The sequence below is a fragment of the Protopterus annectens genome, chromosome 2.part1 (assembly GCF_019279795.1).
Source record: "Protopterus annectens isolate FY-2018-M chromosome 2.part1, PAN1.0, whole genome shotgun sequence".
NCBI lineage: Eukaryota > Metazoa > Chordata > Ceratodontiformes > Protopteridae > Protopterus > Protopterus annectens.
In genome coordinates, this window is record NC_056729.1 from 730,681,588 (window position 1) to 730,825,766 (window position 144,179).

Consider the following 144,179-nt stretch of genomic DNA (forward strand, 5'->3'; position numbering starts at 1 on the left):
GTGTGTGCAGTGTATGGGGTTTCGTGTTTGTGTACCGTCGGTTATTTCGTTGTCGGGTATGTGAGGTTTCGTGTTAATGCACTGTCGATTATGTGGTGTCGGTGATGTCGTTGTCGGTGTTGTGTGGTTTCGACTATGTCAGGTAGAACCAGATAGATATATATACTGATGTAGTTACCAGCCCACATCTGAGGAAGTTTTTGAAACGAAAATGTACTTGCATTTGGAGCGTTAGCGTGATTTCAGTGTTTTTTCCTGAGAAGCGAAGGCTTGGATTAAACTATTTTAACAGCTGAAAAGCTTTGTTCCTTGGCGCTTTTATCCTGTGGATTTCTGTGGACTACACTGTTAAATCAACAACTACAAGGCTTGACTAAGTCGCCCTGTCAGTAAGCTTCATTGTGTTTTCTTCCTGGGTCTTGGCATATGGTTTTTTAGTTACTTTTTTTACCTGTTGGCAGTTTTTGGTGATTTACTAGGCCTCTTATTATTCTCTACATTCTCTAAAATATTTCAATAAATTTCCCCATAATTCATTTTCTCTTCCGTTCCTACATCATCTGGCAAGTGAAATTTTTTTTTGTACTTCTTTATACATACAGTCCACCATTCAGACCAGTTTTTATAGAAGCTTTTCATAGTTTTATGATCCTCCCATAGCTGCAATACTTCCAACTCTCCAAATTTATTGTGCAATTTCTTAATTATTCTTTTTATTTAATTTCCTGTTTTTATTCCCTTTCTCCCATCACTTCTATCCATATTACTAAACAGTATAAAAAAATCACAACTGCATCACCATGTACTGCCCCAAGTCTTTGGATAATACACAATTATTAATTTCTATTTCAGATCCAAGTTACCCCTTCTATAAGTTCACTGACTTTTGTTCCACATGGATAATTTACAATATTTTATCACTAACATAGTAAGAAGTATTTTTTACATCTTCCACTTAAATCACAATTAAAGTGTCCTACAATTATAATATTCATGTTAACCACCACAATATTTGATTAAACAGATTTTGTCTTTCCTTGCTAGGTATCTATGCATATAATGTTATAATTCTATAAACATTCTCTGTACCTCACATCCACAACAGTTAAACTTCCCATCCTTATCAAGTTAAATCTAGTATTTTCTCTGTTTTATACAACACAGCCATTCCAGAACAACTTTGACTTCCTAAGTTTCATATTATATTTCCACCTCACAATTTTTCTGTTTGTTGTTTTTCTTCTTTTGTCAGAAGTCTTGCATCCTGTAACAAAATAACATCCAGACCACATTTATCACACCATTCTAGTATCCCAATACTTCTTGCTATGTTAGTAATACTGTTCACATTTACTGACAGTACTCTAAAATTGTTGCTTTTCCTTCTTTTTATGTTTAAGGGAAATATTTTAAAATTTTTATTTTCTTATTTTTACTCTTGCACCAACTGAATATTTTTCATGTGTTTATATATCCTCAGAAACAGACTTTTTACTCAAACAATTGTGTTAATCCCTTCTCCTGACTGCTCTTCCTGCATGTACCTTCCCTCCACATATTTTTTCCTCCTCTTCGGCAGTTTCTTCTTCACCTGTTTCACTGTCTCCTGACCTCTTGTTGTCCTTCCCTTTCCTCTTCTTTTTCATTATTTACTGTCTGTTCTTGACAGTCCATCCAAAATTGTCCCTTTTTTTAGACAACATGCATTTAGGCACACACATTCTCTCAGTATGTCCTTTCTCTCCACACTGGTTACATTGTTCTTTATCACAATCATTAATTAAGTAAGAATAATCCCCGCAAAAGAAACATGATTTAGGCTGACCAGCATATTTTAATGTGCCTCTATGATCAGCCAAAAAAATAACGCTTGGTAAATGTTTCACCATGGGGGTAATTTAATAATGCTTACACGGAGCTAATCTCCTTGTAAGCATAGTGGCACGGCTCGATCACAGAGTTCAGAGGCTGTGTGATCCTGTCGGTGAAAACCATGCAAATAAGGTGATTTACCAATCCAGGAAGCAGACAGGCATCCATGTAGGAGCCATGTCTGTATTACAAATGTATGCGAGAACTGTCCATGTACAAGACTGCAAAATAAAAAACGGGAAGATGACAACTCAAAGTAAAGCATGTATTAGTTGCATCAGGCATGCCAATGGCCAAAACTATGGCCATTAACATATAAAACTGATGCAAAATATGAAACATCAAAAGGTAATTTTACGTGCACATATGCTATATGCAAGTGGAGCGCAGTGGTGCCCAAGCATGGCATCTAAATACAAATTAAAAATATTAAAAGGGGGTTATTTAAGCTAAAAGTAAATTTGCTATTATACTAGCCAGCATGCAGGCTCATACAATGGCAGGTATCAGTGGTTGCTAAGGACATAGGCTCTCGTGTAGTCCTCTAACAAGGGTATAGGTAATTAGGTGCATGCAAATGAGCCAAGTTTCCTGAATAGCAAAATGAGCCACTTTTTCTGCAGGTACCTCATCATGTAGGGGCTATAATATGGTGGTGTAGGCAGAAGATGCAGCTGATATGAAAAGGGGGTATGTCATGCTTGGTGTAAACACATTTGAGCTTACAAACCCTTCAGTGTCTGTGGACACTGAAAAGAGGATCTGTGAATGGAATGGAATGGAATGGAATGCAGGAGGGTGTGTAACATGAACTGTAATATACTCCCTGCATTTTGAAAGTGCTGTATGGCACTTTACGTTAAAATAGTGTCCTTGGACACACACCTCTGAACCTCTTAGAGCAAAAAGTCTGGACAAAGGCTTTACTAAAAGAGGGACAAAAGGCCAGAAATGGGGACAGTTTTTAAATATTGCTCTTACAAACTTAGAAAGTTGATGGAATGACAGGTTTTGATATATATTTAAAATGCTTGCTTTTTTCCCACTGTATTTGTATCATGAAAGAGCTATATAGAAATGTAGAGCTAAATTATTTACTGCTGACATAGCTTAGTGGTTAAAGTTCCAGCTTTGCATGCAGTAGTTCATGGCTTGAATACCAAGACAGACCATTCCGATTTTACATGGGAAAGCATTGTTTAATATATTTTTTTATTTAATGATGTAATAATTGATATTTGTTAACCAGGGAAGTGTAGCTGGTCCATATTTCTAGTGTCAGTGGATATATAATGTGAACTCACCCATGTAAACACAAGTGTCCCATACAGTACAGTCACACCCCAAGGTAATGTAATCAAATCACATAGGGGGATGTCATGTAATATAAAACATATAACACTTAATAATATGTCAGTAATGAGAAATTAATGTCCAATTCATACATTATTTAAATGAAAACTGAGCAATGCTTAGCAGTGCTTAACTCTGCTTAGCCAGTTTGAGCATTGCTTAAAAGTTTAATTCTAAGCAGCATTCAGCCCAGCTAAGTGGATTTGTGCACCGCTAAGCACTGCTCAGCATTTCTGAAGCCAGCTAAGCACAGGCAAGCAAGGGTGTGCGTGGCTGCTTAGCTAGGTGTAGCTGGTTTCAGAAATGCTGAGTGTGTTCATGTCTAGGGGAGGGCCCTTTCTACTCAGCAATCTTCACACTAGCTGCAACTGTTTTAGAGGCTTAAAACTGAAGGAAATGGGAAAAAAATAAATTAAAGGAAATAATAAACAAAATGCAATCAACAGTAAATGACTAATAATGCCTCTGCCACTCACAGTGGCCTATTTAAACCTGTCAATGTAGCTGGCAGGTGGAATGTATCATAGTCAACCAATCACACAGGCAACATCTGCAGCACACCAATATAAAGTATGCAAACACCCTTCAATCTGATTTTCCCACATACTCAGCACCATTAATGTACACACTTGGGAATTTTAACTGACAAAATGATAGGGACTGCTGCTGCTTTGCTACATCTCTACATGCTACAGACTGAGGGTGATGATGAAGATGATGCTGACAACTGGCCCAGACTGAGGAGGAGAAAAGTGTTCAGACCCAGGGTAACCTTTCAAGGCTACATGTGCTGGAAATAGTAGAGCACTACAGGGTGGGCAGGGACATACTTCAGCAACTCACTGAGCTCTGCTGCCCTCACCTCAGACCCAGAGCCAACATAGAGGAACCCATCCGAGTGGAAACAAAGGTATGTGTAGCCTTAAGAATAGTAGCTGCAGGTACTTTCCAAAGACCTACTGGGGACATCATGGGGGTCTCACAGGCATCCACATCCAGGGCACTCCATCAGTTCCTGGATGTCTTGCTAAGACATGCCAGTGAGCAGATTTATTTCCCCAGCACCCCAGAGAAGAGGAACAGCAATATGTGTCTCTTCCACCATGTAGCAAACTACCCAGAGGTACTGGGTGCCATGCATATCAAAGCACCACCCGGTGAAGGGGGTAGACTCTATTTCAACCACAAGGGCTATCACTCCATCAACTGCCAGGTCATGTGAAGTGCCCAGGGCATTATCAACAATGTGTGTGCTGGCAGCCCTGGCAATTATCATGACTCCAACATGTGGCATGCCTCACAGCTGTACCAGGCATTTGCCAGGGGGGACATCCCATATGGCTATCACATGGGGGATTCTGGCTATGCACTGGAACTGTGGATGATGACACCCATTAGGGATGCACACACATACACACACACACTGAAGAACACCATAATGAGGCACACACACAAACTAGAAACATTATAGACCATGTGTTTGGGCTGCTAAAGTCACAGTTCCACTGCTTTGCATATTTGATGGAGCCCTGCACAACTCTCCAGCCACATGTGCATACATGTTCATATTATCTGTCATGTTACACAATATGCTCCTGTGGAAAAAGCTGCATCAGGAACATCACACGAAATGGACACAAAACCCCCCACCATTGCCAAGGTCCCCACAGGCACAGGGGGACTCAGAGGAGGAACCCCCTGAGCCTTTCCCTGTAGGCGGACTTAGGCATGCCTAGTACACCCTGGCCTTGGCAAAGAGGCAATGTATAGCACATACACTGACACCCTAGGGACCCAGGGACTGACCCTCTCTCTGACTCACACACACAGTAAAAAGGATGCCACACACACATCACACTCCCTGTACCTTACCATATATAGGCTGTGTACTGTGTGCATCTGACAGAGTCAGCCCTCAAGCACTGTCCTCACAATCACTGCAGGCAAAAAGTAAGTCACTTTTCTTAACAACAAATTAATGGTGTATTATATTGTGGTTATATATCTATGGTATCGCTGCATGTATGCATGGGAATGGGGTGGCCTACCGGGATAGCAGCAGATAACTGACAGCTATGTGGGACAACTGGCTTCCCCAGAATATGCAGTGCCCCCTAGGTGACAAAACCCACTTCAGTATATGTTGGAGACTAACAAACTGTGGGGTCATAAGTCACATGCATGGATGTCAATGTTGGAGTCCCATACACACATCTCAGCCTCTCCCAGCATGTCAGCTGTACAAAGCCAGAAAGAAATGTGTGGCAAAGGCCCACAAATCGGGACAATGATCAAATAGTCCACTTACAAACTTACACAGTGATATCACAGCAGGTCTTGCAGTTGCCTTAAGTCTCCAAAGGGTAACAAGGCTGAAACTCAAATATCTGTCATAACTGTCTAACCTCCAGTCTCTAGTGATATGCCAGTATTCTCCAAGACAAGCACAATACTATGCTAAATGGAACTAAATTGTAAAGCAAACATCTGGACAGTTTGTGGAAATGTCTACAGTTGAGAGGCATGCCCCTTCTTCCCATAGAAATGCAGGTACAATTATGTTTGTAGGGTAACAGCAGCAGAGCGAACATTCCCAGGGCTGTCCCAATCAACTTGATAACTTGTAGCATGTCCACAATATGCAGGGGTCAATGAGCTATGTATATGCATGGTTGATACTGTCAGGAAGTAGGCAGCACTTACTCTTGACTGTTGTGTCTTAGTGGTCTAAGTACAGTACTGTGGTTGAAAGAGTCCATGTTTCAAGACTGTCCATGCAAACTATGTTGCATGTCAGCTACACCTATGGTAGGAGTAGTACACACTCTCCAGATGTCAATATCAATTACTGCAGGAAAGCTGGACAGTTCAGGGACGTGGCCACACATCTGGACAGTACACAGCTCGGAGTAACTTACATAATGCCTAGTAGGACAGCAAGTATTTGAAAGTCGGTGTGCTGCCAGGTTATAAATGACTGCCTCCCTACTGTGTACTGACAACAAGTCACTGGGAACCATCCATACCCACTGGAATGACAGAGTGTCAGAGAAGGACCACAAGTATACCTTGTATATCTATTCTGCTTGTCATAACATTGCATTTGCCTGCCAAACTAGTTGCAAAACAATAAAGGTTGATGTGAAAATATCAATGGCAGACAGTACAGAAGCAGACATCATACCCATAAGCAAAAGTGAGCTAATACCAAACCATTCTCCAAACTGTCTATGTTTGGCAGAGCAATATTAACATCCTGTGCCCATGTGTGGGCCTGTGTCTGACTGTTATATATGGTCCTGTCCAGATGTCAGTCTGTGATGGTTTGACAGCTATGGCCAACATGTAGCCTTATAATAACAGTCTGAAAACCACAGCAGATGTAGGGGTGCAATGATAGACAACCTGCTAAACAGATTCTGTTCTTCTGATGTCTACATCTCATAAACTGACCACAACCTTCAAAGGATGGGTATCAGTAGCTACACACCACTGCCCCCCTCAGAGGATGCAGACAAATATGCTGAACGGTATGTCAGTGCAGTATACAAGTATCTGTACAACTTCATGGTCTCAGCCATACCCAACAGAAGTAAAACCTGCTTCTCAAGGAAACATAACTTATGTGGTGGACATCCTCTATGAACAGGCTTTACAACAAAAGGAAGCAACTGTTGTCCAAGGGTTAAACGGCACAAATTCACAACTGGAAAAACTCCCTCCTTAGCCTCAACAAGCAAAGTAGATCACTAGTGAAATCCTCCAAAGCCAATTATGAATTGAAACTACCCTCTGAAACAAAGGCTATCCACAAAGCCTTTATCAGTTATGTCAGAAACCTCTATAGCTAACAACAGCTTTTTTCTGAATGACTTCTTAGTGGTGCCACTTACACTAATCCCATTGACTTAGTCAACCTACTCGCAGATAGGTTCAGTGCAAACATTACCTCCCTGTCCCCACACAAAGGCACATTCCACATCCCTGATAATTGCCCTGCATCTCTCATCTCTGTAGATCAAGTGTTAAAGTCCCTATCCAAGCCAAACAACACAGCTACCATGGGACCTGATAGTATTCCAGGCTGTATTCTGCAACATCTCCAGCAAGAAGTAGCCTCACCACTGAGCACTCTACACAACCATAGTTGAAGTACAGGCCTCATTCCAGCACAGTGGAGAACTGCCATTGTCATCCCTTTGCACAAAGATGGTGCCACTACTGACCCTGGAAACTATCACACCATTAGCTTGACAAGTCTGATCTGTAAGCTCGTGGAGAGTATTATGCACATCATAAACAAGGACATGGGCAATCTCCAAGCACTTGACCACACCCAGTTCAGATTTCTTAAGGGCAGATCTTGCCTGTTGAACCTGGTTGGCTTCTTTGAGACTGTCACCAAGGCACTAGATGAGGGAAAGTCAGTACACACAGCTTACCTTGACTTGGCCAAAGCCTTTGACACAATCCCCACTTGGGCATCATCGAAAAGCTAACAGAACTTGGTGTAAATCCCTATGTCATCATGTGGATGCCCAACTGGCTCACTGATAGGACCCAAAAGGTCAACATTGGTGCCACTACCTCCGATAGTAGACCTGTCACTAATGGTGTCCCCCAGTGATCTGTCCTAGGACCCCTATTGTTTGCTATCTACTTCTCCAAGGTCCAGAAAAAGACAAAAGGGCTGTGGCTGACCAAGTCTGTGGACAATTGTAACTTGGGTGCTGTCACTGACTCCCCAAATGATGTTAGCATAGTTCAAGAGGGTCTCACAGCAACACATGACTGGTGCCAAAATCATGGCCTTACGTAAAATACAAAAAAATGTATTAGCATACCATTCATGAAAAACACAGCCCCAACTGATTACCACATTAGCAGAAAACCCCTAAGCACACAACCTGTGCTGAGTGACCTGGATACACATGTTGACAACAATCTCACGTTTGACCATCATGCAGCAGCAGTGGTCAGAAAAGGCTTTTACTTTTCTCATCTCATAAGTAAAGGGATTGCATCCAGAAAAAAATAAGTTATTACCTCTCTGCACACCGCCCTCATTAGGCCAATAATTGAGTGCAATGCCCTGTTTGGTATGTACCTCTCCAAACACCTGCACCAACTGGAAAGGCCACAGAAATATCTCACAAAGAGAATACATGGCCTCCAACACCTGTCCTATGTGAACAGGCTCAAATCAGTATCACTCTACTCTGTATCATACAGATTGCTCCGAGGTGACTTGTGTCTCGCCTACAAGACAATCTCAGACCCTGCTCTAGTACAGATACTCCATATCCGTACATCTAACTCCTTGCATAGTACCCCATAAAAAGTCTTAACTCTAATATGTGACATTAACCCTCCTGGACAGGTTTGTCTACCAGAGGCTGACCTGTCTCTAGAATACACTCCCCATACACATCAAACAAAGTATGCCACTGACCATCTTCAAGTGTAACCTTGATGAGTGGATGGGCAACCAAAAATCTGTCTCATGGGTGCCAGCTGTGTCCCTCACAGAGAAGGCTGACAGCTGCTGATTGTGTTTTCTTTTCTGGGGATATACTCTGGACTAGGATTGTAAGGGCATAAGAGCCATTAGCCTAGTAATCTTCTATGATTCCATGAATGGGTACACTCAGAGGTGTCAAGTCCATAACCGTGTGTGTGATCTTATAACTTCTACCCCATTCACACCATAAATACAAATACATAACAGCAGCAACTGTGGACAAAGCATGTGACTGAACTACAGAAGGACAAAGAGACACATATAAAGGGAAGGGGAACCACTGGCCAGACAAATGGAGAATGTGCATCCCAGAACAAATTGTGCAGTAACATAGGTTCCCTGCAGTGTATTCAGTCAGTAAACATCACCCACAACTACACAACACACATCCACATACGTGGGGTCCTCACCAGTTCTGTATTTCTTCATAAATAAGACCTAATCAGAGAAATAAGGCCTAGCATGGATTTCCAGGGTGGTCATAATATAAGCCCTACCCCAAAAATAAGCCCCAGTTAAGATTGTCAACAACACATGATGGACGTGTTGAATTATAAAATAATTTTATTGACATCCGTTGACTGATGTTATCATACTATGCTCACCCTTTTCAGACCATTCGGACACCCAACTTCTTTTCTTGGCAGAAAGTCATAAGATTCTTTAACTGGGAGTCTTCCACAATTCTTACTGTAACCCTAATCATCATTAACACTTGACAGTTGAGATCCTTGGCCCATAAACACTGTCAGGTGTACTTTGATTGATCAAAGTACATACAATGCATGTAAAGCTTGTGCACTTGATAATGAATGGCTGTGGTTGTGTCTTCTTAACCGCCACCATTTTGTGTTGCCACTCCGGTCTCGTAAGTATTCAATTATACCCCCCCCCCCAGACAAGATGAATGCAAAAAGAAAGCTGTTCTTTCGAGTACAAGAAAGGAATCATGGAGGACTCCCAGGGAAAGAATCTGATGGCTTTCTGCAAAGAGAAGAAGTTAGATCTCCGAATGGTCCGAAAATGACATGCAACATATGATAATCTCAGTCAACAGGCCAATGAGGGAAATGCTAAGAAGTGGAAGTGTGGATCAGGTCAGCAACCATTATTTTCTGAGCTGGAAGACATCATCTGTGAATGAATTGCTAACAGGAGAGCAAAGGCTTTGGTTGTGCGCAGTGCTGGTATTCAAGCATTTGCCCATGCAATGGCACCACAGTTAGAAATATCCCCAGAAGATTTCAAAACATCGCAACATTGGTTGGATGGCTTCCTTCAGTGATATGAACTGTCTCTAAGAAGATCAACAACACTGTTCAAGCTGGTAGATACTGAAGTTATTAAATGTGCACTTGCGTTCAGGTCCTTTGTTGATGGCATCAACTTTTTCAAATACCAACTCTCCAACATGATTTCTATGGAAGAAACTGCAGTGTTTATGAGCCAAGGATCTCAAATAACAATTGATCTGTGGGTAGCCTCGTCAATCTATATTCCCTCCACTGGTTACGAGAGTGCACATTACCTGTATTTTGGCAATTCATCTAGATGGAAAGAAAACCCCACCTCTAATCATTAGTAAGGACAAGAAAAATAAGACTGAACATGTTTCAGGCATTTACATTCTTGAAACCAAAAAAGCCTGGTGCACACAAGCAGTTATAAGGAAGTGGGTCAATGTAATGCTGCCCCTTGTTTTGCAAGGTGGTGAAAGAGGTCTGCTAGTCTGACATTCAGCCAGCACTCACCGCACTAAAGACATGTAGAAATTCCTTACACAGAGAAGAATAGGTCAAATAATGATCCCCGCAGGAATGACTGCCTATCTCCAGACTCATGATATTGCAATAAACAAGCCATTCAAGGACCATTTGCACATGGAACTCAATGACTACACTGAAAATAGAATGGAGAGAAATCAGCATGGAAACTTTGTGAAGCCTAGCCTGCAAGAGGTCGTGACTTGGGTGAACAATTCATGGGATAAAATCAATGACAGCTGTGTTGCCATTGCACTACGAGCAGGCTACTTGGACAAGCAGTGCTCATTTAAGGAGAGCTGTATTGCTAGGCATGACAGATTGGAGCCAATGATCTACAGAAAATGGAGTTGCAAGAAATTCAGGCTGGAATTCGGGGGTTGGGGACTTATGACAATGTTCCAGAAGAAGATGACATGACTGTATTTGAATAACTTTTCCATTATCGGGCAACAGAATGGATTGCTTCTGCTTTCAGTTTTATTCCCCTCTTCCAATACACATGTACTGAGATTTTTCTCCACTTTCTGTTAAGCATGAAGTATTGCACTGTGAAAGCCAAGGTGTAGATATTCAGAAGTTGATATGTTTGTTGCACTAAGTAGAATTCTCACACAACTGTTAACGTGTTACTTAGAACTGTTGCCCAATAACAGAAAAGTACCAAATAAATGTGAATTTGTGTAAATGAATTAATGTCGATTTGTGTACATGTATAAATGAATAAATGTTGATTGTTGTATGGGGGGGTAAATAAGGCATCCCCTGATAATAAGCCCTAATGCATATTTCAGCAGGGGAAAGAGCATAAGACCCAGTCTTATTTTTGGGGAAATACGGTACAACCCCAAACAAAGGACACCTCAGAGCCAAAAACACATGAGAACTCCGCAAACCTCCACACCACATACCATGCATAGTCCACACACCACTGTCAGGCAACCACAAAGACCCAAGCATAAAACCAACATATTACTCATAGACTCCAATGTGAGACACACACGTCTCTCATCAGACTGCATAAGGAGATCGTAACAGTTACTTGTTTTTCAGGTGCCATCCTCCACCATATCACACATGCACTGAAGTCTCTCAACAACAAGTACTGTTATGAGTCTGTTCCAGCCCATGTTGATGTGAACAACTTCAGACATACCTCTGTGGACTGTATGAAGACAAACATGATTGAGCGTGCTGAATATGTGTCCCATGCAGGTATGCCCCAAAGCTTAAGCAGCATTCTACTGTCACCCAGAATGATGCCTCAATACAAACAGAAAATGATTGACATTAACAAGTGGCTGACTTTCTAGTGCCATCTCAGGGGGATCCAGTGCCTGACAGCTTGGGAAGATATGATCAGCAGACCACTCTGCTTTGTTAGAGATGGCCTGCATCTGTCACAGTTGGGCTTCAGGCTTCTGACAAAGGCCCTTGCCTCCCCATAGTGGCTGTTTTAGGGAAAGTCATGAGGTCGATACTACCAACATGAAACTCTCAACAAAATGCAAATTAAAGGTTATGCTGCTAAAGAATAGGAGTCTAAACAAGAAAATGCCCTCATTACAAGCAATCTTAACTCTGGAAAATGCTGACATTTGTGCACTCATAGAAACCTAGGCCACAGCTGTGGAGAGCAACCCATCCTTACCTGGTCAGTCATCCTATCACACAAGCAGACCTCAAAATGGTGGCAGCAAAGCCAAAGGAGGTGGAAAATAAATATATATTAAACAGACACACACCTCCAAGCTGGTCAAACAGTCTGACACACACAAGACACCTGAAGTGCAGTTATCCATTGACAAGGCCACTATTCAAATTATAGGTAGGTACAGGCCAACATATTTGACTCATGATGCCCACCCCACTATCTGGCTCTCTACAAATCTGTCAAGATTCAACCCTTTACCCTGATCCTGGCTGACTTTAATTACCCAACCATAGACTGGAAAAACCAACCATGCCAGAACAGAAATGCACAGAGATTTCCCCATCTTATCAATGCTAAATCCTTAGGACAGCTACTTGATACCCTCACAGGATGTGATACATATGTCGGACTTGGCAGTAACCAACATGATTAACCAATGCAGCACCCCTATAGTATCAACCTCCCTGGCAAGATCTGACAAAAAAGCGGTCACGTTCGATATCACCATCTCTCCTGATCCCCCCTAGCCATGGTAAAATGAAAATGTCTCCCAAGCTGATCACAACCACCTGAGGGATGGTATAAACAGCTGCACAGCCCCCTCCCCCACTGGAGGAATAGACATCAACATCCAAATGTACACCAAAGTACTATGCCAAATATATATATATATATATATATATATATATATATATATATATATATATATATATATATATATATAGATAGATGTATGGGGTCAGGAATACCTGACAGGACAACATCATCCTCTACAAGGGAGAGTAAACCTGTCTGGAAACATCTGCAATAAAGAAACTATATAACAAAAGGATAACACTGCTGTCCAGGACCAAGAAGGAGCAGGTGCACAATTGGAAGCAATCTCTCTGTAGCCTGAACAAACAAATAAGAGCACCAGTGAAATCCTCTAAGGGCAACTCCAAGTCCAAATTGCTCACATCTAAGACAGACAATCATAAGGCCTTCTTCACATTTATCTGCGGTCTCAAAGGAAAATCCCAGATTTGTTCAGTACTGGTGGTCAAGGACACCACATACACAAATGTTGTAGATATAGTCAATCTACTGGCTGACAGATTCAGTGGAAATGTCTCCCCTCTATTCTCCCCATCAGTACCGTAAGACATCCCCAGTATCTGCCGACCCACCCTTTATCACTAGGGAACAGGGCATCACTGCCCTCTCAAAGCCAAAAAGACAGCTTCCTTGGGATCTGAATATATCCCAGGCTGCATTGTACATGAACTCAGGCATGAACTGGCAGCACCATTAGGCACCCAAGCAAAACCAAAGCCTGTGTACCAGCTTTGTCCCAGCCAAGTGGAGGACAGCCACTGCCATCCCTTCACACAAAGGTGGAGTGTTCAAGGAAACTGAAGACCCATCAGCCTAACTATCCTGATCTGCAAGGCCATGGGATGGATTATCATGGACCTCATTAACAGGGACATCGGCAAACTCCAAATAATCGACCCCACACAGTCTGCCTTTGTCAAGGGGAAGTATGTCTATTAAATCTGGTTGACTTTCCTGAGATGGCCACCAAAGGCATGGACGAGGGAAAGACGGTGCACACCGACCACCTTGACTTGGCCAAAGCTTTACACACTATTCCCCACTTGGCCATAGCAGATGAGCTAGGTATCAATATGTATGTTACCAGATGGGTAGCAAACTGGCTCACTGATAGTACTCATCTAATCATAATAGGAGTAGCCAACTCAAGCAGTACACCTGTAATGAGCAGCATACCCCAAAGATTGGTGTTGGGGCCACTATTATATGGGATGTACTTCCCTGAGGTGCAGGACAAAAACATTGATCTATGGCTGACCAAGTTTGAAGATGACTGCTAGCTGGGAACAGTCATCAATTCCCAAAGTGATGTGGATGTCCTCCTAGAGGGTCTCACCAAAACAAATGACTGCTGACAGAAACATGGCCTCAAGCTGAATGCCAGAAAATGCATCCTCATCCACTTCAGGGAAACTGATGTCCCCACATATTATCACATTAACAACATCCTACAAACACAATCAGTGGTGAGGCATGTGGCTACCCAGGTTGATAGCAACCTGACTTCTGAGCACAATGTTGCTTCCATTATACAGAAAGCTTTCTAGATGGGCCAGATCAAAAGTAAGGGTATCTCATCCAGAGACAAAAAGGTCAAAAGATTGATGTATCCTACCCTTATATTGCCAATTATTGTGTACAACTCCCCCTTTGGCATGTACCTCACAAAGCATATGCAGCAGCTGGAGAGACCGCAGAGGTACTTCACTGGGAAAATCCAGGCCCTCACACACCTACCCTACACAAATAGATTAAAAGCACTGTCCCTCTACTCAGTTCCATACAGACTCCTCAGAAGTGACTTCTGTCTGGCATACAAAGAAATCCAAGCCCTGCCTTGATGGGACTACTGTACATCTGGAAGTCAAGCCCCACTCGATCAACCTGTAAGAGCAGCATCAACCTGGTCTGTGGTATCAACAGGACTTGTTAGTGAAACATATATATGTGTGCCACAGACTCCCCCATCTGTGTAATACACTCCATGTCCATATGAAGCCGAGTACCTCAATACCCCTTGTGAAGTGCACCCTGGATAACTGCATAGGAAACAGAAAATACAGTCCTGTGATTCCACCTGTGTCCCTTCTGGACAGGGGATCTGGGTGCTGACATGTCTTAACATGGGCTACACTCTCATCCACTAGGGTTATAAAGGCTTCAGGGTCAATAGCCTAGTAACCTCATATGAACCTATGAATGTATAAACAAATGTCTGTCAGTGGTTCACCACATTACTCTATAATCCTCTGCCACTGACATACCAGGAAATCACAGAGCTATGTAGAATATACCACACCTATTATGGAAATCTCTGCTCAGTACAATTCACTCTGTACCCACACTAAGATATGACTTTTCAGTTAAGAAGGATACCACACAACCAGGAGATCCATAGCCAGTATATCACTGAGGTGCTGGACTATTTACACACCTTCATCAGCTAATCGACTGTAGCCACACGTCTCAACTGGCTGGATTTGGCAAGAACATCTATATTTTGGCTCATAATTTTGGTCTGTTCATCATACATCAGCCGCTCACCAGGCTGAACAAGAAGAAGGTCATGGTGAGCTGCCTGTCGGTGCTACGATCCGTCACATAACACAAGCACTCAGGTCACTCCAAGGCAAGTACAAATATGACTCAGTCATTGTCCATGCTGGTGTGAATGACCTGAGACATACCTCCCTAGACTACATGAAAAGAGAGACATAGAGGAGCTCTCTGAGCATGAAGCCAAGGCCGGTATGACCCTGACCTTGAGTAGCATCTTACCCTCACCAAGAATGATGCTACAATATGAAGACAAGATGATCAATTTCAACAATTGGCTTAAGTATTGGTGTCATTCAAAGGAGATCCAATGCCTGTCAGCCTGGGATGACATGCTCGACAAGCCATGATGCTTCGCTAGGGATGGCTTGCACCTGTCACCCCTCAGCTTTCGGATATTGACAAAGGCTCTTGCTACCTCCATAGTGCCTTTTTTAGGCAAGGCTGAAAATACAAACCCACCTACATAGGTATCACAAGGGATAAGAAACTAAGAGTAATGCTACTCAATGCCAGAAGCTAAACCTCAAGATGCACTCACTTGAAACTCTCCTTAGCATGGAGAACATCGATATCTGTGCAGTAACAGAAACCTGGTTCAAGGCTCCTGAGAGCACTACCAGGTTATACCTCATACCATGCTTTTCAGCCCCAAAACTTGGACCGCACCACAAAAGGAGGGGGAGTATCAATATTTGTCAAAGATACCCACACCTCCAGGTTGGTGGCACAGCACGAAGCATCAGAGACTATCCAAGTGCAACTAACAGTGGGTAAAACTACCTTCCAGTTTATAGCCTGCTAAAGACCACCCTCCCAAACCCAGGAACCCCACTCGGCCTTCCTGAGGACACTGAAAAATATGAAGGTCTCTCCAAACACCATTACATCGGGTGACTTCAACTACCCTAACATAGACTGAGAGCATTACTCTAGCTCCAACACCCTAGCCCAAAGGTTCCTAGAATTTATAAACTCAAATGCTATGGAACAACTTGTTACGACTCCTACAAGAGGGGAACACATACTGGACCTGATCATCACCAACATGGGGACTCTATGTTCCAGACCAGAAGTGTATACTTCACTGGTAAGATCAGACCATAAACTAATCGCACTGGATATTCACATCCCGACCCCACCCCCTGCCCAGAAAACCCCAGTGAAAAACTTCTCTAAAGCAAATTTCACACTCCTCAAAACCAAGGTGAAATCCTTCAAAGCCCCCAGGCCTGTGGAAAATATGGCCCAGATCGCAGAATCCTTTATAAATACATTCTGTGAACACCTTCAGGAATGCAGGGATCATGCAATCCCAAATATAACCAAGACCCAATCCTCCAAAGACAGACGTCCTGTCTGGTGGACCCCAGCCATAAACAAACTATACAATAGAAGGAGGAAGCTACTACATGATAGAGCAAAATCCCAAAAAGGGAAGGCATCTCTGATCAGTATTAGCAAAAAACTATGGGCACTCATAAAATCATCTAAGGCCAGCTTTGAGAGAACAATTGCACAGGACACTAAGGATAATCACAAGGCTTTCTTTAGTTATGTTAGGAACCTGGGTGGGAATTCCCAGATATGCTCAGAATTAGTACAAAATGACAAAAAATACACTGAACCCACAGACGTTGCCAACATCCTAGCTGACAGGTTCAGTGCAAACATCTCCCCCCCTCCCCACCAAAAGGGCAAATATATATCCCAGCAGAGTGCTGCCCCCCGACATCTCAGATGCTCAGGTAAGAGCCGCCCTCTTCAAAGCAAAAAACAAAGCATCAATGGGACCAGATGGTGTCCTGGGCTGCATCCTACATGAAATCCAAGAAGAGCTAAACCCAAACAGAAAACTACTGTTCAGTCTCAGCCTTACTACAGGATATGTACCCAAAGAGTGGTGTACAGCAACAGTGGTCCCTCTCCACAAAGGTGGTGCCTCAACGGATCCTGGAAACTATCGCCCCCATAAGCCTGGCTAGCTTGGTCTGCAAAGCTATGGAAAGGATCATCATGGACCTCATAAATAAAGATATTGGGGACCTACAGACACTGGATCCTACCCAGTTCGGCTTTGTTAAGGGCAGATCCTGCCTCTTAAACCTGGTTGATTTCTTTGAAACAGTCACCAAGGCCATTGACCAGGGGAAGGTGGTCCACACAGCCTACCTGGACCTCACAAAATCCTTCGATACAATACCCCACTCGGGCATTATAGATAAGCTCACCAGCTTAAATATAAACCCCTATGTCACTAGATGGGTTGCAAACTGTCTCAAGGACAGAACCCACATGGTTATAATTGCTGGAGCCATGTCAGACTCCAAACCAGTTACAAGTGGCATCCCACAAGGCTCAGTCCTAGGACCTCTCTTGTTCGTTATATATTTCTCGGAGATACAGGCCAAAAAGGAAGGACTGTGGCTGACCAAGTTCACAGATGACTGCAAACTGGGTGCCATAATTGACTCTCCAGCTGACACAAGCATCATCCAAAAGGGCCTCATAGAAACAGACAACTGGTGCCAGAGCCATGGCCTCAAGCTAAATGTCAAAAAGTGTATAGTCATCCCCTTTGGCAAAAACAAAGTGCCCACAAATTAGCACATAGGTGGTAATCCACTAAGTACAGAAGAAGTAATTAGGGACCTGGGGACCCAAGTTGATAGCAATCTCTCATTTGACAACCACGTGGCCAAAGTGGATAGAAAAACATTTTGTATAGCCCACCTAATCATGAAGGGATTCACATCTAGATCAGGGGAGGTAATCGTACCTCTTTACTCATCCCTCATCAGGCTCATAATTGAGTACAATGCCCCTTTTGGGATGTACCTTACCAGACACCTGCAGCAACTGGAAAAACCCCAAAAGTACCTCACCAAGAGGATCAAAGGGCTCAAACAGATGCCATATGCTGCCCAGTTAAAGAAACTCCAGCTCTACTCAGTGGCATACCGCCTGCTCAGAGGCGATCTGTGCCTGACGTATAAAGCCATGTCCAACCCAGAATTAATGGAAATACTGCACCTCAGAAAATCCAAATCCCATCGAGCTACGCGCTCGAAAGACTTGAACCTCAGCACTGAAATAAATAGGACATGCTGGAGGGACAGATTTATAACCCAGAGGCTCCCTTCACTCTGGAATAAAATCCCAGTCCAGGTTAGGCAGAGTCCCTCATTGACTGTCTTCAAGAGGAATCTTGATGAGTGGATGGGAGATCGTAGGTTTACCCTGGGTATCACTTCTGTGTCACTGTTAGACAGAGGCACAGTATACTAACCTCGAAAAAGGACATAGCAAAATTAATTTAAAATGGGTGGCGAAAGCCAAACACACTCTGGCTAGGCTTATAAATGCCCTAGGGAAGATAGCCTAGTATGAACCTATGAACCTATAAATCTTGTATTTCTCTGGTAAATCACTATGATAATCTGAGGATTTATGTCAGTAAGTAATGACATACATTTCAGTGTCAGATGTCATATATGTACAGAAAATGTCTGCTACAACAAACCCTGTTACTGTAGCAGCTTTCTAAGTTTATAAGAACAATATTTAAAATATCTCCCTATGTTTGGCCCATTGTTCCCCCATTTTGGCAGGCTAGCCCAGATTTCTTGCACTAACAGGTTGAGAGGTATGGTTGTAGCACACAAAACCCTAGATTGGAGTACAGCTATTTCTGGAATGGACTCCCACTCTTACTACAGAAGGTCATACTGGGCATGCTCCTACACTTAGAGAATTACAGCCCATATCTAAACCCACATCGGACTACACAACTGTATTGTGCACATATGTCTTTGCATACAGACAGCTATGTAGACTCTAACTGTCTCTACCCACACCCATCACACAGGATTACCATCAGCTATCTGTAGGTGGCCCATAAGTGCTATATCTGCATCTGTTGAGTGTGATACACAGACATATATATGGGCAATATATAAAAATATTTCATGCATGCACACACATAGACATGGGGAAGAGAGAGACCGACAGTGATAGAGAGAGAGATAGAGGGAGACACAGACAGAGAGTGAGTCATAGACAGAGACACCCTGAAAGGCATAGAGTGATGTCCTGCTGCAGAGAATTGCATACTAGACCTGGTCATCACCAACATGGGTGACCAGTGTCCCACACCAGAGGTCAGCTACTTGTTGGTCAGATCCGACCACAAGCTAATCACCCTAGACATCCACATTCCGCTCCCACCCATTAGGAAAACAACCGTAAAAAATTTCTCCAAAGCCAACTTCACACTTCTTAAGACAGAAGTGGCAAACTTCACAACACCCATGCAGAAGGACAATAGAGGTACGACTGCTGAATCCTACACAAATGCACTTTATAAGCACTTACACGAGTGCATGGATCATGCTATCCCTAACAGAATCAAGATGCTATCCTCCAAAAAAAGGAAGCCAATCTGGTGGTCTTCTACCATAAACAAACTCTACAACAGAAGAAAGAAACTGTTGCAAAAAGAGTAAAATCCCATGATTGGAGGAACTCCCTGGTCAGCCTCAGTAAGAAGCTGAAATTCCTCATAAACTCCTCTAAAGCTAGTTATGAAAACAAAATTGCCACTGATTCTAAAGACAACCACAAAGCATTCCATAGCTATGTCAAAAATCTCAATGGCAACACTCAGATCTGCTCTGAGTTACAGCACAATGACACTAAATATACAGAACCAACTGATATTGCCAACATCCTGGCAGATAGGTTCAGTGCTAACTTTACCCCTCTCTCACCCCCTAAAGGGCCCATCTTTATACCGGAAGAATGCAAAGTTCCTGTAATCACGGCTGCACAGGTCTGCATAGGTCTTTGCATACAGACAGCTATGTAGACTCTGTCTCTACCCACACCCATCACACAGGATTACAATCAGCTATCTGTAGGTGGCCTATAAGTGCTATATCTGCATCTGTTGAGTGTGATACACAGACATATATATGGGCAATATATAAAAATATTTCAAGCATGGACACACATAGACATGGGGAAGAGACCGACAGTGATAGAGAGAGAGATAGAGGGAGACACAGACAGAGGGTGAGTCATAGACAGAGACACCCTGAAAGGCATAGAGTGATGTCCTGCTGCAGAGAATTGCATACTAGACCTGGTCATCACCAACATGGGTGACCAGTGTCCCACACCAGAGGTCAGCTACTTGTTGGTCAGATCCGACCACAAGCTAATCACCCTAGACATCCACATCCCGCTCCCACCCATTAGGAAAACAACCGTAAAAAATTTCTCCAAAGCCAACTTCACACTTCTTAAGACAGAAGTGGCAAACTTCACAACACCCATGCAGATGGACAATAGAGGTACGACTGCTGAATCCTACACAAATGCACTTTATAAGCACTTACACGAGTGCATGGATCATGCTATCCCTAACAGAATCAAGATGCTATCCTCCAAAAAAAGGAAGCCAATCTGGTGGTCTTCTACCATAAACAAACTCTACAACAGAAGAAAGAAACTGTTGCAAAAAGAGTAAAATCCCATAATTGGAGAAACTCCCTGGTCAACCTCAGTAAGAAGCTGAAATCCCTCATAAACTCCTCTAAAGCTAGTTATGAAAATAAAATTGCCACTGATTCTAAAGACAACCACAAAGCATTCTATAGCTATGTCAAAAATCTTAATGGCAACACTCAGATCTGCTCTGAGTTACAGCACAATGACACTAAATATACAGAACCAACTGATATTGCCAACATCCTGGCAGATAGGTTCAGTGCTAACTTTACCCCTCTCTCACCCCCTAAAGGGCCCATCTTTATACCAGAAGAATGCAAAGTTCCTGTAATCACAGCTGCACAGGTAAAAACCTCACTCTCCACAGCCAAGAACACAGCATCCATGGGACCTGATAACATCCCAGGCTGCCTTCTACATGAACTACAGAATGAACTGGCACCCCACCTAAGTACCATGTTCAATCATAGCCTTACTTCAGGCTTTGTGCCCATTGAATGGCGCACCATGACAGTTATCCCACTCCACAAAGGGGGGGGGGCTACAACAGTCCCCGGGAACTACCGCCCCATTAGCCTGACGAGCCTCGTCTGCAAGGCCATGCAACGTATCATCATGGAACTCATAAACAAAGACATTGGAGATCTCCAAACTCTGGACCCCACACAGTTTGGGTTTGTAAAAGGCAGATCATGTCTACTAAATCTGATAGACTTCTTTGAAGTAGTCACCAAAGCCATAGATGAGGGTAAGGTGGTTCACACAGTCTATCTAGATCTTGCCAAGGCATTCAACACCATCCCCCACTCTGGAATTATAGATAAACTCACTAAACTAGGTATAAATCCCTATGTCACAAGATGGGTTGCCAACTGGCTTAATGACAGAACCCACACTGTGAAATTAGCAGACTCCAAATCAGACTTCAGACCAGTGACAAGTGGAGTACCACAGGGTTCAGTCCTGGGTCCTCTCCTGTGGGTATCTACTTCTCTGAAGTACAGGCTAACACAGAAGGTCTTTGGCTAACTAAATTTGCAGATGACTGCAAACTAGGAGCCATAATCGAAACTCCTAATGATGTGGACATCCTAAAAAAGGGACTCACTGAGACAGATGCCTGGTGGCAAAGACATGGTCTCAAGCTCAATGCCAAAAAGTGAATTGTCATCCCCTTTGGTAAAAACTCTGTACCCATGAACTCCCACATAGGCGGTAGTCTACTTAACACTGAAAGTTTGATAAGAGACCTTGGGACACAGGTGGACAGCAGTCTCTCCTTTGATAATCATATCGCCACAGTGGTCAGGAAATCCTTCTACATGGCACACCTCATCACAAAAGGTTTCTCATCCAGAAAAAAGAGGTCATTGTTCCCCTCTACTCATCACTCGTTAGACTCATTATAGAGTACAACGCCCCTTTTGGTATGTACCTCACAAGACATATACAATAACTGGAAAGGCCGCAAAAATACCTCACAAAGAGGATTACTGGCCTCAAACAGATGCCTTATGAAGACCGTCTCAAAAAACTCCAGCTTTACTCCGTCACGTATCGCATACTCAGAGGCGATCTCTGTCTAACATACAAAGCTATGTCAAACCCAGTGCTGTTGGACATGCTCCACTTAAAGAAATCCCAATCCCTCTGAGCTACACCCTCTAGGGACCTAAACCTTGACACCACAATAAACAGAACATGCTGGAAGGATAGATTCCTGTCCCAGAGACTTCCCATACTCTGGAACAGACTACCTATCTATGTCAAACAGAGCTCCTCATTAACACTCTTCAAGAAAAATCTTGATGATTTGATGGGTAATAGGAAATTCACCCCAGGGATCACTTCTGTGGTTCTGCTTGACAGGGACACAGGAAAATAATTTTCTTGGGTGGTGAAAGCCAGGTTTCCTTTTTGGATAGGCTTTTATAGGCCCTAGGGCCAATAGCCTAGTACATACCTATGAATCTATAAACCTATACCAGTTATAACCAGTGGCATGTGCCAGCATGAAGGTGAGCTCCATTGTGTAATAGTAGTGAGGTAGGTGTTGTAATCTCACAGCGTGTGTGTGTGTGTGTGTGTGTGTGTGTGTGTGTGTGTGTGTGTGTGTGTGTGTGTGTTTGTAGGTTAAAGTATTTTGAGGCCTTTCCCACCCAGTATACTTCCCATTGTGCTACTTTGCAAGATCTGCTGATGTCATTCACCATAGAAGTACCTTTGCACACTCTTCAACCCTATAGGCTCTGTGGTGCATGCAATAACTGTGTAGCACTATAGTACAATAACTAGATCGGTAGTGGCTCTAATCTCAGTCGTGGCAGATATGTGTGTCTTAGTAGGTTGAAGTATTTTGACACCTTTCCAACCCAGTACACTTCCCATTGCCCTACTTTACAACAGCTGCTGATGTGGTTCACCTTAGAAGTATCTTTGAACATTCTTCAACCCTATAATCTCCGTGGCACATGTGATAACTGTGTAACACTGTAGTACAAATAACTAGATAGGTAGGGATTCCAATCTCAGTCCTGGTAAGTGTGTGTTTGTAGGTTAAAATATTTTGAGGTCTTTTCCACACACTACATTCCCCATTGCCCTGCTTTACAAGATCTGCTGATGTCATTCATCTTGAAGTACCTTTGGACACTCTTTAGCTCTATATGCTCCATTGCATGTGTTCTAACCTCAGTTATGGTTAAAGCGTGTTTGTATGTTAAAGTATTCTGAGGCCTTTCCCACCCAGTACACTTCCCTTTGCCCTACTTTACAATATCTGCTGATGTCATTCACCTTAGAGGTACCATTGGACACTCTTCAGCTTTAAAAGCTCAGTGGCATATGTGATAACTGTGTAACACTATAGTACAAATAACTACATAGGTAGGGATTCTAATGTCAGTCCTTGTAAGTGTGTGTGGGACTGTTTGTAGATAAATGTATTTTGAGGCCTTTCCCACCCAGTAGACTTCCAATTGCTCTACTTTGAACACCAATGAGTCAGGAAGTCAACCTGCAAACACCGCCAATGATTATAACTGCCACAGCGTCTCAAATACTAATACAAAACTGAACAAATCTGTAATCACGGACTCCAAATCCACATAACATCAAATTTAATTCCACATAACAATCCAGGTTAAGCGCTTTCACACACAAATCGTGTGCTTCCTCAGAACAATACTTTCCAATACATTCACTGCTTAAATAGCAAAATTGGCGCCAAGATTTATAAAACCTTCTTAAAGCAAAAGCGCCATTTATGTGCAAAAGTCTAAAACCTGTAAAAAATATATATATACAAATATATGACCTTGACAAGATAAACATAAATTTGATAAAATATACATACAATGTGTGCTCCTAAAATACATATCAAATATACTAGTGTATGTCATAATAAACTGTATACAAAACTGTATAAAAAATTATATAAAATTTGAGCATACATAAATTAACTACTATTTGGCATCTAGGGAACATTACTCTCTCAAATCCCATTAAAAATATCTAACTTTATTTAAAAACATAAAAAACTCCCATTTAAAAAAGTTACGTTAGAATAATACATATATATATATATATAAGTAAATAAATAAATAAATAAATATGTTGACTCTGTATATATATTCCTAATGATACTTGATAATAAATAAATGGTTGAAACTGTACTAAGCTTGGAACTAAATGCACACAATACTCATATTTCTAATATAGGTTTAACTGATATGTATTCGTTTATTCCTGGGTATGTAGTTGCATCAGTCATTATTTGCCAATAGCATTCCCTGAATGCTAGATGCCCCTTGATGTTACTCCCCCTAGGATTGACCTTAATTACTTCTAAAATACTAAACCTTTGTAGTTCATGCTGTTTTTTCTGTGAATTGCTCTACTTTACAAGATCCATTGATGTCATTCACCTTAGAAGTATCTTTGGACACTTTTTAGCCCTATAAGCTCTGTGGTGTGTGCAGTACTTATGTAATACTATAGTACAAATAACTAGATAGGTAAGGGTTCTAATCCTGATTCTGTGGGTGATAACCATATATTCTGTGTGTGTGTGTTGGTTATACCATTGTGAGGCCTGTTCCAACCAGCACACTTCCCAGTGCCCTATTTTATAAGGCCTGCTGATGTTATTCACCTTAGAAGTACCGTTGGACACTATTCAGCCCTATAAGCTTTGTGGAACATGTGATAAGTAGGCAGCATTGTAGTATGTACAAGTAGATAGGTAGGTGTTTGAATCTCAGTACAGCCAACTATACTACTGTATGTGTTTGTGTGTGAAGCATATCCCCTGTGTGTGTTGGTTATACCATTTTAAGGCCTGTTGACCCACTCCCATGGCATTATTTTAAAGAACCCATTGATATCATCTGCCTTACAACCACAGTCACACATTTTCTAACACAAAGGCAGTATGGCACATGCAATAATCATATCAGTTTGTGTTGTACATAACTAGACAGGTAGGTCATCTAATAGGAAAAGTGTCAACTCTGTGTGCATGTGTGTTTCAATGCATGTTTCCATGCAGCAGTGTGTCTGTGTTTCACATGGCTCTACCATATTAAGGGCCTGTGAACCCTCCACTGTCAATACTACAGCCCCTGCAACACTATAGTAGCTCTGTGGTGTTAGTGTTAGTGTTATGTATATAGCACTATCATTTGTAAAACTAGGCAGATAGAGGTTCTGCTATCAGCAAGGGCAGGCCATGAGTGTGTGTGTGTGTGTGTGTGTGTGTGTGTGTGTGTGTGTGTGTGTGTGTGTGTGTGTGTGTGTGTGTGTGTGTGTACATCCCCTTGCAGCAGTCTACCCTTATTACGACCACTAGCATACCTCTCAACCCCTCACAGAAAGACATCTGGTTAAAGCCATATGGAAAACTGGGGCAAAAACCAAAAAATTGAGCACAACCTTCACATATAGCTGTGACACGCATGGAATGTAGATACCAGAACAGGTTGTGCATTTGAATGCACTTTCCAAATGGTATGTGTTGTTACCTGAAAATATCTGTCATTAGTCTGTAATGTTAGACTGTCATGATTTTCCTACAGTTTGCCAGAAAACCACAATTTTATGACAGATGGAAAGAAAGTATGTGTCAGAAATCAGAACAATCTGCAGACATATGCCAAGGTCACAGGTATGGCCACCATCTGTACCACCCTGCAGGTTGCAGTCCAGTTTTGGCAAGGTGTGACCCGTGACAACAACTGAAACAGTATAGAGGTCCTAAGAGTGTAGGACAACAAAAATGTCATACAGTTCTGTACTGATTGCAAAGAGCAGTTATTGCGTATCAGAAGCACCTTAATGTTATAACAAATAGTGTAAGCTAAGATAATGTCACACATAGAAGGTGTCATAGTAGCAAACCTGAGGAAGTTCTGTGTGTTGCACTTGTCATGGGCATGGTATGTCTGACTGTCACATTACTGCAAGTCATGTCCCACACTCAATATTTGATAATGCCACAAACACATTCTGTGTTACCTATGTGTGTGCAATATGTAGACATGTGAAGGCCCTGTGACTACCAAATGTCCCCAATAACCCACATGTATATAGGCATGAATGCTAATTGGCACCTCCCACATATGTAGGTACAGCCTAAGGCTGTGTGGACTGTAAGTATTTTGCAGTCTGTCATTGAACCACAAACTGCTAACACACTGCAATGGCCCATACAGTGGGTATGGAGTGCTGTCAAGGTCCTAGCCTCAAGCTGAATGCAAACAACAGTGTCAGCATGCCATATGGCAAGGACATTTCCCCAGTATTTCACACATCAGCACCAACCCTATAAACACACAGACTGCAATGACAGAACTGGGTACCCAGGATAGCAACATAGCTGCATTCAGGCAACAAGTAATGGCAGTCATCAGAAATTGCTTGTATGTGGTTCATCACATAGGTAAAGGGACTGCTTCCACCAAAAGGTGTACATTACCTCTGAATAGTCCTCTGTCAGTATAACAATACATTAGCAGCATGGCCAGTTTGCTATGCACCTATGCAGACATTTGCAGAATCTGTAAAGGCTATCTTAACACCGGCAAAGGTCAGCTATGGCCCTCAACACCTGTTCCATGCAGACAGCCTGTAATTAGTACTGGCCCACTGGTTACTGGTCAGGTTATCCACAGGTGTCTGTGGTATGCCAAGATGGCAATGTTGTGCTCAGCCCTTCAACAGCTGCCCCATGTACAAGAGTATGACTCCATGTGCATTACCAGCACGAGAGACCTGACTCGCATAAGAGACAGCAGACACACATGCTGGAGAGTCGGGTTCCTATCACGTCATCAAACTTTTACAAGTTCAAACCACATATGGTCGAGACCATACGTTCGAATTTGTAAAAGTTTGAGCATGTGAATGGAAATTTCCATAGGCGGAGGTTTCATTCTGTTCAATGTGGTGCAATCTCAGAGTTGGTATATTTAAGTAGCGGGGGGTGTGGGGCTGCATGGGGACTTGCCCCCCTCTGCTTACAACAGTTTATTTTGTTGTCCATTGTGCGGTATGTGAGACAACAGCCTGTCAGCTGTAGTAACAGCAATAATGCAACATGGCAGAAAGGTACATATACTTCAATGTGTACCCATGACAATTGCCAGCAGACAGCATCTTACACAGCCTAACATTACTACATTGTACTATATTCACCCTGTGCTTCAGACCCATATTAGCATGTCCCTGCATCAATGGTATGGATAACAAGGATGTGGCACATGTATCATCACATGCACAGGATGTGGTGTAGGGTTGCCAGAGGCCTGGGCTGGGCCATACAGTTGACATCATGTGTGTGTGTCTGGTGGTAACCTGCCTGTGATAGTGATGTGTGAGTGTGTGTGCATGCACACAGTCAAGTGATGTGGTTGCCCTACACGGGAGTATGTTGGATGGCTGTGGACCGTACATGGCAGTATATACAGTTCACCATCTCTGGCTGTGGGCACAGAAACTGATTCTGCCAGGAGTGTCACTGGTATCACCAGGCATAAGACCAGATGCAGTACTACTCCCTAATGGTAACTGCTGTCTGCTGGATCCATGTCCCTGACGAGACTGGCCAGGACCACATGCCCATGGCCTGCTATGTTGTGGTGTGGACACCACCCTCCCTTCGGTAGTGCTGGTGGTACTGCCACTACAGAAATGTGAATGTGGACAGCCACATGGGGTCTCAGATGATCGTATTGCTGACCTATCTCCACTTGTCTGACGGCCTACTCTCACTACATGCTCAAGCACAGATATTGCACAGTTGAGCACTGACAATGCCTCACCCCACTGTGTATCCACGACATCAACAAAATGACATACAGCATCAACAATGTCATTGAGGTTGTCATACATGGCAGAAAGTGCTGCATTCATGACCCTGAGCATCTGTCTGGTGTAGCATTCAGAATGTGTCTGTGCCTCCATGATAGACCAAAACATGCATTGAGTGACATTTGCTGTGACACTTCTATCAGGGACTGGATGGCCAGCAGTCATCTTTGAGCACCTCTGTCAATCTGTCTGTGTGGGACCTCACCAGCTCTCTGGCTATGGCTAGTGTCTACACTCACAGATGCCATAGTTGCCACACTAGCCTGTTGTATGCCACCACCCTCTGACTGTCCAATATTTGTGACTGCTGGGGGCTGGGTATGTGTGGGCATACTGACCATGTGCTGGGACACTGTTGGTGGGAGTGGGATGTCAACCAGTGGTACAGATTCAGCCCCCAACAACCCCACCTGTGCCCCACTATGACCACCATTATCAGCAAAAAAAGAAACACCAACAAGGAAAATTGCAGCCAACTGGAAAAAATCTTTACTTCTTTTAAACAGATTCTGGTACCTCGGCCTTCGCCTTCATTGGAATAAATTATTCTAAATCACACCAGCTTATATATACACCAGTTACCCACAGGGCAGTGCGTTCCCACAGGTTTTGACATCTCCTTCCCAAAATTACCCTGTCTGTGGGCATCAATGATTGCTGCAGTCTCAGCATCTGAGAAGGGTGGGTTGCATCTGCAGTACATCCCAACTGATAGACATGAACAGGGGAACACATCACAGGACCGCATACATTGGCAACCATTATGCACTGACCCTGCACATCCACTTTTACTAGCACTATCCACTGCTAACACCCACATCACACCCCTGCCATCTATCAGTACAGTATGTATGTGGGCATTGGTCAACATACTGGCATTACAGCATGTATTGTCCCCCTAATCCTGATGTTTCATTTTCCCTTCAATGAAGACCATTAATATGCATACTCCTCCATTCATCATTCACATCACACAGCACATGCAGCAGCTGGAGACATCACAGAGGTTCCCCCCCAGGGAATATCAGGCCATCAAATATCTACCATAAACATATAGGCTATAAGGCCAACCCTCTATGTGGTGTCATACATACTCCTCAGGAGTTACCTCACTGTGGCATGCAAGGCAATCATGGACTGGGACTGCTGCATGAGTGCAAGTCATGCTCCACTGTGTTAATACACACACACCCTCAACCTGGTGAGTGACCTGGACTGGCCTTGTTGGCAGCTCACAAGTGTGTCACACACAATCACCCTGCTGTGGAATGGACATCCTTTCCACATCAGACAGGGTAGCTACCTAAGCCTTTGCATGTGTAACTTGGTCAGATAGATTGTTAACAACACATATATCCTTGGGATACCACCTGTGTGCCTGTTTGATGGGGGCATCAGGTGCTGCCTAGTATACACATGGGCTGATATGTGGCCTAGCCATATGACTGCTCAGGCCCATAGCCTAGTAACTGGGATGGTACCAGGACTACCAGAAATGCCTGACCACTGTGACAGACTGTGTTTTGTGTCCATGCACATCACTGCCATTGACTGCTGGGTGTCCACTATGGGCAACATTACAGTACCATATCATCCAGCCTACATCCAACAAATAGGTGAGTGCTACTACAGGTGCATGTGGACATTCCAGGAACATCTAGGGTACACAGTAACAGATAGCGATGCATGTGTGATGTAGGGTGACCCCCTCAAAGGTGTCTGACATCTGCAGTACCCAGATGTTTGCAAAATGGGTACATGTGTCTGAAAGATGAAGACCCCCCCCCGACAGAAATATATGTATTTCTGCACACCAGGTGGACAATACATGATGGTTGTCCACAGAGTTTGGGTAATGTGTCTGTAACATTCCAAATCCCTGTGGAAACAGTAATGGTACATGAATATCTAGTACTATATCCATTCCCTTACATTGCATGCTTTTTTAATTTCTCCAAGTCTTTTGAGTTTCTAATACCATGACGGGAATGGACCGCATTCCTAAGTCAAAGTATGATTAAAGTTCATGAAATTAGTATTGTTTTGATCTTTGATGTCAGCCAGTAGTGCTCTTTGCAGCACCACAATGTACCCAGTAATGACTCCATCTGAAGTATATATGGAGTTATATGTACTGGTAACATATCTACATACGACTGTATATTCTTTTTCTTAAGACCCGTTGCTCCTACTACTATTGGAACTATCTGAGTATCTTTCTTCCACATTGCTGTTGTTTCTGCCTGTGAAGCCCATGCCCTGGCCCAGCAATCAAGGAGTCTCAATCCTCACCACTAATACCAGTGAGGGGCATTTCATATAGGAGGAAAGGATAACAAATGCAGACAGTAAAGTGCAATTTCCCTTAAGAGTACACAGAGATCACAGTCAGTCTAGGGCTGGTTGCTCCCTTGCTCTCCAGGTCCCCAATAAGACTTCTCACTGGCACAGCTATAGGGTCCAGATCTCATCTTGGTGTGCAAGCTAAAATCTCCATCACCCTCTCTGTCCAACCAGTGCTTTGTGTCCCTGCACAAATAGCTCACACACACACACACACACACACACACACACACACACACACACACACACACACACACACACACACACACACACACACACAAACACACACACTTAGAGAAGAGCTTATATAACCAGGCAGACACTCCTGGGGATGGCTGGCACAGGTTCTCCAGCTGTGCTCCTTTTTCCCAGACTATACGGTAGTACCAGCTGCCACCACCCACTAATATTTATCAGCTACTTAAAGGCCCTTAAAAGGGTGTCCAATTATTACTGTGCAATATTATTATCTAATTTGTAGTATAGGCCCAGGGCTAAAGCTATTGGAGTGGCTTTGTACAATTTTACCATAGGCATGCAAGTAATCTAAAGAGCTTAAATTATCTCTACAAAAACAGCCACAGTTGAAAGGGTTTAAAAATATTTAATAACAAATAGTCAAAACACAAGGCAATGCATTTTACTACACAGTGCTAGTCAAGAGTTCAGAGATCACAGAGAAATACTTAAAATAATTCAGTAGTACAGTTCTGACATCACAGAAAAACAGTCTAATCTTTCTAGTTTCTAGCTATTTCTAATATAAAACACAAGTCTAAGATAAACTTACATATAGAGCAAGACAGTGCTGGTGAGTTGGATGGTCAAGACAAAAATGTTTAATGTTCTCTGATTCTCTCTATTTTTTAAATCACATTCCTGGTTCACATTACATCATTCTTCACACTTCCCTGGGTTCCCAGGCTAACATAAACTATATTTATATTATTCACCTCTGGGCAGAAACCAGAGCAATAAAGGACAGCTATGCATGCAAATTCTGGCCATTAACTCTGGCCTTAAAACAATAGGCAGGATGCCTCACTCTAGACTTACTGGCTCTGAGTTTTAATATCAAAGGGTCACCACATGCATTACTTGGTCAGTAGAGTCAACTGTTGGTACGTTTTTTGCAGTTCCACATGTAGCACTCATTTTACTATTTAAGACAACAAGCCTGTGGTTTACATTAATATTTACAGATCACAGAATTATCTCCAAAATTCTATATGGCTAGGCTGGCAGCCTTCATCTATCTTCACCCTATCTTCACATATTTCCTCCCTGGAGAACACAAGCTAGTTTTTCAAGTGACCCTTGAGAAACGCGGCTTGAGGGAGTTACGTCTATCTGAATATACCTTACCTCATTTCCTGTCTTGAGAGCCCATCTGCATTGGCATTGCTAATCCCACTGTGGTGCTTCATGGACATATCATATGCTTGCAACATCAGGCTCCATTTAGCAACTTAGAATTTTGCTGGCTAGCTCTGTTTAACCATGTTAGGGGGTTGTGATTTGTCATAATAGTGAATTTCCTTCCATACAGATAAAGCTGAAGTTTCTGCAGTGCCCACACTATGGCTAGACATTGCTTTTCTACAGCTGCATAGCATTCCTCCCTGGGTTGGAGCCTATGACTGTGATAAACTACTGGGGGTTCTTCCCCCTTTGTAGAAATCTGGCTAAGTATAGCCCCCACCCCATGGTTCAAAGCATCCACCTGCACAACAAATTCCCTGCTGTAATCTGTACTGGCTAACAAAGGGGGTCCTCCCAAAGTTTCTTTAAGCTTCTGGAATGCCTGCTCACAAGCTGGGGTCCACACTACCTTATCTGGCCTGTTCTTCCTTGTCAGGTCTGTGAGGAGAACAGTTATGGTACTATAACTGGGGACGAACTTTCTGTAGTACCCTGCTGTCCCTAAAAATGCCCTCACCTGCTTTTTAGTAACAGGTGCAGGCCATTCCTGAATGGCTAGCACTTTGGCAGGTTTTGGCCTTATCTTGCCACTCCCGACTCTATGTCCTAGGTAGGAGACTTCTGCCATACCCACATGACATTTGCTCAGCTTAATGGTCAACCCTGCCCTCTGTAGTCTGCCCAGCACCTCCCTTACATGTTGAAGGTGCTCTTGCCCAGAATGGCTGTAGATGGCAATATCATCTTGGTGAGCAAGGGCAAACCCTCCTGCTCCTGAAAGGATATGATCTACCAGCCTCTGAAAAGTTGCTGGGGCATTCTTCACCCCAAAGGGCATCTTTGTGAACTCATACAAGCCAAAAAGAGTCAAATAGGCTAACCTCTCTAGCAATGGGAGACAAGGGCAGCTGCCAGTATCCCTTGGTAAGATCAATGGTTGTAAGATACTTAGCCCCACCCAGCTGCTCTGGGGCCTCATCTGTCCTAGGCATGGGGTAAGCATCTGAAACTGTGTGACTATTTAATTTCCTGTAGTCCTCACAGAACCTGGTGCTGCCATCCTTCTTTGGCACCAGCACCACTGGGGAGGACCAGGGACTGTTGGACTCTTGAATCACCCCCTAGTTCCAACATCTCCTGTACCTCCTCCCTCAGAGTCTGTTTGACTCTCTCAGGCACGCTATAAGGGGCTTGCCTAATATACCTTTGGGGTCCTGTATCCACCTGGTGCTGCCCCAGGTGGGTGCACCCTGGTTTCCTAGTGAACATGTCCCCAAATTCCTGCAACACTGCTTGGATTTATCTAACCTGGGTAGAAGATAGCTGCTGGGACATTGCTACCCCTTCCACTGAAGTGTCAGCCTGAGCCTCACTGAGGAGATCAGTCACCAGATACCCCTCAAGCTCCTCTTGCAAACCACTGCAAATGCTCAGCACAAGGGCCTCCCTATCATGGTAAGGTTTCATCATGTTAATGTGGCACAATTTGTGCCCCTGCCTTCTGCCTAGCACTTCCACCATGTAGTTAACATCACTTACCTTTCTTACCACCTTGTAGGGTCCCTCCCAAGCTGCCTGCAGCTTGTTGTGTCTGACAGGAATGAGAAAAATTACCTGCTACCCCACAGCATGCTCTCTAGCTCGAGCATTCCTGTCATATCAAACCTTTTTCTGTTGTTGGGCTTCTGCCAGGTTCTCCTGGGCCAAGCCCATGATTTCCCTGAGCCTTGTCCTGCGGTTTAGGAGGTATGCCACAACAGACTCCTTGTGAGACTTGCATTCACCCTCCCACTCATCTCAAATGAAATCTAGAAGTCCCCTCACCCTATGCCCATACAGCAACTCAAAGGGTGAAAAACCTGTGAATTCCTGGGGAACCTTTCTGTAAGCAAATAGATAGGGCAAATATTTGTCTCATTCCCTCTTAAACTGATCTGCAAATGCCTCTAGCATGGACTTGACTATAGAGTTTAACATCTCAACAAGACCATTAGTCTGGGGATGGTAGGGGGTGGTCTTCGTGTGCTTCACCCCACAGGACTTCCACAGACAAGCCAGCAGGTCTGACATGAAATTGGCACCCCTGTCAGTCAGTATTTCTTTTGGGAAACCTACCCTGCTGAAAATCTCTAACAGCACATGTTCCACCTTTTCTGTCTCAATGGAGGACAAAGCCACTGTCTCAGGGTATCGTGTAGCATAATCCATTACCACTAGGATATACTTTTTCCCTGATACCTTCTGAAATTGCTCCTCAATCACAGGCAAAGGCATCAAAGGAGCTCTCACCTTGTCTCTTGCCTTGCCTACCTTTTGGCACTGCTCACAGGTCCTACAGTACCCTGTTACATCTCTGGAAATTCCAGGCCAATAGAAGTTCTGCATAATATGCCTCTTTGTACATTTTATGCCCATATGACCTGCAATGGGGATATCATTACCTATGGCTAGAAGCACCAGATGGTAAGCTCTAGGCACTACCAACTGCTGTACTCTCTCACCTTATAGACCTCCTTCAGGGGTCCACTCTCTGCATAGTAACCCTTTGTCCCAGTATACAGATTCCCACTTTCCTTGGGAATCAGGTTTCTCCCTAGCTACCTGCCTCAGGCCTTGCAATGTAGGGTCTGAGAGCTGAGCCTGTCTTAACTCTCTCCTTGCAACCCTTCCCAGCTCCACTTCCACAGGAAGTCTGGCATCCTCTGACAGTGGTGCCTCAGTGCCAGCCTTGGTACTAATACTCACCTCGACCTTTGCAGTCACTCTGTCCAAGGGACCATCAGTACCCCAAAGCAACTGTGCCTCACCTACAGACTCACAGCTACAGGGTAGCTCCCTCCCTGAAGTAACCACCTCACCAGTCCTGGCTGCAAGTATGCAGTATGTCTCGGTCTACCCCAAGCTGCCAAACTTACCTGCTTGTCTCCTAGCCTGACTGTGTGTAACTTCACAAGCATAGGGTACTGCACTATCAAAATCATTCCCTATCAGGACATCTGCAGGTATATCCTCAAACACACCTACTGTCTGGCTTCCTTTTCCAGCCTCCCAGTCAAGGTGAACCCTATCCAAAGGTATTTGGAATGGGATCCCTCAAAAAGCGATGACTGGAGTCGACTGGCTAAGCAAGTAGTGCTCCTCTGCAACCATTGTAGGCTTTACAATGGTTATATCAGAGACTGTGCCTCTCTTGGCAATGGCCTCTTTGCCATTCACTACAATAGGATATAACCTCTGGTGGTAGTTTGGTCCCCTTGTTGTCCCAAGTCAACTTACTATTGGCATTTTGTCTTTCCCACTTACTGGCTCCCTCACCTTTTGTTCTCCACCTTGCCTCCGTGGACACCTGTATGCCACATGGCCCCACTGGTTGCATTCAAAACATTTAACCCTAGCTCCTGGACATGTACCTAGACTAGTGGCTTCCCCTGCAACTGGCAGATTCTGTTGGAGCAGTCTGTGTTGCCCACCATTGGTTCCTTTAGACCCATGAGCAGTACTGGAGACCCTTTCCTGTGCAGGGTTGCCCTGCTTGCCAGGTATAGGTCTCCATTCTTCCCCAACTCATCTAAAATAGCACATTGTCTATCAGCTAACCAGATCCTCATGTCCTTAGGAAAATGTGCTAAGGGCTTGTTCCCTCACCAAAAGGTCTGCCAGCCCTTCAAAAGTGGTGACCTGACATCCACTCACCCACCTATGGAAATAAGTGCTCAGTCTAGCAACATATTCACACACACACTTTCATCTGCCTTGCATCTATGCTCATGAAACTTTTTACTATACATTTCAGGTGTTAGCTTAAACAATTCTACCAAGTGATTTTTAACAGCAGTATAATCAAAAAATGCAACATCAGACATTTCTGACAAAACAGTTACAGCTTTATCATGGAGTAAGGGGGTCAGGAACCGTATCCAGAGCCTTTGGTCATCACCATACTGTTTGCATACCCTCACAAACATATGAATGAAACTATCAAAATTATCCCCTTATTTAAACTGCAGAAGAAATTTACTGACCTTTTGTGCTTCTGGGGTCCAGTTACTCCCTTCTTCATTACTTCCATGACTCTGGCAAAGAGTCAGCATTTCCCTCTCATGCTTCTTCTGCTGCTTCTTTTCCTCGGCTTCCAGGCGTAGTAGTTTCTCATTCTCCTCAGCCTGTAGACCCCTCAGTCACTCAGCTGCTTCTGTCTCCAAATGCCTGGCCTCCAACTCAATTCTCTTTAGCTCCAGATGGATTTTTAAGTCCTCTGCAGAAAGGTTGAGCTGTCCATTCTCCGAGGATATTATATCTCCACTGCCAGTCTGATTGTCCTCCTGGTTGCTGTTTTCTGATGCAGCTGTAACCAAGACTGCAATCAGGCCTGCCTTAGTCAGGTTTCCATGCACTAGTCCCCTAGCCTGGCACATCTCAGTTATCTGGCTCCTTGTCAGCTTTCCATACTCTTCTGCTGACATGCTGCCTGCTGACCCTGACTAACTAAGCTAACAAAATAAATAAAAATTGTGATCTGAACTCTGAGTATTCACTGCCTGGCTGGTTTAAAGTACCAAACACCTACAGAGCTCAATGTACACAAGCTACAAGAATTCACTCTACCTACACCACTACAAGCCAATTAGTATTCACCAACCAATTAATATGTGGTGTAGATATCCCACCACTGCCAAACAATTAATATGTGACACCCATGCCCTGTCCAACAATCAAGGAGCCTCAGTACTCACCACTAACACCAGTGAGGGATGTCTCATATAGTAGGAAAGAATATCAAATACACACAGTAAAGTGCAATTTCCCTTAAGAGCACACAGAAATCACAGTCAGTCTGGTGCTGGTCTCTCCCTTGCTCCCAGGTCACCAATAAGACTCCCCACTGGCACAGCTATAGGGTCCAGATCTCAGCCTAGTGGTCAAGATAAAACCTCCAGCAGCCTCTCTGTCCAACCAGTGTTTTGTGTCCTTGCCCAAGTAGCTGACACACACACACACACACACACACACACACACACACACACACACACACACACACACACACACACACACACACACACACACAATTGGAGAAGTATTTATACAACCACACAGACACTCCTGGGGAAGGCTGGTACAGGTTCTCCAGCTCTGCCCCTTTTAGAAAGACTATATGATAGTACCAGCTGCCACCACCCACTAATATTTATCAGTTACACAGAGGCCATTAAAAAGGTGTCCAATTATTACTAGGCAATATTATTATCCAATTGGTAGTATAGCCCAGGGTTAAAGCTATTGGAGTGGCTTTGTACAATTTTACCAAAGGCATGCTTAAATTATCTCTACAAAAACAGCCACAGTTGAAAGGGCATAAAATATTTAATAACAAATAGTCAAAACACAAGTCAATACTTTTTACTATACAGTGCTAGTCAAAAGTTCAGAGATCACAGAGAAATACTTAAAATTATTCAGTAGTACAGTTCTGACATCACAGAAAAACACTTAGTTTAATCTTTCTAGCTTGTAGCTATTTCTAAGAGAAAACACAAGTCTAAGATAAACGTACATATAGAGCAAGACAGTGCTGGTGAGTTGGATGGTCAAGACAAAAATGTTTTATGTTCTCTGATTCTCTCTGTTTTTAAAATCACATTCCTGGTTCACATTACATCATTCTTCAACAGAAACTATATTTATATTATTCACCTCTGGGCAGAAACCAGAGCAATAAAGGACATTTATGCATGCAAATTCTGGCCATTAACTCTGGCCTTAAAACAATAGGCAAGATGCCTCACTCTAGACATGCTGGCTCTGAGTTTTAACATCAAAGGGTCACCACATGCTTTACTTGGTCAGTAGAGTGCATTGTTACATTTTTTTCAGTTCCACATGTAACACTATTTTACCATTTAAGATAACAAGCCTGTGGGTTAACATTAATATTTACAGATGACAGAATTATCTCCAAAATTCTATCTGGCTAGGCTGGTAGCCTTCATCTATCTTCACCCAATCTTCACACTGCCTGCAGATCCTGATATTTTAGGACTTTGTATCTCTCTGTACGCAAGACACTGTAGTCACTGGGTGTGGCAATTTCAATGATCAATGCTACTCTTGTCCTCTTTTCTTGGAACACTGTATTCAGTTTTTCAGCATCTCTCTTTTGAACATTTGGTAATGGATGATCCCAAGTGATGTAGACTTCTTCATTTTCTATGATGTTTTGTAGCTCATGTTTCCAGTGTTTTTTGGCCACTTCAATACCATAATGTTTGCACAATCCTCAGTGCAACCGTCTTGCCACATTGTTATGCCTTTCAGTATACAGTCCTTTTGCCATTAATAAGTCACAACCATCAACGAGGTGTGCAAATGTTTCCAATTCGGTTTTACAAAACCTACATTTGTCTGTCTCTCCCGCATGTTCACTGGACTTTATAAACCAAAGTGTAAGCAGCCCACTGTCTTGGGCCACCAGTATTAACCTTTCATCTCTTGGTTTGAATTCCTCTCTCCTTAACCATTCCTGTGTTCATTCCTGATCAACATGGGGTTCTTCCAGAAGTTTTCTATACTTGCGACTATATTTATGCTTTTTTCACATTTCTTGCCTTCTTATCCGATCCATCATCTTATATTCTTTCTTTTGTTTTTTGGCAAATACATTTGCTGCCTGATTTTTATCTACTTCTGGTTTGATTTCCATTCCTGCTTGACGCCGATAAACTTCTGCTAGATTAAGCAGAGAAGTCATCTTAGATTTATTCTCCTCATGTTTCAAACATTCACTACATTTTGGTCTTGTGAGGTCAGCAGATATGTGTGGAGTCCCAAAATTGCAGATCTGTACATATAATCAGTTTCAAGGAGGCCCATCCCTCCTTTGGAAGGGGGAATATATAATCTTGGTAGGCACTGATTTTTATAAATCATTTGGTGAGCATGAAGCATCATTCTTGTTTTCCTATATAATCTATCCAACACATTTTGGGGCCAATCAATCACTCCAAAATTGTAAGTTAGTACAGGAAGAGCAAACTTGGTTTATAGCTTGGATTTTGTTCCTAGATGTCAGCGCTGTTTCCAGGATTAATTTAAGCCTCCCTTAGTATACCTTATTAAGTTTTATTCGCATTTGTTCGTGTTTTATTGTTGATCCTTCATCAATTCCCAAATATTTATACACTCCTTCTTGCTCAAGTGCTTTTATATCACATTCTTGTCCCAAACTGTTTTCCTGGTGTTGCAGTTTTCCTGCCTTAAAGGTTGTTTTTGCACATTTATGAAGACCCAAATGACATTCTTATATCATCTGAAAAAGTTTTGAGAGCTTGCACTTGTACTTTCAGTTCCTCATCTGATGAGCTATACAGTTTTAAATCATCGACAAAGAGAAGGTGAGAAGTTGTTACACTTGGTTGTTTTCTAGGAGCCAGATTATAGCCATGGCCTAAGCTGTTGAGTAAACACCTTAATGGATTAAGGGCAAGGCAGAATAGCAATGGTGACAGAGTCACCCTGGAATATCCCCCTTTGTATTTTTATCCCTGGGATAACAGTTTGTCCTTTATTACGGCTTAATTGCAAAGTGGTCTGCCACTGTTTCATGGTCACTGTACTGTAGTCGATCAGTGTAGGGTGTATCTTAAACATTTTTAAGCACTCTTTTATTCATGAATGAGGGATACTATCAAATGCCTTTTTGTAGTCAATCCATGCCCTACTTAGATTCTTCCCCTTTTTACACTTCTCCACTATGCCTTTATTTAACAACAAATGATCCTTTGATCCATATGACTTTCTTTTATTGCCCTTTTGTTCTACTGCCATAATTGAGTTTTCTTCTAAATGACTATAAACTCTGTCGGCATCAATTCCCATGTATAGTTTATACATTGTCAGAAGACATGTTATTGATTTATAATTTTTAGGGTAGCTTGCAGGTTCACTCTTAAGTAGGAGCATTGTTTTTCCTGTTTTTAGCCTCTTAGTTTTTAGTGTCTGTTCTGGGTGAGCATATAAATAATACTTAGCCATGGCTAAATCTTCATGCAAAGATGTTAACACTTTTAACCAGAAGTTAGGTACTGCATCTGGGCCTGGGGTTTTCCAGTGAGAGGCTTTTCTTAATTTTGTTTCAGTCTCTCTAGCTGACCTAGGCTAGCCAGACTATGTCAGGAATGATCAGGGAGACCTGGACAATCTGTGAAATAATCCTGTATGACATTTGCAGACTGAGATGGGCTCAAGGATGGTACGTGATGTGACATGCCAGCTGTAATCACCAGTACATACTGTCAGTGTGATGCCTCTGCACTGGTCCAGTAATCAAGGAGGATCAATTCTCACTACTACCACCAATGAGGGATGTACACAATGGGAGGATGACAAATACACACACAGTAAAGTACAATTACCCTTCAGAGCACAGAGATCAGTCAGTCTGGGGCTGGTTTTCAATCTCTCTCTAGATCCCCAATAAAACTCCCCACTGGCACAGTTATATGGTTAACACCTCAGCAGAGTGCCCAAACCAAAACATCCATCACCCTCTCTGTCTGACCTGTGCTTTGTGTCCCTGCCAAAGCAGCTGACATGCACACTTTGAGATTTGATTTAATCACACATACACTCCTGGGAAAGGATGGCACTGATTTACCATCTATGGCCCATTTTGCCCATACTTAAAGGTAGTTCTGACTGCCACAATCCACCTCTTTATCAGCTACTGTAAGGCCCTTATGAAAGGGTGACAAATCCTACTGTGTGATGTACCTATTAGCCAAATGGTAAGTGTGACCAAGACCAAGCCTATCTGAGTCTGCTATACAGTGTCACTGAATAAACATGCAAGTACTCTAAGAACTTACTTAGTTCTATACAGACCAGACACAATTACAAGGTTTACCTATATTTAATAATAACTAATAAAGGAACAATACAATACAATACTCAATCAATACAGTAACTACAGAGTTCGGACTCACAGAGAATAATGTCAGACAACATTGCAGGACAGTCTGAAATAATTAAAGCAAACATCTACAGTAATAGGTTCATAGATTCATAGGATGATACTAGGCTATTGGGCCAGAGGCCCTAATAGGCCTAGCCAAGACTTTTGCCCATGTTCCTTCAAAGTCAGCACCTGTTTCCCTGGTCCAGCAGGGACACAGGTGGGATCCCAGGGATGTATGTTACGTTTCCCATCCAGTCATCCAGGTTCCTCTTAAGGAGGCCTAGAGACATACTCTGCATGACATGGAGAGGGACTCTATTCCACAGATGGCCAAATCTTTGGCACACAGATCTATCCCACAAGCAAGTTCTAGTCATGTCACAGACCAGGTTAAGGCCTTGTTTGCAGGTTGCACAAGTTTAGTTTGTCTTACGGATATGCAGCAATTCCATCAAGGCTGGGTCAGACATGGGCTTGTATGCCAGACACAGGTCACTTCTGAGCAGTCTGTATGAGACTGAGTAGAGGGACAGGACTTTTAGCCTATCTGTACAGGATAGGTGTTTGAGACCCTAGATTTTCCTGGTGAGGAACCTCTGTGGTCTCTCCAACTGCTGCATGTGCATGGCAAGGTACATGCCGAAGGGAGCATTGTACTCAATAATGGGTCTGATAAGGGAGGGGTACAGGGATGTTATGATCTCATTGTTCCTAGATGACATACCCTGATTTATGAGGTGGGCCATGTTGACAGCTTTCTGTACAATGGAGGCAATGTGGTGGTCAAAAGTCAGGTTGCTATCAACCTGGGTGTCCATGTCTCTCATGTCTGATTGCATGCTTAGCATGTTGTTATTAATGTCATAAGTAGTGGGGATGACAGTTTCCCCAAAGGGGATAATGATGCTTTTCCCAGCATTCATTTTGAGGCCATGCTTCTGGCACCAGTCATTAGTCTGGGTAAGACCCTCTTCAGGGATGTTCAAATCACTATGGGAATTGAAGACAACACCCAGCTTGCAGCCATCTGCACAGTTGGTCAGACACAGACCACTGGTTGTGGCTTGCACCTCAGACAAGTATATGCCAAACAGTAGAGGCCCCAAGACTGATCCTTGGGGTATACCACTCATTACGGGTCTACAACTAGAGTTGGCTTCCCATACTTTGACTAAGTGGGTTCTGTCAGTGAGCCAGTTAGCTGCCCATCTGGTAACATACAGGCTGATACCTAGCTGGGAGGGTTTATGCATTATGCCAGAATGTGGAATAGTGTCAAAGGCTTTAGCTAGGTCAAATTAGGCATTGTGCATCATCTTCCCCTTGCCCATGGCTTTGGTGACTGTTTTGAAGAAGTCAACCATGTTTAACATCCATGAGCTCCCTTTGACAAAACCAAACTGTGTGGGGTGCAGTGTTTAGAGGTTGCCAATGTCCTTGTTTATAAGGTCCATGATAATGCATTCCATGGCCTTGCAGATCAGGCTAGTTAGGCTGATGGGCCTATAATTCCCTGGGTCAGTGGATACTCCATCTTTGTGTAGTGAGATGACAGTGGCTGTCCTCCATGCAGCTGGGATGAAGCTGGTGCTCAGACTGCGGTTGAACCGGGTGTCTAATGGAGCTGAGAGGTCAGTCCTGAGTTCATGTAACATCCCTGCCTGTATCCCACATGAACTCAATCCTGAGTTCATGTAGGATACAGGCAGGGATGGTATCAGGTCCCATGCCTTTGAGAGGGCATTAAGGACCTGTTCCATGGTGATGAGGGGATAGTATCAGGTGCTGGGGATGTCCTGTTGTACTGATGTGGGGACGGAGGGGGGGGGTGACATTTTCACTGAACCTGTTTGCCAGCAGGTTGGCTATATCAGTGGTGTTTCTGTATGTTATGTTATTGACCATCAGTTTAGAGCGGATTTGGGTGTTGCCTTTGAGATTGCGGACATATGTGAAGAAGGTCTTGTGATTGTCTTGGGGGATGTGGCCAATTTGGACTTGAAGTTAGCCTTACAGGATTTCACCAGTGACATTATCTGCTTGTTCAAAAAAAGGAGAGATTGCTTCAAACTTGGCACCTGCTCCTTCTTGGCCCTGGACAGCAATTACCTCCTACTATGATAGACTTTGTTTATTACTGCTGCCCACCAGATAGGTTTACTCGTCCTTGAGGAAGATGATTTGTCAGGTATTGCTGAGTCCATAATGCTATGTAGGTGCTCATATATTTTCCTAGTGTAGGCTTAAACATTAGTGCTAGGTCCAACTGAAGGGATGATAGCTGTGCAACTCCTTATACCTGCTCTGAGGAGATTGTAATCAGCTTTGGACATGCTTTTTCATGTGACCCTGACAAGGGGGGGTAACGGGAGATGGTGACTTCAAAGAAAGTGATTGCTTTATAGTGGGATCTTACCAAGGAGGATGACACTGTAGGAGTGCTACAGTGGCTACTCATGTTGGTTAGGAACAGGTACAAGATATTTTCACCTCTTATATGAGTGTCGACCAGCTGATCCAATGCATTGCCATCTACAAAATTGTGGAATCTCTGGCCATTCATGTTTGGGCTAGAATAGGTCCTGCACTCTATGGTTGGGTAGTAAAGATCACCCAGGGTCAGAGAAGAGGGTTGAATCTTGATGGATTGAGGTAATTCCAGATAGGTGGAGTGGGTGTCCTGAATCATGATTGGGGGTCTTTAGCTAGCTATGATTTGAATATGTGTTTTGTCAACAATTAACTGCACTTGCAGTGTCTCCTATGTGTCATACTGTTTAACCAGCCTGGAGGTGTGTTTGTCTTTGATAAATATTAGAACCTCTGCCTCCTTTGGCTTTGTAGCCCTCCATTTGGTGTCTGAAAGTATGGTAGGATGGGTAACCTGGTAAGGTTGGGGTGCTCTCCACAGCTTTGAACCAGGTTCCAGTGACTGCACAAATGTCAGCATCCTCTAGGGCAAGGAATGCCTGCAATGAGTATAGTTTCATGCTAAAACTCCTAGCATTTAGCAGCATGACATTTAATTTCATTATTCATGTTGGTAATATTGTGGTCATGACTTTGGTTACAAAAAGAAAATATGGGGGAGTCAGGGGCCTTTGCCAGAAGCCTAAAGCTCAGGGGAAACAGATGAAGGCCATCTGTGGCAAAGCATAATGGTCTGTAAATCATGTACTGGCTTTTGACGGAGACAGCAAGGATCCTAGGTTCTTAATGTGATTACATCTTTCACCTATTGTGTTCTTAGGTGGTAGTCGTAGAGGGTTGTCTGTGTACATCAGGCAGTTGCTACACTGTCTCACATTGTTCAACCATGGTTATCAGAATCTGTGGACCAGAGGACAGGGATAGTAGACTGGTTACTATCTGAGGAAAGTACCTAGAGGTGTGAGTATGGCTGGATAAAATCAATACAGTAGTTGCAGGTGAGGTCCTCACTCACACAGGAATGTTGGTAAGGGAAAAATGCAACTGACATACCTCACAAAGTGTTAAAAGAGCACAGTGGTGGTGTACAACAGGCAAACAAGCACAAACCCACACAGATAAATAAAAAGTAAAATAGAGACACTGGAACTGACCAACCAACCCCTGTCCCTGAGCTCTTAGCTCAACACCATATGCCAGACCAGTTCCAAACAGTTCGCTTACTCCCATTAAGTGCAGGCAGGCCTGGCCAACACAAGATGGCATGGCAGGAAACACAGGAATCACACAAACAGAACCAAATGCAGACAAACCTGTAACCAGACTATGTTAAATATATTTCAACTCTGTTTAGGTCAATTTAACACAGGAGAGCAGATACACACTTAAATATAACAGTAGCAAACTAATTTAAACAAATTAACCAATTAACCAATAAAAAAGTTCAAAACTGAGTCCTGTTGCAGTGGTCTTCAATCAGACATGTTCTAACTGCACACTCCTGCCACTAAGGTACAGGGGAACTCTCTCCAAAAATATGGCCTGGAATGGTACTCAAGTTATGCAAACAAAGCTAGATTCAGCAGGTCTGAATTTAGTCTATGCTACAGCAAACAAGGTGCACCAATTTCAGAAATAAACAGTGCAAATAACCAGGCACAATAAGCCTTTAACCAGCAATTCCCAACTCAGAAGGGCAGAATCAACCCTCTCCTCTCACAAGTGTGTGGACCACAAACCTTGTTAATGTACAATAACTGGCCAGAAGCCCAAGTGATTATACCAAAAGGCTTAGAATATCAGTTACAATTTAATCAGGCAACTAACAAGCAGTAATAAATGCAGTAAAATAAGTTTAAGTACTTTTAAGAACAGGCAGCAAAGGGAAAATAATCGAATAAAGTAGGAAGTAACACAAATACAGTAGAATTATTTTATTACATTAAGTGGGAAGGGATGAAACACAATAATTTACATTTGGGAAACCAAGGGGCTTCCCAAATGCTCTCTCTCTCTACTCAGTAGAATAAGATGATGGGATGGGACTGGGAGGAGTGTCCAAAATGAGACTTACAGTAGGGACAGGCAACTCAAAAGCCATCAAATGTAAGAACACAACAAGGACTGGTTGAGTGGGAGGGGGAACTCTTAAAACTCTAACAGAACAGAATAATTCAAACAAAATAAATGTAATACTAGAATAAGATACAAAATAGAAGTGACCAAACCTTAAATAAAGGGCTTCAAATCAACAATAAATGCAGAGATGCCTGATACTCAGAGCACTGGCAGCCATAGAAACATCAGTCAGATATATTATATTCCCATCTATATGTAAATAATTTTACATTTCCCTAGTTTCTTACTATTAACAAGGCAAATGCAGATGAGTGGATGTTGTCAGATACACAGACACATACAACATGCAAAGGTCTTTCTATGAGACAGGTCTGAAAGTGATAATCAACATTAATGCTGGGTTAGCTCAGATTACATCAGTGTGTGTCACCTGTCTTCACTTCCCAGGATAACAGCAACTAACATACATTTTAACATCTCTGCATCAGAAGTACATATCTGTCTGATGTTTGTGTAGAACTGGATGTCATAACACAGTTAAACACTTTTACATTTTCAACCTAAGTAATTATTTAATTTTCAAGACAATACAAAAACCTCTAGTTGTAGACATTTATGTCTGCTTGCTACGCTAATACTGAGATAACAAATTTGTAAAACAAGTTCAGCTTATTTACTTGAAGATTTGCATCTTATGCCTGTATGTTCTGGGCTTCTAGTTTCTATTTGTATGTTCAAGGCTTCTAGCTTCTACTATTAATACATACATTTGCACAGGCAATAATTTATATACATTCCTGTTCTTTGTCAGTACAGTACACTGTGATTACACTCCTGAAGCTCAGTCATACCTTTCCACCTCTTAGCACAAGAAGTCTGGGCAAAGCATGACAAAATGGGGGGTGGGGACAAAGGGCCATAACTAGGGACATTTTATTAAATATTGCTCCTATAAACTTCAAAATTTGCTAGAGTAACAGGGTTTGTTTTGACATACATTTTCTGAGTGATTTGAAGTCTGCAACTCAAATGCATATCATCATTTAATGACATCATTGCTCATATCATCCCAGTGATTTGGCAGAAAAACACAAATGTTATGTGGAACAGGACAAAACTATGAGGCACAACCTGAACATTCTGTGAAAATCTGTACAGTTGAGAGGTATGTATGTCTTGCCATTGTTATCAGAATTTCAGATTCTGTAGCAGTGTACTGTATAAATGTGTGTTGTGGTAAGGCAGATGTGATTGTCATAGATCCTTTTCTATCTGACTGTGCATGCTGCTGCAATTGATTCTGTTCTATCAGCTGTGCATGTTTGTAGGGGCAGACTGAGACATGTCCCTTAAAACCTCAACATCCCCCCAACCCTTTATGTTTGGCTGTTGTGTGGATGCCCTGCTCTAGGTGTTTGGGAGCAAAGTTAGGTCTGTAGCAGGTAGTTCTAAATACTGCTGCATGTGAGCAGGCCACAGCTGCTGCATTCTGGCCAGCTGAAAGACTAGGGGTTGTGAAGACAGTGGGGGAGAGCAACCTGTTACTGTCAGTGAGGGTGCAGTGTCAGCTGTTGTGTCACAGCATGGCCTGGTTGAGGGTACCCAAAATAATCCAGGTGAGGCATGTGCCTGTGGGGCATATGTTATGTAATAGTGCCATCCAGAGAGTGTTAGGCAACATGTAGTACACATATTCATAATTGTGAAATGTGTCCCACCCTGCAGGGCTTTAATGTGCAACTGTGGGTAGCAGTGACTGCAGTAGGAGCAATCGGTTTTGCTGGGCAATGCAGGGCTCCATTATTCCTATGTTGTATTGACATTTATGTAGTTTTCATGCCATATACCAGACTGTTGGCCAAGATTGTGGGTTTCTAGATGTGACAGATGCTAGAACTGTAACAGATGGGGCTACCAAGTCATTCCTATGGCAGGTGTATTTGTAAGACATATGTGCATGCACACAGTGTGTGACACAGGATTAGTGTGGACATGTGTGCTCTGATGGGTATGACGTGTGACACTGAGCTGTCTGTCATGCTTTTGTAACCCCAATATGCACTGCCTTGCCAGTATGTGTGCACACAGAGTAGGTTTTATAAGGACCCTGCCATGAATAGGGGGCACAACTGTGGATATTCAGCAACAGTCTGTGCAGTCTTCAGCTCTGCCAGATATTGTAGGAATCCTGTACATCCATCTGCTTTTATTTGTCTGTATACTGGTTCTGCATCTACATCAGAGGCCCAAGTACACTGTGGTTTAGGCCAGTATATATAGGAGTAGTGTGTGACTGGCAATCAGGATATGTTTGTAAAAACAGTTGGTCTACTCCACAGGTCAGTTGGCTTACTGGTATGTTGCTCTGACTGTAGATTGGATGGGTCTGGGTTCAAACTTTGTCACTAATGTATTTTTTCACTAAAGTTACATCCCATTAGTGCATGATATGTTTACAAATGCATCAATAATTCCCCAAAACTGATTGGTATAGTGTTGTTTTGCTGTTACTCTGGTTCAGAAGGTCCTGTGTCCAAAACATGGCAGCTTTGTCTTTTTTCCCTACTGTTACATGACTGCAATGCATGATATATTAACAAAAGAATTGCTAATTCCCCCAGCCCAGCTGATTTGGTGTAGTGGTGCATTGCTCTGATTCTGGTGCACAGGGGCTTGGGTTCAAGACCTGCCAGAGGAGACTTTTGTTCCCTAATGTTACATGACTGTAATGCATGATATATTTATAAAAGCATTAATAATTCTCACAGCAGATTTAGTCTAGTGGCATGTTGCTCTAATGGTAGTACACAGGGTCCTGGATTCAAAACCTGGCAAGGCTGCTTATTTTGTTACTGGGTAGAACAGTGGCTGAATGAGATAGTGATTAAAGCAGTTTTAAGTGGGTTTGTAGTGTTTTGCATGATGCTAAGTGGTGCCAAGAGATGCTTAGCATTACTTAGTGGTGCTTATTCCTGTTTAAACCTATGGTAATTCAAAAAAAAAAAGAAAAGAAAAAAAGGGGCGATAGGATAGTGCTGAAATGGGGGCAAGCAGTGGGAAAATACATTATGAAAAGCAGCTAGGGATGTGCAGGACCAGTGTAGAAAAGGACCATAGCTCTCCATTTCTTGGCCAGAAACAGCTTTGAATGATGTGGACAAATTGAAATTTGGAGCCACACCCCACCGGGAGGGGTGTGGGGGACATAAATTTGTTGATTAATAGATGGGATGATTGATTCATGGCAGTGTATGTGGGGGTGAAATGGAGAGCTATGTATTGGCTGAGATTATTTTTGTGGGTACAAATGGCCTTTTTTTTATTTTTTAAGGTGAGAGTAGGGTGTTGGGGAAGGGTTGTAGGTATGTTTGGGGAGGTAAGTTGGGTAGGAGAGGTTGCTTTTGCAGGCAGACAAGACAGCAGACAGGGGTGATGTATGACACATGAGGGTAGTAAACACCTGGGGGAGTAGTTGGGAATTGGAGGGCCACATGCCCCCAGATGGAAACAGTGGGACTGAGGTCCCCACCCATGGGCAGTCACCACTGCCCCTTAATGGCCCTGAAGGTAGCTGTGCTGGGGGCTGGATGACAGGGTCAGCCTGCCTCTTGAGGTGCACCAGTCTGCCCTCAATCTGGTGCAAGCATACAGCCAAGTCCCTCTGGATGACCCTGTGCACCATACCTCAGAACTGGTGTCAGGTGACAGGGTCCTCTCCGCTCCCATGGCCCAGGGGAGTAGGTCCTGTCCCATCCCCTGATGTGGTTCCACTCAGCGGTGGTGCAGGGTCAGCAGAGGAGGCAGTTTGAGTTTGTTTCCCAAATGCGTTGGCCAGATGAGGCGAGACAGACAGATCCGCTGAGATCTGCCTACCCAAACATGCTATGGTGTTAAGGTTTTTCAAAGTGTATTGATTAGTTGTGAACAAAACATTTCAACATTAGTTATAACAGCATGCATGGGTGTTTCAATTAACCCAGAACAATAGAATTGGGGAAATTGCATGGCAAAGAGCACAGATGCATAAATGGAATAAGAGTAATTATTGTAACAGCATGCCAGTAACATTTACAGCAACAGGCCACCAACAATGGAATTTCAACAAGGTATGTTAGTACTGAGCCATTTAAATATATGAACAATAATAGGTCAAATGTCCCAACATTAGGTTTTGAGAACAACATACCCGTAGTATATGAATAATAATTATTGAAGCAGATAAGGGGTGGTTTGAGAGAAAAACAGTCCATTACCAACTGTATAGGCTTATATTTTTCATAACAGTACTGCTCAATACTCCTTAGGTCTGCTCTCACTTTACATCTACCTGAGCCCTATAGCTACAGTAGCATGTATATACCTGTTAATCTGTTGACCTGCAATGCTATGGGGCAAGCTGAGATAACTGTAGCACAGACACGTATATGTCAAAGTCACATATATGACTAACAAGGTTACTCTGCACTGATGTTGTGTGAGTGTGCTAATGGCATACCTCTACTGAATTTATATCTGTGTGCAAGGTTATTGGCAACAGTAATCAGTAGCCATGACAGTGTGACACTTGAGAGACATATATCGGGAAGAGTGCATAGTGTATATAGCTATCCTGCTGTCATTTGTTGGCATGGGGCTGGGCACTGGAACATTTGTACACAATTTATTAGAATATCCTACATACAGCTAATACAATCATTTCTTTACCTGTGAGCCCTGTGGAGAAAATATTTGTTAACACTACCTGACAGTTTCTACAAATACACAGGATTACTTGTGTGTCACTATGAACACATCTTCGTACCAGTCCCTGGATCCAAACCACGGTCTGTGTGTGCAAAATATAACAAGAGATATATGTATTTCTTATCACACTGAGCTACTGGGGCACTGCTGTCTGCTGCTTGACTGATTTCTGCCTACAACTCACTTGGTCACACATTCTGACCTTGTTATATAAGTGGAGCGTCACAGTGTCATGTGTGATAGATATTTAGAGAACTGTGTATTACTACTTTGCATGCAGATGTGCACATTTAGCCCCAGTGGATGTGATTATGTGTGATTTGTACAGAACATAGCAGGCTGCTGTGTTGCATACCCAACCCATACACATTTTCACATCATATATTTGCAGTCCCAACTATTACAGTTTCATACTAGTCGTCCTGCATGGTCCTCTCCTCTGCAGCTGTTGGGAGAAAACACACCATTATGCATACCTGTCTATCAGATATTCATACTATAATCTGATAAATCACCTGTATATCTACTTACAAACTTCTGTGGCATTCTGGGCCCGAGCATCATGGATCCATTGGGCCAAAAGCTCCCCCTTCTTGTGTCTCAGTTCATCATAATGATGATCGACCTGCTCACCACTTCGGGGAATGCCAGTGGCACAGGTGAGCTCACATTCCAGATGGTCCCAGGCCTCAGACTTGTATTCTGAGCCCTGGTATTGAGCCTGCAGCAGTCTGTCATCATGGTTCTTCACAAGGAGTCCAGCCATGATCCAGGACTCAAGGATGCCTCTGCACTGTGCCCAAAAGCACTCTCCTGTACCTACCATACTTCCTATAGGGATCAAACTCTAAGAGATTCATAGGATTATAGGATCCTAGGAACTTACTAGGCTATTGGACCTGAAGGCCTTTTAAGCCTAGCCAAGAGTTTAGCCCATGTATAGACAAATCAGCACCCAAAGCCCCTGTCCAGCAGGGACACAGGTGGAATCCCAGGGATATATTTTTTAGTTACCATCCAGTTATCCAGGTTATGCTTAAAAAGGGGTAAAGAGGTACTCTGCTTGACATGGAGAGGGAGTCTATTCCATAGATGGGGGAGTCTCTTGGACACAAATCTGCCCCGCCAACAAGTCCTGTCAATGTCACAGACCAGGGTGAGTCCACATGTGCAGGTAACCCGAGTGGAGCTTGACATGCGGATATGCAGCAGTCCTATCAAGGTGGCGTCTGAGATTGCCTTGTATGCCAGGCAGAGGTTACCTCTGAGGAGTCTGTATGACACAGAGTGGAGGGATAGGGCTTTTAGCCTTCCTGTGTATGGTGGATTTTTGAGGGCCTGGAACCTCCTAGTGAGGAAACTCTGTGGTCTCTCTACATGTACTTTGCGAGGTACATGCAGAATGGGGCACTGTACTCAATAATGAGCCTAGTAAGGGAAGAATACAGGGATGTTATAACCTTCTTGTCCCTGGATGAGATACCCTTACTTATGAGGTTGGCCATATAGGAAACTTTCTGTACAATAGAATCAACATGGTGGTCAAAAGTCAGGTTGCTATCAATCTGGGTGCCCAAATCCCTCACAACTGACTGTGTGCTTAGGACATTGTTATTAATGTAATAAGTTGTGGGGACATCACTTTCCCCAAAGGGGATGATGATTTTTTTTTTGTATTCAATTTGAGAAAATGTTTCTGACATCGGTCATTTGTTTGAGTGAGACCCTCTTGGAGGATGTCCACATCACTAGGGGAACTGATGACAGCTCCCAGCTTGCAGTCACCTGCAAATCTGGTCAGCCATAGCCCACTGGTTTTGGCCTACACCTCAGAAAAGTATATCCCACATAACAGAAGCCCCAAGAACAAACCGTGGGGTATGCCACTTGATACGGGTCTCCTGCTTGAAGTGGCTTCCCCTATTTTGAATAGGTGGGTTCTATCAGTGAGCCAGTTAGCTACCTATCTGGTAACATATAGATTGATGTCTACTTGAGAGAGTTTATGTATTATGCCTGAGTAAGGAATAGTGTCAAAGACTTTGGTCAGGTCAAGGTAGGCGTTATGTACTGTCTTCTCCTCAACCATGGCTTTGGTGACTGTCTCAAAAAAGTCAAGCAAATGTAATAGACATGACCTCCCCTTGACAAAGCCAAACTGTGTGGGACTGAGTGTTTGGAGGTTGCCAATGTCCTTGTTAATGAGGTCCATGATAATCTATTCCATGGCCTTGCAGATCAGGCTAGTTAAGCTGTTGCGTCTATAATTTCCCGGATTGGTGGACACTCCACCTTTGTGTAAAGGGATGACAGTGGCTGCCCTCCACTCAGCTGGGGCAAATCTGGTAGACAGGCTTTGGTTGAATAGGATGCCTAATGCTGCTGCAAGTTCCTGCCTGAGTTAATGTAGGATGCAAGCTGGAATGATATCAGTGATGGCCTGATTTGTAGATATAAGGGAAGGGGGCAGGTGGTGGGAATGTCCTGATTTACTGATGGGGGAGAGAGGGGTGTTATTTTTGCTGAATCTGTCAGCCAGCAGATATGCTATATCTATGGCATTTCTATATGTGGTGTCCTTGAGCACCAGTTCTAAACAGATCTGGTGCTACCTTTGAGATTATGGACATATTTGAAGAAGGTCTTATGATTGTCTCTAGTAGATGTGGCCAATCTGGACTCGAAGTTTGCTTTTGAGGATTTCACTAGTGCTCTTATTTGCTTGTTTAGGCTAAGGAGAGATTGCTTCCAGTTGGGCACCTGCTCCTTCTTGGTCCTGGACAGCAATGTTTTCTTTTGTTATAGAGTTTATTTATTGCAGATGTACACCAGACAGGTTTAGTCTTCCTTGCAGACGATGATTTATTCCTTTCAGGTATTCCTGATTCTATGCATCTATATAAATATTTGTATAGTAATTTTGTATAGTTTTGGATACTGGTGCCAGTTCCTAGAGAGGGGGAGGGGACTGTGAAGCTGTTTATACCATCTGTCAGGAGGCTGTAATCAGCTTTGGAAAAGTATTTTTGTTTGACCCTAGCTGGGGGGGGGGAGACACGGGAGATGGTGACTTCAAACATGAGCACTTTATAGTCTGTTCTTACAAGGGAGGATGATACTGCAGGAGTGCTGCAGTGGTTACTCATGTTGGTTAATACCAAGTCCAAGATATTATCACCTCTTGTGGGGGTATCAACTAGCTGTTGCAAAGCATTTGCATTGACAAAAATGAAGGAATCTCTGGGCATTTGTGTTCTGGCAAGAGTAGTACCTCCAATCTGTGTTTTGGTAGTTAACCTCACCCAGGGTCAGGGTAAAGGGTTGAATCTTGATAGATTCAAAGAAGTCTAGATAGGCAGTTTGGCCATCTAGGTCTAATTTGGGGTCCAATAGCTAGCTATGATTTGTATGGAGGTTAACTGCACCTGGAGTGTTTCCTGTGTGTCATACAGTTTGACCAGCCTGGAGGTGTATATGTCTTTAATATATATTGAAACTCCACCTCCTATGGCTTTACTACCCACAGTTTGTGGTCTGAATGTATGATAGGATGAGTAATGAGGTATGGCTGGGGTGCTCTCCACAGCTTTGAACCAGGTTTCTGTGTCTGTGCAGATGTCAGCATTTTCCATGGTTAAGACTGTTAATTAAGACTGTTGAATGAGTGCAGTTTCATGTTTAGACTCCTAGCACTTAGCAGCGTGATCCTTAATTTGGGTTTTGTTGCAATTGTTATGTTGGTAGTTTTAACTTCATCACCTTTCTGCCAGTATTCCCACTTGTGCGGTTTAAATAAGGCCATATTACCACCCTTTGCCATCATTGGACCATTTTCAAAATTGCTGAGCAGTGCGCAAACCCGCTAAGTTGAGTCGAGCAGTGCTTAAGGTGGCAAATGCTGAGCAGTGTTTAGCAGTGTGCAAATCTGCTTAGCTGAGCTGAATACTGCTTAGAATGGGACTTCTTAGCTATGCTCAAACCAGCCAAACAGAGCTGAGCACTGCAAAGTATTGCTCAGACAGGTCCTGTTTAAGCATTGCTTAGATTGGCTTACCAGTGCTTAGCACAACTGAGCTAAGGGCAAACAAATATTTTCATTTAAAAAAAATCAGAATTGAATATTAATTACTCATTACTGATTTATTATTATTAAGTGTATATATTTTACTTAAGCAATAACCAACAACGTCAGTGTGGTATATTAAGATTTACCCATGGTTGTTGTGGTTTAATCATGAGGGCTTCACCCTCGTGATTAAATAAAGGCATTCTATTCTAATATTACCATTTGTCCTGAAATTGTAGAACTATTATCTAGAGGTTATACCTTTGTTCCTTCACGCCCCATGAATTTAGCTGAGACAATATTAGACTTGAAATTATTCTGTAGGAAAATTAATCTTACAGCACTCATGGGTAACAATACAAATGAAAAATCTGATTTATATGTATGCAGTGTATATAACCCTCCATTACACCCACAGGTTTCTTTATTCGAAAATGCTACAGAATTAGATTTGAGGAATCTAGAAAAATCTAATATTTACAAAAAGAATCATAAATTCAACATTAGTAAGGAAGAAAAGGAGCTCCTAGATTACTTAAAACAAGCACCCATACGTATCATGAAACCGAACAAGGGGGGTGGCCTGGTGATTATGTCTATAGAAGATTACAACACTAAAATGTATGCTATTCTAGAGAGTGAAACTTATATTAAGGCCTCAATTAATGAAATGAATGGGGCATACAGGAGAATAACAGCCTTTATAGAAGAATTATACATTGAGGCAAGAATAGATAGGGATGTTTATTTATATTTGCAGCAGTCATTCCCAAGAACACCCTATTTATTTGGGATACCAAAGATTCATAAAGGACTCAGGAATCCACCGATGAGACCTTTAGTTGATGGGAGGAAAAGTTCAACATACACTTGTGCAAAATTGTTAGACAATATGTTGAAAAAATACATATCAAATGAAAAACAAATTTCAAAAGATTCATGATCATTTTTGAAATCTATTAGTGAGTTGGAATTTCTTCCTCAATCAGTTTTTGTAACAGTAGACATGAAAGATTTATATTCTAGTATCCCGCATCAAATAGCAATTGAATGGGTAGCTGAAATGTTATGTATGTTAGGAGCACCAGCAAGTGAGATAAGTTTAGTGAAAGAACTAATAGATACTGTGCTATCATACAATTACGTAATGTTTGAGAATGATATTTATCATCAAAAAATTGGTGTAGCGATGGGCTCACCATGTGGTGGAGCCATAGCAAATTTAATAATGGCTTATTGGGAGAGGACTTATGTCCTAAACAACAATGAAATTAAAGAAAAAATTTTATATTATACGCGTTTCCTGGATGACATTTTTATATTATTCCAAGGGACAGAACAAGAGATGGAAGACTGTCTAAAAGGGTTAAACAACACCACTAGTTTTTTAAGTTTTACATTTCGGTATGATGTCAATAAAATAGAGTACCTGGATGTGTCTTTGAGAAAAGATTATGAAAGTAAATCTTATTTATCTAAAATTTATAGGAAAGAAACACACTCAAATATGTACCTTCATTTTACTAGTTGTCACCCGAAACATCAGAAAAAATCAGTAGTAAAAGGGCAACTAGTAAGAGCAGCCCGTATGACATCATTAGAAGAAGAATTCAATGAAGAATGTGAATTAATTTTAGACTTCTTCACATTAAGGGGCTATCCTCTTGATTTCTTAAAAGAAATATTCATGGAAGTGAAATTTAAAAGAATGGAAGGTTCATATGTTCCAATTTTGAAGTTAGGGACAGAATCAAGGCAAGAAAACAATGTGGGGACTGTAGAAATAACTACAAGAGAAAAAGAAAAAGTGGATGTCTCATTTGGGTGTAATTTCATTTGCACATACAATTTAGATTCAAAATTAATAATGAACATAGTTGTAAAGAATTGGGAATACTTGTTAAACGACAAATATTTTAGTGAATTGTTGCCAAGCAAACCTAAGATGGTGTTCAAACGTGGGATGAATTTAAAAGAAATCCTACAAAGGAGAAATGGGCCACAAACAACTAAAAGAGGAATGTCAAAATGTTTAATGTGCAACTGTTGCAAGTATATAGAAGAAGGAAGTAAATTTGTAATAAGTGCAAAAGAATATAGATCAATGTTAAAATATAATTGCAACAGTAGGCAAGTTGTTTACTTAGCAAAATGTCAGTCATGCCAAGCGTTTTACATAGGAAAGACTGATAGGAAATTAGTTGACAGAATTAAAGAACATATTTACAACATTAATGTTAAGAAAATGGATAACGCGTTGGCTAGACACATAGACATGTATCCGACTCATAGTTTTAAATTCAGAGTTATAGACCAAGTTAACTCAGACGGTAGAGGAGGAAATGAAAGTTTATTTTTAGAAAAGTTAGAACTTCTTTGGCAATTGAGAACTAATGCAGTGAGATTTCCAGGTTTAAATGAGATGTGTTCTATCAAATGTATACTTAGATTAAAAAACTTAGAAAGGTGAAACCGTATAATTTTATAATTTTATAATTTCATTAACACATATTTAAATATGAGTGTACACTAAACATTAAAATCACAAAAGAATTATATATTGGAGATTAAATTTAAATTTAAATTCATTTATATATATTATTATATATTTTATATTAAATATTTAATATTAAATGTTAATAATGAAATTATTGTATTATTATTTATTGATATTTATTATAAATTTTATTAAAATTAAATTTATTAATATATATATATTTATTAATATTTATTAATATGTATTAATATTAAGTTAATAATTATAAATATTAACTGAGATAATTTAAATTTTAAATTTAAAATTTTAAATTTGTTTGAGTGTACACTTTAATATTCCAATAAGCATTAATATTTATTTCCAGCATTCACTAATTTAAAAGATCTAATTTGTTAAGTTAGAATGATTCCATGTGTATAAACACATTGATATTTATTTTATTTTTCTGTAGTGAGGGAAATATGTAAGTAGGAAAGGTTTGAGCACTTGCTACGTTAAGATGGTTTACGTTTATTTGAACATGCACATACAGTTTTAACGTTTTAACATTATTAATAATTTAACGTTTTAAGTTTTTGATTCACATTTAGATTTATTGTAACTTAGGGAGTGACATACGTTGGTAGGAAAGGTCCATGTACTTGTTTTAAAGCTTTAAAGTGTCTCATAGCATATTAACATTAGAGAACATAACGTATATTAAACAAGTTTTTAATTTAATTTGATGAATTATTTGTATTCATGTAGATGTTCATTTTATTAGAAATACAAATAAAGTGTATTAAATTAGATGCAATTAATTAATTAACTAAGTTGATGATGTTTAGATGGACTATATAAAGGTGTGTTTTAGTTACGGGTTGTTGTTTCTGAAGAAGTTGGGGCAGGAGCCCTGATGAAAAGTGTATGATTATTTGCACACTTCAAGTGTAAAAGTGGAATAAAACGTTTCGTTCGAAAAGTTTCCAGTATTGGTTTATACAGTTTTAAACTACAACAGTGCTATTAGCGTTTATCCTGGCTTTGGTGCCCGAGTGAGGTGGAGCGTTGTGTCAGTCTAGTTTTCTTCATTTTTACAAAGTTGGTCCATGTAGGAATAACACTATTCCTTCATGGAGTTTACTGAATCCTGGGGCATTTTTTTTTCACATTTCAGAAAATAGCTTCCAACCTCCACCCTCCATTCCATAAGTTTCTTTCCACTCTTTTACAGTGTTATCAACAGCTTCATACAAACCCTGCATCATTCTCTTATTCCAGTTCATCAGCTGTAAATTACAAAGTAATATTTTTTAATATTTAAGTTGCTACCAGAAAACAAATCATTTTCCCCAGATAAATGTCCTTCATTTTACTGCACAATTCCAGAAATTGTATTAGTCCCTTAGTTTCAAATGTAAGTCACAAAAAGTCTGTGTCCCAATATGTATAAAAGACTGAATTTCTTATTCTTTAAATCTCAGCACAATTACCAAATTGTCTCATACATATTTGTCTATGACAGTAACATGTTCTATTCTCATTCTCATAGTTGGTCTTTTCTTCTTTTTAAAAACAGTTTTACTTACACTTTGTTGCTGCTCTCCTTTTTGCCTGCTGTCACTGCTGCATATGTTTTACTTACTGCATTATCTGCTGCCACAAAACCAAACACCTACTTAGTTTATCATTGCATTGTTGTTTCACTTTCTGTCACTGCTGCATAACTTTTAACTGCTGCATTCTTTGTTGCCACATCACATGGTTCATTCTCCACATTACCATTCTCAGCACTTCTAAAAAAGTTATCAGCCATCTCATCCCATGAAATAGTAGAACTGTCACCTGGATCATCCTGCTCAGATATTTTTAACAGAACATGATCTGCAAGCCCTCCTGACACCGGTTCTGTTATCTGCACCACCCCAACAGATTTCCATCCTTCCTTCTCCATTAAGACAGTTAAACACTGCTCAATTGTATCAACCACCATACAGCAATCTTTGTTTACATTTGTATGCTCCATATCAAACATATTTTTCTCCCAGTTCTCATTGTCCAACTCAAATCTCTCCATGGCTTTTCTCTCCTTCATGTTACTGCTTTCCTAAAGCAATGTCCTTGCTATTGCAGGAGCTCTCCAGCCCATCTAGCAGCTCTAAATAGTAGGGGAAGTCCCCCGATACCCTGAATAAATTTCCCGTAGCAGTATAAATACCACCTTGGGTCATCCTTGGAAAAAAGCTACTAGCATTCTGAGAATGACCTGGTCAACAAAGGATAAATAAATAAATTATATAAATAAAATCTTCCATCATGAATGTATTTTTCTTTAACAACGGTTCATTGAGTACTTTAGAAGTCTCACATGATGTTCTGGGGACTTGGATGGGGTTCTGTAGCAGGCTACAAATTGATAATTTACCTTATTTCTTCTTAAATGCAGATTGGAGTTAAATACATTCAGTTTGTGTGCCTCAAGAAATCTGCCTAGAGGTGACATGATCTTTGAAAATATGAAAGCACCCTACAGTTACCAAGTTTCAGTTACACCACAGGCATGGATGAGTTCAAGTTGCACAAGAACCTCAGAGTCAGGCAGTTTATTATTAAAAGTTCTGGCGTGGAGAGCAACAACTAAAAAATTAAAAAAAACAACAAAAACGCCAAGTGAGAGACATCTGTTAGATAAAATAAATGTAATTAAGCACTTTTTATCTGATATAATGCTCAAACTTCTTCAGCTAAACAACACAATCCAAAAATCCATTTAAATATCCCTTCTAGTAAATCACATGATCCCTTCATTTATCTTAAGGGTACAAACACACTTTCCATAAAAATGTTAACATAAAATACATATGACAACACCTGTTATTATATTTATCTATACTAAAAAAGCAAATAAAATATACATATAAATTCTATCTATCCAGATTTTTAAATTAAAAAAAACAGTTGCTAGAACACATACCGTTTAAACCTGGAAGATTGTGCGCATTGAGTCTTACCTGTCATATTACTTCTAATTCATTCAGTCCTAAACTGAAGGGTCCACCTCTAAGATCAAATAAAACTTGATCAATCACCCTAAACTTAAAAAAAGTGATCTGGGTTATTGTTAATGTGTCTTGCTAATGCATTTTCCAATTTTGTCTTATTAATACTATATAGGTATTCATACCCATTCCCTCAGTATACGTTCTGTCTTTCTAAGGTTTAATAATTTAATCAGTCATCAACAGGAACCCCTGAAAGAACTAAGGGCATCTCCAGTAAGGGTGATGAAGCCAGATAAAGGGGGGAGGTTCAGTATTTATGGACTTACTTGATTATGAAAATAAAATGAAGATTTTTTTACAGTCTAATACATTTGAGTGTGTCTCTCATTGAGGTTAATAAGGCATACCAACGTATAAAAATATATATTAATGATTTATTCATTGAGGCTAGAACTGATGTTGACATGTATAACTATTTAACAATGCCTGCACCCTTAATACCAGTAATCTTTGGTACCCCCAAAGTCCATAAAGATTTACAGAATCTCCCCTTAAGGCCAATAGTTGAGTGCAAAAGTTGTTAGTTGTTGACAGCATTTTAAAGAAATAGCTTGAAATTGAAAAACATATCTGCAAAGATTTGTGGTCTTTTTTACAGAACATCAATGGTTTGGAATATCATGAAGAATTTAATTTCTTAACCACTGATGTTAAAGACCTATATACATCTATTCCACATAATTTGGGGATTGAGTGGATTTCTATCTTATTTAAAAGAAAAGGGCCCCTGATACAGAAATGACTTTAGTATCTGCATTATTAGATATAATTCTTACTAATAACTAAATAATGTATGAAGGGGACTTCTACTTACAAAAAGTTTGAGTAGCAATGGGTTCCCCATGTGGCGGCAGCTTCGTTAATTTAGTTATGGCCCATTGGGAACATGAATACCTTTTTAGTAACCATTAAGTTTGGGAAAAAGTTTCTTATTATACTCATTATTTGGATGATGTGTTTATTTAAAGTTGATGAAAATATGACTATTGAATTGGCCGATTATTTAAATCATACTACTGAATTTTTAAAGTTTACTTATACTTTTCATTCAGATGTCATTCCCTATTTAGATGTAGAATTAAGGAAAGATCGATCTTTGCTAAATATCTACCATTAGATCTTCATGAAAAACACATATTCAAATACGTTTCTTCATTTTTCAAGCTCCCACCCCTTCCATCAGAAACGGTCAGTTGTTAAGGTCCAATTAGTGAGAGCTGCAAGGATGGTCTCCTTAGAAGAATATTATCTACTAGAAGTTAATAGTTTAAGAAACATGTTTAGTAGACGGGGGGATACCCTTCGTCTTTACTTGACACACGTATTGAGGAAGTTACCTGCAAAAAAAATATGGGGCAATATAAACCCATTTTGAATAACAACCTATTGTGTGGAACATCTAGTAACATCAATTGTAGTGAAAATTTAGCTAGCCCTAATTTTACTGTTAGCTTTATTACTCCATTCTCTTCTGATACTATGCATGTAGTATGTTTAATAGAGAAGAACTGAAAGCTACTTACTAAGGATCCATATATTAGAAACATAACTGATGTACATCCCAAATTTGTTTTTAAGAGAAGTTTCAACTTCAAAAACATGTTAGAATATAAAAACAAGGTGTTAAAAAATACAGGCATGTTGAAATGGGAGACATGCCCTTATTGCAAATACATTGATGTAGGAATTGTTTCTTTATTAATAATGTGAAATATAATATTACTCAGACGTTTAAGTGCAATTCCAAGATGGTTGTATACCTAGCTAAGTGCCAAGGTTGCACCAGTTACTATGCTGGAAAGACAGAACGTAAACTGAGAGAACAGGTATATGAACACCTATATAATATTAATAAGAGAAAACTGGAAAATGTATTAGCAAGACATATTAACAATAACCCAGATCACTTTTTTAAGTTTAGGGTGATTGATCAAGTTTCATTTGATCTAACAGGTGGACCCTTCAGCTTAGGACTGGATGAATTAGAAGTAATATGGCAGGTAAGACTCAATGAGCACAATCTTCCAGGTTTAAATGATATGTGTTCTATCAACTATTTTTTGAAATTAAAAAACCTAGATAGATAGAATTTATACGCATATTTTAATTACTTTTTAGTATAGATAAATATAGTAACAGGTGTTGTGTGTATTTTATGTTAACATTTTTATGGAAAGTGTGTTTATACCTTTAAGATGAACGATGGGATCATGTGATTTGTTAAAAGGGATATTTAAATGGATTTTTGGATTGTGTTGTTTATCTGAAGAAGTTTAAACATTATATCAGATGAAAAGCGCTTAATTAAATTTCTTTTATCTAGCAGTTGTCTCACGCTTGCTGTATTTGTTGTTTTTTAATTGTTCAGTCTCCTGTTGTACTTCCAGTGGAGAACAACAACCTCAATATGGTCAGAGTTAGAATTTTCTGTAACTGTGTCTACTGTATCAAGATCATTACATCTAGACATAAAGCATATAAAATTGTAGCATTTCAAGAGAGCATGTCTAGATGAGCATGCATCCATACATCTATCACACTTGTGACAGGAGACCATATATTGCAAGGTAATGCTTTTAATACAGGCCCAGATCACACAGTGTTCTTTAATCAACTTGCTGTATTGGGACGGTGACTGAAATTATGTAATCCAAGTACACCTTTTTAAACATGTTACTGACCAGAAGGGAAGCTGCTGTGTAAGAGCAAGTTACCATAACTGACAGGTTTACATTCTTGACATGAGATCACTCATACCACTGTCACATGTGCCTTACATCAAAAGTTATAGCTGATCATGTGCTACTATACACTCCATAGGGGTGTTGTGATAATGCACTTTATTTCTGTGTTCTCAGAGACTTACATTTCTTGCAGAAAGAAAATTACAAGTGTAGTTAGTTTGGTTTGATGTAATGGACTGATCCAAGAATGGCCCATTTCAGCCAAAGTCTAAGGGTTGCAGCAGAAATTGAGAAACAAAACACACTTACATTATAAGAAAGATAAGCACTTTCTTAAGTGGTTAGAATGCGGTTAAAATGCATGTTCTATTTGAGCTAAAAACCCAAGTATATACTATACAACTATCTTTGCATTCTTACTCCATCTATCTGCATTCTACTACTACTCCCTTTATACCAAGCCACCTCCTTCACCTATACCCAACTAGTCCCCTCCTCCCTATCCTATCCCATATCTCACCACCTCCTTCCACTTGCTTCAAAAACACACTTCCACAACATATTTGCCTCTCTAGTTGAACCCAATCCACTCCATTACTTCAAAATAAAAATTTTCACATCCTCAATTACGTTCTGTAAACCTAAATTAATATCCTACTGTCCACATCTAACTAATTCCAAATCTAAAATACAACTTTCCTTCCTCAACTACCTCTACTTAGCTGGAGACATGCACCCAAACCCAGGACAAAATACTGCCCCTAGTCAGAGTCCCCCTATCAATAACAATTCAGCCACTCTCAAATACCTCAAATTCCTTACCATCAATGCCCACAGATTAAAAAACAAAGAAGCCCTCTTCCATGCCTGGCTAAACCACAACCTACCCGACATTGTAGCCATCACTGAAACCTGGCTAAAACCACATATTAGTCACTCCGAATTCCTCCCCCAGGTATTTCAATGCCTGAGAAACAACCGCGTAAACAGAAAAGGTGGTGGTGTAGCCTTAATCTACACTAACCAACTATCCATAACCCTCTATCTCAATCCTATCCCTCCATTCTACAATGCAGAACTAGTAGTTGGCCTCCTAAAAATAAATAACCATAAATGCATTTGCATTATATCCCTTTATATCCCCTCTGGTAATAATATCACTACTCTAGAGGGAATCCTCCTCAGGATATCCACCAATATTAAGCTATAAACCTATACACTTGGAGATTTAAATATCGATTGGACCAAAATCAATAACCCTAATCCCACCATATCCATCAATCTGTGTATTTACTTCCAATTAACTAACTCCATCACCAGACCTAACAAAACAAATCCCCCTGGAACCATTCTAGACTGGATCCTTGTATCACATCCTAATAAAGTCATAAAATTGGGCATAATACCTGACCCATTAGGATACCACATCTCAGCTTTCACCCATAGAGCTACCCTTTCCTCTCCTAACCTACACCACTATATTCAAACACATAATCTCTCAAACTTTAACCCCATGACATTCTCCGATTCCCTAAAGCAAATTAACTGGAGCCCCCTAAAAACACTTCCACTTGACAAAGCCATAGAATTTTTCAACTCAACCTTCATAAATGTCCTAAACTGCTTAGCTCCAATAAGAACAAAAAGAGTAAAATCAACGACCGTCCCTTGGCTAACTAAAGACACCAAAAAAATTATGTTGCAAAGAGATAAAATCTAGAAAGCCTATCTCAAAAACAAGCAGCCTGGAACTTTACTTAAATACAAACAACTACGCAACCTTACTAAAAAACAAGTCATTAGAGATAAAAAGTCTTACTATATCAAACTTCTGTTTAACCATTCTAACAAGCCCAAACAGTTCTGGAGCACTATTAATTCCCTTCTCAACCCAGGTGCCAAAAGCAACCCCTGCCCTGACAACCATAAATCTGAGCCTGAAATACCCTCCCTATTCAACTTCTTCTTCACAAACTCTATAGCAGAACTAATCAAGGCCTTCCCGATAAATAACCCATCCCCTCAACCTATCCAACCATCCTTGCCCCCTACTATTCCTCCTCCTACATTTGCGCTCAAGCCCATCTCAACCTCCTACATAAAGAAATTACTCTCTAAACTAGAACCATGCTCCAATGCCCCTGACAACATCCCATCCTCCTTCCTAAAAATAGCTGCTGATGGCATCACTCTCCTCATCAGCATCTCGATCAATAGATCTATGCTGGAATCCAATGTGCCCAGATTATGGTGTACCACCTTTATTCCACCTCTCCATAAAGGTGACAAAAACAATAACATCTCAAACTTCCGCCCCAAAGCTATCCTCTCCCCTGTCTCTAAACTCCTAGAAAAATGCATCCACCTTCAGCTTATGCCATTCCTAACCAATAATCAACTAATCACTCCTGCCCAACATGGCTTCCAGCCTGGCCATAGTACCATCACTGCCCTTCTTACACAAATTAAATCTTGCCCGCGACTCTGGAAATCTAATATCTACGGTTCTACTTGATCTGTCCAAAGCATTCGATACCATCTCCCATACCCACCTCATAAACCATCTTTCCAATTTTAATCTTTCCCACAATACCTTATCTTGGTTCTCCAGCTACCTTTCTGACAGGTATCAAGCTGTAAAATGAGAAAAGCACCTCTACCTTCCTTCCTACCCCCACTGGGGTACCTCAAGGATCCATACTAGGTCCACTGCTACTCAGCATCTTTATTAACGACTTTTACAAATCTTTACCCAACATCAATATTGTGTAATATGCAGATGATTCTACATTAATCTGCGGCAACTCTAATCTACCAGAGCTCCAAACAATGACAAAATCAGCCTTCTCCACCACTGAAAAGTGAATGCTCTAAAACCATCTCTCTCTAAATGCCAACAAACCCAAAATTCTTCTATTCTCCCCCTCTAAAGCATCCCCTATTGATAAAAACTGATTACAAATCATTAGCCAAAACAACTCCACCATAGAGGTTGTTCTCTTTGTCAAACGTCTAGGAGTTACCATCGATGAACACCTAAAATTTGATAGTCATATCCATCAAAACATCAAGAAAATCCATATAAAACTTGGCTTGCTATACAGAAATATTCACTTCCTCACACCTTCCACCAGACTAACTCTAGCCAATACCTGTCTACTCCCCTCACTACTGTACAGGGCTCCTGTTCTAGCTAATTTATCTGCCTCGCTTTCCTCCAAACTGGAAATCCGTTACAATAAAATTTCCAAATTTGCAACCAAAGCCAAATTCTCCTCTCATCATTGTACCTCCCTACATTTGTTAAACTGGCTTGAACTCTCCAACCAGCTAGACTATCTTCAAATCTCCACAGCCCACAGACTAATATTTCATCCTTCCAAGTGCCCTGCACTAATCAGCATCCTTCACCCTTATACCCCTCAGAGAACTCTCAGATCTACACACCAAAACTTAATCTCTGTCCAAAAACCCAACCGTTCTGCTGGGCAGCTTCTGCTATCATTCTCCTTAGCTAACAATTGGAATTCTCTTCCTTCTTCTCTAAGAACTTGCAAAAAGTTTGAAACCTTTAAAACTCAGCTACATTCCTATCTTTACTCTAACAGGAAATGCAACTGCACCATCTCTCTCTTACCTAATAAACACTTCTACCATCTTAACACTTGACTACCTCTGTCTCCAATCTAGCCTATCACAAATATAAAGAGTGTAAATAACAAATGTGTATTGTGTATCTACAGTCTTATGCTTGTTCTCTTGCATGAAGTGAAATTGTAAAGGCTTTGTCTTTTCCACAGTTGTACCTGTGACTAATGTATGTAAAGCAAACATTTTGTAGCTAAACTATGTAACACCTGTAACTAATGTATGTAAGGCAAACATTTTGTAGCAAAACTATGTAAAGTGGAGCTTATCTCCCCGGGCCTCCACTGAAAACGGGCTCCCTGAGCTCAGTGGACATCCGCAGTCATCAAACTGGAAATAAATAAATAAATACATTTATATAAATATAGATACATATATTACTATGTGTCTGTACTGATACATTAAATACACTGCTTCCAAGTATGCATATTACACTATTATTAAATTATGTGCATCATGTGATATACAAAAGATTCATAGAAAGGAAAAAATATTTTCCATTTGAGTCAGATTGTGTAATAGCATTCACTGTGTCATATATTTTTTTACTCAGTCTTCCATATCTTGAATATTTATTGACAGTAGTTTGAAAAAAAACTGTATACTGTCATTTATAATGGCTTGTAGAGCAGAACTGCTTTTATCAACATCAGTCTTAATCTCTTCGAAACACATAATTTTCATGGTCAGTTGCATTATCATCCAAAGATACAGTACTTCCCTCTCACCCCAATACTACTGGAAGTGCCAATAAAGCCAAGTATAGTTTCCCTAGTTTTTAGTGGTACCCACCCAACTCCCAATCCCTTTACTACATTACATGCCAATAGATAAACACTGCCTTTTGGCCATTTTCACTACAACAACATGGTGGGGCCAGCCATGTAGGTCTGAGTGATTTCCTGAATTGCTTGGCATACTTGGCATGTAGATATCTTCCTAGAGGTGTCACCAGGGGAGTGGAGGGTTGGGTAGGACAGCATATGGTTAATAAGCATATGCCTATCCCCTGGACTGCCTCATTAGCATACTGCATGACTGTAGGGTCATCCCTACACAGTGCTTCACTTCCTTCTGATAGAGCACCATGCCACTCAATGGTAGAGCCATTTTAACTTAAAAAATTGCTGCCACCTGTATACAAGGTGTTCATAGGTTCATAGGTTCATAGGTTCATACTAGGCTATCTGCCCGCGGGCATTTACAAGCCTAGCCCATAGTTTTGTGGCTTACGCCACCCCTTTAGTATGGGGAACTATACCCATTATTTTGCTGTGCCTCTGTTGAGCAGTGACACTGAGGTAATCCCTGGGGTATATCTGCGATCTCCCATCCATTGGTCAAGATTTCTCTTGAACAAGGCCAGCGAGGTGCTCTGCCTCACATATGCGGGTTTTGTTCACAGCATAGGAGTCTTTGGGTGATGAATCTATCCCTCCAGCATGTCCTATTAATAGCGTGTCGAGGTTTAAGTCTCCGGCAGTGGCTCTGATGGATCTAGATTTTTGAGGTGAAGCATATTCATCAAATCTGGGTTTGACATGGCCTTGTATGTTAGGCAAAGGTCACCTCTGAGCAAGTAGTAGCGACTGAATAGAGCTGGGTTCTTTCAGTCGGGCAGCATAGGACAGATGTTTGAGACCCTTTATCCTTTTGGTGAGGAACTTTTGTGGCCTCTCCAGCTGCTGCAGTGTCGGGTCAGATACATTCCGAATGGGGCATTGTACTCAATCATTGGTCTGATGAGTGATGAGTATAGGGGACTATGACCTCCCTTGATCTAGATGAGAATCCCTTCATGATAAGGTGGGCAATGTAGAGGTCTTCCTAACTACTTTAGCTACATGGGTGTCGAATGACAGACTACTATCAACCTGGGTCCCAGGTCCTGATAACTTCTTCTGTACTCAGTGGATTGCCTTTGGTAGCTAAAGTAACCTTGTTTTTCCGGAGTATGACTATGCATTTTTGGCTTTTAACTTTGGGCCTTGGCTCTGGCACCAGTTATCCGTTCTGTGAGACCCTTCTGAAGGATATCTGTGTCAGATGTGTTTTCTACTATGGCCCAGTTTGCAGTCATCTGCAAACTTTATCATCCTCCTGTGTTTGCTTGTACTTGGAAAAGTAGATGCCAAACAAGAGTGGGCCCAGGACTGAGCCCTGTACATTTTCCACTTGTGACAGGCTTTGAGTCTGACATGGCGCCAGCAACTCTGACTCTGTGGGTTCTGTCACTCAGACAGTTCTGGACCCATCTTGTGATGTATGGGTTAACATTTAAGCTGATGAGTTTTCAATGATGCCGAGGTGGGATATTGTATCAAGGCCTTAGCCAGATGGGGTAGGCTGTATGGACTGCCTTTCCCTCATCAATGGCTTTGGTGACTGTTTGAAAAAGTCAACCAAGTTTAGAAGGCATGATCTGCCTTTGACAAAGCCAAACTGGGATGGATCCAAAGTCTGCAAATTCCCTATGTCTTTATTTATGAGGTCCATTGCGATCCTCTCCATGGCTTTGCAGATAAGGCTTGTCAAGCTAATGGGCGGTAATTTCCAGGGTGGGTGGAGGCACCCTGTGAAGTGGGACCACAGTTGCAGTCGCCACTCCTGAGTGCGTATCAGAGGTAAGACTATGATTAAGCAGCTGTCCTAGCTGTGGGTTTAATTCCTCATTGAGTTAGTGGAGCACAGGGACACATCAGGTCCCATGGATGCTGTGTTTTTGCTTTGGAGAGCAGTTCTCACTTGGGCGTTGGAGATGTTTGGGGGCTGCAATCACTTGGTATAGATATCTCTCCTTTTGGGGGAGGGAGAAAGTTTGCACTGAACCTGTCAGCCAGTATGTTGGCAATGTCTGTAGGATCGTAATCTTCACATCATTTTGAACTAGTTCTGAGCATATCTGGGAGTTTCCTCCCAGGTTTCTAACATAGCTAAAGAAGGCCTTATGATTGTCTTTTGAGTCTTTAGCTATTTTTCTCTCAAAATTTGCTTTGGATGATTTTATGAGAGCTCTTAGTTTTTACTTATAGTGATCAAGGGTGTCTTACCTTTTAAGGATTTTGCTCTATCTTGCAGTAGCTTCCTCCTTTTGTTGTAGAGTTTGTTTGGCTGGGGTCCACCAGAGTGGGCTTGCCTTTGGTACAAAGAGACTTTGTTTTGCTTGGGATTGCCTTATCCATGCAGTCCTGCAGGTGCTGGTAGAAGGCATTTGTAAGTGATTCAGCGGCTTGAGTACTGTTTTCCGTCATCGGGGCCTTAAAGGAGACCACACTAGTCTTTAGAAGTGTGAAGTCGGCTTTTAGTTCTTTACTGTGGTCTTTTTTATTTCAGGTGGGGTGGGATGAGGGACCTCCAGCAGATTAGTTTGTGATCTGATCTCACCAGTGAGGTATACTTCCGTGTTGAACATTGTGCCCCCATGTTCGTGATGATGAGATCAAGTATGTTTCTCCTCTTGTGGGGATGGTGACTAGTTGTTCCATGGCATTTGAGTTTATGAATTCCAGGAACCTTTGGGCTAGGGTGTTTGGGCTTGAGTAGTGTTCCCAGTCTATATTAGGGTAGTGAAGTCACCTAGTATGATGGTGTTGGTGATACATTTATCCTCTAGTGTTTTCAGGAAGGCCATGTGAGGTTCCTGAGTTTGTGAGGGTGGCCTGTAACATGCTACAATTTGCAGAGCAGTCTTGCCTATAGTTAATTGCACCTGGATGGTCTCCGATGCATGGTGCGTTGCCACCAGTCTTGAGGTGTGGGTGTTGTGTATTGTGTATCTACAGTCTTATGCTTGTTCTCTTGCATGAAGTGAAATTGTAAAGGCTTTGTCTTTTCCACAGTTGTACCTGTGACTAATGTATGTAAAGCAAACATTTTGTAGCTAAACTATGTAACACCTGTAACTAATGTATGTAAGGCAAACATTTTGTAGCAAAACTATGTAAAGTGGAGCTTATCTCCCCGGGCCTCCACTGAAAACCATCTCCCTGAGCTCAGTGGACATCCCCGGTCATCAAACTGGAAATAAATAAATAAATACATTTATATAAATATAGATACATATATTACTATGTGTCTGTACTGATACATTAAATACACTGCTTCCAAGTATGCATATTACACTATCATTAAATTATGTGCATCATGTGATATACAAAAGATTCATAGAAAGGAAAAAATATTTTCCATTTGAGTCAGATTGTGTAATAGCATTCACTGTGTCATATATTTTTTTACTCAGTCTTCCATATCTTGAATATTTATTGACAGTAGTTTGAAAACAAAACTGTATACTGTCATTTATAATGGCTTGTAGAGCAGAACTGCTTTTATCAACATCAGTCTTAATCTCTTCTAAACACATAATTTTCATGGTCAGTTGCATTATCATCCAAAGATACAGTACTTCCCTCTCACCCCAATACTACTGGAAGTGCCAATAAAGCCAAGTATAGTTTCCCTAGTTTTTAGTGGTACCCACCCAACTCCCAATCCCTTTACTACTTTACATGCCAATAGATAAACACTGCCTTTTGGCCATTTTCACTACAACAACATGGTGGGGCCAGCCATGTAGGTCTGAGTGATTTCCTGAATTGCTTGGCATACTTGGCATGTAGATATCTTCCTAGAGGTGTCACCAGGGGAGTGGAGGGTTGGGTAGGACAGCATATGGTTAATAAGCATATGCCTATCCCCTGGACTGCCTCATTAGCATACTGCATGACTGTAGGGTCATCCCTACACAGTGCTTCACTTCCTTCTGATAGAGCACCATGCCACTCAATGGTAGAGCCATTTTAACTTAAAAAATTGCTGCCACCTGTATACAAGGTGTATACATAGAAGCATCTTTATGAATTCCCACCATGATCTTTTAAGCATTTCACTGCATGCAATGACTGGCATAGCTAGCTGGAATGCATAATAAAGTTATCAAGTATACTCCCAAGGCAAAACTTCATGGTAGTCAAGGTACATAATGGAATATGTTTATCCTATGCATACCATATGCCATACTCTCAATACACAAATCCATATTTTTGATGAATCACTAAAAAATCAATATCCATAAATATACTGCATATTGTAGACTTGACGCAATGTCAGATTTACATAAGTATACAGAGTGACTGAGTAAAATAATTAACCAGACATAAAACTGCAGTGTGTTTTCTGAAAATGCAAGTTAAACAATTTGTGCCTCATCTAGTTAAAATATAGGGTAAATAAATAAAATTATAAAACATAATAAAAACTGTACAGAAATACATTTTCAGGTCTGGAGGGCAACCAAAATGCATTAGCTCTACCAGTTTACAGTTTGCAGTACTGTATTTGATACTGATACATTTACACAATGGAATATGCAGTTCTGTTTAGCTTTAATAAAGTTTGCATCACATCTTCTGCTTTAACTCACGTTCTCTTTGAAGCTCTACCATTGTGAATCCTGCATTTTATGCCAGTGAACCATCATCTAAGATCAAAAAGTGTGTCACTTCCTAATCTTTCGGGTTTATTAGTTTGCAACAGACAGTATTTTCCCGGTCTGTCATTCATTTCATGTATTTTCTTACCTGAAAAAGACAAATGATTTTAGGCAAAAGGTAATTTATTTGTCCCAAAGTACAGAGTGAGTCATCATGTTGTTTACAGAGAACTGCTGTACTATGCAATTATTTAAGTTCTAGCTTTAATATCCTTTACCTATTTCAACTTAATGTCGCTTTTATTACCACAAGCTGAAAACATTTGGTCCGTAATATTTTTACGTCCTGATATAATATGGAATCTATCATTATCATTGCTGCTACATATCTGAGATGTTCAACTTTTGATAAAAGAGAATTGTTCATCATTGTTGATGCCTTGTAAAAGTCAAAAGGTTTCTAAAACTGAAAACAATGGGGCTTCCAAAACAAATAAGTATAAAGAAGGATCTCATACTGACATGTAACAAGTCTGTGCTTGAAGGAACTTTCTGATGCTGAACCTGGGGAATTTAGATAAAAACAGCCCTGCAGTCCCAATTGATGAAACTGGCCTTTTGTAGAATTCTTCAAAAGCATTCCTTTACATTGCTTCTGCATCGTGTTTGACAGTCTGAATATTGGTATTCAAGGATCTGTTCAAGGAAACATCTACCTGTCTTTAACATGCAATTATCTGACCCAGTAAAATAAATCTGTATAAACAAAGTACTATTAATGTTTGTCATTAATCATTTGAAATATATATTTTTAAAGATTAATCTATAGGCTTATATAAATGTGGCTTGCATTAAGATAAATGCATGTTTTCTGGAAAAAATGAGGTCTGATAGTGTCTTGTGGATATCATTGTTCTGAATACTCATTCCTTTTAGCTGCTCACCCCCCCCCCGACCTAATAACACAAAATTAATTTTCCTCTCTTTTTATGTCTACTATAATTATATCTGCATGAATCTATTTTCACATACATTAAATCCCAGGGGCAGACAATGGGAGGACAGATTAGAATGCAAAGAGCTTGTATGGCAATTCAGATTAAATGCAACAACATCCCCAGGTTTGAATGATAATATTTCTATTATGGCAATTTTAAAATTATGAGCAGCAAAAACTGTGACCCCTTACAAGTCAACAACAAACTTAACATATATAAACACCTTCAAATTCTATGTATGTGGGTATTTTTATAATGTATTTAAATGATCATATTTATTTACTTTGTATTAGATGTTTTTTACAATTATTTTATGCAGATTTTCTTTAAAACTTTTAAAATTGTGGAATCATGCACCATTTTTACCCAGTTATTTAAGACCTTTACATAGTTTTTTTTTTTTAGTTTTGATTTTTGGGTCTGATGAAGTCTTATGACTTACTGGGATGAAAGTGCTAAACTTTTTATTGTGGCTTTGTATTAAATATTAAATATTTATTGAAATACTACTATCGGCTGCAATTTGTGTTTGATGGAAGCAGCAACTTTTTTTGATTCATGTGTTTAAGTAGAGAAGACTTCTTTTCAGGTAAACACTAAAGTATGTTTATCTTTTTTTGTGTCTGGTGCAGAGCATCCATCTCACTTTGATCATGCTATAGATCATCTGCATGTTTTGGAGTAACTTACATAGGTTCATAGGTAGGTACTAGGCTCTTGACCCTAGGGCCTATATAAGCCTAGCCAAAAGGTACCCTGGCTTTCGCCACCTAACAGGTCAGCAAACCTTAGCTAAATGACTACTGGTTCTAGGCTGCCATGTTATGTACTGGATATGGTGCACATACCATCTCCAAATGCCATGTTCAGTGTATGCTGAATAAATTAAAGGTCATATTCTTGCAGCAATATGCAATATGTCCTATATGACAATTATCATTTTAAAAACATGCCTTGCAAAAATACATTGGCATACATAGATTCTTAGATTCATAGACTGTTACTAGGCTAATGACCTGAGGCGGGGGGGTTCTAGGCCTAGCCAAGTTTTCCTGAAAGAATAATGATGTTGTGTATCCAAACAGGACATTGCGGGCCAGGCATTTATAAGCTACTTCTATCCATAAGGGACATGGGTGCCAGGCCCAATGTAAATTTCCTATTTCCAGCAATTTTCTAGGTTGTGCTTAAACTGGGTAATAGACAAACTCAGCTTCATATGAATGGGAAGCCTGTTAAATAGGAGGTGCAGTCTTTGGGAACACATCTGTCTCTCCAGCATGTTCTGTTTAAGTCACAGACAAAATTCAGATCCCTAGACCTTATATTTCTAGTAGTCCTTGACTTATGAATATGTATGAGATTCATAGGGGTTGGGTTTGCAGATGCCATGTAAGCCAGGCTTAAATCACTCCTCAGCAATCTATAGGAGATTGAGTAGAGGGAAATGGCTTCAAGGTGCTCTTCATAAGGCAGGTTTGTTATGCCTTGTATTCTTTTTGTAAGGAACCTTTGTGGTCGCTCTAGTTGCTGCAAATGTCTGGTCAGATACATACCAAAGGGAGCATTGTACTCTATGACTGGACTGATAAGGGCAGAGTACAGTGGGATAATAACTTCTTTGGACCTAGATGCCATGCCCTTACTTATAAGTTGCACAGCATAAAAGGATTTCCTTACCACTGTGGCCACACAATGGTTGAAGGTAAGGCTATCTACATGCATACCCAGATCCCTGGCTACTGGGTCAGTTCTTAGGGGTGTATTATCCACAAGGTAATTAGCCAGGATGGTTGACTTCACAAAGGGTACAATTATGCATTTCATGGCTTTGAGTTTACAACCATGGCTTTGACACCATTTGTTATTCAGAGATAGACCTTCTTGAAGAATGTTAGTGTCTGCAGGGGAGTTGATGATAACCCCCAGCTTGCAATCATCTGCAAACATAGTCACTCATAAACCTTTAGCATTTGCTGCCATTTCAGAAAAATAAATGCCAAAAAGGAGCGGGCCCAGTGACTGGTCTCGTGGTGGAGGTGGCTTCACCTATTTTGACCTCCTGGTTCCTATGAGTAAGCCAGTTGGCTATCCAGTGGGTGAGAAAAGGGTTTATACCTAACTTAGTGAGCTTGTCTGTAATGTCCAAGGAGGTATTGTATCAAAAGCTTTGGCCATGTTGACATAATCTGTGTGCACTGAATTACCTTAATACAGTGCTTTCATGGACCTCTCAGAAAAGTCCACTAGATTTAATAGGCATGATATTCCTTTAACAAAGCTATACTGTGATGGGTCCAGCATTTGCAGGTTACCTATGTCCTCATTCATGATAATTCTTTCCATGGCCTTACATATGAGACTGGTAAGACTTATGGGCCGTATTTACCCAGATCAGTGGTTGGACCTCCATTGTGCAGGGGAATGATTGTAGCAATCTTCCATTCCTTGGGCACAAAACCTAACAGAAGGCTCCAATTGAAAAGTGAAAATCTTTATAAAATTTTCCCAATTATTCCTAAAATTTCTTTTAAAAGAGGTCAGAATTTATCTGATAAACTAATAAATACTTATTATATTTCTCCTTTGGATAAGGTATATTACAATTTAGACATAGTTGGTACAAATGTTTGCGGCCAGTGTAGTATATGTAAATATGTAAAACCATATTTTGATAATATTAATGGAATTTCATTTAGACCTAATAATAATTTTTCATGCAACTCTGTAGGGGTTATTTACTGTATTAGATGTCCATGTAAATTATATTATATTGGTGAGACAAAGAGAAAATTTAAAACTAGAATGCAAGAACATATTAGAGATATTAAAAGAAGAGTACTAACTAGTCCCATTGCTTTACATTTTATGGAGTGTCATAATAGTAATTTTGAACTATTTGAATGTTGTATTTTAGAAAAAATTTTTATTAAGAAAGGTGACGATAGATTAATTAAAAATATCTTGTTATTTAAAGAAACTATTTATATTCTGAAATATAACACTATGTCATCAAACGGTTTAAATTTAGAAGTAAACTGGAAAAGTTTATTATAGGTTTTGTATTATTAGTATTGTTAGTTCTTTTTTATATTGGAAGTTCTCTCTTTAAATAATATTTTGTTTTTTGATTGATTAATTTATGTAATTGTTTAATTAATTGTGGTATATATTGGAGTGGGTGTGTTTTTGTAACTTGTACTCATTGAAGGCTATTATGCCGAGGCACTAAGCTGGATTAAACATTTTGTGAACTGGCGTTGTTTTTTGGCCGTTGCCTTTTCTCCTTCTGTTGTTTTTGATTCCAATTGAAAAGTGATTCATGTGGACCAGAGAGGACATGTTCCATGCTATTTATTAAACATCCTGGAATGTTACCAAGGCCCATTCACGCAGGGTTTTGGCCTTAGAAAGTGTATTGATGACCTATTCCATAGTAATGGTTAGGGGGATTGGGTTAAGTGGTATTTCCTTTGGGCTCTCAGGAGGAGTGGGGACAGAAACTTGAGCAGAACCCGTAAGCCAAATGGTTGGCAATGACCTCTGGTTCTAGTGGGGGTGATGCCATTTAGAATAAGTTCTGCAAATTGTTGTGTATTTCCTCTGAGGTTATGGACATAGCTGTAAAACACTTTGTGATTGGCCTTTGCCTGAGAAGATATTTTTTCTTCAAATGTAGCATTTGAATTATTAAGTAACCCTCTTAGCTGCCTTTTTAGACTGGTCAGGGGGCCTTTACTATGTATGGCTTTGTTGCTCCTACACTTGGCAAGATGTTTTTTCTTTTGTTGTATAACCAACTGATATTGTGATTCCACCAGGGTAGCTTGCCTTCTGAGTTTGTCTGATTCTTAATACAAGTGGCCACAGTTCACTCTATATAGCAATCAGTAAATAGCTCTGCATATGCTATGGTGTTTACTGGGTTTGGGGGAGTTTGAAATGTAGCCAAGGTTTTGCTTAGTAGAGAGAAGTTCATCTTGGAACAGTTGCTAAAGGTTTTTGGTTTTGCTGGATCTCTGGATTTAATCTTTCTTTCAAGTAATACTGCCTTATGGTCAGATCTGATGATCAAAGATATTTCATTGGTTGAAGAACACTGCCCCCCCCCATGTTCAGGAGTACAAGATCAAGGATATCTGTACCCCTGATAGGAGAATGGACAAACTGTTTCAAGATGTTGGTACTAACAAAATATGGGAGTCACTCGGCTTGTGAATTAGAAGTGGTGTAGGATTCCCAATCCATAGAGCAGTAGTTGAGATCTCCCATGAATATCATATTAGGTTGAATGATGAGGGACTCTAGTATATTAAGATAACTTGGGTTTCCTGGAATATGGAGGGGGCCTTTATGTTGCAAGGATGTGGTATAACACATTGTTTATGGTGAGTTGCACATGTATGCATTCCAGTGGGTCATATACTTAACTAGTCTGGCTGTGAGGTTGTTTTTAATGTAGACTGAGACTCCTCCACATTTAGTTCCCTCCTCTGCAGTAGCTGGTCTAAATGTTTGAAAGACATACCTTTCCATTGCTGGTGTACTCTGTGTCATTTTAAACCATGTCTCCATTATTATACAGATGTCTACATTCTCCAGGAAGAGAAAGGCTTGCAGGGAGTGGAGTTAATTGTTAAGACTTCTAGCATTGAGCAGTACCACCTTCAGGTATTTCTTGATAAGTTCAGTTAAGTCAGTATGTTTATCAGTTTATCACAGTGCATAAAAAGGCACTATGGGGATGGAAAAGGTCTTTGCCAATATCTGAAACCCTATAGGGGATAAGTGCAGACCATTCCTGGCAAAGCAGCATGGTCTGTCAACCATGTCCTCCCAGTCTGTCAAATATTGTACTCCCTGGATTGACACCAGAAGCTACACCAGTTGTTAAAATCTGTCATTTTCTGTTGGCAATGTAGCATTGTTCTTGGAGAATGTAGTATGCTTCTTAGTACTAGGCTCACAGCTGCTTGAGATTCACAATCAGTGAGCTTGATCATGTCTTGCTTCATGTAGTCAAGGGAGGTACATCTCAGGTCATTAAGATCCACATGGATTATGACAGTTATACTGGTACATGTGGTTCAATGACCTGAGTGCCTGTGTGACTTGATGGATCCTAGACTCAAAAAAGCAGCTAACCATGACTCTGTCCTTAGTCTGGTGAGAGGAACATTGCTGTACTTCACTATAGAATCACCAATGACCAGGAAATGTGGCTGTATGCTGGTTTGCCATAAGGGCTTAGCAGTGGAGCCATTGGATACACTGTTACTATGTGTAGCTGTGGGTGGTGTTTTAATGGAGTGTTTATGCGATGGCTGGGGACCCTTTCTTTGATTGTACTGTTCAGGAGGTCTTAGTGATTTAGGAATGTTACTTGTAAGTGCCTCAGCATAAGTAGTTTTATGTGTAGGATTGTTACCCTGTGCTGTAGGTATGGTGCAAGTTTCACTGACAACCTCTATAGGATTGGATTTGGATGTATGAGAGAGATTGCCTCCAGTGTTAAAGTATATTTACACCTCTTGCATACCCTATCTGTTTTATTAAGAATAAGTGGGTTGTCAGTGTACATGAGGCAACTGCTACAATGCCTCCAAATAACCAGATCAACCAAACTGGCCAATGAGAGAGTCATGAAGTGTGCATCCATGGCCACTGATCTACTAGGGAGGAGTGTGGAAAATTTAAATACTGAACAAGTAAATAACACAAGCAACTTGATGGACATCACTCAGCTATGAGCAAACTAGATGCTCTAGTAGTTAAAAATATGTCTAGAAAGTAATGCTAGAAGAGTGCAGACCACAGGCCAGAACAAAAACACTAAGAACAGCAGCCACAGTGAGCCTTAACCAGCAATTCCCCATTCAGAAGAGTGAAGGCTACCTCTCCTCCCACAATAGTATAGACTGCAAACCTTTTTAATGTAAAATAACTGGTTTGGAGCCCAAGTGCTTAAATATTTATTTGTATTTATCTATTTATTTGCAGTTTGTTTGCCAGGATAGTCCACTGGGTCATGAAGAGCCCATGTTCAATGGAGTTCTGGGGAGAAAAGCTCAAGAATAGTAAAGAAAATCAAAGTAAATACAGACAGTAAAAATACATAATAATAATATACAGAATGTAAAATACATAAATAAGAACAATATACTTACAATACCAGGCACAATAAGCCTTCGCCAGCAATTCCCAGCTCAAAAGGGTGGAGGCTACCCTGTCCTACCACAAGGGTGTAGACCACATGTGACGCCGCTGCACAGGCCCAATAATCAAGGAGTCTCAATCCTCACCATTAGCACCAGTGAGGGACATGCACATTGCGTGGATGACTAGTACACACACAGTAAAGTACAATTTCCCCTTAAAACCACACTGAGATCACAGTCAATCTGGAGCTGGTTTCTCTCTCTTTCTCCAGATCCCCAATAAGACTCCCCACTGGCATAGACATAGGGTTAAGATCTCAGCCGAGTGGTTAGGCCAAAACCTCTAGCAACCTCTCTGTCCAACCAATGCTTTGTGTCCCTGCCCAAGTAGCTGACACACACACACACACACACACACACACACACACACACACACACACACACACACACAAACACAGGCATACACACACACACACACACATACACACACACACACACACACACACACACACACATGCACACACACACATACTTTGAAATTTGATTTATATACCAACACACAGACACTCCTGGGAAGGCTGGTGCAGGTTTACTAGCTATAGCCCCTACTGCCCAGACAAAAAGGTAGTTATTGCCACCAACCAACTTTTTATCAGCTACTATAAGGCCCTTCCCAAAGGGTGACCAATTATACTGTGTAATGTTATTATTATCCAGATGGTAAATGTGACCAAACTTTTAAGGCTATTTAAGAGTGGCCTGTACAGTGTCACCAAATACATATGCAAGTACTATAAGAGCTTAAATATCTCTAAACAAACCAGCCACAATTAAAAGTTAAAATACATTTAATAATAAATAATAAAAGAACAAGACAATACTCAATAACTCACACACAGTGACAACAGAGTTCAAAATCACAGGAAATATTTTAAAACAACATCGCAGGACAGTCTCACATAAATATGGAAAACATCCAGACTGATCTTACTATATTCCTATCTGTCTCTGAGAGAAATACTATGATCTAAGTCTTACTTACAGAGCCAGCCAAATGCAAGTGCTGAATGGATGTTTACAGGTCCAGAGACAAATACAAAATGCACAGACTCACTCTCTAAAATAGTTCTTAAATTACTATCAAACATTACTGATGGGCTATCTCAGATTACATTATTCTTTGTTACATCTGCCTTTAGTTCCCAGACTAACAGGAACTTAAAATATAACACATCTGTGCTAAAAAATACTTATCTCTTAGAAGCTTGCCTGGAACTGGAAGGCGTAAAACTGTTAACACTTTTTTCCTTGGAAACCTGTAATTAATTCTGTTTCCAGATGATAGAAAGAATTTCTAGCTGCAGACATTCTGTCTTCTAGCTGTGGTAAACACAATCATAAATCTCTTTACTTGTCAACTTATTTTCTTAGAGTTTTGCAAGATAATTCTGTTCTTTTCCAGTAGGGTGCACTGTGCTTACATTCTTGACACTCGGCACATAACATACAGTTTTCTTACATTTGTAGGACAAGCATATAAATCATATCACTATTCACAAATGACATGAAATTATTTACAAACTTCTAGCTAGCTGGGCTGGCAGGCTTCATGCCACAATGCTTTGCAATGTATAATAACTGACCTGAAGCCCAAGTGCTTAAACCAGAACTAAGACACTTTTAGAATAATAGATACAATAAGCCTTCAACCAGAAATTCCCAGCTCAGAAGGTTGGTGGCTACCCTTTCCTCCCACACAGGTGTAGACCATAAACTTTCTTAATGTAAAATAACTGGCCTGAAGCCCAAGCACTTAAACCAGAACTAAGACCCTTTTAGAATAACATACACAATAAACTTTCAACCAGCAATTCCCATCTTATAAGGATGTAAGCTACCTCTCCTGCCAGAAGAGTGTATACCAAAAACATCATTGTGTAAGATAACTAGTTTGAAGCCCAAGTGTATAAATAAAAAATAAGAGGCTTAGAATAACATTTACAATTTAATCAGGCTACAAACAAGCAAAAATCAATGCAACATATTAAATGAAACTGAACACTTTAAGATCATGTAGCAAAAATCTAAATAAAGTAATAAAGTAGGAAGAAGCACAGACACAGTAAAAGCAGCGGAATAAAGTGCATTTTTAAGTAAGTGTGAAGGGAGGAAGCAGAAGATAATTCAAGTTTAAGAGACTAAGGGGTGGACTTTCCCAGCTGATGTCTCAGTACTCAGTAGAATGAGCTGATGAGATGGGACTGGGAGGAGTATCAAAAATCAGATTTATAGTAGGGGCAGATAACTCCAAAGCTGCTAAGTTTAAGAGTACAATAGCAGTAGGGTGGGTGGCTGGAGAAAATCAAATGCAGACAGATCAGCAATAGTCAGGGAGAGAACAGGAAGCCAAACACTATAGCTAAATAAAGATGCCTCTAAACATTTCTAGTTAAATGAGGAATGCCATTTTTCAGCTCCTCCCACTAATTAGCTGGATGCTATTCACTGTCTGCAAAGTAATTCTTTTCTAACTTTTCTAAATGACCCTAGCCAAAACCTCTTAGAACTTCAAAGAAACAAAAAAAAAACATAAAACAAAATGCAATATAAGAAAAAGATACAAAATTGAAGTAACCAAACGTTAAATGAATAATTTCAATTCCAAATCAAATGCAAACAGAGATCAGCAATAGTCAGGGCCTGCATTACCTGTTTGTTACTAACATCTGCAAATATCAGACATCAGCATTTCCAATGCTTACTTGAGGTTCCTTTTAAGGAAAGTCCTATTAGTGTCATTTGTGGTTGCATGGATGCCATTTCTTGCATTAAACAAAAACAAGAAGTGTCCAGTTTGTGTTATGGTGTTTTTTTGTCTTGGCTCAGAGTTGTCATTGCCTTTCTAAAAGCCCACACAAATCAGTCTGATATCCTATCTGTGGCTGGATGATGGACTAATGAAATTAAATATGCTATAGTATTCTTCTTTGTAGGTTCATATCTAAGACCAAAGAAATGATTATGGACTTCAAGAGAAAATCAACAGTTCACCAACCACCCACAATCAAAGGGGAGGTAGTAGAGAAAGTCAAAACAATCAAGTTCCTGGGCCTTAACATCTCAAATGACCTCTCCTGGACTGTTAATTCCAACCACATAGTCGAGAAGTCTCAGCAGAGACTTCACCTCCTGAGAAAGCTCAAAAAGGCCAGGCTCTCACTGACTGTTCTTACCACTTTTTACAGGGGAGCTATCGACAGCATCTTCACTAGCAACTTTATAGCGTGGTTTGGCAACTGCACAGCTGCTGAGAAGAAGAAATTACAGAGGGTGACGAAGGTAGCTGGGAAAATCTTGGACATAATCCTCCCTTCTATTCAGGAGCTTTTCTTTGCAAGAGAAAGAAAGAGAACATACAAATTACTAGCTGATTCAACCCATCCGACCCAACAACTGGTTCTCACAACTTGTGTCTGGAAGGTGGTACTGCAGCTTCTGCTGTAGGACTACCAGATTCCATAACAGTTTGTATCCTGTAGCCGTGAGGCTTATTAACTCAAACACCAACCATAATACCTGATATATTAAAGCCTCTTTTTAGTTTAATCCTGCTGCTCTAAGAAATTACCGCCAGTATTACTATTACACAGTATGATGGCTACACTGAGTCACATCTAGGGTTAATACATGCAATAGAGTAACTAAACAGCTGCTATTCATTATTTATTCTCTATCTTAAAGATGATGGGGTTTGGTGATGAGTATTTTTTATTTATTATTTATCATTGGATAATGGGTATTGAGCGTGTTTATGTAATGTGAACTACCTCTTGCATATCATAAGCATTGTTTATTTCTTACCTGTTTTATTCTCTACTGCTGAATCTATATTATTTGTGCTGCATTTCTCTTGTGAGTTGACATTAGTAATTTCTTTTACACTACACTTGTGTGGTCCTAAATGACAACGTTTTTTGAATCTTTGAATCTTTACTCCACTGAACTATTAACAAATTACTCTCTTTGAATTCTTCCTGTTCCTCAGGCCCTAACTCTATCTTACCTGCTTCACCATTTTTTGCATTCCTCTATGTCATGCTTGTAATAGCAGCACTCCTATGATGCCCATAGACTGTACAAATGCTCCTTACAAAAGCATAAACATCCTTACAAATGCAGTCAGTGTAATATGCACAATCATGAATGGGAAGTTCAGTCTCTGTGTATGTTTAACTCTATGTAGAAAAAACACCCAATGCCATTTAAAAAATAAAGAAAAAAATTGATTTTTATTACTTTTTGAAAAACTTGGCCAGTTGATTACCTAGCACCCAAGTAGATGCATACTACATACAGCAGCATGTACCAGAAGAACCTCCACTGCACTGTCTTATGCCTACAGATGAAAAATAATTTGTAAACTAAGAATTCTTTCTTTATTTAAAAAAAAAATGCAGAAAACTGTCCCCTAACTGGAAATCCAGTTGTAGTGTGTTTCCAGGTGTTTTTTTTTTTTTTTTTGAGCTGTGTAGATGTCTGACATCATTGATTGACTGTCCAATGGTATGCTCAGACATTTGTTATTTTATTTATTTTATAGTTTGATAACTGGGTAAATGATTTGCTCTACTGAACCTTTTCAGTTGTGACCAAAGTAAAAAAAACCACTGAAAATGGTCTGTAAATTGCAATGTACGATTTGACCTATAACAATAGCAATGACATAATCTGAGAAGTGGAATGGGTAATCTGACAAGATAGATGCATTTGTGTAGTATTCCCTATGTAAAAAACATAAAAGTAATAAATGAAAGTGTAGCACTTTAGTGTATTTAGCATCATAGCCTCAGTATATACATAGTAATCAGTTAGTACATTTAGTGTAAACATTTGCAATATATACAGAAATGAGAAATGTTCCTTTCAAGGCTTTTAAGAAACTTTTAGTGGTACAGTGTCAACAACAGAGGAAATAAACTATGAAACTGCCCTAACTAACCTTATTACTCACTGACTCATTGGTGCAGCTTTGTAAAGGACCAGACTGAATCACTTGCCTCCAACTCCTGATTTGGAATCATCAGTTGTTTCATCATATAGCATCACTGCTTTACTTTTTTTAATTATTAAAAAAGATATTTTTTATTAGCTCAGTATTTTTAGTGTAATATTTTTATAGTGCACGGAGCTTTTCAATTAGTTATGTAGCCTGAAAGATGGTAAGAATGGGTTTGGATAACTAGTTGTGTATGTGTGTGTGTGTGTGTGTGTGTGTGTGTGTGTGTGTGTGTGTGTGTGTGTGTGTGTGTGTGTGTGTGTGTGTGTGTGTGTGTGTATATAGGGGTTATATGTATGTGTGTTTTTGAATATCTGTGTGTGCATATGTGAGTGAGTGAGTGAGTGAGTGAGTGAGTGAGTGAGTGAGTGAGTGAGTGAGTGAGTGAGTGAGTGAGTGAGTGAGTGAGTATTGCAAGGGGTTGCCATACTTATTGACTGTCTCTGATTTTCTTTCATATCTTTTGCTTATCCCCCATACAATTTGAGGTTTTCTGACAAACTTGTACTGACTGCAGTAACTAAAGAATGACAGCCATTTGAGTTCCAGAATTCAATTGTTTCAGGAAATGCATGCTAATATAAAAGCTGTTATTCTAGCAAATTTGTAGATATAAGGGCAATATTTAAAATCTCTTACGGATTTTGCATCTGTCTTCTATTATTTTGTTGACTAGTCCCTGACTCTTGAACTAAGAGGTTAGGAGCTACTATATATATATATATATGTATATATATATATATATATATATATATATATATATATATATATATATATATATATATATATATATATATATATATATATATATATATATATATATATATATATATATATATATATATATATATATGGATCTAAGACAGTTGATCAAAAGACCAACTGTCCGAATCCAACCCTACCGAACACCGTTTACCGAAACTGCTTTCACCAAACAAGCAGTTTTGGTAAATGGAACACACGCACTATGTTTACGCAGGGGGGCATCGCCCCCTACACCCCCCACACTCCCCTACTTTTATATTCTCACTCTGAGATCGCACTACAGTGGGGAAAAGGGAATATTCCCTTATCCCCACTGTAGTCCAATCTCACCCACTACCACTTCCCCCTGATTCCCTGTACTTTTACGAAAGCTTTGCGAAAGCACTTTTTTTGATAAAAAAGTGCTTTTGTGAAACTGTGACAGCCCGTTTCACTTTCAGTGAAACAGGCTTTTGGTAGACTGTCTGGGTTCTATATATATATATATATATATATATATATATATATATATATATATATATATATATAAATTATAGCAGTGAGCAGAAATAAAATACTAAGGCTGTGTGTGTCTGTGTGTCTGTGTATCTGTGTGTGTCTGTGTGTGTCTGTCTGTGTCTGTCTGTGTGTCTGTCTGTCTGTATGTCTGTCTGTGTCTGTCTGTGTCTGTGTGCGTGGCTGTCTGTGTGTCTGTGCATCTGTCTGTCTTTCTGTCTGTCTGTGTGTCTGTCTGTCTGTGTCTGTGTCTGTCTGTCTGTCTGTGTCTGTCTGTGTCTGTCCGTCTGTCTATCTGCGTCTGTCTGTGTGTCTGTGTGTCTGTGTGTGTCTGCCTGTGTCTGTCTGTCTATCTGTGTGTGTCTCTCTGTCTGTGTGTGGCTGTGTCTGTATGTCTGTCTGTCTGTGTGTCTGTCTGTCTGTGTGTATCTGTCTGTGTGTCTGTCTGTGTCTGTCTGTGTGTGTCTGTCTGTGTATCTGTCTGTGTTTGTCTGTGTCTGTCTGTGTGTGTGTGTGTGTGTGTGTGTGTGTGTGTGTGTGTGTGTGTGTGTGTGTGTGTGTGTGTGTGTGTGAGTGTCTTGAAGAGGGATTACTACAACTTGCTCAATTGTCTTACCTGTACCTGATTTCACAGAATGTCTCTGATTTTGCATCATATTTTAATCTGTTTGTAATAAAATGTGTGGTTTTCAGGCAAATAGTTAAGGTCTGCAGTCAATAAATAATGCTAGACATTCACTTGAGTTTGAGATCTCATATCCTTCAGATTGCTGAGGTAAGAGGTTCTACTTATGGTGTCTGATAGCAGTGAGCAGGCATACATTACTGAGGCCATTTATTTGTTTATTCATTTGGTCACAATTTGAGACACACACACACACACACACACACACACACACACACACACACACACACACACACACACACACACACACACACACACACACACACACACACACACACACACACACACACACACACACACTGACAGTCATGAAATTAGAACCCCCATCAATCTAGTTACACAATCTACAGGACACAGTTCTTAACAAAGGCATCAACCAGAAGTCTGACTTTCATAGTGTGAGAGTGTGCTTTACAGAGAATGACATCAGTGTGGTTTTGCAGAGTAGATAATGTTAGGATAAGGGTCTAACTTTGATGTGGACTCACCCTGCAGTTTATAATTAATTCCAGGCTACTACTGTATTGTGGACAGGAGCAGTTAAGGTTATATCTGTACAACTCCATACACACACAAGTTGACTGCTGTGAGATTAGAACCCCCTATCATCCAGCTATGCAACCTAGATGACACATTCTTAACACAAGTGCCAATGCAGAAGTCTGACTTTGCACTCTGACAGTGCAGTGTAGATAGGATTAGCATTTAGTATTATGTCAGGGACGATATTGTGATATTGAACGTTTTGTGCAAATCCATATCTCTTGATGTGACAGAGTAAAGTCAATGTTATGCTTAGTAATACTATTACTCACTGCTAACTTATGTCAGTTATGCTGTCATTAATATATACTTCAGAATTTAGAGTGACATTTACCTACCTGTCTTGTGTATATGAGACAGAAACACACACATACACACATACACACACACACACACACACACACACACACACACACACACACACACACACACACACACACACTTGTGAATCACAGGATGGACAGTTAATCATTCATAGATCATCAGATTATGATGATGGTATGTAAACCTTAATGAATGATACTGATAAGTGCAGAGGCAACTGACCAGAATGAAGTGGTCACACTGGGCATGGCCAAACACTTAGTTAAAATGAGCACAATTCTGTTGCCCCGTCATGAGACTCACCTGTTATGTATAGATATGGCTATATATACAGACATATACATATCCATCTGTCACTATCTCACTGTCTCACATACATAGTATATCTATTGGTATGTAGTGTCAAATAGAGATATACCGATATATATAGCTATATATATATCACATTGATACATAGACTCTCCCCATATATCTACATAGCACATATAAATATCATATACACACACACAGCTATATTTATATGTACATCCCTGTTAATTACAGATATATGTGTGTGAATGTCTGTATTGTCCTACATACTGTAATAATGTTGAGTAAATCTGAACTATCACACATTCATACTGTTGCTCAAAGGATCCAAACTAAGGGAGCAACAGTACACAATCCAATTACCTACAGACCCCTGTGCCTGCTGGATGTCACCACATAGAGAGCCACAGGTCAGCAGGTAGTGTAATGTATATTGTGAATGCACACATGAACAGGGCACATTGTTCTTGCCCACAAGTTTGCCCATCTAACTGCAAGCAACCACATATGGCCATACTGGTAAGTGTACACACATAGCTAGGATAATAGCAGTCAGCCCACTGCTAGGATACTCGATGCAGATAACAGTATGAAGCAATATCACTCTACAGACAACAGATACTGTCCAGCACAAGCCTAGTTTGTGCAATGCACAAGTACTATGCCTGCAATCACATATACAACAGACTTAATCTGTGGCACATGCAATAAGTACTGTGATCTATAGTGATAGGTAAGGGTTATAATCTCACTCCAGGCTACATTGTGTGTGTGTGTGTGTGTGTGTGTGTGTGTGTGTGTGTGTGTGTGTGTGTGTGTGTGTGTGTGTGTGTGTATCCCACTGCAGAACAACACCCATGTAACATGCTGATGGCTTCCACACTGCCCTCTTCTACAAGGCCTGATAATGTCATCTACCTTAAGACTACCAGCTGACAGTGTAGTATTCAGACTTAAGCCATAGCATGTACAATAAATTCTGTGATATCTAGTGTGTAAGAGTCAATAAGTATGGGTTCTAATCTCACTCCAGGCTACTTGGTGCTCATGTGTGTCCCAATGGCATATATATGAACATCTTGGTAACACAGTAATAGGTAAGGTTTTTCAGTATTTTATTTGTAGCATGTGCTATGGTCACCCAAAAGACTGACCACATCAAGGCCTGCTGATGTCAGCAGACATAATATGCCCTGAAATGATAGTACTAACAGACATGAGGTGTGTTGCATGCATCACATACTGTGATCTCTACTGTGTAACAGTATATAGGTAAGTGTTCTCATTCTACATAAAGCCAACATGCACTACGTGTGTGCCTTGGTGTGTCCTATATGCAGGGATTGGAAATAATGTTAGCCTCAGTGTAGCCATGGTTAAGTGTGAGCCTGTTAGAGCATTATACATCATGTTATGGAACCATGACATATGGTAAGGTGCACTGAGGTGCTCTGTGTGCCATTAGGCAGGGTTCTGTTTCAAGAGTGTGTTTATGTCTGCTAGACACTTCTCTCCCACAGTCATGTAGTGCCAATGTCACATATGAGATTAAAGTTTTTACAGTGAATTATCCATCTACTATGCCTCCTACAGATAGGCATCAAGCAGGATCACACATTGCTCTGTATGCAAGGCACAGATCACCTCTGTGTAGTCTGTATGCCACAAGTGACAATGACACTCATTGCAGACTATCCCAATGAATACACTGAAGATGTGAAATGATCTTGTGAGGGACCATACTGTTGTGTGCAATTACCAGTACTACTTGGAAAGGTACATCACCAAATGTCCATTGCACTCAGATATTGGCATGCTGAAGGAAGAGTACTTGGGGGTTATGAGTATGTCACTTACAGGTGACTGTAGCCTCAGCTATGCCATATGATTTTTGTCATACTACTGTAGAGACATGGTGATCTGAGGCACATTAGGTGTAAACCTGTGTGGCCAGTTCATTGACCCTAGCGTAAGTACATCACATGTTGTGACTGATGTGCTATTTACCAGGTACATAGTTCTAACTGATGGAACTCATACTCCATATACATTTGCATGGAATGTATGGCCATTAGTATGTCAGCAGGCATGTGTACGCAATACCCTCTTGCAGGAAAATGGCATACCACAGGGACTCTCTGAGTGCTCACAATTTGCAGGCATCAGCCAACATTGCTAGCCACAGTCAGTCATTAGTCATGTATATTGTAGTTGAATAGATTCCAAGACGTAGAGGACCAAGAATTGCATCATGTTGAGCATTGCTGCTGACAGATCAGCTATTGGAGGTGAATGCCCCTCTGTTGCATATGTGTGCCAGCAATGGACCACTTAGTGACCCCTACAATGACAGTATTGTGGATGCCTAATGCTTCATAAATGTTGCATGAGCAGGGGATATAGTCAGATGGCTTGGCTGAGGGTAGGGGGTTGTATGCCCTGAGGTACCCTCACCCAGGTCCATGCTGACTGCCTCGGAAATGTTCACTATGTGTCACAGTCACGCTCCCCCTGTCACACATCCAAACTGTGTACAGTCAACTGTGTGTAGAACACATATATGTGTGCTGATCAGCCCCATGATGATGGCCCCCTACGGGCATACAGATATGGATACTCAGACAAAGAGTTGTATTTTTATGTTGGTCATGGATGCACCAACTCTGTGCAAGGGTATAACAGTTGCTGTTGACCACTCAGCTGGTGTGCAGCCAGTAGTGCTGTTATGATTGCAAGGCTGTCCCGATGGTGTTAGTAATCTTTGTCAGATCACATGTGGAATGCAGCCTGGAATGTTAGCATGTGCAACAGATGCTGTGTATCTTCCACTGAGAGGCCAGTTATGAACTGCTCTGTAAATCTGGAAATTATGGGACAGGTTGTAGGACTGTCATGTGTCACATGTGGTGGGGACAAGGGAGTGTAGTTGAATCAGACAGTGTAGGTGTACAGTATGATTCCATACCCATCATATGTAGCATCTTGACATATGAAGTCACTGATAATGTGGACCTGTCCTTTGAAGTCATGGCTAATTTTGTTGCTTACCATGTCTACTCAACATCACAACACTATCTGCTTCTTTTAGCTAAGGAGATGGTGCCTCCATGTTGGGGGGATCCTCACCCCAACTGTCACACAGCACTATCCACCTGTTATTGTACAGCCTGCTAATGGCAGTTGTCCACCAGTCAGGTTTGCTGAGCCATGATGAGCCTATATACCTCCTGTCATTTACAGCTGAATTCATGCCATTGTAATGCTGTTGACATAATGCATGGGTGTAGAGGTCTGCATACTTAGCTGTCCCATCTGAAGGTGGAGGTGCAGTCATGCTATGTCAACCATCCCACAAGAGGAAATAAATGGCTGCCTTGACATATATATTTGTATTGTCTGCAAGGGAGGGTGGTATGTGGAGGTAGTTCTAAGGAGACTGATCTGTGGCCTCATCCCACCAAGGAGGACTGCATATTGGGGGTGCTGTACTGGTCACCCATATGGGTAAACACACAATGCACTATGTTGGTTTCTTGTGTGGGGATGTGACACCACTGCTGCAGGGCATTGTATATAAGGACCTGGACCATTCTTTAGGCAAGTGAGCCGCAGCATGACTAAGCAACACATTGTGTACATATTACACTTCTGCCTTGCATTACTCTCTGCCTGCAACATGCTGCTGCAACACTTACTTGCACGGAGAACAACTAGCATGTAGTACCAAATGGTATCCCCTGATCTGAGTCATGTCACCTGAAATGCCATGATAGGAATTAGCATGGATATGACCACTGACACTGTCATACACCTAGTGACAGTGGACCAAACACTGTTACTTTTGCTCAAGGCCAGATCATGCCTACCAACTGTAACCAGTGGAGCCCATTGTTACACTATGCAATAGATGTCGGACATATGGCTCACTCAACCAACCATATCCTGAAAAGATGTATGACACTATTAGGCCAGCAAGCCTTGCTGGAAACTCTGTACATCATGTACAGAGTGTTATGTCAGCTGGTGGATAGGCATACTCTGGGAAGATAGCATTGGAGAACCTTCGCTGCAATAACGCCAGTCACCAGTGGCGCTCACCATCCTCCATTATTGGCATACCCCACCTAGCTATTCCCTCTTTGCAGTCACAGCCACTGTCAATGACCTCTGACTGAGTACATTAGCAGGTGGTTGCATATTGGCAGCTGTCACAGACTTTTACACAGAAACAGCAGTTATCCAGGATGGCCTAAGGCACAGTCAGCTGTACCTTGCTCCACTGACATAGACTAACTGTCAAAGACTGCACAATACAACCCTGTGGGAAATCCTCCATCCCTGCAAAATATTATAGTGTCCGCACATTGCACACAGTTGATCCATTACACAAGGAGTTATGGACACAGAGAGTAATGTATCCTTTGATTCTCACTGGTAGGGGAAATGTGGTGATGCATTCAGTATTGCAAAACCTACACTGACAGGTATTGGATGTAAATCCCAGACTGTCACTGCTATAGTGAATGTGCAGTCATACCTCTCAAACTCTCAGTGCAAGAAATCTGGACAAAGGCAGAAATAATTGGGGGACAAAGGCCCAAAAATAGGTAGAGATTTTAAATATTTCTCCTATAAATTCAAGAAACTTGCTAGTATAACAGACTTTGAATTGTTATGTATTTTCTGAAGGATATGAAGTCTGAAACTTGAATGTCTGTCATTAGTATTATTTAGTGACTCTAGTCCTCAGTGATTTGCTAGAAAACCACAAATTTTATGAGGAACAGACTAAAAATATGAGGCAAAAATCTGGACATTCTGCAAAAATCTGTACAGTTGAGAGGTATGGTGGCAGTCATCACAGCTATCATTGTGTGCAGTTGCACCTTTGCTATGTCAGTACACAGGCATATCATACAACTGTAGCAGCCACACAGGTTCCATGGTACACCAATACACAGCATAGATAACATGTCCTATGGAGACCGTGTCATGACCGTACATGTGTAGTTTGTCTCCTAAATGCTTTGGAGGGGATGTGTATGGCTCCATACAGGGAGGTGTCAGATCCCACTGTGTACCTACTGTGTATTCATGATAGGACTGATACATGTCTCACATGTTCTACACTCCAACAACATCACTGTGGTATACATAGCACATGCTGCAGAGACAGATATGTAACACAGACAGTACGCCATACATGGCACAGACCCCCATGTATGTGAAGAGCACATCTGCTGTGAGACAGCATACATAGGTTATAAAATGGGATGTGGAACACAATACTCATAGCAGGTGTTGGGCAAACTATCTATACTGGACACAGAATATGTGTAGATGGGTTATGTCTGTCACCACAGCTTGTAGATGCATGAGTTCCCAAAACCCTAGTGACACTTATCAAGGTGAGCAAACCTGTTCACAGATTAGGGATACATTGTCCATGTTAGTCTGTTATACACTTATGAAACTATGGAGCCATGCACTTATTGTGCTATACCTATTTCTGATGTGTTGACATGCCATCCTGTGCTGCTTTATTGCCGCTGTGTATCCATAGATTACCCCAACAAGTCTCCTGAAACAGAAACAAAACAGGTCCATGACACACCTGTCACTGTGTAACTATACAGCAATTACAACATCATACAACATAAGGTACACAGGAGTATGTGGTATACTCATGGCAAATGCCACCATACAGTATCTGTAACTAACCACTGTAAGTGGCATGGCAAAACACTGCATTACATAACTACATGTGAACTAATATAGTCACCCTGTGCATCAGACACATAGCTGTATTTCCCTGCATCGATGATAAGGATGACAGGGATGTGGCACAGGTGACATCACTCACATAGGGTGTTGTATATGAGGGTGCAGGAGACCTAGACTGACCCAAATGGTTGACAGTATTTGTGTGAGTCAGGAAGGGAAGCAGGTAAAATGGACCATGGAAAGGTGCTATGTGTGTCTGTAGGTGACCTGCATTTGACAGTGGTGTGTGAGTGTGTGTATGTATACAGTCAAGCTCAGTGCTAGCCCTACATGTGTGTATGTTGGACAGCTTTAGACCATACATAATAGATTTGACAGTTCACCATCAGTGGGCCCAAAAACGGGAACTGGCTTTGCCAGGAGTTTCACTGGCATCTCCATGCCCAAGATCAGAAGTGGTACAAGTACCTGATGGTGACTGCTGTCTGCTGGGGCCATGTCCCTACAGGAACACCCAGGACCATGAGCCCAGGGCCTGCCATGTCATGGTGTGGATAGCGCACTCCCTTCTGTAGCACTGGATGTACTTCCACTATGGGAGCATGGCTGTGCACACCAGCATGAACTCTCAGCAGATGGGGTTCCTGACCTACATCCATGAGGCTGATGCTCAACTCCAACCATGTGTTCCAACACAGACAATGTGCGGTCCAAGACGCATGCTGTTTCAGCCCACCTTCTCTCCACTGCATCAGTCAACTGATCCAGGGTGTTCCAAATGCAGTGGAGGCAGTCACAGGTGTCAGACTGTACTGCATCCATAACCTTAAGCATACTTCTGGTGTTCCATTCAGAACATGCCTGTGCCTCCATGATGGCTCAAAACATGTGCCGAGTGACCAGTGATGTGGCACCTACAACAGGTGGATGGACAGCAGGCCTCCTAAAAGCACCTTGTCAATCCGCCTGTTTGCGACATCACCAGCTCTCTGGCTCTGGCTCTGGCCAGTGTCTACACTCACTGGAGTCATAGTTGCTACACTTTCCTGTTCAATGTCCCCACCGTCTGACTGTCCAATATCTGTTGCCTCCATGGACTGGGTATGTGTGGGCATATTGACTGTGTACAGGGACAATGAGGGTAGAAGAGGGATGTCAACCTCTGGGACAGATTAAGCCCCTGCAACCCCCACCTGTGTCTCACTTTGACTACAATTATCAGAGATCCGTAGAGACACCGACAACAGGTTGTGAATAGGAGAGGGACCACCCCCCACCCAGTCACCTGTGATAAGAAAGAAAAAAGTGGTACATGATTACCTGCACTATTGTGTGAGAAATCCACCAATACTCATAATAACAAAGGCCCACAACTGGATTAGCAGTCAAATTTTTTCTTCTCCATTTTTGTCCAAAAAAGACTTCCTCAGAACAAAATACACATTCAACTCACAACCTTTATAACACTCACTTCAAATAAAATTTGACCAGTAAATGTTACCTTTTAATTAATCAATACAACATTATACATACACATAAATAACACTGTATACCTGTCTTAACAAATATATTGAAATACACGTTTCACTGCCTAAGTTATATTCCTTTCAACCTATTGTGTTTTAAAAGACATTTTAGAGTAATTGCCTCATTTAAACCAGGAGGCTTATCTGCACTTAACTGTCACTGTCAAGGTGTTTCTTTTTGTGCAGCTATGCTCCTGTGATTACCCCCTCTAAGACCCTTAGGTGCCTATTCCAGAATGGTAAATTACAACAATCTACCATGTTTACACATGAAATTATGTTTATATAGGGCATTATTCTGGCCCTTAACTTTAATAGACTATAAATGTTCCTTAACAAAAGAGGGTCGTGTTTACCAGGTGCAGGACCATAGCCTTGGCCAATACCTGACAGACCCGTGAAAAGTTGAGGGTGAAGTAATGTCAGTACCAATTCATGTTGCAGCACAACAAGGTAATGATCCATGTATCTCCCATTTACAGTAGCTACTGCGTTACTTGTTGTATTGGTCAGATTCTACATCTGAGAGTACAAGTGAGGTAACCCCTCCAAAGAACAAATACCTGACATTCACATAAAAGTATGTGCATTCAGACACACTGCCTGCTACAGTATTACAATGCTGATCATAGTAAGCCTACCTGCATGCTCTTCTGCTGTGGAAACTGTGGCACCCACTTCCACGATGCTTGGTGTGATGGATGCCTGGAAGCTGTTATGTGTGCTAGATTCACCAGAAATTTCTCTGTGGCTGAGAGTGGTTGTTTCACTTCAGGCCCTCCAGCAGTGACAACATGATTCCTAGCTACATCTGCTGCCCTACATTGTGCAGCATCAATCATGTCCATAGCATAGTGTTGGACCTACTCATGTGTCCTGCCCTGTTGGCCCATCCCATTCACATCACAGACAAGGTCTGCCCAAAATGCAGCCTGCTGTTCCCTGGTTTGCCTCCCCCTGGGCAGTAGGATTTGATGACATTGCCTTAGTCCTTCAAGTATTATTTCATTTTCTGCATCAGAAAAGGATGCATGGTGTCTATGGTACATGATTCCTGAAAGACAGCAATAGGGGAACACATTACAGGTCACATACATGGAAGTACACTATGTAGAGATACAGCAAGGACAATATGTTTGGCAATATACACTGCTTGCTCACACATGCCATACGCCACAGTGTGCAAAGATACTAAGTGTGTGGATACAACTGAGATAGTAGAAATCATCAGGTATACCTGTGTGTGCCATGACAGATACTGCTGTATGATAATACACTCAACAACTGAGTCTACTCTGGTGTGGCCCCAATGAGCAACCTCCTGATAATATGTCATAAGAACAGTGCCACACACATAACAGTGTGCTATTACAACTACTGTGAAGAGCCAGTCCAACAAAACCAGTGCGCCACAATGACAAAAGAAAATGCACCCTTGCTGTATTGTACATCCTGTATAGGTGTAAGACAGAAGGAAATCAATGACATGTCATTATCACAGATCTAAGACAGGCCTAATGCTGTAAACCCTATTCCCCATAAGTCTATTCACCCATCTGCATCCTGTTGTACACAAATACTGCTCTGTTGATATGTGTTGATAGTGAAGATTTCACAAAGGCATGCTTTGAGTGAGGAAAGTCTCATACAAAATGTTTCCCCATAGCCAGCTGCTTGCCTTTTAAACATGCTTCTCATCAGCTGGTGATTGTCTCTAAATCAGTCTGTGGGTCTGACATGCTAATTACAGCCAGTACAACTGATTTGTACTATCATCAGCCAATGACATGCAACCACTGTAAAATATAAAGGCTTTCATTTATATTAGAAACCCTTTCTGATATGTTGTGCTGGACATTACTGGGGTGAGGATTCTACACCTTTACAGAAGGTAGATCTGTAGCAGAAACCTTTACATAGAGATGTGCGTGCCACAGGCTGCAGCTGTTGCTGCAGGTAATAGACATAGGCAGAGAGTGTGAACACTTTGGAGGACAACAAGCTGTAGGAGTAACTGTGGAAGCTGTGTCAGCCTTGTTGTAGAGGCAGGGCCAGAGTGATGCTTCTCTTTCCACTCCAATTAAGGCATGTGTTTAAGGTAAGTATGTTTGGCAATGGTATCACTAACAGAGTACTAGGCAACATGTTTGGTGTGTCCTTGAGTAAGAGAGGACATAAATATTAGACTATGTCCACCATCTGGGCAACTGCCAGGCCATGTGTTAGTCTAGTAGTAATTTGCAACATGTATGAGGGCAGACCTTGTTACAAACAGCACATTCCAATGTGTATCTGCAGGCCTGTGACCTCCATCAGTGAAAAGCAGAAATGCATTGTGTGGATAAAGAGTGCATGACTCAGTCATTAATTGCCTCCTTCACAATACTGTAAATTCACTTCTACACACAACTGGATTTGAACCCAGGACAGTGTGTGGCAAAATGTACCATTTGCAAGGGAATTAACAGACTGAGCTACTGAGTCCATAGCTGGCCTTAGACATAGGCCAACTAGGCAGCTGCCTAGGGTGTGGGTCTAGCAAGGGTCCTTTTCCAGTAATCTGGATGGTGCAAATAGACCAGGATGGGGGCACCAGCTTGTGTGGGGGGTATACAGCACTTTTGCCTAGGGCACCGTTTGACTTAAGGCCAACCCTGACTGAGTCACTGCTGTAGCATGTGTATCTGCAAGATATATGTGCACACACACAGGCTGTGATATGTGTGCACCAGGGTCCCAGCTGAACATGCATTTTGGCATTAATGCCTTAGCAGGTGTCCTTCTACATGTTGCTGCTGAAGGGCATATTTACTGCTATCACAGGCCTCACTTACATCCATTATTATGTCTTTGGTTTTGTAGTGGTGTACTATTGCAACAAGGTCAAAGCTACACTCCCTTTTTTAATCTAATTACTTTTGAATCCAGTTTGCGCCATGCAGTGCGCACCTCTGCTGAAACACGCTTAATGACTGTAACTGGCATTTACTAAACCACCTGTTTTAAGTAAGAGTTGTGTGGCATGGCAAGCTAATGCAGTGGTCTGCAGGTGTGATAGTCTGGTGTCCAAAATATGGGACAAGTGTTTATTTTGTACGTGTGCATTACAAGTTTAAAAATACATATAGTCAATATAGCTCTATTTACCTTATTTTAGTGAAGTTGTGTGACGTGGTGCATCCTGCAGCAACACGCTAAAAAATATAAAGAAAAGAAAAATGGGGAGATAGGAAAGTGGTGAAATAAGGTGCAAGCATAGGGAAAACATAGTAACATGTAGCTAGAGATGTACAGGAAGGAAATAACCATAGCTATCCATTTCTTGTATAGCAACAATTGTGCAATTTGACAGAATATGTGCAAGGATTTGATCTCTCAACCCCAGAGAGAGGGGTGAGGGCAACATAACTGCATTGCTAAGCCAACTGGGCCAAATTATGTGTGTCCAGTGGACATGTGTGCAAACTGGAGAGCTATGTATGGGAGCTTTTTTGGGGGGGGGAGGGCAGGTGCCCTTTGTCTTTTTAAGGTTAGAGTGAAATGTTGGGGAAGGGACATAGGTACGTGGGGGAGGTAAGTTGGGAGGTGAGAATGCATTTGCAAACAGACAAGACAGCAGGTAGGGCAGTGTGTGTGACACATGAGGGGGATAACACCTTGGATAGGGAGGGTGTTGTGGAATCCAAGTCCCATGTGCCTCCAGATTCCAGCAGCATGATTCACATCCCCATGCATGGAACTGTTGGCACTGGTCCTTCATTGTCCCAAAGTTAGCGGTGCTAGAGTCTGGGCACCAAGGCAATGCTGCCCAACCAAGTCAGCCATCATGCCCTCAATCTGGCGTAGGCAGCAGTCAAACCAAAGGTAGACTATCCCTTGCACCAAGACTGGCAGATCATCTCAGGTGACAACACCCCCTCCACCACTGCTTCCAGAGGGTGGCCAGGCCCCATCCTCTGGGGCAGTACTACCTGAAACTGCAGGTAGTGCAGGGGCAGCCGAGGGGGCACCACCAGTCTGGGTACCACACATCCTGGGGCCCAGTGCCATGGCCGGTTGAGGCAAAGTAGGGGGATCAGCTGGAACAGGCCTACCTTGACATGCTGTGGTGAATGAGGTATTGCAATAAATTAAGGTTAGTAATAACCAAACCATTGTTAGTATTCACAGAGTGGAATATCATTGTAATTCATACATATACACATATTAATGTATAGTATGTGTAATATAGCAGTAAATAACATAACAGTCAGTATGATAACAGCATATCAGTAAGAAGTAAACCATAAGGCAATGATATAGTTATTTTAACAAAGTATGTTAATAGTGCATCATAATACAACATAACAATATCGTATCACATTTTGCAGAAATGAAGTTAGTTTAACAGCATATGTTAATATTAAATCATAATAATATATAACAATAATAAATAAATGAAAATAAAGGGTGGGGAGAGATAGAGAAACAATCCATTACTGACAATGCAGACTATATCCCTGAAAACACTGCTACTAAATACTCTACAGGCATGTACTGTCAGTTCTGAGTACAGTGCCTAAAATTCTCCTATAGCTGATGTAGCACGTACATACCTCTCAAGCTGTTAACATAGGTCAGTATGGGCCAAGCAATAACAAATGCAGGTACACTACTACACAGAACACTTTCACATAATGTAAACTTCTGTAACTGCTAAGGCATTCTGTAGGCAGATTTGGTAAAACATTGCATTACAGGTAATCATTTTTCTGGTAATCCTGTGACAGAAGGATTAGGCAGTTTTAATTACATTATGTGAAATCATGACACTTGTGAGCCATGTTTCTGTATAGTACATAAACTAGACAACCATCATGCCTTAGTTGGTAGGCATGGGAATAGAAACCAATAGCTGTAACTACAGGGCACATTTGAAAAAAATATATCTTTATTAGTATTGCTGAATACTGTCTGTGAAATGTTAGCACAATCATATTTACTCATAACATGGGCTACCTCAACCATATACCATTTGTTCCTGGAGTGGGAGGAAAAACAGCATTATGTGATGGAATTCATTTTACATTCTGGAACTATTACTGTGCTATACTTGAATGCAGTGACAGGAGAACACACATGCGTGGCATACATCCGTACTGCATATATTGAAACAAACCTTTTTAGGAATCAACTATGCTGCTTAACACTTTATTGGTACTGCTGTTAAGTGTCTGTGAAATGTAACCACAATCATATCTGCTCATAACATGGGCTCCCTCACCCATATACCATTTGTTCCTGGAGTGGGAGACAAATACAGCATAATGTGACTGAATTTGCTTTGCATTCCACAACTATTAAATTGTTATACTCAATTGCAGTGACAGTAGAACACACATGCATGGCATACGGCCATAATGCATTTATTACATCAGATTGCTGTAGGTATTAACAATGCTGCTTAACACTTTATTGGTATTGCTGATAAATGTCTGTGAAGTCAACACAATTTCTGCCCATAGACTGATCTACCTCAGCCATATATCTTTATTACCTGAAGTAGGTAGAACAGAGAGCATTATGTGACTGTTATTGATGAGGAGACAGCCTTGGACCAAACTATGAGTTAAACAATACAGTTTGCAGGCCATTTGGTTTGCATTCTACAACTATTACAATGTTAAACCTGACTGCAGAAACCTTACCATAGACAAGTAATGTATGCAGCTCTACTGCAATGTTATGACAACACAATCCTGCTGTACACCATTTTGTTATTGTCATTGGTATAGTTTATTGTTTATTGCAATAAAGTTGTTATTGTCCATTTATTGCACTGCAGGTCTACTTGCCCATATATTGCCCTACAGTTCCACTTGCCCATTTATTGCAGTACAGTTTTTATGGTGAACACTTTATTGCAGTAAATGCTTTACTCTTTCTTGCTTATTGCACTACAGTTAGCATAATAAATTCATACATACCACACTCATGGCACAACCTGGCCAGGTGCCTGACATGGGACGCAATATTGTGAGCCCTATCAGCTGCAGCCAAATACCAGTTTTGCAGATATTCAACTTGCATATCAGTAAAACAGAGGAAATGTTACTTACATATTTGTAGGACATTCCCATTTCTAGCTTCTTGGACCCAGGTGCCCAAGGTTCCCCTCTTTCTACTCTTCAGGTCATCATAATGGTCAGGACACTGTTCATCTGTGTGGGGGATACTAGTAACACTGACGAGTTCCCTGACCAACCAGTCCCAGATCTCTGCCTTATAATCCGCTCCCTGGAAACTGCCCTTCTGCAGCCTGGGATCATTATATTTGATCAGGAACCAAACAAAAGCCTTGGACTCCTGAACACCCTATCTCTACACCTTTAAGAGCACCCCTTAACCAGCACTGCCTGCCATATCCACAGTAGATTAGGCTCCAATGATGATGCAGAATTCCCACCTATTGCACTTAATATAGGGTGTTTTCCAGCCCTTACACATCATTGAGCAACATTCAAAAAAGCACTGCATTGCTTAGCATCATTCAAACAAATTAAGCAGAGCTGAGCAGCACAAAAACTTGCACAACCAGGGTTTTAGCTCAGCTTAGCAATGCACAAACAGAAGTAGCCATTAGCAGGTTTAAGCAGTGCTCAGCCCAGTGCAGCAGTGCCATATTTCACAAATCTGTCTACAAAATTAAACATATATAATAAATTAATTTATAGACATCTTATCATTGCTGCAGACCTGAACCCAGGACTTACTAAACATTAGGCTGTATCTCTACCCACTTAGCTACTTGGATATTATGAAAACTAGTATAACTTCACATACACTACTGGGCTTCCTGTTAAGCATCTCCACATGCCACGCAAACATGCTTAACTAAACCCATACATAAATAATTAATGACATCTGGTTTCTATTTTTAGATGTCTACCAACTGTCTGTATGAGCACCATTTGGCTCTGTGTCACTCTCCACCACATAAACAGCAATTACACACAAAAGAAAACAGAAAAAAAAAATTCAAATTGCAAAAATACATAATTATGATAATTAATGACATCTGATTTCTATTTTTAGATGTCTGGCAGATGTCAGCTGTCTATATTTGAACACAGCTTGGCATTGCTGTCCTCCACACCACTCAAACATGCAAAACATGGAAAAAAAATAATTAAAATATTACACATTTGACTCAATTCACAGTGTTTCTACAGTAGTGGGGAAGAGTATAGGCCATCCACAATCACAGGGAACCTCTACTCTTCGTCCTACACTGATTCAGTAAACTTGTTCCTATACTCTGCATCAGCAGCATGCCATCATTAATATGCATGGCGTACTGCTGAGGGGGAACAGTGGCCATGTACATGGATATATTCTGTATAGGCTGTACATTGCACCCACACAGATTTTATTAAATCCTGAGGGTAATCATGATAACCATTTGTGTGTAGTGTTACCTTCCTAATCAAAATGTTGTTAGAAATTGTATTCTGACACCCTGGTTAAAAAAGTGTTATCTGGATATCAACCCTAGATCACCTGTGATATTTTTAAAGGCATTGCACTTTTACCTTGCATGACACCCCTGCAATGGCCCAATAATCAAGGAGCTTCAATCCTCACCAATGGCAACAGTGAGCGACGTACACAGTGGGAGGATGACAAGTACACACACAGTGAAGTACAATTTCCCTTAAGAGCACACAGAGATCACAGTCATTTTGGGGCTGGTTTCTCCCCTCATCGAAGTGGTCAAGCCAAAACCTCCAGCACCCTCTCTATCCAACCAGTGCTTCATGTCCCTGCCCAAGTATCTGACACACACCCACTTTGAGATTTGATTTATATACAAACACACACACACACACACACACACACACACACACACACCTGGGAAAGGCTGACACAAGTTTACTACCTATGCCTCCTTCTGCCCAGACTATAAGGTAGTTATCACTGCCACCAACCACTCTTTATCAGCTACTATAAGGCCCTTACAAAGGGTATCCGATCCTACTGTGTAATGTTACCAATAATCCAAATGGTAGTTTTGACCAAGACTTGCAAGGCTATTTAGGAGTGGCCTGTACAGCGTCACCAAATTCATATGCAAGTAATCTAAGAGCTTAAATATATATAAACAAACCAGCCACAATTAAAACGTTTAAATATATTTAATAATAAATAACAAAGGAACAAAACAATACTCAATAATAAACACAGTTACTTCAGAGTTCAAAATCACAGGACATATTTTAAAACAACATTGCAGGACAGTCTCAAATAAATACAGAAAACCTCTAAACTAACCTCTACTATTTTCCTATCTGTATCTAAGAGAGACACTATGTCCTAAGTCTTACAAACAACATACAGGCAGAAATGCTGAGTGGATGTTTCTAGGTCCAAGACAAGATACAAAATGCATTGTCTCTCTCTGAGACAGTTCTTAAGTTAATAATAAACATTACTGTTGGGTTAGCTTGGATGACATCACTCTTTGTCACCTGACTTCAGTTTTCAGGCTAAACAGATACTAACAGAATTTTAACATCGCTGTGTGAGAGGTACATATCTCTCAGATGTGCTCCAAACTGTGTAGCTGTTAGGAAGTCATAAAGCAGTCAAACAGTTTACATTTTAATCTTAGTAATTACTTTTACTTTCAGACAATAGAAAAACGTCTAGCTCTAGACATTATGTCTGTTTGCTGCACTGAAACTGAGAGATAACACAATTGTAAAACACTTTAATTTCAACTTATTTTCTTGAAGTTTTGCAAGTGAACTCTGTATGCTTCAGCATCTACTATTAAAACATACATTTGCATGGGTATATAGTTTATATACATTTATGTTTTTTTCCAGTAGGGTACACTGTAGATACATCCTTGAAGCTCAGTACTGTACCAGCCCTGGTCAACACACTTCTGCACCAGTAGTTTAATATACACATCTCACATTTGTAAGACCAGCATATGAATCATGTTTGTATTCACAAATGACATATGATTACTTACAAAATTCCATATAGCAGGGATGGTAGTATTTCCTTGTGTTACATTTCTATAAAAATCATATTAATATTTACAAATGACATAGAATTATTTACAAAATTCCAGCTAACTGAGCTGGCAGCATTTCAGTTTGTCATACCTTACACCACAGATAAAATTAAGTTAACTGGTGGAGTTTCTGCACTATATACTGTCTAGGCTGCTAATAGCCATGAATCATTGCTAATACTGTTTATGCTACAGAAGGTTACCCAAATAACATTTTTCACTTTTTTCCTTAAATAGGTAAGCTTGATTGCAGGACACTCAGCATTGACCAAATATGGAAGACAAAAAACAATAATAAAATGCAGATAAAGCTATGATTACAATGACTCTTACATCTGGAGTAATTTCCACCGTCCCTTCATAGTGTATAGATTTGTACCCAGAAAAACTGTGTTAGGGGCCAAAGTCACTGCATTTATAACATTTGCCACAGACAGAGGTATACAGCAAGTAAACATCACTCACTTATTAGTAGTAATGTGTAGCAGTGACAAAGCTGCCTGCTCTAATGAAGGTTGCATTAATGAAATTGTTCAGTTTTCTTAAACTGTGGGCCATGTGTTTGCTCTGCTAAGCAGTGCTAACATTACACAGGCAAAAGAACATATATAACAATGTATATTCTACACCACAGTTTTGTCTTACTGCTGTTCAGAGTGCTGCAGCAAAGCATACCTATGTGAATGTGTAATGCAATCCTGATAGCAAGACCAGTAACATTTCTCAGTTTGTACCTTGGTCAGTGGACACCTGTTTACTACTTCAAAACACTGCCAGTCAACAGTGCTCCATGCCAAAATGTGTGAAAATGAAGAACACAAAAAAAAGAAAAAAAGTAATAGACAATTGTCAATGGCAATACATATAGGATAATAAATATGAAATGGCAGGATTGTGAAGTTTCCTAGATCTGTGTGTGGTACAACCTGATCATATGGTCAGAAAAAATATGCTTTAACTCTGTCAGACAGCACATTATCTTAATTTGTTTCCTAACCTCAGTGCAATAACACACAGTCAGTTGTGCTCCTTATCCCTCTTTGCCACCAACACAAGACTAGAAAATGATACTTTCTCATTTCCTTAAACATGTCTAGATCAATGTCATATTACCTAATACTTTACAGTAATAATGGTTCACACACTTTTAATGTCAGACTACCAACGCTGCTACTTATTTTCTTTATTTTCTGAACATCTGCCTCTCCTCTCGGCTTATATATGTGATGCACAGAGTGGGTAGTTATGGGATTGACAGTATGCAGGTAATTTATCTTCTTACACATTTATTTGCTTACGATAGGTTTCACACCAAATTTGAGATTACTTAAGCTATGAGTCATGTACTTTGGCTCTGTCTGTTTCTGATGCTATCCATACCCAAACATTACATGGGCAAGTAATGTTTGTGTACATAAGATGGTATCACTTTTAATATTTATATGTGCTTAGGTTATGTGCATTCCTTTTGCTGCTGAGTGTGTGTGCTATTGTTTACCTTTTAGTTGCTGAGTGCGTGTACTTACATTTGAGTCTTAGGTGATGAGTGTGTGCACTATCCTATGCCTTGTAGTCAGGGCAAGAGCATATTCTGCCTGCCTGCATCTACTGACCACATTTGCAGCTGGAAGTTCCCCCTAAGATTCCTTGTCTGTATGTGCAAGAGGTGCTGGTTCTGACTGTGGTTCAGGAATATGCAGTCCTGGCCCTTGCTGTCTCTGTTGCAGCTGTTCCCTCAAGATGATATTGTGCAACATTGCTCAGACTGTGGAAATTCCTGCACAAATGCCTGGGTCATACTGCAGGGCACTCCCTGATGTGTCTAGACAATGGAACTGTGACTTCAGCATTCCAAACACATGCTCTATGATGTTTCTAGTTTGAGAATGGCCATTGTTGTATTCTTCTTCTGTGGCTGTATGTGCATCTCTGATGGGTGTCATGAGACACAATTCCAGTGCATAACCTGTATCACCAAGTAGATGGCCTTATGGAAAATCACCCCAAGCAAGCCTTGCGTAAAGCCACAAGGTGTGCCATATGTCTCAGTCACGATAACTACCTGGGTTGCCTGCATAAATATTAAGGATGATCCCTGCAGTAATTCAGACAACCTACCAGTTGACTGAGTGGAAAACTTTCCTCTTGATGAACGTCCTTCCCTGTTCACAAGATGGGGATTTTATTTCTATGTGAGTGCAGTCTATGGCCATCAAGACTTCAAGGAAGTGTGCTACAGCACAGAATGCCTGCATAGTTCTTGCTCTCTTCTCTGGTGTGCATGGAAAATAGAAGCATTCCCTTCCATGTTGTAGTATAGCATTAAGATATTGGTGAAATATTCTGGAAGCTGAGGCCTATAATACCTCTTGTATATCCCCTGTGGGGCCTTGGAATGTACCAGTAGCTAATATCATTAATGGTGCAAATACATTAGTTTCCACTAGTATAGGTTCTTTGGACTGTGGAAATCAAGGTACTTAAATTGAGAATATGAAGAACTTACAGTTCCCATTCACCCACTCAGTAATTACGTATTTATTAAGCAGCTTCTTTCTCACTAGAAATCTGCATCAACTACTTTAGTATTTAAATAGGTAATCATTTGTTAAACCTTATTATAATAAAATGGTTATTCAAAATGTGTTATCCTCCATAGCCCAGTAGCACATGAATATATCACAGCAAAGTCAAATAAGTCCAGAAGCAGTCCTTAGAAAAACAATATTATCATTAACCCATACATTACTGCTCTGTTTTGTCTGTGGATAGACAGAAATGTGCTGACATTCACAAGTAAATTTTCAGGGGTCACTAAAGCCTGTCTTCTAAGAATGACTCAGGTCTGGATTCAGAAAATGATACATCATCCAATAAGTGGCCACACTCGGTGTGTGTGTGTGTGTGTGTGTGTGTGTGTGTGTGTGTGTGTGTGTTATGGCATAGCATATGCTAATGGCCATAATGGCCACCACAAGGTAATAAGGAATATTATTAAAAGGAGCAACTCCATGTATGCTACTGAGGCAAAACAAGATGAAGGAGTGATTCTCAAACATATAAAAGTCACACAATGGAACAGCACTCGTTGCACTTGCTGCATATTTGAACCTGACTAAATGACTGAATTCAGATTAAGGAAATCACTAAGTAAAGTTAGGAGTTGCCATACCATTAGTAAATGTGTACCTGCAATATTGCTACTGCCATGCTAGACTGTGTATGAGTCATCTGAATACATGTAACATTTCACAGACTCCTAGATTCTGATATTGAGGACCAGTACCATGAAAATTGGGACACCGGACAAGACATGTGTTGTCCCTTCCCTACAGCCCTGTCAGAGTTATGGAGCACCTATCCTAATGCATACTTATATATACGTATGTCACCTGGTGGGGACATCTCATGCATCTGCCTTGAGAATACTACACTGGTTTCTCAAGGAGAAAGAAAAGATTGTGCAAGACTTTTATAGCCAATTTTCCTGAGGTACTGTGGATCATAAACTGTGTACCCACATTGAAATAAAGTTACCTCCTGAAGAACTAGGAAAGAGGTATGTGAACTACAAGGGCCATCACTCCATCATCTGCCAGGGTCTGCAATGCAAAGGCCATCATCAACAATGTGGATGCAGGCTAACCAAGCGGTTACAATGACTCACATATGGTACACCTGTGACCTGTCCCAACAGTTTGTGAGGGGGGAACTTTCCATGGGGGCATATTTTTAGAAGTGCAAGTCATGCCCTGGTACCCTAGCTAATGACACACATAAGAAATCCACAAAATCAAACAAAACATGGGCATGACCATGATCAACCACTATTAAATTACTTCATTGAGCATGTGTGTGGGCTGCTGAAGGTATGCTTTTGGTGTCTAAGGTCATCCTGCAGTGTCCTGCAGTAGGAAGGTGGTATGTGCGCAAAAGTAGTATCAGTGTTTGCAATGGTACATGAAATCATATTTAGGAAGTAGTTACAGCAGGGTGGGCATGAGCATGACCAGCAAGCCCAAGCACACCAGGCAGTGGAAGATGAATCAGATGAAAATCAAGGGAGCAGCTAGCAGCAAGTGATAGTTATGCCGCACAGAGAAGTGAACAGTATGCCATGGCACTAGGAAAGTTATCAGTTACACATGGCTACAGAGCACAGGGCACAACAGTAAAACAAATATGCTACAGTGAAGGTGACACATGCAAATTTACTGGCATATTGTGCTTACCCATGCATAGGCTGTCCACACTGTGTATCAGACATAGGCACCTCAATGTACAATGTACAAAGAAAAGGGCACACTTATCAACACTTGCATGGTGGGGGAAGGGATCACAGGAATGTTTGTCTTTCACAGGAAGTGTGTGAATGCAGATGAGTATGAAAGCAAACTATGCTTTTCTGTGTCGTGTTAGTTCAGGGGTGCATTAACATAAAGGGGCAGTTCCTCTGAAGGTGTGTGATGTACTGGAGGCTGTTGTGATGTGAGTGTGGGTGTGTAGGAACACAGTATCAGCAGGAGCTGCAGTACTGTGGCTGAATATTCTGGACTGGTCCAGTGCATGTACAACAGACGGTTCAGCATCCCATGCATGCCCCCCCCCCCCCCGCCCACCAAAGCTGGCTCTAACAGGATTTCCACTGAATGTATCATGATACTAGCTCAATGTTGGTGTGCTGCATGACCTTGTTTGATGTCTGCAACCAGATGTGCTACTTTGGTGATAGACACAACAAGGGGGACATCATCTACTGACTGTAGATACCTCTATAGCAGATGTTGCTATGGAAGTTCTACCACTGCAGGAGTAGGTTCTTGATAATACATGATCATGTTTGCTAGCATCTGTGGATATAGCAGATGGCAAGCATTATGGATGACCCCCTCACTCATGACAGGTGAGCCAGAAAAGCATTACATGTTCCACAGTGTGTGACTGAGTCTATCCAAGCAAGCACACATATGAGACATGCACTCCCATAAGTCATCTAGCAGAAGCTAAATCACCCTTGCTATCTCTGCCCTGGCTGTGGTGGTACAACCCTTCACCTCCATGATGGCCCTGCACATATTCTGGGCAGTGGCAACTGACACATCAACCTCAGTGGAAGGGTGGTAACCATGTGTCCAGTGATCACCATTACCCACCCTGCTGTGTGGACTTTTCTGCCTATGAGTGTGAATGATATATTTAATAAAAGCAAACAGCATACAAAGCAGAGCTTTTGAGTTCAAAGTTCTTCTTCACTGCATAATATACACTGTGCAAGTTGTTCTGATATATATATATATATATATATATATATATATATATATATATATAAACACCAGCCAATGAATTCTAAAATCACTGGTCATGTGACAAAAAGTTATGTGAACCAAAACATGTGACCATACATAAAAACATTATGCAAGCATAACGTATAAAATCACAAAACATCACGTTTCATTTTTAATATTGGTTTCAAGCTATTACTGGAGTTCAAACCTGGTAATTTATCAGCCCTAAAAAAGTTTATCCATTTGTTCTCCATATACTATAGTTTTAGTTACCAAGTCCCCCCCCCCCACGTTACCAAGTCCCCCCCACACACACGTGTCTTCTTGCCTTGTTATTAGGTGTTACATTGTTGGCATGGAAACAATGGAGTTTCTGCATGGCCCTGACAAATATTAACACCACCAGTATCCTCCTTGGATATATAGCATGCTGTTTGTGTACCTGACAATTATACATCTGTATCCACAATATTTAGGTAATATCAGGGACATAGGTTTATTAAGCACATTTCAACACAAAAGAATCACATACTGCTGCAATTAAACAGGGTGATATGAATGTTCCCAATGTTAACAACCTCCATATTGTAAGTATAATGTATCTTATCTACACATATATGGAAGAACAACTGAAGCAGAGCTAACCATCTGGTGGTGTGAGAACATTTTTAAACACCTTTATTGAATTATCACTTGTGACGTAGGCAAGTTTTCATTTATATAAAAGTAACCAAACTGCATTAACAAGTTAAAATTAACAAACATTATGCTTTACACATATTGTTATATTTCATATAACCTAAGCAATGTTATACAAATTATTCAATTCCTGCTCCTTTTTTTATAACAAGAAACAGCTTTATTAAACCATCAGTTATGACATAAGCAGTCTTACATTTATATAAATGAAAGCAAACTACACCAACACAATCCTAGTTGCAAGCATCTTACATCACAAACCATACTGATAATGGTCATTATTTGGTCAGTATTATATCTGAGTAAACAAATTTAAGTAAAGAAATAAACACATAAACAAATAAATATGCATATACATTTATACATACTGTACATGCATGCAGTTAAATTTGTTCAGTGTTATTTGGCTTTTCAGCAGTGAAAACAGTAAAATGGAGCAATAGATAAAGACATGTGGGGTACAGATGTCAATAATGCAGATTAAATATTTATATAGATTCATAAGTGTTTACTAGGCTAACAACCACAAGGGCCTTTTAAGCCTAGCCATGCACCTCAAAGTTTAATGTATTTTATTGTGTTGTATAATGAGTGTACAAATGTCCATTCTGAGACAGATTAACAGTGTTCAAAATGTGTGGCTGTTTTGTTTGTACACAGTATTCTACATCATTCTATCATTACCATTTTTTATTCTCCTGAAGAATGAGTTTTTCATAAGTAAATAAAAGATTGATGAATGGAAGAACACCAAGGATATTAAAAGTCATACTGCTGAAAACAGCATTCGATCCTTTCTTCTGATGCTTGATACGGATATAAAAAAACATGCATTTATTAATCTTGTTTCATATGTTTCATAGCGTGGAAGATTTGTAGTGCTTATGAAAAAGAAAAAGGCAATCTTAATGCAACTCATTAATCTTCTGCATGCATAAATATTAAAAGTATTTTTTATCTGCTACACCAGATTTGTCTGACTTTCTGTAATAGCTGGACTCTACTCTTTGTGGAACAGAAAACACAATTTCCAAGGGTAGGAAGCAGAAGGCTTGTACATGAGAACATTAGTGTGGGAAAATGTTGAATCAAACCATCATAAGAGTGAAATGTAACTTTAAGAAACAGCTTGACAGGGGTCCATTTATAAAACAATAGAATCAGTTAAATGTCATTAAAGTGTGACCGACACAAACAAATCCTGTAATGGAAATGCAAACGAAATATTCAGTTCTTATATATATATAATAATCATCTGCTCATATATTTTACTTCATTTCTTAAATATGCTGTCTCCTTGAGACAAAGCCATATTACAGGGGACTCAAATAGCAATCTACAGCATTGCTACATGATTAAATATAATTCTTTAACAGTACATAACATTATCAATATGGTAGAGGCATTAGTTAATGGCATGTTATGTGTTTACACATTATTCATTAACAGTAAATATACCAGTAATAATGTATAATATGATAGGGGAATTAGCATGTCACATGCTTATACATTATTTAATAGCAGTAAATAACATGTAATAATATATAACATGATAACGGCATTAGTTAATGGCATGTTACGTACGTACACATTATTCATTAACAGTAAATAACGTGTAATATATAACATGATAGCGGCATTAGTTAATGGCATGTTACATACACATTATTCATTAACAGTAAATAACATCCAGTAATAATATATAACATGAGAGTGGCATTAGTTAACAGCATGCTACATGCTTACACATGATTCGTTAACAGTAAGTATCTTCTCAGTAATATAGTCTATAATATAATAGATACATTACTGAATGGCATAGTAGATATTTACACATAATTCATTAACAGTAGATAAGATGATCAGTAGTGTATAATATTACAAGAGACAATAGTTAACATGTTACATGATCAGTGGTGGAGGTGCACAGATTTGTTGACAGTTGTTTATGCAAGCTAAATTATTAGCTGGCCAAGATTAGAGTTCAAAAAAGTAAAGGCATGTTTTAAAAACTTTACCGGATTACTAGAAAATAGCAAACTGTAACATTTAAATGAAAGAACAGAAAATTGTAGAAACCTGACCCCTTGCAGTTTGGAATTAGTTTGCAGCAAATTAGCAAAAAAAAAAAAATTATCACTACCAAATGCCTTACTATTATATAGCAGGTTACCGAGTAGAACACTGGCGAAATAAGGAAAAGAAGAACAGATACATCTCATAACAGCAATGCAAAAGGTCATGGCATGCATATGCTCACCCCATATCTCATTTTTGTACAATAGTGTCAACTTCTGCTTAGCATTCTCAATAACCATAATCTTAAATTAAAAAAAAATAACACAATTTACTCTACATTAGACAAATCCCAAACTAAAAGCATACTGATGTTTTTGTAAAAAAATACCCTACAAACATTGATCTGCTTGGATTTAGTAATCTGAGTTTCTTTCAGTACTCCATAGCTGCTGTTACCTAGAGGATGGACTCCTCTTCTCAGACTAAGGAAAAAGTGGGAAGGAAATTTCTATGTTAAGTGTAATGTTTTTGAGAACAGGCAAAAACTATTTTTTTAGACTTTTCAAGAGTGCAGGCAAAATAAAGACCACCATTAATCTGCTCTAATCTCCACAGAGCTAAAACCTATGGGCCATATATCAAGGGGATACTTGAAGAATGAAGTAAAAACACTTGATCATGTGCTGTCTAAAAGAGAACATCCATAATAACATATTATCCTGCCAATATGATTTATGTTGCAGATACAACAGGTCAAGTCTTCATAGCACAGACCATATTTAAATGCTTTTATTTCTTTTAACAAGTTAGAAGATGTAATTATTCCAAATGGTTGGGCAGAATGCATTATTAATAATAATAGTAATAGTCATATATTTTATCAGGGACAACTCAGGAGGAATGTCTGGTTACATGACTTGCTCAAGATCCCACAGTAGGCACACAAAGGCTGTTGGCATCAAACCATGTACCACAGGTGCTACAGATGAAAACCTTATCCGTTCAACCACTTGCCAGTACAACTTAAAAAGCACATGGTTCTACTGAGATTTAAACTCAGAACTCTGGATACAGAATTCATAGTGTTAACCATTATGCCATGCAACGTCACTGGCCATTGAGTGAGGAACAGAAAAGTTTGGATTAGACTGAATGGGAACTAATTAAGGTTAAAGACCACTATTGGAGTGGTATCGTGAGGACTATTTGGGATGAGCTTTATTTAATATAGTTAAGATAACTTTCCCAACATGAGATTTGACTCCCTGGCCCCATATGTAAACAATGTGAAAAGAATTGGATGGCTGGTTGATGGATGGGTGAATGATATTCTTATGCCCCAATATGCAGATAATCTGAAACTTCTAATGGAAATTCCCGTGTTTCATATATTAGTCTGTAACATTACGTAACTGTTTTGAACAAACAAAAAAATAGCTAGCTGACAACATAACTTTAATTGTAAGAAACATTGTACTGGAGATGGGATATATGTCATTTCATTGAATGGTCATTTAACTGAAAACAAAAGAGTCAATCTCATTTGACTGAAAAGTCATTTAGCTGAATCTCAATTGATAAAAATTAGAAATGTACAGACAGTAAGTGATGGTGTCGGGGATGTGAGTCTACAAGACTATGCATTATCGTCACTGGTCAACAGCATGATGTACCCTCAGATATATAGGTGTTTGTGTGCCACCACTAGTTCAGTGCACGTTGTGCTTTTTTCTTTCCTCAACACTTGTGTTTGACTGTGGTGTTAGTGTATATGAATAAGGGAGTGCAATAAGTTTGTCCCTCTGTAAAAACATTTTTATGGTATATTTGATGCTTAGAATTTTTCCCATAACTGTGATTCAGTCAAATGAATTTTCGGCCAAATGAGTTTTCAGTCAGTTGTGTTCAGTGATCTGTAATTCAATTAAATGAGCATTCGTTCATATGACATAGATCCCTTGAGAAGATAATACATAGTATAAATGTTGCCAAAGTCAAGCATAAATGGAATTTAGGGAACACCAGACAAAAAAATTAACAAAGTGACCTAGCAGTTATAAATGATTTAAACAGCCATTTCATTCAAGAATAAAAATATTTTGCTGTTACAGCTATACTTTGTAACACAAATACAGAAAACTGTAAACACCATTTAATTTAAGATTCAATAACAACAAAATAGAATTAGAAAATATCCAGTTTAGCTTCATCAATAGAATTAATGTATTAATTACTATATGAGGAAAGGCTGGGAACACTGAGTTTTTATGCTGGCTCATACTGCAGAGGAACAAGGGGTGATTTATTAATTAATTGAAGAATTACATCAGGTGAAAAAATAAGACCATGTGTGGATATGGATATATACCACTGTGATTATGATGTTGGTGGAGGTCGATTTAAAATGTAAAGTACTTAGAATTAAGTTTGAAAAAAAATGTCACACATCAGGACTAGGGTAGTTAGATTCTAAATATACAACCATCATAAATTTGCAACATGAAGCAACTGACATGCATAAGATATCACTTTATGAATATATGAGTAACTTGTTTTAATGTATCCATGCAATTGTCTTGTGTATGTTGGATCTACAGTACTATGTCATTGAACACCACCTCTTAGGTCACATAAATTGTAGTCTGTCCTATGTACAGACCCCCAATTATAAAAGGGGAGTTTGAACAAGACACTTGGTACATGCTGCTGTACATGAGTCAGCTGTCATAATAACACTGACATATAATAACTGTGCATAACTAAGTTGCATCATTTACATACAGGCTCAAAAAGAGAAATACCTATTGCAAACAGGGCCTGTGCCACTATCTGAAATTCCTCTTCATATGAACTCCTTATAGGTTCATAGATAAGCAGTAGGCTATCTGCCCTTGCAGGCCATTGTAAGCATACCCAGTGTCCATTTTTGTGCTCACATTAACCTATTTAATTTGGTTAGAGATTGGCCTTACCCATGCCATGGTTGATAATTATATAATACCCTTAATGAGAATAACTGAGATCATACAATAGATAATTTGAGAGGACCTATGAATGGGATAAAGCACTGTGGAGTCACCTTTGTCCATTACTAGTAAAGGGGCAGTCCTGGGGTCAATTTTCTGTTTCCTATCTAAAGATCAAAAATATGCTTGACTATGGACAAGGATGAACTTTGTTTAATGTGGATGGGGAGTCTTTTCCAAAGCAGTTGTGTCCCCTGTGAGATATACATATCCCTCAAACCTTTCTGCTGATGTTGCAGAAGAGGTTTAGATTACTAGACCAAGTATTTATAATGCCATTTGACTTGCTGATATGCAGTAAATCCATCAGTACTGGGTTGGAGAATGTCTTGTATGCCAGACACAGATCACCTCTTAGCAGTCTATAGGATACTGAGTATAGTAACAGGGCTTTAAGTGGATCCATGTAGGACATGTTGTTTAGGCCATGTATCCTTTTAGCAAAGTATCTCTGTGGGAGTTCAGTTGTTGCATGTGTCTGGACAGATACATGCCATAGGGGGCATTATACGCAATAAGTGTCTTAATAAGGGCTGAGTAAAAAGGGACAATGACATCCCTAGATTGAGACACAATCCTTTTGTTTATAACTGTGCAATATAGATGGACTTTCTTACAGCAATGGACATATGATGGTCAAAAGTTAGGTCACTGTCCACATAAATTACAAAATCCCAAACAACCAAGTTAAATCATAGGGACATATTGTCAAAGTGGTAGTTCCCTGGGGTAGATAATTTTTCCAAGGGACACTATAATGCATTTTTTGGCATTTAGTTTTTGTCCATGATTTTGGAACCGGTTCATAGGTGTGTACTAGGCTAATGGCCCTGGAGCCTTTACAAGCCTAGAACATAAGATTACCTTGGCATCGTGCCACCCAACCTTAGTTCCCAGTACCTGTGTCGAGTAGAGCCACTGGAATGATCCCCAGGGTGAATTTTCTATTTCCCATCCACTCATCAAGATTTCTCTTGAAGAGGGCCAGTGAGGTGCTCTGTTTGAAATGTATGGGAAGTTTATTCCATAGCATGGGCAGTCTCTGGGTTATCAACCTGTCCCTCCAGCAGGTTCTGTTGATTGTGGTAATGAGGTTGAGGTCTCTGGAGTGTGATGTGGAGGGATTGGGATTTCTTTAGATGTAGCATTTCTAACAGAGCTGGGTCAGACATGGCTTTGTAAGTCAAACAGAGAGCGCCTCTAGCTAGGCGATATGAGACAGAGAATAGTTGGAGTTTTTTTAGTCTGTCCATATAGGACATGTGTTTAAGGCCTAGAATCCTCTTTGTGAGGTACTTTTGTGGCCTCTCCAGTTGTTGCAAGCATCTAGAGTGAGGTACATGCCAAATGGGGCACTGTACTCAATGACTGGCCTGATGAGAGAAGAGTAGAGGGAGACAATGACCTCTTTCTTCCTGGATGCAAAACCCTTGCAACTTCACAAAGTTATATTTTCTCTGTGGTTGTATAAACATGGAATTAGAGAGTGAGGGATGCAAAGGATTTTGCCCTACAAAAATACTTTCTTAACAGGTTTGACCAGATTATTTTGCCTACTTTAAATTTCCTGGAACCTGACAGTCAATGGAATGTAGGGGAATCATGTAAACTAAAATCATACAATGTTGCAACCCCATGAGACCACTTTCAGAAAAATTCTACTACTGCAGAAAAAAAATCATGCTATGATAATTTTTTTTCAGTTTTGGGGTGTGTTGTTTAACACAGACTGTCTTTGACACAACTATTATCTTTTTGGTATCTCTTTACTGAGGTGAGAACCGGGAGATTTACCTGTAATATATCAAAGACTTAAAACATTGAGTATCAGTAAGGCAACCTCATCAGTTCATTTCAGGGTGCAACAAATTAGAAAATAACAATAACCAAGTGATATGGATATATTAGTACTGCAGAAAATATCACGATATGACAAAACGTGTTTTTTTTTCAGGTTACGGATTAAGTCTCTCTTTTAATGCATTGTTTATGGAACTACAATTATCTTTTCAGCATTTCTCTATGGTGATAAAATCTGGGAAATTCATAAAAATATGCAAGATAATAAAATGGAAGAGTTAAATATAAAACCTAAGTTGTTCACATTTTCCTTGTGCTGTCAGTAGATTGTTAATACCTGCAGATTAATGCATCAAGCGATAAAGGCAGTTAAGGTGACATGTTAAGAGGAGGTAAGAAAAGTACAGTTTGGGTGGAACAATGTACTGATGCAGGAAGCTGGCAGATTGTAGTAATCTGTAGAAGGCAACATTCAAAGCATAAGCTTAAAAAAGGCAGTAAATGTGTGCTGCCAACTAGAAGGAGCTGCAGGTGTGGCCTACAGCAGAACCCATCTAATTATGGATACTTGGGACAAACCTTTCTGCAGGATGGCTAAGTCATTTGAGGATTTAATGACTGCTCCTAGTTTACAGTCATCTGCAGACTTAGTCATCCAGAGCCCATTGGTAGTGCTATTTACTTCAGAAAATAGATGCCAAACAGGAGAGGTCCCGGCACAGAGCCCTGTGGTCTCCACTGGTATCTGGTCTCTTTGTGGAGGTAAGTTACCTTATTTTGATTACCTGCATCCTATCTGTGAGCCAGATGACACTCTAGCGGGTGACTTAGGAGCTTATTCCCAGTGTATTTATATTTTCCAGTATGCCTGAATGGAGAAATGCTGCAATCATTCTATTCTGTTGTTTTATTTTATTCTGTGAAAGGCCTTTTCTTGTTGCTGCCTTTTATCTTGCACATAACTTATTACTCCTTTGTATGTATGATGGAAATTTAATACAACGCATTGTGAAAGTCTTGATTTTATAGTTAGTAATAATCTACTAACTATACTAAGACTATTTAATATACAATTCTAATTTTACAGTATGAAACCCTGCCAATGTCTTAGCTGCTGACTAGTGTAGGAACATCCCAAACATTTATGATCCTTATTATGATTTCTGGATCACAGAAAAATAATATTTTAGTCCGAATTTGAGGAAAACTGAAGTTTCTTGCCCAGATGCAAATAATTTTGAGGTATGTGTTATTGGAAGATTCTGACATAAGAACATCCCCAAAACCATTTTATAGTGAGGACAATGTATAACAAAGTGAAAATAACAAGGTTTAACAGAGGCTGTGTATTTTTAGAAATGATACTATTTAAATGCTATAAAAATCCAGTTAGACCACTGATGAACATTGGAGTTTGGAGAACAAATCAGCAGTTTCTCACTGCTTCCATATTCAAATAATGACAAAAATCTTCTTTATTAAAGACTGAGGCTAGCAAGTACAAGCTATTAGTGTCTAGTAACTTTACCTCTTTTAGGTAGTTTCTAAATGTGCTGCATAGACTGGTTATAATCTGTGACCCATTCACAATCCTCTGTTTTTCAACTGATTATCATATTCACTAGTGTTTAAACACAAGCACATTAATATTTATCACCATTCAAAGGACAAACACGTTGAAATCACAGAAACAGTAGATCACCTACTACTCCTTGTAAGAGTAATACCAGTATCCTCCTAACCTTGCACCTTTCACTGTATTAATTAATCACCATATGAATACATAATGTCAAGGACTTAAGCCCTCTGACAAGCGATACTATCAATAACATTTGAATAGTAAATTGTCGTTCATGTAACTTGTGCAATGTTATGCTCTGAATAAAACATTGACATTAATTACATTAGGGTAGTACATTTTCCTTCTGCCCTGATTACTTGCAAATGAAATTAAAAGCATTTTAGGAAAACAGGGTAAATACCTTCAAGTAGAATACCTTAGTGTGGCTTTTATTGCACTTCTTTTGGTAACCACACATGAGAGGCGATTGCCAGAAGTGAATGCCTGTTTGTATGAGTGGGGGAAGGCTGCATGAAAAAGTAAAGAGAATCCCATGATTACTTCAGAATGATTATTGATATTTTTTTTGTGAGACAGTATCTGTCAAAGAGTAACACAGGCACTATTTTTATGTGATTCCTTCTTAAAAGAAGGAAGCAAACCCTCTTAGAAAGGACACATTCCACTGGGGAAGTATGTGTAAATGTGTGTGTGTGTGTGTGTGTGTGTGTGTGTGTGTGTGTGTGTGTGTGTGTGTGTGTGTGTGTGTGTGTGTGTGTGTGTGTGTGTGTGTGTTTTGTATCATAGTATCTTGTAAGAATTTTCCAGATTTTTCATTGGGGAACTTGCATATGGTTTGTTATATGCAGCTTGTAAATTCAGTATTTCAATGGCCTTTTCTTGTCACAGTCTGGCATTATGCTTGACTATTTGACTACATGACATCTGAACAAAAGAATGACTAAAACTGCCATCTAGAATATGCATGGTATAGTCTCATTATGTACTACATATATATCCCACATCCCAAAGACATGATGTAGGTGGATTGCACACCCAAAATTGGCCATAGGCATGAGTGTGTGTGCATGTGTGTGCCTTCTGTGGAAGGTTGAGCACCAGGCTGACAACTCAACACCATAAAACTCCGCTGCCAATCATGAGCGACAGGTGATCCACTGTGGCGACCCCTAACTGGGAAAAGCTGAAAGAAGAAGAAGAAGGGAATGTGTCTTTCAAAATATAGGATCATAGGGGGTTACTAGTTTAATGACCCTAGGACCCTTACAAGCCTAGCCAGGTTCAGCCTATGTTCCCAAGGGTGTCTGGTTCAAGCAGGAAATAAAATCAGCACCTATTACTCATGTGCAAGAGGGACACAGGTGAAACCCCCAGAGTAAATTTCTGGTTACCCATCCAATCATCCAAACTATGCTTAAATAGGACCAACGAGGGGCTTTGTTTAACATGAATAAGAAGCTTGTTCCAAAGGTGGGGCAACCTCTGTGAGACAATCTGTCTCTCCAGCAAGTTCTGTTGATGTCACATACCAAGTTAAGGTGCTTTGAGTGAGTGAATTTGACTTGCAAATGTGCAGCATTTTCATTAAAGCTGGGTCAGAGATTTCTCTATATGAAAGGAACAGGTCACCTTTGCAGACTCTGTATGACACTGAGTAAAGTGACAATGATTTCAGTATGTCCGCATAAGACAGCTCTTGAAAACTCTGAATTTTCTTTGTAATGAACCTTTGTGGTCTCTCCAATTGTTGCAGGTGTTTGGAAAGGAACATACCAAAGGCAGCATTGTACTCTATTATTGACCCGATTAGGGAAGAGTACAGGGGGGGTTATAGCCTCTTTTTTTCCTGGAGATAATGCCCTTATCCATGAGATGATTTGTACCACTGTGGAGACATGGTGATCGAAGTTAAGGTTGCAGCTGACCTGTGTCCCCAGACCTTTCACCATTGACAGTGTGTTTAAGGTATTGCTGTTGATGTGGTAGTTTGCAGGATCACCCTTGCTGAAGTGGATGATAATGCATTTTTTTTGCATTCCTTTCAGCCAAGGGTGATGTTCTTGTAAACTACCACATCATCAGAACTGATTTGAAGTTTTTGCATTTATATTAGGTGCCTACAACCAGAGCCAAATCTTTAACTAAGGCATGTCTCGTGCGCACACACACACACACACACACACACACACACACACACACACACACACACACACACACACACACACACACACACACACCTACCTACAACTTTCCTTACCAGAATGACCTATGTTCAAGGGCAGAAGGCATTGAATTTGTAGATGAACACTGAAATACAAAGTTGCTCTCTCTATTAGTTACATATTTCTTTAAACTGGAATTATTCAGATGACTTTTACTTCTGCAGAGATTTGTGCATATTGACTAATATTGGTAGCCATTTCAGAACATTCAACCATAAAAGGCCATTCAGACAGAAGTGTGTGTGTGTGTGTGTGTGTGTGTGTGTGTGTGTGTGTGTGTGTGTGTGTGTGTGTGTGTGTGTGTATTTGAAGTTTTGATCAGATGTTTTTTTTTTTCCTCACTGGACATGTGACCTCCCCTCCCGGTTTAGACATCCACATGCAGCAAAATGCATTACAAGAAGATAAAAGTTACACTTTTGTCTCTACATCTGTAACAACCACCTAAATACATGTTCTAACTGAGGGCCACAGTATATTATTTTGAGAAATTTATTGCAATAATTCTGTTGATTATAAAGAATTGTCCATTAATGAAGCAGTTGTCTTACATAGCCATTTGGATGCTCTGTTTTTGCCACTCCTGACACAAAAATGAATGTGTTTTAATTTTTTGAAGCTGACACATTCAGTATGCATCTGACTCACATGAATAGTGTGCTCTTATGAAACGCACACTAAAAATCATACTCCTTTCTATGAAAAAAATAATATTTTCTGATATTTTACAAATGGTCATATGTTACATGTTCTGACATGCTTGCCCATATTTGAGATTCTTTTCCTTGTTTTTCCTAAAAAAAAATATTAGGCTGTAGAAAACAAAGTGCTAAGTGTCCTGAAAATGCTCTAAGCATATCTTGAAGCTGTAGAGAGGTACTGCCATTTGAATTTTCTGTGGGATTTATTCCAGAATGACACTGCAAGCTGCCAGAGTACAAAAAAGACATTCAGCTGGAAACAAAAGTACTTCAGATCTATGACAAACAATAGAACAAACAGACTGTCGAAAGTCATATGATCGCAACCATGTCATTGACAATTCAGTCAAAAATATCCAAATGAAAACAACTCCCACATACAACACAAAAATGCTTTTGCAGTGGGGTTTAACCCCCTACTAATTAGTTATACCAACTCCGAGATTGCACTACAGTAGAGAAAAGGTAACATTTCTTGATTCCCTACTGTAACGCGATCTCAGTCAGAACAGTTCAATGGACTGAATTGTTGATGATATGGTTTTGATCATATGACTTTTGACAATCTGTCCATTTGATCATTTGATAGGAACCGATGTCTTTCAGTTGCCTTCAGAGTAAAATAAATATAAACTACTAAAAACCTAAATATTTAATGCTGGTATGATTACAGATCTAAAAGCAATATTTGTTTTTGTATAAAAGTGATTTTTTAATTTGTTTTTAAGGCTGAGGCTTAAAAATTTAATTAAAATGTATTTTTCATTAAAACTCAAAATCAACTGTCCAGTAGTATTTTGTAGATAAGTATACCAGTAAATTTTTCTAAAAATGTCATGATTAAATGTGGAAACAATTTGAAAAGATGGCCTTCTATATACAAAGAGAAATAACAATCATAAATACACAAAATCTGGTGACAGAACTTCTGAAATGCTCATCAGTTAAGGGTTTAAAAATGCACTATTTACTCTTGGCAAAATGCCAAACTGCAAAGGGTATAGTATTTGTGTATTTTGTATGTCTTTATTAATTGACTCTATAATAATTTGTTCCGTGTTTTTACAAATTAAGCTAACTAGACTAATAATCCTGTTTTTACAGGAATCAATGGAGGGGCTGCTCTTATGAAGGGGAATGACTATGGTGTTTCTCCATGTCTAAATATATAACGTGGATACATTTTCATGTTTAGGAGAGGTTTGGCAAGGTAAAGCTTTAAGCTAATAATTAAGCAGCTGGGTATGTGGTCTGGTTTCATGTAGGTATTTTTTTCTGGAAAGGGTAGACACATTATCACTATTGATGACAGGCAGTTTCTTTTGAAGTAGTATTGGGACTGATGATATAGTAGGTGAAGTGAAATTAGAGCTGAATTTATTAACCAAGATGTTAGCTATGGATTCTGGGTTAGTTCCGGCAGTGACATTTACAATAGGAGCACATCCATCATATTATCACAGATTTTACATACATAGCTAAAAAAGCCTTATGGTTGTCTTTCAAGTTTGTGGCTATGTCATGCTCATATTCAGCTTGGGTATTTTTCATAGTATTTTTGACCTCCTTACTAATCTGGCTAAGTTCTTTTTCTGAGCTATGAGGGACATGATTTATATAAGTCTAAGAGCTTACATGTCCTGTTATATTATTGATTGATTCTATTATCCCACCAAATTGTACGCTTGACTTTTTATTGTTCTCCTTAGGACAGAATGTACCAATTTTCTTTGTACGCTAATTTATCAGGTCATAGACTTCCTTGATTAGAATTGGAGTGTTAGTGTTCAAAGTCAAAGATTCTGGGCGAGTGGACCACTTTTGCTTTTTAAAAAGGTTTGTAACACTCAATGGGATGGTTTTGCTGAAGTCACTCAGCGTAGATGGATTATTGGGACTAATAAGGGTAGTCGTGATGCAAACAGTGATGGCTAAATGGTCTGATTTGACTATGCAAGGGAATATCCATGGAGCTGTGAGCAGGGGAGTTACACTAGCCAATCTCTAGGATATTTGAGCCTTTAGAAAGGAGAGTAAGTATTTGCCCCTGGTGATGTTGAGAAAGGCCAAGGCTTAACATGTCTTGTATGTGTAGGTGGAGCAGTTGATATTTGGGGAATTAAAATTTCCTAATCAAAAGATATTTGGTTTGACTTCTAGCCGAGACAGTCTGTTTGTTATCTGATGTGCTCCTCAAGGGACATAGAGCAGAACCTATAATTACCATTAAAGGAAACATTATGTTTTCCTCATTGAGTTTTACCTGTACCAAGTTAACAATGAGGTCATCTGGGATGTGAAGTATAGGTAAGAGATCTTTAAAAAATACAGGCATGCCCAATGAGATATACTCAATAAAACACAGAACAGAAAGAGTGCTTTCCAGAGATTTAAAGGTCTCAGTGTCTTTACAAATGTGTATATCCTCACATAAAAGAAAGTTTCCAAATTAGACCTTTTTGTTTGTGAGGCTACTGTGTTGAGCAGAGCCACCCTGACTCCTTAGAATTTGTTAGGCTGTTGTGTCTTAGCAACTTCACATTGAAAAAAAAAATCTCTGGATCCTGCTAGAATGATACCAGTTATAAAGACAGCTGAAGAAGCCAGTGGTGGCTAAAGGCAGAATAATGCTCAATAGAAGATATTTTCCCTCCTTAAGAACATATAGTGAGAGCTTTTACAATGTTTCTCTTCATCTCCTTCAAGGTGAATCACCTGACATTGTTCACTCCAACATGAGCAAAGACAATGTAATACTCATACTATGGATGCACCAGAGCATGTTGAGCCCTGATGATGTCTCAAGTCCCAGAGTCTATGACACAAATGATCATCACCCCATCTCTTGCCAGTCTGATTAGAGTAGATTGTCTATGCCTGAGAATAGCTAGAACATTTTGGTATTACTGTATATTTTGGTTAAAGGCTCTGTCTACCTTAAGGGCACTGTCTTTTTAGTGTGATAATATCTTGTAAATTTATGTGCTCATACAGCGCTAGTATGCATGGATTTTTCTGTATTTATATAAGGAGTGAGTTTATGCAAGTATGAAGCTAGGTGTGGCTGAGGTGCTCTGTTATGTAACTCGAAGGACTTGGGTGGATTTTCTTTATTAACTACTGTAATGGCCTCTCTACCCTGGGCCAGTAATCAAGGAGCCTCAATCCTTACCACTATCACCAATGAGAGATGGTCACTAAGAACAGTAATGGACCTACACTGTATTTTCAGATACAGCTCTCTGCATCAAGCACAATTTCCCACAAGAGCACACAGGAAACATGCTCCATACCTGGGACTGGACTTTCTGTCTCTACAGATCACAAATAATACTCAGTTTGCAGCACTGTGTCCCAGTTCCAAGTAGCTCACACACCCATATCTGGGTATTTGATTCTCTCTCTCACACACACACACACACACACACACACACACACACACACACACACACACACACACACACACACACACACACACACACACACACACACACACACACACACACACACACACACACACACACACACACACACATACACACACAAAAGATGCCTGGGAAAAGCTGGTACAGATTCACTTGCTGTATCCCTTCTGTCCAGACTATAAGGCAATGCCCTGCCACCAGTCAGCCACTCTCGGGCTCTTACAAGGGTATCCAATTATACTGAGTAAAATCAATACTAATATACTGTAAATGGTAGAGTTTAACCAAAGTAGCGAGGCTTTTCAGAGTGGCAAATGCGTCACTAAAATAAGCACAAGTACTCTAAAGACATTAAAAGTATTCTCTAAAAGACCAGCCGCAATGAAAGGTATAAAATATGTAATAATAAATAATAAAATAGAAAACATGAAAATGCTGAATATCTAAGTAAAATAAACACCAGAGTTTCAATCACAGGAGAAATAAAAATAACACAGTTGGACAGATTCAAACAGATGCAGAAAAATATAACTTAACTTATCTCTCTGTATCCATGACTGTCTAAAGAATAATTGTTCCTCAGCTAACTTAATTAATACAGCAAGGCAAGATTAGATGCTGAGATGCTTACTTCCACAAGTCAAGGTAATGAGCTTCCAACTATAACTGAGCAGAACTACCTAATTCAACTGGCGGTGATAAATGACCAATCTTTTATATTAGGTTCCAAAGAAAACAAAACAAAATAAACTGCTGTGAGAGTTCCATCCTCTCAGTGCTGGTTATAGAATGACATCACATTTAATCACCTTATTCTGGTACAACACATGATGAGAGCGTTGCTAGGATCTGTTGCAGTATCTTAAAGGTATACAACAATTTCAAAAACTTCTACTATTCCCTTCCAGAATTCTTTATTTAAACATAAACATTTAATCAGTTATAACACTGTTGATACATTTTAACACAAGCATCTGTACAAGTCAGTGTGATAATCAAATGACAGAAAACCATTTACAAAAGTTCAGCCAGCCACTCTGGCACATGACACACATGCACTGCCCCACTCTCCCTGGCACAGATGGCAACACTCCACATTATCACATCTCTCCTCCCATTGAAGACTCAAGCTAGCTTTTCAAATGACCCTGGAAAAATGTTGCTTGAGAAAAATGGTCCCATCTGGGAACACATTCATCTATACCTTGTCTTGAGAGTCCATCTGCAAGCTAGCAGGTCTCAAATGAAATTGGCACCTCTGTCAATCAGTATTTCTCTCAGGGAAACATACCCTGCTGAAAATCTCTAACAAAGCATTTGCCACCTTCTCTGCCTCAATGGAGGACAGAGCCACTGCATCAGGCTACCTAGTAGCATAATCTACTATCACCAGGTTATACTTCTTCCCTGTGGGACTTGGGGTACTCTGAAGACCCACAATATCCATAGTTACACTCTGAAATGGCTCCTCAATCATAGGCAAAGACATCAATGAAGCTCTGACCTTGTCCCTTGCCTTGCCTACTTTTGTGACACTACTCACAGGTCCAGTTCTGCATAATATGTTTCTTGTTACACTTTATGCCTATATGACCTGTAAAATGAATGTCATGAGCTATGGCTAGAAGTGTCAGACCTCCCTGACATGCTGAGGCTTCATCATTTTAACATTGTGCAATTTGTGACCCTGCCTCCTGCCTAGCAGGTTTACCATGTAATTAAAATATTGACCTTCATTACCACTTTAAAAGGTCCCTCTCAAGCTGGCTGCAGCTTATTGTGTCTGACAAGAATGGGTACCTTAACCTGCTGTCCTACAGCATACTCTTGGGCTTGAGCATTCCTGTCATACCAGACCTTTTTCTGTTGTTGGGCTCCATCCAGCTTCTCCTAGGCCAATCTCATGAGCTCCCTAAGCCTTGTCCTGAGGTTTAGGACATATGCCAGAACAGGCTCCTTATGGGATTCACACTCATCCTCTCACTTATCATGAATCAAATCTAAAGGCCCCCTCATCCTACACCCACATAGCAACTCAAAGGGTGAAAAACCTGTGGATTCCTAGGGTACCTCTCTGTATGCAAACAATGGATGGGTGAAATATTTTTCCCAGTCTCTTAAACTGGTCTGCAAATGCCAGTAGCATGGTCTTTAGTGTAGAGTTTAACCTCACCACAAGACCCTTAGTCTGAGGGTAGTAGGGGGTGGTCTTTAGGTACTTTACCCCACAATGCTTCTACAGACAAGCCAGCAGGTCTGACATGAAACTGGCACATATGTCAGTTAATATTTCTCTTGAGAAACCTACTCTGCTGAAAATCTCTAACAAAGCATTTGCCACCTTCTCTGCCAAGATGAAGGACAGACCCACCGCCTTAGGGTATCTAGTAGTGTAATCTGCTACCACCAGAATATACTTCTTCTCTGTGGGATTTGAGGTACTCGGAGACCCCACAATATCCATAGCTACATTCTGAAATGGCTCCTCATTAACAGGCAAAGGCATCAACGAAGCTTTGCCCTTGTTCCTGCCTTGCCTACCTTTTGGCACTGCTCACAGGTCCTCCAGTACCCTGTTACACCCCTTGCAATCCCATGCCAATAAACATTCTGCATAATACATCTCTTGGTACGCTTTATGCCCATATGGCCAGCAAAAGGAGTGTCATGGGCTATGGCTAGAAGTGCCAGACAGTAGGATCTGGGCACTACCAACTGCTGTATAGCCTCACCCTCTAGCCTCCCTCAGGAGTCCACTCTCTATACAGTAACCCATTGTTCCAATATGCAGACTTGCTTTTTCCTTGAGCATGAGGTGTCTCCTTAGCTACCTCCCTCAAGCTTCATAAGGTAGGGTCCAAAAGCTGACCCTCTCGTGACCTGTCCCAACTCCCCTTCCACAAGAAGCCTAGTATCTTCTGATAGTGGTGCCTCACTGTCAGCCTGGGTACTACCACTCACCTCTGTCCTTGCAGTCACCCTGCCCTCAGGAACTTCAGTACCTACCAGCAGATGTGGCTCACTTTCAAGCCCCACTGCTGAAAGGTAGTTCCCTCCCTGAAATAGCCACAGTATCAGCCCCAGCTTCAGGTGTGATGGTCTGTCTGGGTCTTCCTCTGCCTACTAGACCTGCATGCCTGACTCCAAGCCTGACTGCATGTAACTGCATGCAAAAGGTACTGCATTATCACAATCATTCCTTATCCAGACATCTGCAGAAATATCCTCAAACACAGCTACCTGATTGCTTCCATTTCCACCCTCCCAGTCAAGGTGAACCATATCCAAAGGTATTTGGAATGGGATCCATCCTAAAGCTCTGAATGGAGTGGACTGCCCAAGCAAGTACTGCTCCTCTTTAACTACTGCAGGCTTCACAATAGTTAAATTAGAGGCTGTATCTCTCTTAGCAGTGGCCTGTCATCGATCCACTAAGATAGGATGCAAACTCTGGTGATAGTTTGGTACCCTTTTAGTCTCCAGACAACTTACTACTGGGACGCTATTATTCTCACTTGGTGGCTCCCTCAGCATTTGTTTTCTGCCTTGCTTCAGTGGACATCTGTATGCTACATGGCCCCTCTGGTTACATTTAAAACATCTAACCCCTGATCCTGGCTGTGTACCTGAACTGGTGGCTTCTCCTGTTACTGATAGACTCTATTGGGGGTGGTTTAGGCTGCTCATCATGGGTTCTCTTATATCCATGTGCAGCACTGGGTATCCCTTTCTTGAACAGTTATGCCCTGTTTGCTAAGTTGAGATCCCCTTTTCTCCCCAGCTCATCTGCAGAGTTACACTTCCAGTCTGCCAACCAGATTTTCATGTCCTCAAGCAAAGTACTAAGGGCTTGTTCCCTTACCAAAATGTCTGCCAGTCTTTCAAAAGTGATGACCTGACACCTAATCTCCCACCTATGAAAATAAGTGTTTCACTCAGCAATATAATCACATGCACTTTCATCTGCCATGCATCTATGCTCATGAAACATTTTTCTGTAAGCTTCAGATGTTAACTTATAACAGTTCAATAAACATTGTTTTACTCTATCATAATTAAGCAATTAGTATCAGGCAATTTAGAAACAGCAGTTGCAGCTTTGCCATGGAATAAGTGGGTCAGGAACCGTACCCAGAGCTCTTGGTCAACATTATACTGTTTACATACTCTTTCAAATATACAAATAAAAGTATGAAAGTCCCTTCCCTCTGCAAATTGTGGAAGAAATTTACTGACCTTTATTGCTTCTGGGGTCCAGTTATTCCTTTCTCCATTACCTCCATGACTCTGACGAAGAGTCAAATCTCCATCTCATTTTGTCCCTGCTTCTCTTTTGTTCAGCCTCCAATTGCTGCAGTCTCTCATTTTCTTCAATCTCCAAATGACACAGTCTCTTCTTGGTCTCCAAACATTTGGCCTCCAGTTCATGCTGATGCTGTTTCTCCTTTTCTTCAGCCTCCAAACACCATGTTTTTTCTTTGGCCTCCAAACGTCAGAGTTCATGCTTATGCTTCAGGCTCCAGTTCAAGTCTCTTTAACTCCAGATGGCTTTATAAGTCCTCTGAGAAAAAGGTAAACTGTCCTGTTTTTGAAGGCTGCACACCTCCATCACCAGACTGGTTGTCCTCTTGGCCACTGGTCCATGCTGCAGCTGTAATTAAAGCTGAAATAATTTCCTCATTAGTCCAGTTAGCATGCACCAGTCCTTTGGTTTGTCACACCTTGGCCAACTGGTTCTTTGTCAGTTTGTCCTAATCCGCTACCGACATCTTTGCCTGCTTTTCCTGACTAAACTAATCTAACAAAAATGAATAAAACTGTTGTGAAAATGAAACTCTGAATGTTTACCTTCTGGCTGCTGAGAGCACACATACCTTCAGTTAAAACTGCTCACAGGCTACTGAAGTTCGATTAATATCCCACCACTCTTCTACTCCCTGGCACAGATGACAATATCTCACACAATCACATCTTCAAAGGTGGAAGGATGTGACAATGTGAAGTATTGCCATCTGTGCCAGGGAGAGTGGGGCATTGCTTATGTAACATATGCCATCATAGTTAGCTGAGTTTTGTAAATAATTATGTGTCATTTGACTGTCATGCTGACTTGTACAGATGCTTGTGTAAAAGGTGCATCAACAGTGTTATTATAACTGATTAAATCTTTATATTTAAACAAAGAATTCTGGAATGGGAGAGTAGAAGCTTTTGAAATTGTTCTATAGCATTCAGATACTGCAACAGTTCTTAGCAATGCTCTGAGTGTGTATTGTACCAGAATCAGGTGAACAAATGTTACGTCATACTATAACCAGCACTGAGAGTCACAAGTACTCTCAAGCTGTTAAAATTATTATCTAAAAGATCAGCCACAATGAAAGGTATAAAACTATTTAGTAATAAATAATAACATAGAAAACATGAGAATACTAAATATCTAAGTACAATAAATGCCAGAGTTTCATTCGATCACAGGAGAAATAAAAATAACACAGTTGGACAGATTCAGACAGATGCATAAAAACAATACTTAAGTAATCTCACTGTATTTCCTGACTGTCTAAAAATAACTGTTCCCTAGCTAACTTAATTAATACATCAAGGCAAGATTAGATGTTGAGATGCTTACTTCCACAAGGCAAGGTGATGAGCTTCCAACTAACTGAACTGAATTCAACTAACTGACTGTGATTACTAACATAGATCTTTTATATCAGGTTCCAAACAAAACAAAACAAATTTCTGTCAGAGTTCTATCCTCTCAGTGTTGGTTTTTAGCTTAAATGACAGTGTTCTTGTTGACTACCACTGATTCTATCCTTTACACTATAACTAACTTTGATCACCATCATCATCTTCTTTCGGCTGTTCCCATTAGGGGTCGCCAGAGCGGATCACCTGTTTCCATTTCTTCCTGTCCTCTGCATCTTGCTCTGTCACACCAACCACCTGCAAGTCCTCTCTCACCACATCCATAAACTTTATATTAGGCATTCCTCTTTTCCTGTTACCTGGTAGCTTCATCCTTAGCATCTTTTTCCCAATATACTCAGCAACCCTTCTCAGCACATGTCCAGACTGATGTAATCTTCCCTCTCTGACTTTGTCTCCAAACCTTCCAACCTGGGCTAACTCTCTAATATACTTATTCCTAATTCTGTCCACCCTCGTTACACCCAGTGCAAATCTTAACATCTTTAACTCTGCCACATCCAGCTCAAACTCCTGCCTTTTTGTCAATGCCACTGTCTCCAACCCATATAACATAGCTGGTCTCACTACCCTCTTGTAGACCTTCCCTTTCACTCTTACAGGAACTCGTCTTTCACAAATCATTCCTGACACTCTTCTCCACCCACTCCATCCTGCCTGTACTCTCTTCTTCACCTCTCTTCCACACTCACCGTTACTGATATACAGGAATTATTTGTGTACATCTCAGATCTTTGATTGCGATCAAAGGAATGAACAAATTATGACCTCCAAATATATTTTAGTTCACTGTTATTCACTTAATGCAATCTATTGCATCCCCATGCCCTCCAAACTTCTTAGTTCAAAAATCTAAGGGCCAAAATCAGGAACTGATTTCAAAATATTGCATTTATCCACTTAGTTGCTAGTATAATAGCTATTGTGTAAGCAATCATTTTCTGAAGGATATAAAGTCTGAAATTCAGGTTTGTCATTTAGTGACTGCAAACTACAATATTTTATAAGAAAACCACAGATTTTATGAAGAACAGACCGCAAACATGAGACAAAATCTGTCACAGTTGAAAACTATGCACTCTGTATACGCACACACACATACACATACACACACACACACACACACACACACACACACACACACACACACACACACACACACACACACACACACGTATATCATTTCTACCAACTTGCATGGTTGTACACCTAAAAAAGCTGCTTGAGATAAAGTGAGTAATTAAATAACAGTGCAACCCACTATAACTTATCTTTGCCCTCTCAACTTATTACCTTAGAAATTAGAGACAAGGACTGAAAATCAGGAACATATTTTAAATATTGCTCTTATATACTTAGAAAGTTGTTAAAATAATGAGTTTTGTATTAACAAACATCTTCTGAAGGATATGAGGTCAAAGTTCATATGTTAGGCATTGTTTTGTAACTATAAGTCACAACAGTTTTACCAGAAAACCACAACATTTATAAGGGACAGATCACAATTATAAGGCAAAAAACTTGAAAACGCTGAGAACTATTTCCTATGCACAAACACTCATGTGCTTGCACACAGAGATACTCATGCACACAGACACACTGAGACACACGCACACGACCAACTACAGGCAGTTGTATGACCATACACATCAGATATCTGGTTGAACTAAAGTAAATAAATAAATAAATATATAAAATAATGCCCCAAAAATATATCTCAGCTAGATGCTGGCAGAACCATGCTGTGCAACCCATTGAAACCTCCCTCTCTCTCCTTAATCTCTTAACTCAAGAATCTGAGAAAAAGACACAAAATCATGAAAAAAGTTTAAATATTGCTCTTATTTAATTAGAAAGTTAAAAGTATAGCAGTTTTTTTTTTGTTAGCAAGCATTTTTTGATGGATATGAAGTCTGAAACTCATGTTTGCCATTACTTAGCAGCTGCAATCCATAGCACTTTGCCAAAAAACACAAATTTTGTGAGGAACAGAGCATAAATATGAGGCAAAAATTGGGGAAAGCTGAGAGCAATGCCTCTCCACAAGCATGCATGTGTGACACCAAATACACACACACACACACACACACACACACACACACACACACACACACACACACACACACACACACACACACACACCAGTGACAAACTACAACCACTTGTATGACTGTACACCTCAGAAATCTGGTTAAAATGAAGTGAATGAATAAATAAATACTGTATAGTACAAACTGTTCCAACTTCCCTATGACTTCTCGACTTCTTAGCTTAAGAATCAGGGACAAAGACCCAACATGAGGAAGAGATTCAAAATAGTTATCTAATACACTTTGAAAGTTGATATAATAAAAGAATTGCATTTGCAAACATTTTCTGAAGATAAAAAGTCTAAAAATCACATTTGTTATTTTGTAGTCAATGCAATCCACAACAATTTATCAGGAAGTTAAAATTTTACAAGGAGCAGCCTGCAATACTGCTCAATGTGTTTTCTTAAGATAATGAAGGGAAAAAGGCCAACAAATAGACAAATTATTTTAAATATTATTTAATCTGTTTACTAATGAGGTAAACTCCTGAACATAGTGTCCATTTTCAGAGGCAACCTGGGAGCATGGTCTGGTTAAGTGACTTGGTCAATGTCTACCAGTAGGTTAACAGACGTGAGAGAAATCAAACCCTGTAGTTCTGACTACACAAAACAGTTCATTAACAGTTCAGAACATTAATCCGCTATGTGAAGTACCAGTCATCTGTAATTTACTGAAAAAGTTAAGAAAATGCAACAAAAAGAGCTAGAAACACTAATGACTGGTACTACTGACTGTAGTCCTTATTAATTTGCCAGAAAATCCGAATTTTACAAAGGCATCAAAAGAATGAGGAAAAATCAATGATGTGCTGCAAAATGAGAAATGGATGAGAGCAGATAAACTCTGTTTTACATAAAAAGTTAACAAACAGGTGTTGCACCCACATGCATTTTCAGAACAAGAACAATGCAAGTCTAATGATTAGCATTATTGGCCGACTGAAATCCTTATTAATTTACTGGAAGTCAAACATTTTAGGAAGGACAGCAAAAATATGAGACAAAATTAGGGATGTGCTGCAAAACCAGGACCAGATGAGAGACAAAGACTCTACTTCAGAAAAATAAAAGATTTTAGAAAGTAGGATGACTAAAATCAGACAAATGCGTCCATGTATAAAATCAGGGACATTTGAAAGGCAATGTTTTGCCCTCTGCCCAATGGCAAACACACACTCATGCACATGCATGCATGTATACATGCATGCACACATACACACACATACTGAACAGTTACTTATAAATCAAATCTATATATACATGTCATAAGCATGGTGTCAGCTACTATTTATTTTTTCTTAAAAATATTTTGCACACACTAGTACTACATTGCTTGCCTGCTATTGGTGTCTTTTAACTGTGACAAGCTCCAGGAAGTCTATTTCTCACTGAATATACATTTGGGCCAAAATAAGGTAACATCTCAGAACTGTGATGCATCAAAGAGGAATGACTGAAATGAAAAAGATGTCTATGGGTTGTCTAAGGAACCAAGTGTTGGATCTGACCCTGGTTCTCATCACAATACCATCTTTAGAAGCAGTTAACAGAAGAGATTTTGGAGTCAGATGGTCAGACTACCCAAGCTGGATGGTGAATTCAGAGACAATCTAGGCAAATCAATTAATCAGTAAAGCAGCACTTTTTGTCATATCTTCTTCTTCTTCTTCTGGCTTTTTCCCGGTTAGGGGTCGCCACAGTGGGGATCACTGTCCGCATTATTGAATGGCAGTGGTAGCACTTTTTGTCATATAGCCTTCAAAAATATTTTATTACCAATCTAAGTGGAAACAGCATGCTATCATAACTACAAGACCCACAGATATGAAAAAGGAATAAACTGCAAGTCAAATATAAAATTATGAATCAGAAAAATCACTGAACTGTCATTAAATGCCTTCCCCACTGTCACTTGTCTGGTCAGGATAAAACAGATGAACAGTTGTGGGCTCTGTTCAAGCAGCTTTATTGTACACAAACACATCAGGATTGAGGCTTTGTAACTTAAACTTAAATAAACTTATAAACAAACTGACTACCACATCCATACATGCTCACACTCTTGCTGTTCTCTCAAAATGGCACTGCTGCTTGCACATGCTTGGCATTTATACTGCACGTGTGTCACTTGGAAATGCTTCTTAAAGTTACAAAACACACACACTGTTTTACATCCTCCCTCTTTGAGAAATTGTTCATACTACAATGACACTGAATGACATGCAACTGTACAAAATAATCTTTTGTCATGCAATTATCCAAAACTAGATACACATAAAACAATCCTGTCCAGGTTGATGTGTATTTCACACTGGGTTTTTAGAGATATGACCAAGTCGTGTGATATAAAAATTGGAAGTAAGTTTAGCAATGGGGACTGTGTCTCCAGAATGTTCATCTTTGGGGACATCGGGGACATTATTAGGAATGGGAGTTGTCAAGACACGTTCTGCCATTGGAACATTGTCTGGATTGCTCTGAGATCTGGATTCTGTATCACAGGTACAATGCTGCAATATCGGTTCTGATACAGGAAGATGTCTGTGGTTTCTCCTGTATTCCACACCCTCTGCCTCTACTAGGCAGGATCTCAGCTTAGTACAAACACCTGACACTTGATCAAGCCGGTCAAAGCCTTTCGCCATTTTCATCCTCACAGTCTCTCCTTTCTCCAATGGACAAAGAAATATGCTCTTCTTATTATAACTGGACTTCTGCAAAGATCTCTTTTTAAACAACTGGGCTTTAACAGCTCTATTGCTCTTAACATTAGGGACTAGTAAACTGAAACAAATAGGTAGGGTTGTTCTAGTCTGCTTAGATAGAAGTCTCTGAGCAGGCAAGCCAAGTAGGCTGGTATAGGGTATGTTTTTGAGACTAAGTAGATTCAAACATATATCAGTATTGTCATGTTTTGACCTCTCAAGTAATTGCTTTGCACTCTGTACTACACTTTCAGTTAGACCATTTGACTGGATATTCAGAGTTGCTAGTAACATGGACAAAGCCCCACTCTTTAGCAAATCCCTGATATAATTGACTGGTAAACTGGGTACCACTGTCAGATAAAACCCTGTGTGGGCTACCATGTACTGAGAAGTGACGTTTCAGCTTTGTGATAACAATACTAGACATTAGGTTAGGTAACAAATCAATGTAAAAGCAATTTGAGTAAGAGTTCCATAGCACAGGGGTTAGAGTACTGGTCTTATAAACCACGGGTCATGAGTTCAAATCTCATTGGGGCCTGCTAGACAGAGGTCCAGGGAAGTAAGTATTGTGGGAAGAAATAGCCAGGGAATTGTTATGGCTAGGCTTGTATAGGCCCTAGGGCTGATAGCCTAGTACCAACCTATGAACCACTAAATAATGCTGGTAGTTCCATTCAAATATATCAGTAGTTACAGTAGACCAAGGTAATTCAGGAACTTGGCTTACAGGAAGTGGCTGTCTGTAAATGCAGTTTGGTACTATTACACACCAAACAAGAGGAAAGCATTTTGTTAATGTCTTTAGAGAAGGCCAAAATACATGACCTCTTGCCCTTCTTTTGGTAGAATCAGAACATGGGTGGCCACAATCTAGAATCTGGATATACTCATGTCATAAGAAAGTAGAAACAACTATTTTAGGACCTTTGAAAATGATACCCTCTTCCATCACTATCTAATCTCGGTAAGGAAAGTAAGGCTGTACTTCTGACAGTACACAAGATTGCTTTGACAGCTATCTGACATCAATGAAGTGGTTGAGCTTTTGCAAAACTGAATCAGTCTTTGTATGCTCTCTCTCAGCTCATCTAATCTTGTAGAAGAAAAATGATGCACCTCCATGGCATCAAAGTCATAATTCTCTGCATCATGTTCTGTAATATTTCTGGGTGATCTGGACAAGGTATCAGCCAGATAAAGAAGTTTGCCCTTAGTGCAGACCATTTTGATGTTGTACTTTTGTAATCTGAGCATCATTCTTTGCAGTTGAGCTGGAGCTGTATGCATAGGTTTCTTTAGAATAGTAACTAGAGGCTGATGGTCTGTTTCGATCTGGATAGCTTGACCATAAATAAAATCATAGAACTTAGAATATGCGAAGACAATTGCCAAAAAATTCCTTCTCAATCTGAGCATACTGCATTTCTGTTTGGGTAAGAGTTTGAGACTCATAGACAAGTCTTCCATCTTGGAGAATAATTGCACCTAAACCAAACTTTGAAGTTTCGCAAGAAAGAATAACTGGTTTATTGACATCATAGTATCGCAATGTAGGTGGACTAGAAGTTCTCTGCTTAAGGTTGTCAAATTCTCTCTATTGCTGTTCCAACCATGACAAGGCAACATTTTTGTGTGTTACCGCTCTTAAAGGCACTGAAATCTTCCCAAGTAGTTAACCATACCAGGAAAACGCTGTAGAGCTTGGACGTTATCTGGGGCCTGCATCTCTAGAATGGCTGCTTGTCTGGATGGATCAGGTCATAAGCCAGTATTGCTAAATGAATGATCAACATATGTGCCTTCTTGAAGCCTGAATTTGCACTTCAGAGGATTACACTTCAGGTTCACTTTACGTGCTTTGTACAGAACTTTTCTGAGGTTTTAGTCATGCTCCACTTCACCATTGCCTCCAACCAATAAATCATCAACAATTATGGCATAGGGATAACCTGAAAAAATTTGCTCCATTGCACACTGAAAGACTTCACTTGCAGAATTTATACCAAAAGACATATTAAGAAATCTGTATCTGCCAAATGCGGTACTGAATGTAGCTAGTAGTGAAGATTTGCAATCAAGCATCACTTGCCAAAATGAACTCTTTGCATCCCTAAAAAAAACAGTGCCATTTGGCATCCAGGCAGCAATCTCTTCTACTGTATGCATAGGATGAAAGGGTCTCTTTAATACTCTAGTTAAGCCTCTTGGATTAATGCATATTTTTTTTTTTTCAATAATCGTTTTTATTGTTTTACAAAACCATTATACATTTCACACACTATTTACATTATGTACAATACTGCTTCCAATGTTTTAGTTCCATTTTGAATTTCCCTATTATACATTAAGAATAAATATCATTTTAACCAAGTACAGGAAAATAAAATAACAAAAAATTAAACATAAAAGCATCTACTATAGACAATTATAAACCAACTCAAGCCAATAATTTGTATTATTTCTACATTTTCTATCTAATCCAAGAATGTGTTGATACACATACAGAATGTCCTAACGGAAAGTGGATAGGAACCGTTACGCCAAAATAATATTAAAGATTTGTTCCCAAATTTTTATGCTGTTTATACTTTTCTTATTATTTCTAATTAACAATTTGTGCGCTAATATATGCTTAATCGCTAACAGCCTGAAATTTTGCCACGACACCTGTGCTGGGTTCAACCAATTTGTGGCTATATATAATTTCATTAGTAAACTAATATTCATAATTACAATCTTTTTTGTTTTGTCCAAATTCTCCGTGGAATATGTAAAATCAGAAATTCCCAGGAGAGTGTTGAGTTTTGGTAACCCATTTTTGTAGCTGTAACTTTAATGAATTCCATAATTTATAAATGCACTTGCAACTCCAGAACATGTGTAACAGGTCTGCTGTCTGATCTACACACTGTGGACATTTAGGTGACTTTTTTTAATCAAATTTATGAAGTGTTAGATGGGTATAATATGCATTGTTAAATATCATCAATTGAGTAAAGACCAGTTTTTGAAGTGATAATGGATTTTAATGTTAAGTTAAACACCTCTACTATTTTACTGTCATCTAGGGATGGCAATTTCTCTCTCCAGTATTTCGATAACAGAATATGATTATTATATTTTCTCTCTTTTGCCATTTTATACGCTGAGGATATATATTTTCTGTCTTGTTGCAATGCTTCCCACAGATGACATGAAATAACTAGTTCCTCTTTTTTAATTTCAGAACTGGTAAAATAATTTATGGCCAAATCTTTTAACTGCCTCATTATAATCAAATAAGAAATGGGAAGATTCATCTCTTTTAAGATATCATGTACCGCTACTCCTAAGAAGGGGTATAAATCCCTTACAGTTAATTCCTTAATAAATGGATATTTCTTTAAGTCTATCAGTTGATTACCAATAGTCATATTAGGATTCCCATCAAACGGTTGAAACATCATCATATATTTTAAAAGGTTCAAGGAGGCAAACAGAGTTTGAGTCGCCATTGCCCATACCTTGATGTGCTCCATTAACTCATATTTACTCAATGTTCTTATATTCAAAAATGGTACAGCTTTAACATTAATTCCCTTCCCTTTTATTTGTTTATAATTTAGCAGTACCCATTTGGGTATCCATTTTCTATTTTCACTGTCCAAGTAAGACACCCTTAAAATCCTATTGGCCTGAATCACTGTATAATACATCTCAAAATCCGGTAAATCCAACCCCCCCTCGTTTTAGGAGCCATCAGTTTCTCATAGGATATTCTCGTTTTTCTGGGTTCCCACAGAAATTTCCCCAATCCTATCTGAAACTGCTTAAAAAAGGATTTTGTGATTTTAAGTTGTGCTGCTCTAAAAATATATAGCATTCTGGGGAGAACGTTCATTTTTATTATCGCTGCTCTTGCCATCATCGGTAGCTTCAACTTACTCCATCTTTTCAAATCCATTGTTATTCGGTCTCCAGTTGCCTTAATATTGTTGATAAAAAATTCTCTATTTTCAGTTGAGAAGTCAATCCCCAAATATTTTATTCTTTCTTCTGTCCTTACTCGTCCTATCAATGGTAGCATTGAAAAAGGTGTAGGTGTCTTTAGAGGGAATATTTTGTTTTTTTTAAATTTAGTTTGTAATTAGCAATTTTCTCAAAGGTTTGTATTGCTGTTAGTATTTTTTCCGTATCCGACACCGGTGTGGTACTGTATATATTTAGATCATCTGCAAAAGCAGCCATCCTAACCTTTATCCCAAGAAGTACAGGAAAATTATAAAAAACATTTTGTTTCATATGAAGAAATAAAGGTTCCAAATACAGATTAAACAGTATGGGAGACAATGGGCACCCCTGTCGAGTTCCATTTTTAATTTGAATCCTTTTGGAACATTCATGATTTATATATAAACTAGTGTATGCATTCTTGTATAAATTTCTAAACATAGAAATAAAGAGTTGAGGTATATTGAAATATGATAATGTTTCAAATAAATATGCCAAATTAACTCTATCGAATGCTTTTTGAGCATCAATTATTAAAGCATATATGTTCATATTTTTATACTTCGCATAAGATATTAAAGTATGAAGAATTAATGTATTGTCTGTAGTCTGTCTCCCATCTATAAACCCTGCCTGTTCTTCTGATGTTATCAAGTTTATTATTTTTTTTAATCTACTAGCTAGAATAGATGTCATGATTTTCATATCAATATTCAACAGTGATATGGGCCTATAATTGTCTGGATTTTTGGGATCACTATTCTCTTTCAATATCAGAATTGTTCTTGAGGCATTAAAATGAAGATCATTGCTGCCATTCAAAATGATATAATTAAAGGTCTGTGAAAGTACGGTGCTCAGAATCCCACTAAAAGATTTATAAAATTCAGATGTCATACCATCTGGTCCTGGGGCTTTATGTGGCTTTAATTTCTTAATTGCCTCTAGAACTTCATCAACTGTAATCAATGCAGTCAATTCTCCATGAGAATCCTTGTCAATCTTGGGAAAATTAATTTTCTGCAAGAACTCTTTTCTCTCTTCATCATGCCCATGAGTTTGTTGTTCACCATATATCTGATTAAAAATTGATTCAAAAATCTTCATGACATCTGACTTATCAGTATATAACGTATTGTTATGATTTATTTCGGTAATTAATCGTGTCGATTTCATCTGATTAATAATATGGGCTAATGCTTTCGAGGGAGTTTGAATGTGATTTGCATATTTAACTAAACTTCTTTGTTCATACAGTGTCAATTTTCTGTGTGCATAAGAAACAGCACTTTCTGACATCTTAACAACTCAGTTTCTGTTTGTTCAGTGTAGTTACTCATCAGCTCCTGGTCCAATAATTGTATTTTAGTTTCCAGATCCAGTTGTTCTTTCTTTTGGAGTTTTTTATAATAAGTGGCTTTCTGAATAAATAATCCTCTTAACAAAGTTTTAGTTGTAGCCCATTCTATATCTAATGGATGTTCATTATGGGGTATATTGTATACTAATTGTTTAAGTATCTCCTTAACTTCCTGTACTATATCTTCTTTGGTTAATAGGTATGGGTTTAAGGACCAATTATATCCACCATGATTTTTAGTATTCAAAATATCAGTCTTTAAAGTTAAAGTTATTTTAGAATGGTCTGAGAGCTGTCGAGCTTGATTAGAAACCCTAGGGTCAAGTGAAATGAACACTTCTGGAATTAAAAAAAAATCAATTCTTGACCACATTTTATGGCAGCTAGAATAGAAAGTAAAGTTTTCTGCCTTTGCTTGTATGTGTTTGTGTTTAAAAGGGTCATACAGTTTGAAATCTGTTCTCAGTTCTTTCAGCGCTACCATTGCCTGCTTATTAAAAGCTGTAGAAGCTCCCAACTTATCAATTTTAGAATCTTGGTATGCATTCCAATCCCCCCCATCACTATGTAACAGTTGTTATATGACTGTAGAATAGAGTAAATTGAAGCTATATAATAATGTTGGTTCACATTTGGGGCATAAACACATATAAGTACTATCGGCTTATCCAAACTTTCAGATTTGAGAACCACCAAACACCATCTGCCTTCTTTATCTATTTTATCCTCCAAAATTTCTCCTTGAAACTGATTCTTGATTATAATTGCCACCCCAGCACTATTCGTAGTCCCTTCCGCCTTTACAACCTTCCTAATCCATTTCTTGTCCTTCATTGTTTCCCACTGGTCATTAGTCAAATGTGTTTCTTGTAATAGAATAAAACCTGCTTTTGATTTAAAAAACAGATGCAGAAACAGCTTTCTTTTTTCATGTTCTGGAGTCCTTTAACGTTCCAGGAATCTATTATCCACATTCTAAACTATGAATTGATGAATAATGGTATCTATTTTTTGTTTTCCTCCTTAAATTGACAAGTGTTGGTATTACGTGAATTTTTTGGAAGCAAAACAGCCATCCCATCCCTACCCAGTGCCTATCCACTATTCCTCCGGACCAGGATGAACATAGGTTTTTCACATTGGATAACATTCCCCAAGTAGCTAATCTACTAATTCTATTAACTAACAATAAAATAGCATGCAAAAAACCTACACCAACTATATCTACGTCTACAAAGCCTAACCCAGACATTCCCTACTAAACACTGCACTCAAGTAACTACAGCTCTGAACATTTCCCTAATATTCATGTAAACTAATTGTACCTGACATGTCAAATAATTCACTTTTAACAAACTTTAAATTCAGCAATAATATATTAGCATTATAATTACTTGTTTCAAAACCTTTTAACTAACAGTTCACCTCATAAACACACAGTTGTTATACATTTGTTTAAAACAAGCCATTATTAAGGTCAGCTATTTATCTTCAAAACATTCCTACAATATTGCATGTAATTTTTATAGATCATTACAGTTCAACATCACCTATAATACACCTTTACTACTACTGTTTCTAATTATGCTATATATATATTTTTTTTTTTCCTTTTTCCCCTAAACTGATCAAAGTTAAAAGATACTTATTTATTTACTTATTTATTCACTAAATAAAACACAGTAAATTAAAAGACAAGCATGCAAAGGAAAAAAAAAAAAAAGAGAGAAAAAAATAACAAAAAATAGACTGCATTACCTGGATTTACCACTAAGCCATAGACTCTTATACAGCAACAGCCAAACCATACATTTTTATCTATACATGACACACTTTACCTCATTGATCGTTTTACAGTCATTTTAGCATCAAATGAGTCCCAAAAAGCTTTGTTTTCGATTTACAGCAGCTCTTCTTGCTTCCCAGCAGTTGCAGCAGTCCAGGCAGTTCATTTTTCGAATTTTCGCGCTCGTGATGGGGGAACCAATTTGCGAACAGACCTCTCAGCTGCACCACACTCAAAACGGTCCCCCTGCTTCCTTTACCTTGTTTCCTGCTGCCTCGTGGGTCAGGAGCACTCGTTGAAGCCATAAAACTTTGTGGAATCTTCGTGTTTCAGCTAGGAAGACGAGATTAAAAGATAAAACGGAGAATTACCAGGCCTGCTGAAGAAAGAAGAACACACAAAGGATTTTGAAGCCTCGGATCCTCGTAAATGAAGTCTCCCATTCACTCTAATGCAGGAAGAAGCCAGGATGGACTGTTCAATTTTCAGATGGTGGCACAGCCTTGAAAAGCTTCAAAAAGGTGGGTCTGGCTTCTTTTTTTGTATTTACAGTGTATTTAATGCCATCAAGAGTAAAAATTAAACTGTTAGGATATTTCATTTGGAATCTAATGTTTTTGTCAATTAGAAACTTACAGTATGGAGCCAGCATTTGTCTAGACTGTCTTATTTGTGTTGGTAAATCCTGTGTTATAGAAACTTTATAACTTTGCCACATTATAGATCCACCAGATTTTTTTATGGTTAGAAGTATTTTATTCACATCCTGGAAGTTTAATATTTTGACATACACAGGTCTTGGTGTATTTGAAGCTTGGGACTCCCTGTAAGCTCTATGTGCTCTTTCGATGACAATTTGCTGAACAACCACAGCGTCCTTAAGTAATGTTTCAAATATTTGTATGATAGAAGTGGTCAGATCATTATATTGGATTGATTCTGGGATCCCTCTGATGATTATGTTGTTGCGTCTTGATCTTGCTTCCAGGTCCAGAATTTTGTTTTGCATCATTTGAATATCAGCCTCATGTGATTCAGATCTTTTAGTGAGCAATGTTATATTGTCTTCATTTACTGCTATTCTGATTTCTGCTTTCTCCATTCTTGTTAGAATCCGATTACATGTCTCACTAAATGTTTGTGTTTGGGATGTTAGGTCTTTTAAGGCATCTTGTATAGGTAACAATGCAGACTTAATTTCTTCCATCGTAACCTGTTGATCAGATTTCGCTGATGCCCCTGTTTTTGCAGTCTCTTGCTGTTTAAATGTTTTCTGTCTCTTAAATATGGATTCCTTCTCTGGAGACTGTAATGCTGACAGTTTAGTTTTAGTAGTTGTAGTGTCCATATTTTTATCTTCTTTTGACATTTTGAAATGCTGCAGATAGAGATAATTACCAAGTAAAGGTTTCAGTAATGAGGTAGTTCAGTCTTTTGTTTGGTGCTCTGTTCAGAATCAACCAAGCAATCAGTTCCAATCCTGTTGTCACCAAGTATTTTTTTTCAATTTTTTTTCCTCGATAAGATCGCTGACTTCTAGTAGTTTATTAATTGCTGTCAATTAGTTGATTAACTCCAAATGTACATCCGCAGAGTTGATTTTTGTTTCTGGTCTTTGGAGAGCTGAAGTACTGCAGTGCTTATAGAATGGCGGCCATCTTTTTGACCGGATTAATGCATATTTTGATTTCATCCAAACTCTTTTTATGAGCAGCTATCATGGAAGACACCCACTGAGTTGGTTCTTTTACTGGACAAATCACACCTTGCTGCACCATTTTATCTAGTTGGACCTTGACTCTGTTCTGCATAGCTGTTGGAATCCTCCTTGCTGGTTTGATCACTGGACTGACTTCTGGGTCTGTTTTCATGGAGTACACAACTGAAAGTTTGCCCAACGTGTTATCAAAAACATCAACATACTCTGAGAAAATGGTATCAGTGAAACTGGAACTAGGACATGCTTACATAATGGACTTCCATGGTAAAAGAAAGCATTTTCATTCTCAAACTATCTCTAAGACCTAACAATGACTGCACAGGTCTTCAAACTATGTAGAATTGCAAGCAGTATTTGTTCCCAGCCGAAAAGCATGAAAATTACTGAACCTTCAGTTTGAATCTCTTCATCTCCATAAGTAGCAAGTTTTGCACTTTTGGCTAGATGAAGTTGCTCACCAACTCTCACCTTAGCAAATGTTTCCACTGAAATAACATTACACTTTGAACCAGTGTTTACTTTGAGCTCTGTGGGCTTACCATTAATCAAAATAATACAGAACACTTATTTTTTTGCCAACAAATCTCCTGCATCAACCTTTTCACCAATCATTGATACACATCTACATAGAAAGTAGGGTCAAAGCTCTCTATATGATCAACTTGCTTTCTGAGTGACCTTTCTTTTGCAAAACATTTGAGAATGATTCCATTTTTTTACACTTGTGACATTTCTGACCGAATGCTAAGTAATTTTCACTTTTACACTCATGATTGGCACCACAATTGCAACAGTTAACAATACAGCTTGACTTGGGTTTTGCTGACTCAACTTGTACTACACTGAGCATGTCCATTTTACTGAGCT